Source organism: Stenella coeruleoalba (genome assembly GCF_951394435.1).
Source record: "Stenella coeruleoalba genome assembly, chromosome: X".
Lineage (NCBI taxonomy): Eukaryota > Metazoa > Chordata > Mammalia > Artiodactyla > Delphinidae > Stenella > Stenella coeruleoalba.
Window position 1 is genome coordinate 80,307,511 of NC_137152.1, and position 144,179 is coordinate 80,451,689.

At 36.0% G+C, this 144,179-nt stretch overlaps 1 pseudogene across 1 annotated transcript; it reads left to right on the forward strand.

Annotated features, from left to right (window-relative positions):
* Nucleotides 1–65,505: 65,505 nt before the first annotated feature.
* On the forward strand, nucleotides 65,506–65,960 carry LOC307180739 (large ribosomal subunit protein eL32-like; annotated as a pseudogene). Its single transcript has one exon. The product of its transcript is annotated as a large ribosomal subunit protein eL32-like (transcript).
* Nucleotides 65,961–144,179: the final 78,219 nt, after the last annotated feature.

Here is a 144,179-nt window from a genome sequence, read left to right on the forward strand (position 1 = left end):
AAAGAAATCATAAAAATCAGATCAGAAATAAATGAAAAAGAAATGAAGGAAACAATAGCAAAGATCAATAAAACTAAAAGCTGGTTCTTTGAGAAGATAAACAAAATAGATAAACCACTAGCCAGACTCATTAAGAAAAAAAGGGAGAAGACTCAAATCAATAGAATTAGAAATGAAAAAGGAGAGGTAACAACTGACACTGCAGAAATAAAAGAGATCATGAGAGATTACTACAAGCAACTCTATGCCAATAAAATGGACAATCTGGAAGAAATGGACAAATTCTTAGAAATGCACAACCTGCCAAGACTGAATCAGGAAGAAATAGAAAATATGAACAGACCAATCACAAGCACTGAAATTGAAACTGTGATTAAAAATCTTACAACAAACAAAAGCCCAGGACCAGATGGCTTCATAGGCGAATTCTATCAAACATTTAGAGAAGAGCTAACACCTGTCCTTCTCAAACTCTTCCAAAATATAGCAGAGGGAGGAACACTCCCAAACTCCTTCTACGAGGCCACCATCACCTTGATACCAAAACCAGACAAGGATGTCACAAAGAAAGAAAACTACAGGCCAATATCACTGATGAACATAGATGCAAAAATCCTCAACAAAATACTAGCAAATAGAATCCAACAGCACATTAAAAGGCTCATACACCATGATCAAGTGGGGTTTATTCCAGGAATGCAAGGATTCTTCAATATACGCAAATCTATCAATGTGATAAACCATATTAACAAACTGAAGGAGAAAAACCATATGATCATCTCAATAGATGCAGAGAAAGCTTTTGACAAAATTCAACACCCATTTATGATAAAAACCCTGCAGAAAGTAGGCATAGAGGGAACTTTCCTCAACATAATAAAGGCCATATATGACAAGCCCACAGCAAACATCATCCTCAATGGTGAAAAACTGAAAGCATTTCCACTAAGATCAGGAACAAGACAAGGTTGCCCACTCTCACCACTCTTATTCAACATAGTTTTGGAAGTTTTAGCCACAGCAATCAGAGAAGAAAAGGAAATAAAAGGAATCCAAATCGGAAAAGAAGAAGTAAAGCTGTCACTGTTTGCAGATGACATGATACTATACATAGAGAACCCTAAAGATGCTACCAGAAAACTACTAGAGCTAATCAATGAATTTGGTAAAGTGGCAGGATACAAAATTAATGCACAGAAATCTCTGGCATTCCTATATACTAATGATGAAAAATCTGAAAGTGAAATCAAGAAAACACTCCCATTTACCATTGCAACAAAAAGAATAAAATATCTAGGAATAAACCTACCTAAGGAGACAAAAGATCTGTATGCAGAAAATTATAAGACACTGATGAAAGAAATTAAAGATGATACAAATAGATGGAGAGATATACCATGTTCTTGGATTGGAAGAATCAACATTGTGAAAATGACTCTACTACCGAAAGCAATCTATAGATTCAATGCAATCCCTATCAAACTACCACTGGCATTTTTCACAGAACTAGAACAAAAAATTTTGCAATTTGTATGGAAACACAAAAGACCCCGAATAGCCAAAGCAATCTTGAGAACGAAAGAAGGAACTGGAGGAATCAGGCTCCCAGACTTCAGACTATACTACAAAGCTACAGTTATCAAAACGGTATGGTACTGGCACAAAAACAGAAAGATAGATCAATGGAACAGGATAGAAAGCCCAGAGATAAACCCACGCACATATGGTCACCTTATCTTTGACAAAGGAGGCAGAAATGTACCGTGGAGAAAGGACAGCCTATTCAATAAGTGGTGCTGGGAAAACTGGACAGCTACATGTAAAAGTATGAAGTTAGATCACTCCCTAACACCATACACAAAAATAAGCTCAAAATGGATTAAAGACCTAAATGTAAGGCCAGAAACTATCAAACTCTTAGAGGAAAACATAGGCAGAACACTCTATGACATAAATCACAGCAAGATTCTTTCTGACCCACCTCCTAGAGTAATGGAAATAAAAACAAGAGTAAACAAATGGGACCTAATGAAACTTAAAAGCTTTTGCGCAGCAAAGGAAACCATAAAGAAGACCAAAAGACAACCCTCAGAATGGGAGAAAATATTTGCAAATGAAGCAACTGACAAAGGATTGATCTCCAAAATTTATAAGCAGCTCATGCAGCTTAATAACAAAAAAACAAACAACCCAATCCAAAAATGGGCAGAAGACCTAAATAGACATTTCTCCAAAGAAGATATACAGAGTGCCAACAAACACATGAAAGAATGCTCAACATCACTAATCATGAGAGAAATGCAAATCAAAACTACAATGAGATATCATCTCACACCAGTCAGAATGGCTATCATCAAAAAATCTAGAAACAATAAATGCTGGAGAGGGTGTGGTGAAAAGGGAACCCTCTTACACTGTTGGTGGGAATGTAAATTGATACAGCCACTGTGGAGAACAGTATGGAGGTTCCTTAAAAAGCTACAAATAGAACTACCATATGACCCAGCAATCCCACTACTGGGCATATACCCTGAGAAAACCATAATTCAAAAAGAGTCATGTACCAAAATGTTCATTGCAGCTCTATTTACAATAGCCCGGAGATGGAAACAACCTAAGTGTCCATCATCGGATGAATGGATAAAGAAGATGTGGCACATATATACAATGGAATATTACTCAGCCATAAAAAGAGACGAAATTGAGCTATTTGTAATGAGGTGGATAGACCTAGAGTCTGTCATACAGAGTGAAGTAAGTCAGAAAGAGAGAGACAAATACCGTATGCTAACACATATATATGGAATTTAAAAAAAAATGTCATGAAAAACCTAGGGGTGAAACAGGAATAAAGACACAGACTTACTAGAGAATGGACTTGAGGCTATGGGGAGGGGGAAGTGTAAACGGTGACAAAGCGATAAAGAGGCATGGACATATATACACTACCAAACGTAAGGTAGATAGCTAGTGGGAAGCAGCCGCATAGCACAGGGAGATCAGCTCGGTGCTTTGTGACCGCCTGGAGGGGTGGGATAGGGAGGGTGGGAGGGAGGGAGACGCAAGCGGGAAGAGATATGGGAATATATGTATATATATAACTGATTCATTTTGTTGTGAAGCTGAAACTAACATACCATTGTAAAGCAATTATACTCCAATAAAGATGTTAAAAAAATAAAAATTAAAAAATAAAATAAAAAAAAAAAATAAAAATAGGGCTTCCCTGTTGGTGCAGTGGTTGAGAGTCCGCCTACTGATGCAGGGGAAACGGGTTTGTGCCCTGGTCTGGGAAGATCCCACATGCCATAGAGCAGCTGGGTCCATGAGCCATGGTCACTGAGCCTGCGTGTCCGGAGCCTGTGCTCCGCAATGGGAGAGGCCACAACAGTGAGAGGCCCATAAACCCAAAAAAATAAATTAATTAAAAAAAAATAAAAAAATAAAAATAGAACCATCATATGACCCAGCAATCCCACTACTGAGCATATACCCTGAGAAAACAGTAATTCAAAAAGACACATGCAGGGCTTCCCTGGTGGTGCAGTGGTTGAGAGTCCGCCTGCCGATGCATGGGACACGGATTCATGCCCCAGTCCAGGAAGATCCCACATGCCGCGGAGCGGCTGGACCCGTGAGCCATGGCCGCTGATCCTGCGCATCCGGAGCCTGTGTTCTGCAATGGGAGAGGCCACAACAGTGAGAGGCCCGAGTACTGCAAAAAAAAATATATATATATAGGACGCACGCACCCCAATATTTATTGCAGCACTATTTACAATAGCCAGGACATGGAAGTAATCTAAATGTCCATCAACAGATGAATGGATAAAGAAGGTATGGCACATATATACAATGGAATGCTAGCCATAAAAAGAAATGAAATTGAGTTCTTTGTAGTGAAGTGGATGGACCTTGAATCTGTCATACAGAGTGAAGTGTGTCAGAAAGAGAAAAACAAATACCATATGCTAACGCATATATATGGAATCTAGAAAAAAAATGGTTCTGTTGAACCTAGGGGCAGAACAGGAATAAAGACGCAGTCGTAGAGAAGGGAGTTGAGGACTCAGGGAGGGGGAAGGGTAAGCTGAGACAAAGTGAGAGCGTAGCGTTGACATATATACACTACCAAATGTAAAATGGATAGCTAGTGGAAGCAGCATCATAGCACAGGGAGATCAGCTAGGTGCTTTGGTACCACCTACAGGGGTGGGATAGGGAGGGTGGGAGGGAGGCTCAAGAAGGGTGGGATATGGGGTTATATGTATGCATATAGCTGATTCCCTTTGTTGTACAACAGAAACTAACACAGTATTGTGCAGCAATTATACTCTAATAAAGATCTACAATAAATGTATACTATATAAAACTTCAGACATAAATAAATGAGAAATTAATATCTATTCTTTCCAAGAAAGCTCCTTAATATTCCTAGTTCAAATAAGTAAATGCAATGTACAATAGTCAGCAGTAGTATGCCAGTGAAAATTATAATTTTACTAATAATATAATTAAACACATTTGTAATATATAGGCCAGTTAGATCCCTAACTCTCCTTCTTTAGTAGTTTGTTACTATGCCTAAAGTAGTACTCTATCAACTGGAACTTCTGACATATAAGAGTCCCAGAATGTGTGCTAATGCCAGAGAATAAAATCAGTGCACCAGGTAACTTACTCCTGCCCACACCTCACTTGACCTTTATCCCATTTCTTTCCAGCCATCAGAGGAAATCTCCAGTTATCAGTACAAACATTCACTGAAAGGTTTACAGGAGTTAACAAATATGAACAAAATACAAGAAGTCAACCAACAGTTGACGAAAATCAACAACATAAAAGAGAGGTACTAATTTTAATAGACAACTAAAGAATTAATCTCCAGGCAATAAAGTTAATAGAGGAAATGTCAAAAAACATAAGTACAATTTACATCCATTGAAAAATCCAAAAGTATAATATACCCATTCAAAAAGGCTGCTATGAAATAATATATGAAAATTAATTTTATAAATTATAAATGTGATAAATGAAAAAATTAATTATAATAGTATAGATGACTAACAAAATAGATTTAGTCGAAGATGTATAAAGTTATCTAGAATATATAATAGAAGAGTTCTCCCAGAATACACTACAAAAGGACAAAGAAATAGTGAGAGAAGAAAACTTTTATTCCAACACCCATATAATTAGGGCTTCTGTAAAGAAAGAATAAAAGGGAGACAACTTTAAAAATAACAATCAAAAATTTTGCCATTATAATAGACATGTATAAATCTTTCACTTTTTTTCATTTCTCAACCCAGCTCTTAATGAGTCCCTTATCCAGTTTCCACCTAGCCACCAGAATGAATTTTTAAAATATAAAATGGAAACTTTGGTCTTTGATTAAGCCATCCACAGCCTTCCATTGTTTATAGAAAAACAAAATCTAATTCCTTGATTTGATTTAGCCCCATGACTACCTCTCAAACCTCCCATCATTCTACTTTTTCTTTCCTCATTATACACCATTATCGTGATCTTCTATTAGTTCCCAGTAAACATCAAGATATTTCCTGTCTCTTGGCCTTTGGGCTTTCTGTTCCTCTTGCCTGGACTAAGCTCCCCAATTCATACTCAAGCATTTCACTAATATGCTTCCTATTTCTTCTTCACACTAGTATTATGTACCATTCTCCTTAGGAAAGCTTACCCTCATCAAAACGACTATTTGCCTTTTACTATTCTTTATCATAACTTGCTGTGTATTTCCTCTATAATGCTACCAGGACCTGTAGGTTGAAATTTTTACATAATTGCTGTCCAACACAGTGAAATACAATTTCCAGGAGAATAGGGGCCTTCTCTGTCTGGTTCTCCATTTTATGACCAGCATTTAGCTCGGTAAGTAGCCTAGCACAAGATAAGTACTCAATATATTTGTTAAGTCAGTGAACAAATGAATTCATTTGGAAGGGTACAATAAGGGTTCAATACAATTCAATAAAAATGGTATGCATCTCTACTTAGTTACGGTGGAATTCAGAATTCAAAGGATAAATAGAGCATATTTTAGGAGGCACAGAGAAGAAGTGATGTCACAGAAAATGTTGGAATGAAGCAGTGGAATAATTGGCCCCTTCACTGAAACAACTTTAAGATGGCAAATATTAAAATAATCAATTTTTTTCAGAACTCTGAAATCTAATCCAAAATTTACAGCAACTAGGGAGCTGCTTAATGAAGAAAAAGGCAGCTAAATTTTGGTTAGACAGCATCTACAAATTATAAGTATAATTTTAAACAGTCTACAAATCATATATATATAATATATGCTATATTTCATATATATATATGACAAACTAAAAGCAAAAAATACATATGAAGGCTAAAAACACAATTAGGAAGTGCTCACATCACATTGGAATAAAATATCTAAAATTGGAACTATACAGAGAGTAATTATCCTGTCTCAGACCAAAGGCTGCAAGCAAATTTAAGAAACATTTCATATTTAGAATAATAAGAATAAATTGAATAGCAAGGATAGGCAAACCACAATGAAAGTATGGATAAATTAATATCAGAAACAATAAGATTCAAGGTAAACATTTTTAAAGAGTACAAATATGAATATTTTATATAAATGAAAAACAGATTCCACCAGGAATATATGATAAAAATGAATCTTTATGTACCCAGAAGCACAGCTTTGAATTATATAAAGTGTAAACTGTTCAAAATACAAGAAACAGAAAATGCTTATTTTCAAACATTATTGAAATAAATTTTAATAATTCTCTATTATAATACCAAAAAAACTCAATAATTTCTAAGGAACAAAATATAGAGCACACACCCATTTATAGCAGTGCAATAAAACTATAAATAAAACCAAAATGAGAATATCCCAACATAATCCAATAGAAAGTTAAGGACAAAAATAATTCTTCTAGATAATTATTTCAGTAAAAGGGAAAACAAACCTGAACTCACATTTTCTTTGTACATCAACAACCAGGATAGTCAAACCAACAGCTGTGGAATGTGGCAAAAATGACATTCATAGAAACTGTATTAGTGTATTTATTTATGAATTTTGCATTAAACACATATTATGAGACAATCATTATTCTAGGAGCTGGTAGAATTTTTTTTAATCAATATAATTCAGTTAGAATATACCAACAACAAAATGTACAGATTTTAAATGTGTAGATAGATGAGTTTTTATAACTGATTTCCATCTTGATTTCTTCTTTGACCCATTGGTTGATCAGGAATATGTTGTTTAATTTCCACATATTTGTGAATTTTCCAGCTTTCCTCCTCTTTTACACTCACCTAACCACCACCACAATCATGATAAGTAACATTTCCTTTACAATAAAAAATGTTCCATCATGTGCCTTCCCAGTCACTTTTTCTTATATCTCTGGACACAGGCAACCATGGTACTGATTTCTAATACTATACATGTTTTACAAGTTCTTTGAGTCAATACAAATGGAATCAGACAATATGTAATTTTTGTGTAAGATTTCTTGTCTTAACAATGTCTGTAAGATTCGTCCTTGTTGTTGTATTAACAGTTCTGCATTTTCAACTGCTGAGATAAAAGCATACAAGAATTTGATTGTACAGATTTACTATAATATGTTTATATATTCACTGCTAATGTACATTTGGATTATGTCCAGTTTGTCGTGATTAACAATAAGGTTGCTATTAACACTCATGTATATGTCTCTGTCTGGACAGCATGTTTTTATTTCCCTTAGGTAAATACCTGGAAGTGGAATTATTGAATCATATGGCAAATTTATGTTACTTTATAGGAAGCTGCCAAATTGTTTCTCAAAATGACTGCAATATACCTTCTTTCTTGGAAAATTTGAGAAAAGTAGAATATATATAATGAAGAAAAGAATAAAAGAAAATTATTTTGTAATAATAATTACAAAATAATTTTTATTTTGTAATTACCCACATCCAGAGATGACTATTATCATTTTGGTGAATTTCCATTCATTTTATTATCTCTCTCCCCTCCTTCTCCTTCTCCCTTTCCCCTTCTTTCTCTCTTTCTCTCTCTCTCTCTCCCCTCATAAGATACATATATATGTATATATAAACATAGGCACATATGTTTTTGTGTATATATTGATTCTGATTTTGGATCATATCATAAGAGAAATATATAACAAAATTTGTATCACACTATATAAAAAGGTTTAAAATCCCATTGAACTTATCATGAGCTTTCTCCATATTATTAGTTTGTCTTCAAAAGCATGAAACTGGGGTGGGATAGAGAGGGTGGGAAGGAGGGAGATGCAAGAGGGAAGAGATATGGGAACATATGTATATGTATAACTGATTCACTTTGTTATAAAGCAGAAACTAACACACCATCGTAAAGCAATTATACCCCAATAAAGATGTTAAAATAAATAAATAAATAAATACTCCACAACAAAAAATAAAATAAAAGCATGAAACCTTGGTCCTCTGATGTCTGTTAATTTTATTTGATACCAGATCATTCTGTGATTCTCTTTCATTGAGTATTTCAGTTTTAATTATTACTTAGTATTTATATTACCTGTAAGTTTCATGAGAGTTGCCTTGTTTGACACTGTTTCCCCAGTAGTTAAGGGCTAGCCAATATTAGGTTTCCAGTTAACACTGTATACAATGACTTTGACATATGCACTTAGACAAACATCACACCAAGTATATTTTATTTTTTTTTAATTCAAGGGAACCACTTGCAGTAGTTCAATCAACTAGCAATATTTCAACATTTCATAGCTACCAAATCAAAAGAGGGAAGTAAAATAAAGAAAAGGTAATATGAGTAGCACAACATATGACACTGCCTTTACTTGACTTATTTCATCCATGTGTCCTAGCAGCTTAAGTAGTAACTCACACATAGTGTGTATGCAATAGGTATTCATTTTATAAATGAATGAATTTCTTTTCCCTCAGCTTTATTAAAATATAATTGACATTTAACATTATGTAACTTTAAGGTGTACAGCATGTTTATTTGCTACATTTATATAATGCAAAAATAATTACCACCATAGCATTAGTTAACACCCCCATCGCATCACATAATTACCATTTCTTTTTTTGTGATGAGAAGATTTAAGATCTACTCTTAGCAAGATTCAAGTATATAATACAGTAGTATTAGCTATAATCTACTGTTTCTCTGAATTAGGGAGTTTTTAGATTCCTCATGTAAGTGATATCATATAGTATTTGTCTTTCTCTGTCTGACTTATTTCACTTTGCATAACACCATAAAGGTTCATCCAAGTTGTTCACAAATGGAAAGATTTCTTTCTTTCTCATAGCTGAATAGCATCCCATTGTGTGTGTGTGTGTGTGTGTGTGTGTGTGTGTGTGTGTATACCTCCTCTTCTTTATCTATTAATCTGTCAATGGTCACTTATGTTGGCTATTGTGGGTAATGCTGCAATGAACATGGAGTGAAGATATCTCTATGAGATCCTGATTTCAATTCCTTTGGATATACACCCAGAAGTGGGATTGCTGGATCATAGGGTAATTCTATTTTTAATTTTTTGAGGAAACTCAATTCTGTCTTCCATAGATCCTGTTGCCAATTTGAATTCCCACCAACAGTGCCAAAGTGTCCCCTTTTCTCTGCAGTTTTGCCAATTCTTCTTATTGTTGTCTTTTTGATGATAGCCATTTGAACAGGTGTGAAGTGATATTTCACTTTCGTTTTTATTGGAATTTCCCTGATGATTAGTGATGTGGAGCAAATTTTCATGTGCCTGTTGGCCATTTGGATATCTTTGAAAAACTGTCTACTGAGTACAACTGCACATTTTTAATTGAATTGTTGTTTTTTTGTTGTTACTGAGTTGTATCAGTTCCCTTCATATCATTTATATTAACCCATTATAAGATAAGTAGGTTACAAATATTTTCTCCCATTCCATAGGTTGGCTTTTAATTTTTGTTGATGGTTTCTTTTGCTGTGCATAAATTTTTGGTTTGATGTAGTCCCACTTGTTTATTTTTGCATAATTTTACTTGTGCTTTTGGTGTCATATCCAGGAAATTGCTGACAAAAACAATCTCAAGAAGCTTGTTCCCTGTTTCCTTCTAAGAGTTTGATGGTTTCCGATTTTATGTTTAAGTCTTTAATTCATTTTGAGTTAATCTCCATGATTGGTGTAAGATAGGGGTCCAATTTCATTTTTTGCTTGTGGCTATCCAGTTTTCTCAACAAAATTTATTGAAGAGACTATCTTTTCCCTAATTGAGAATTCTTGGTTACCTTGTCAAATATTGGTTGACCGAATGTGTGGGAGTTTATTTCTGGGCTGTCAACTCTGTTCCATTGGTCTATGTGTCTTCATTTCAGCCAGTACCATACTGTTTTGATGACTTTATCCTTGTATTATAGTTTGAAATCATAAAGTGTGATGTCTCTGGCTTTATTCTTTCTCAGGATCACTCTGTTTATTCTAGGTTTTCTTGTGGCTCCATGCAAATTTTAGTATTATTTTCTCTTTCTATGAAAAATGTCATTGGAATTTTGATGGGGATTGTGTTGAATCCATAGATGGATTTAGGTAGTGTGGGCATTTTAACAATATTAATTCTTCTGATTCATGAGCATGGGTCCTGTGTCTTCTTCAATTTCTTTTATCTAAGGCATGTAGTTTCCAGTTCACAAATATTTCACCCCCTTGGTTAAATTTATTCCTAAGTATTTTATTCTTTCTGATGCTGTTGTGAGTAGGATTATTATTTATTCATTTTTCAAATATTTTGTTGTTATCGTATAAAAAGACAGCTACTTTCTCTATGTTGATTATGTATCCTGCACCATAACTTAATTTGTTGATTAATTATAGCAGGTTTTGATGGAGTCTTTAAGATTTTCTATATATAAGATCATGTCATCTGCAAACAAATACAATTTTACTTCTTTTTTCATCATTGAGTGCTTTTTGCTTCCTTATTTTGCCTGGTTGCTGTGGTTAGTACTTTCAGTACTATTGTGAATAGAAATGGTGAGAGTGAGAATTTTTCTGTTGTTCCCGATTTTAGAGGAAAGTTTTCAACTTTTAACTACTGACTATGATGTTAGCTGTGTGTTTGCCATATATGGTCTTCATTGGGCTGAGGTATATTTCTTCTATACCCAACTTGTTGAGCATTTTTATCATTAAAGGACATTGTATATTGTCAAATGCTTTTTCTGCATCTATTGAGATAATCATATGATTTTTATCTTTCATCCTATTAATGTAGTGACTCACATTTGCATCTGTTGAAACATCCTTGCATCCAAGGGATAAATCTCACATTATCATGGTGAATGATCCTTTTATTGTATGCTAAATTTGTTCTACTACCACTTTGTTGATAATGTTGGCATCTATATTCATCAGGGATATTGATCTTTATATATTTTTTGTGTGTGTCCTTATCTGGTTTTGGGCACAGAGTAATGGTGGCTGAGTAAAATAAGTTTAGAAGTGTTCCCTCTTCTTTAATTTTTTTCAGAGTTTGAGAAGGATTAGCATGACTTCTTTTTAAAATATCTGGTAGAATTAAACAATGAAACCATCTAGTAATAGACTTCTGTGCTGGGAGTTTTTTGATTACTGATTCAATCTTCCTACTCATTATTGATCTGATTTTCTTCAGATCAGTCTTGATAAGTTGCATGTTAAAAGGAATTTATCCATTTCTTTAAGGTTATCCAGTTTGCTGGCACATAATTGTTCATAGTAGTCTCTCATGATCCTCTCTGTTTCTGTGGTATCTGTTGTAATGTCTCATCTTTCATTTCCGATTTTATACATTTGAGTCATCTCTCTTTTATTCTGAGGTAACTAATGTTTGTCATTTTTGTTTATCTTTCCAAAGAACCAACTCTTAGTTTCATTGATCATTTTTATTGATTTTCCAGTCTCTATTTTATTTATTTCTGATCTGCCCCTTGTTATTTCCTTCCTTCTGCTAACTTTGGGCTCACTTTATTCTTTATTTCTACTTCCTTGCGATGTAAAGTGAGGTTGTTTATTTGAGATTTTAAAATTTCCTAATGTAAGTGTTTATCACTATAAATTTTCCACTTAAAACTGTTTTTGCAGCATTCCATAAGTTTTGATATGTTGTGCTTCCATTTTCACTTGTTTCAAGATATTTCTTTGATACATATTTTGATTTCTTCCTTGACCCATTAGTTGTTCAGGATCATGTTCTTTAATCTCCACATATTTGTGAATTTTCCAGCTTTTCTCCTGTTATTGATTTCTAGTTTCATATTTTTGTGATCAGAAAAAATAGTTGGTATGATCTCAATTTTCTTAAAATTGCTAAGGCTTTTTTTTTTAACCTATCATGTGATCTATCCTGTATAAGGTTCTATCTGCACTTAGAAGAATATATATCAGATGAAATGTTTTGTATATATCTGTTGACTCCATTTGATCTAAAATATGGTTCAAGTCCAACATTTCCTTGTTGATTTTCTGCCTGAATGACTTAAACATTGTTAAAAGTGGGGTATTGATGTCCCCTATTATTATTGTATTGTTGTCTGTTTCTGCCTTCAGTCTGATAGTATTTGCTTAATATACTTAAGTGCTCCAATGTTGGGTGCATACACACATTTATGGTTGTTATATCTTCTTGATGAATCGACCCCTTATCATTATATAATGACCATCTTTGTCTCTTTTTACCATTTTTAGCTTACAGTCATTTGGTCTAAGTATAGCTACTACTGATTTTTTTTTTGGTTTCCACTTGCATGGAATATCTTTTTCCATCCCTTCACGTTGATCCTATATGTGTCCTTAAAACTGATGTGAGTCTCTTGTAGGCAGCATATAATTGGGTCTTGTTTTTTCATCCATCCAGGCACTCTATGTCTTTTGATTGGAGAATTCAATCAATTAACATTTAGAATAATTATTGACAGGCAAAGACTTACTAATGTCATCCTATTACTTTTTTTTTCTGTCTGTCTTGTAGTTTCATTTTTCTTTTTTTTCCTTTCTTGTTTACTTCCTTTGTAAATTTATGATTTCCATAGTTGCATGCTTTGATTCCCTTCTCTTTATCTTTGTATATGTATTGTAGATTTTTGTTTTGTGGTTCCCATGAAGCTTACATAAAGCATGCTTTAACCCAAGGTCTAGTGGTCCAGGGCAACATCTTCAGGGGAGTATGGTGGCACTGGAAGTGGGAGAAGCTTGGTGTCTCTGGCTCAGTTCACTGAGGTCCACAGCATCAACAACTGTGTGGTCCTTGGCAAACACTGTGGGGAGTCCACAGGGTCTTTAAGGGCTGTAGAGATCCTATGACACCTCCAGGTATAGCTGTTAGGAGCCAGGGAATGCAGCAGTGGTGACTAAAGCCAGTGATGTGCATGAAGTTGTCTGTGGGAGCCAGCTGAAGGTGCCTGTGTAGTGACAGGGGCCAGTTGATGACACACTCATAATGATTGAAAGCTAGGGCAGGTGGAAAAACTATGGGCTTACTGGCAGCTGTGGAGGTTGTCCCTGGCTGTCAGTGTGCTTTCCTATAGCTTCACATTCTCCCCTCAGATATGCACACTACAGTGGACACTAGTGACAGGGGTAGAGCTGGGAGTATGCAGGTACACAGCCAGAGGCACTATCTACAGGTGGGTATGGTGGTGCTGGGCAGTAACAGAAGGAAGGTCCTGACCTGGGCTCATAAGTAGCTGCAAAACTCTGACTATTGGTGTACTTTTCTGTGACTTCACACTCTCCCAGGCGTGTACACTGTAATGGAAGCTGGTGATGGACTTCAGGCTAGGGTTATGCATGTACACAGCTGGCAAAACTAGCTACAAGTGAGCTCAGTGGCACCAACCAGTGACAAATGGCAGAGTTTGATCTAAGTCTATAAGTACCTGTCAGGACTCTAGAAGTCCCTGTGCTTCCTGTGGCTGTATTTTCTACCCACTCAGTGTTCACACTGCAATGGAGGCTAGTGACGGGGATCAAGCAGGGGACATGCAGGTGCACAGCAGGAGGGGCTGGTTACAAGTGAACACAGTGGTGTCAGCCAGTTGCAGAAAATAGGACCTGATCAGGCCAGCAAGCAGCTGCAGGGGGCACTGGCTATAACAGCATTACCTGCAGCCACACACTTTACCCCCATTTCTGCACACTGCAGTGGAGGCCGATGATAGGTGTCAGAATGGTGGCATGCAGGTACACTGCTGGAGATGCTATCCCCAAGCACAGGCACAGTGGTGGGGGTCAGCCAGAGGCAGGAGGGGGTTAGGCTGGTGTCTTCCAATTGCATAGCTGCAGAAGCCCATGTTGGCTGCAAGGGTGGTCCATGAGCTACAGTTGGGTTGGGGAGAGACTCAGTGCTTTCCCCTTTATACTTGTACATCTACAGAAACCTTAAATGGCTGCTGGTGTGGGTCCCAGCCTCTGACAGGGGCAGGGGTAAGGACTCAGGTAGATGGAGTCAGCCAAAGAAATACCTGTGGAACAAAAGCTGGTGATATCTGCAAAGGGTACATGGTGGCTGTGCTGGTCATTTGTTTCCTCAGTAGCAAACACTTCTGAGTTAGTCTGCAGATCAGGTGTCTGTAAACCTGACTGCTTCTGCCATAATAGCCTCTGCTTTTCTTCCTTGTTCATAATGAGCTCAATACATCTCAGCTTCGCCAGTCTGGGTGGGGTGAAACCAAAGTGGGAACACTGGGCACTACCCCACCAGGCTGGAGAAGCTGATTGCTCACCCTGTTCTTCCTTTCCTGCAGAGAGGAACACTTTCTAGAAAGTAAGTTCCTTCTTGGCACTGAACAATGCCAGCTTTCAGGATAAGATGATACAGGCAAAATGAAGTCGTCTTCCTCCTCTTCTTGTATGATTATTCTGTTCTTGTTTTTGCTGTTGATGTTCCAGAGTATTGCTAAAACTTCCTAAGTGCATTCGAGAGGTCTCCCAGAGCTGTTTTTGTTCATAGGTAGCTGTGCAATCATCGATCTTTGTGGTGGAATGGGGAAGCTGGGTTTTCCTACATTGCCATTTTCCCCTATAAATGAATGAGTTTATTAAGTTAGCTATAAATGTTTGGGGGGATAAGTCTAAGCCTCTTCTTATGAATCAGTTTTAACAGTTTCCATTTCTCAATTTATCTTTTCTGCAACTATACTCTTTTTCTCTCCCATACTAGTCCTTTGCTAGAGAAAAACCCAAAAGTATGGTGTGAAAGAAAAAAAAAAAACTTTTATCATGCAAGGTCATAATTATTTGGATGCTCAGAAGAGTTCTAGAATGATGCAGGACATATCTACAATGGTATATCCATCTAAAATCTTACCCCATTACTTTGAAATAGGGTTATACAACCTTTATACAACTGCTATTTTGGAGTAGGAAATTGTATGTTTGGGGAAGTGGAAGCTGCCTTGTGCATTTTAGGATGTTTAGCAGTATCCTTGGCCTCTACTCACTAAATGCCAGTAGCACTTCCACGAGGCACTACAATCAAATAATGACAAATTTCCAAACGTTCTTGAGGGGAAAAGTTGTCCAAAGTTGAGAACCACTACTCTAAAGTAGCAAAACAGTCAGAATACACACCTCACACCATTCTTATGCAAGCAGTTAGGCAAAGAATGATGACTTAATGGAAGGAAGCCATATATGTTGTGTTTCTTGATTTTCAGAATGTCTGATTCTATCCCAATGGGCACACATAAAAATTTTTTTTTTAAGTTTATAAATATAGCAAATTTGTTTAGTACTAGGTAAGAGCCTAACTTTAGAAAGTTTAGAACTTAAAAAAATTAAAGTTAAGATCTTGGAACATAAGATTATAAGTGGTATGAAAGACATTAAAGCTACATCAACTTTTATTTAAATTTTAGGATTTGTAAATATGTATACTTACAAATATATTTATATCACAAAGTCTCTAATATTTGGAGTTATTACCAAGGGTATGAATAAGATAAAGCATATATGAATATATAGAATTAAAATAGTGGTGAATGTCCTGGGCCTCAAGTCAGAAACTTATGCACAAGTCCAAATTTGACTATCTTCTTATCCCAAGTCTTCTGACTCTCAATCCAGTGTTCTTTCATTGATACTTCTTGTAACACTAGAAAAACAGTCAGAAAATAATACAAATAATTGAATTTATACACTATAGAATATACAGGAAATTTATAAATTGTATGTATAAGAGTAAAACATCATTATCTTTTTGGCATCACTAAAAGTGAGTTAGCCAAAATAGTTAAGAGAAGCATTGAAGTTAGGGCACTGTTCAAATTCTTTCTTTCTTTTTTTATTTTCTTTTTAAAAACTGACTTTACTTTTTAGAGCAGTTTTACATTCACAGCAAAATTGATCAGAAAGTACAGAAATTTCCCATACATCCTGCTGCCCCCCACCACAGACAGCCTCCCTCACTATCAACATCCCCCAACAGAGAGGGATATTTGTTACAATTGATGAACCTACATTGACACATCATTATCACACAAAGTTGATAGTTTACATTAGGGTTAATTCTTGGTGTTGTACATTCTATAGATTTTGACAAATATATAATGTGTATCTACTATTGTAGTATCATATAGAACAGTCTTACAACCCTAAAAATCATCTGTACTCCACCTATTCATCCCTCCCCTCCTAACTCCCGGTGACCACTGATCTTTTTGCTGTCTCCATAGTTGTGCCTTTTCCAGAATCACATATATTTGGAATCACACAGCATGTAGCCTCTTCAGATTGGCTTCTTTCACTTAGGAATATGCATTGAAGTTTCCTTCATGTATTTTCATGGCTTAATAGCTCATTTCCTTCTAAAACTGAATAATATTCCATTGTATGGATATACCACAGTTTATTTATCCATTCACCTACTGAAGGACATCTTGGTTGCTTGCAGGTTTTGTCAATTATGAGTAAAGCTGCTATAAACAGCTGTGTGCAGATTTCTGTGTGGGCATAAGTTTTCGACTCTTTTGGATAAACACCAAGGAGCATGAATTCTGAATCATCTGGTTAGACAATGTCTAGTTTTTGTGTAGTGTACCTTTGAGGACTAACTGTAGCTAATTCTTATTGAGTCCCCTTGATTAAGAGTGCAAGTTCTGGAGACAGATTGCCTGAGTTTTTATTTCGTTATTTTTTTAATGTGGCATTCCATTTTATTTTAATTTTTTAACATTTTATTGGAGTATAATTGCTTTACAATGGTGTGTTAGTTTATGCTTTATAAAAAAGTAAATCAGTTATACATATTCATATATCCCCATATCTCTTCCCTCTTGCGTCTCCCTCCCTCCCACCCTTCTAGCTGGTCAAAAAACACCGAGCTGATCTCCCTGTGCTATATGATTGCTTCTCACTGGCTATCAATTTTACATTTAGTAGTCTATATATGTCCATATATACACTACCACTCTCTCATTTTGTCCCAGCTTACCCTTCCTGCTCCCCGTGACCTCAAGTCCATTCTCTAGTAGGTCTGCATCTTTATTCCAGACTTGCCCAAAGGTTCTTCATGACCAATTTTTTTTTCTGTTTTCTTTTTTTTAGATTCCATATATATGTGTTAGCATACAGTATTTGTTTTTCTCTTTCTGAATTACTTCACTCCGAATGACAGACTCTAGGTCCACCAACATAATGACAAATAACTCAATTTTGTTTCTCTTTATGGCTGAGTAATGTTCCATTGTATATATGTGCCACATCTTCCTTATCCATACATCGGTCAATGGACACATAGGTTGCTTCCATGAGCAGGCTATTGTAAATAGAGCTGCAATGAACATTGTGGTAATGACCCTTTTTGAATTATGATTTTCTCAGGGTATATGTCCAGTAGTGGGATTTCTGGGTCATGTGGAAGTTCTATTTTTAGTTTTTTAAGGAACCTCCATACTGTTCTCCATACTAGCTCTATCAGTTTACATTCCCACCAACAGTGTATGAGGGTTCCCTTTTCTCCATATCCTCTCCAGCATTTATTGTTTCTAGATTTTTTGATGATGCCCAGTCTGACTGGTATGAGATGATATCAAACTGTAGTTTTGATTTGCATTTCTCTAATGATTAAAGATGCTGAGCATTCTTTCATGTGTTTGTTAGGAATCTGTATATCTTCTTTGGAGAAATGGCTATTTAGCTCTTCTACCCATTTTTGGATTGGGTTGTTTGTTTTTCTGATATTGAGCTGCATGAGCTGCTTGTAAATTTTGGGGATTAATCCTTTGTCAGTTGCTTCATTTGCAAATATTTTACGCCATTCTGAGGGTTGTCTTTTCCTCTTGTATATGGTTTCCGTTGCTGTGCAAAAGATTTTAGGTTGCATTAGGTCCCATTTGTTTATCTTTTTTTAAATTTTCATTTCTCTAGGAGGTGGACCAAAAAAGATCTTGCTGTAATTATGTCATAGAGTGCTCTGCCTAGCTTTTCCTCTAAGAGATTGATAGTGTCTGGCCTTACATTTAGGTCTTTAATCCATTTTGAGTTTATTTTTGTGTATGGTGTTAGACAGTGGTTTTATGTCATTCTTTTACATGTACCTGTCCAGTTTTCCCAGCACCACTTATTGAAGAGGCTGTCTTTTCTCCATTGTATATTCTCGCCTCCTCTATCAAAGATAAGGTGACCATATGTGTGTGGGTTGATCTCTGGCTTTTCTATCCTGTTCCATTGATCTATATTTCTGTTTTTGTGCCAGTACCATACTGTCTTGATTACTGTAAATTTGTAGTATAGTCTGAAGTCTGGGAGCCTGATTACTCCAGCTCCATTTTTCATTCTCAAGATTACTTTGGCTATTTGGGGTCTTTTGTGTTTCCATACAAATTGTGAAATTTTTTGTTCCATTTCTGTGAAAAATGCCAGTGGTAGTTTGATAGGGATTGCATTGAATCTGTAGATTGCTTTGGGTAGTAGAGTCATTTTCACAATGTTGATTCTTCCAATCCAAGAACATGGTATATCTCTCCATCTATTTGTATCATCTTTAATTTTTTTCATCAGTGTCTTATACTTTTCTGCCTACAGGTTTTTTATCTCCTTAGGTAGGTTTATCCCTAGGTGTTTTATTCTTTTTTTGCAATGGTAAATCGGAGTGTTTTCTTAACTTCAGTTTTAGGTTTTTCATCATTAGTGTCTAGGAATGCAAGAGATTTCAGTGCTTTAATTTTGTATCCTGCTACTTTACCAAATTCTTTGATTAGCTCTAGTAGTTTTCTGGTAGAATTTTTAGGATTCTCTATGTAAAGTATCATGTCATCTGCAAACAGTGACAGTTTTACTTCTTTTGTGATTTGGATTCCTTATATTTATTTTTCTTCTCTGAATGCAGTGGCTACAACTTCCAAAACTATGTTGAATATTAGTGGTGATTGTGGGCAACCTTTTCTTGTTTCTGATCTTAGTGGAAATGGTTTCACATTTTCACCATTCAGGATGATGTTGGCTGTGAGTTTCTCATACATGTCCTTTACTATGTTGAGGTAAGTTCTCTCTATGCCTACTTTCTGGAGGGATTTTATCATAAATCTGTGTTGAATTTTGTTGAAAGCTTTCTCTGAATCTATTGAGATGAACATATGCTTTTTCTCCTTCAATTTTTAATATGGTGTATCACATTGATTGATTTGCATATATTGAAGAATCCTTGAATTCCTGGGATAAACCCCACTGGATCATGGTGTATGATCCTTTTAATGTGCTGCTGGATTCTGTTTGCTAGTATTTTGTTGAGGACTTTCACATCTGTGTTCACCAGTGATATTGGTCTGTAGTTTTCCTTTTTGTGGCATCTTTGTCTGGTTTGGTATCAAGGTGATCGTGGCCTCATAGAATGAGTTTCGGAATGTTCCTCCTGCTATATTTTGGAAGAGTTTGAGTAGGATAGGTGTTAGCTCTTCTCTAAATGTTTGATAGAATTTGCCTGTGAAGCCACCTGGCCCTGGGCTTCTGTTTGTTTGAAGATTTTTAATCACAGTTTCAATTTCAGTGCTTATGATTGGTCTGATCTTATTTTCTATTTCTTCCTGGTTCAGTCTTGGAAGGTGGTGCATTTCTAAGAATTTGTCCATTTCTTCCAGGTTGCCCATTTTATTGACATATAGTTGCTTGTATTAATCTTTCATGATCCTTTGTATTTCTGCTGTGCCTGTTGTTACTTCTCTTTTTTCATTTCTAATTCTATTGATTTGAGTCTTCTCCCTTTTTTTGTTGATGATTCTGGGTAATGGTTTACCAATTTTGTTTATTGTGTTGAAAATCCAACTTTTAGTTTTATTGATCTTTGCTATTGTTTCCTTAATTTCTTTTTAATTTATTTCTGATATGATCTTTATGATTTCTTTCCTTCTTCTAATTTTGGGTGTTTTTTTCTTCTTTCTCTCATTGCTTTAGGTGGAAGGTTAAGTTTTTTATTTGAGATGTTTCTTGTTTCTTAAGGTAGGATTTTATTGCTATAAACTTCCCTCTCAGAACTGCTTTTGCTGCATCGCATAGATTTTTGGTCATTGTGTTTTCATTGTCATTTGTTTCTATGTGTTTTTAATTTCCTCTTTGAATTCGTCAGTGATCTCTTGGTTATTAAGTGATGTATTGTTTAGCCTCCATGTGTTTGTAATTTTTTACAGATTTTTTCCTGTAATTGGTATCTAATCTCATATTGCTGTGGTCGGAAAGGATACTTGATATGATTTCAATTTTCTTAAATTTACCAAGCCTTGATTTGTGACCCAAAATATGACCTATCCTCAAGAATGTTCCATGAGCACTTGAGAAGGAAGTGTATTCTGTTGTTTTTGGATGGAATGTCCTATAAATATCAATTAAATAAAAGTTGTTTAATGTATCATTTAAAGCTTGTGTTTCCTTACTTATTTTCATTTTGGATGATCTGTCCATTTGTGAAAGCGGGGTGATAAAGTCCCCTAATATATTTGGGTTACTGTTGATTTCCCCGTTTATAGCTCTTAGTATTTGCCTTATGTATTGAGGTGCTCCTGTGTTGAGTGCATAAAAATTTACAAGTGTTATAACTTCTTTTTGAATTGATCCCTTGATCATTATCTAGTGTTGTTCTTTGTCTCTTGCAATAGTCCTTGTTTTAAGGTCTATTTTGTCTGATATGAGAATTGCTATTCTAGCTTTCTGTTGATTTCCATTTTCATAGAATATAATTTTCCATCCCCTCACTATCAGACTGTATGTTTCCCTAGGTCTGAATTGGGTCTCTTGTAGACAGCATATCTATGGGTCTCGTTTTTGTATCTGGTCAGCCAGTCTATGTTCTTTGGTTGGAGCACTTAATCTGTATACATTTAAGGTAATTATCGATATGTATGTTCCTATTACCATTTTCCTAATTGTTTTGGGTTTGTCATGGTAGGTCTTTTCCTTCTCTTCTGTTTCCTGCTTAGACAAGTACCTTTAGCATTTGCTGTAAAGCTGGTTTTGTGGTGCTGAATTCTCTTAACATTTGCTTGTCTGTAAAGGTTTTAATTTCTCTGTCAAATCTGAATGAGATCCTTGCTGGGTAGAGTTATCTTGTTTGTAGGTATTTCCCTTTCATCACTTTAAATATGTCCTGCCAGTCCCTTCTGGCTTGCAGAGTTTCTGCTGAAAGATCAGCTGTTAACCTTATGGGGATTCCCTTGTGTGTTATTTGTTGTTTTTCTCTTGCTGATTTTAATATTTTTTCTTTGTATTTAATTTTTGATAGTTTGATTCATATGTGTCTTGGCGCATTTCTCCTTGGATTTATCCTGTATGGGACTCTCTGTGCTTCCTGGACTTGATTAATTATTTCCTTTCCCATATTAGGGAAGTTTACAACTATAATCTCTTCAAATATTTTCTCAGTTCCTTTCTTTTTCTCTTCTTCTTCTGGGACCCCTATAATTTGAATGTTGGTACATTTAATTTTGTCCCAGAGGTCTGTGAGACTGTCCTCAATTCTATTCCTTCTTTCTCCTTTATTCTGCTCTGCAATAATTATTTCTACTATTTCATCTTCCAGGTCACTTACCTGCTCTTCTGCCTCAGTTATTCTTCTATTGATCCCTTCTACAGTATTTTTAATTTCATTTTTTGTGTTTTTCATGATTGTTTGTTTGCTCTTTAGTTCTTCTAGGTCCTTGTTAATCATTTCTTTTATTTTCTCCATTCTATTTCCAAGAGTTTGGATCATGTTTACTGCCATTACTCTGAATTCTTTATAGGTAGACTGCCTATTTCCTCTTCATTTGTTAGCTCTGGTGGGTTTTTACCTTGCTCCTTCATCTGCTGTGTGTTTCTTTGTCTTCTCATTTTGCTTAACTAATTGTGTTTGGGGTCTCCTTTCCACAGGCTGCAGGTCCATAGTTCCCATTGTTTTTGTGTCTGTCCCAAGTGGCTAAGTTTTGTTCAGTAGGTTGTGTTGGCTTCCTGTTGGTAGGGACTAGTTACTGCTCTCTGGTGGATGAAGCTGGATCTTATCTTTCTGGTGAGAAGGTCCATGTCTGGTGGTGTGTTTTGGGGTGTCTGTGACCTTATTATGATTAGGCAGCCTCTCTGCTAGTGGGTGGGTTTGTTTTCCTGTCTTGCTTGTTGTTTTGCATAGGGTGTCCAGCACTGTAGCTTTCTGGTCGTTGAGTGGAGCTGGGTCGCGGCGTTGAGATGGAGATATCTGGGAGATTTTCACCATTTAATATTATATTGAGCTGGGAGGTCTCTGGTGGACCAGTATCCTGAACTTCACTCTCCCAGCTCAGTGGCACAGCACTGACGTCTGGCTGGGGAACCAAAAGCCTTTCATCCACACAGCTCAGAATTAAAGGGAGAAAAAGAGGAAGAAATAAAGAAAAAGGTAAAATAAAGTTATTAAAATAAAAAATAATCATAATTATTAAAAATTTTTTAAATTAATAAAAAGGGGAAGAACAACCAAACAAAAAAAAACAGTCCACCAATGACAACAAGCTCAGAAAGCTATAGTTAAAAAAACAAAACAAACAAACAAAAAAAACCACTGACAGAACCCTAGGACAAATGGTAAAAGCAAAGTTTTACAGACAAAATCGCACACAGAAGCATACGCATACACACTCACAAAAAGAGAAAAAGGGGAAAACAATATATATTTCATTTCTCCCAAAGTCCACCTCCTCAATTTGGGATGATTCTTTGTCTATTTAGGTATTCCACAGATGCAGTGTACATCACGTTGACTATGAAGATTTAATCCACTGATCCTAAGGCTGCTGAGAGAGATTTCCCTTTTTCTTCTTTGTTCACACAGCTCCTGGGATTCAGCTTTGGATTTGACACTGCCTCTGTGTGTAGGTCACCTGAGGGCATCTTTTCTTAGCTCAAACATGATGGGGTTAAAGGAACAGCTGATTGGGGTCTATTGCTCACTCTGGCCGGGGAGAGGTAGGGGTACGGAGTGTGGGGAGAGCCTCCGGCGACAGAGGCCGGCGTGACATTGCACCAACCCGAGGCACGCTGTGTGTTTTCTTGGGGTAGTTGTCCCTGGATCATGAGACCCTGGCAGTGGCGGGCTACACAGGCTCCCAGAGGGCAGCTGTGGTTAGTGACATGTGCTTTCACACACACTTCCTGGTGCCTGCAGCAGCAGCCTTAGCGTCCCATGCCTGTTTGTGGGGTCCGCACTGATAGCCATGGCTCACGCCCGTCTCTGGAGTTCCTTTAAACAGCATTCTTAATCCACTCTCCTCATGCACCAGGAAACAAAGAGGCAAGAAAAAGTCTCTTGTCTCTGCGGCAGTTCCAGACCTTTTCCTGGACTCCCTCCCATCTAGTCATGGTGCACTAGCCCTGTTCAGGCTGTGTTCATGCAACCAACCACAGTTCTCTTCCTGGGATCTGACTGAAGCTGGAGCCTCAGCTCCCAGCCCCAACTCATCCCGGAGGGTGAGCAGAGAAGTCTCTCGGGATGGTGGGTTCTGGTCGGCTCTGATCCTCTGTGTGGTAATCTCTCCACTTTGCCCTCTGCACCCCTGTTGCTGTACTCTCCTCCATGGCTCTGAAGCTTCACCCCTCTGCCACCCGCAGTCTCCACCCATGAAGGCGTTTCCTAGTGTGTGGAAACCTTTCCTTCTTCACAGCTACATCTCTCTGGTGCAGGTCTCATCTCTATTCTTTTGTCTCTGTTTTTTTTTCTTTTTTTTTTTTGCCCTACCTAGGTACGTGGGGAGTTTCTTGCCTTTTGAGAGGTCTGAGATCTTCTGGCAGCGTTCAGTAGGTGTTCTGTAGGAGTTGTTCTACATGTAGATGTATTTCTGATGTATTTGTGAGGAGGAAGGTGATCTCCATGTCTACTCTTCCACCATCTTGAAGTTCCTCGCAAATTATTTCTTTTAGACATTCAAGATGACTGTTGCTATTGTTTTCTAAAGATAATTACTTATAGCAATTTATAGTAATGTTTCAAATATTAATGTTTCAAATATTAGTGTCTGTACGAATCACCTGGGGTCATAGGGCCTTAATCTCACAGATTCTGATCATCATTTCTGGTTTGAGGCCATAAAATATGCATATTTAGCAAGTAACACAAATATTCTGCTACAGCAGCCTACAGTCTTTAATAGTGGCTCAAATGAAACAGATTGGTGAGGTCTGACAGGAGCAGAATATTGTGCCTTCCTTATAATTCCATGAGTCCACAATAATTAGTTGTAAAATTGCTGTCAGGAAACATAAAAGACTTATTAAAGGTATTAATAACATATCTGAAATGCCACATATAGAAAACCTTTCAAATTCAATTTCTATTTAGCAATTTTAAAATAGATTCAAACAATTTGTAATCAGTTTCTTATAAAAAGCAAGACTGAGGATGCAGAAACAGAAAGAATAAAGAGTGGTGAAGAGAAAGGAGGCTTAGGAAGCCAGGAACAGGTCTACCAATAAAATAGATGCCAGTCTGATTTAAAACAAACAAACAAACAAAAAACTTATAATAATTAAGGACCAGAGCCACAATAATATTTCTTAAAGAAAATATGTAAGAAAAATGTAACTATCTAGTAGGCTGCATTTATGTCTATGCCCAAAATAAAATCTAATAACAGAATTCTCCAAATCCAATAGATATCTCTCCAGAGAGTTCCCAGGTGAAAAATTCTTTCTCAAAAGTATCTGGTTACCACATTGGGTAGTGAGTGGTACCTTAGGAAATTTCAGCTACTAGCCAGACATTCAAAATGATCAGTTATGGCGACAATCTTTAGAAAGAGCAGTGATATTAACTTGAAATAAATATTATTGAGAGAATGAGTATTTTAAGCAAGACTAGATACTAATTATTGTTATTTTTCTTTGTTCTCCAAACATGCAAGTAACATATCTAGATATTAAGTTAAATATTATAAATCAGCTGCATTTTGTGAGATGAGATGTGAGGGATTAAATAGGGTAATTACTAGACTGTATGACACAGACGAAACAAGAGTTGTTTGATAAACAGCATACAGAAGAAGATAAGAGTAACTTCACTTTGTACCAAGATGAAACAACAGGGACTAGATTTGCCTCCCAGCCTGAAACAACTATAAAATGGACAAAATATATACAACAATGTTTTTCAAGACACTGGATATCAGGCATGAAAAGACAGTGATCTCTGAGAAATGAGAAATGAAATAAGTCCTATAATCGCCCTTGCTTAAAGCTAGATTCTAGGCCTTGTCTCACGAAGGGGAAATCCAGGCAGAGCCCAATGGAGTCCCTAAGTTAAAGAGACAGAACTGGTGTTCTAGGGAGACCAAGGCATCTATGAGTTCTTGAGGCAGAGTACCAGAGAAGAGATAGGTAAAGAGAGAGAACCCCAAAGAATTGCAGAAAGTTCCCCCTCAAGTTTTCATCTGAATATTCACCAGGACATGGATGTATGGAAATAATTCAAGGCTGAGGTTGGGAAATGAGAAGTTATAGTGACTGGTGCTCACACAGGGACAGGAATAGTGCCTACTCCCATCACTGTCTGAAAAATATCATGATTCATATAACATTGGATAGAGTATCAGAAACGTCTTGCATCAGATGTAGAGAGTAGCCCTAGACATTGTACTGCTCCAATCTAGCTTCCCAACTTTAAAAAGCAGGAACAGAAAAAAAACTCTATTTCCAAGTAACTTAACTGTGTCTTAGAACTATTCTGAAAGATATTTATAGACATATAAACATAGCTAGCAACCAACAAAGTAAAAACTCACAATATCTGGAATCCAATAAAAGTTTCCAGGCTTCCAGGACAAAGAAGGTAGACATAGCTGATTCACTTTATTATAAAGCAGAAACTAATACACTATTGTAAAGCAATTATACTCCAATAAATATTTTTTTAAAAAGATGGTAGACAAATATCCTATAAATACATGAAAAGATACTCAACATTTTCTGCCATTAGAGAAACACAATCAAAATCACAATGAGAGACTACTTTTCACATATCAGAATGGCTAAAATAAAAAAGGTTGACCATACTAAGTATTAGTGATGATGTAAAAAATCTGGAAATCTCATTCATTGTTTGTGGGAATTAAAATGGCACAGAAATTTTGGAAAATGTTTAAGCTATTTCTTAAAATGTTAAACATGAACCTACCATATGATCCATCCAATACACACCCAGGTATTTTGCCAAGCAATATGAAAGCATATGTTTATACAAAGACTTGGACACAAATGTTTTAGCAGTTTTATTGATAATAGTCCAAAACTGTAACCAACTCAAATGTCCATCATCAAGTGAATGGTTAAACAATTTTTTGTACAATGGAACACGAACTAGCAATGAAAAATAATGAATACCATTTGCCACAACATGAATGAATCTCAAAATAATTATGCTAAGTAAAAGAAGCCAAACAAAATATAGCACATACTATATGATTCCATTTATGTAAAATTCTAGAAATCGAAGCTAATTAATAATGACAAAAAGCAGACCAATTATTGCTTGGGGACAGAGGTGGTGGGAAGGGTAGGTGTTGGAGAAGGGACTTAAAAATTACACAAGAAAAATTTTGGGGATGATGCATACGTTCATTATTTTGACTCTGGTTGTTTTTTCACATGTGTCAAAACTTATATAAGTGTATACTTTAAATATGTGTTGTTTATTGTACGTCAATTATACCTCAATAAAGCTTTTAGAAATTTTAAAAGAAAGGTAGGCAATAATTTTAATTTATAAATATGTTAGTCCAATTATTAAGATTTAGTGGGAAAAGTAGAATGTGAAAAGTCTATTTAGTGAGGTATAGGAATAAGATAGACAAGTGAGGCAAAAAAAATCAAAATCCAGTAACAAAGATAGTAAGAAAGTATCAACAAGCTCACAGTTATATAGGAATGGGATGCATAAATATAAATGTGCAATTAAAAAATGTTTTAGTTAAGTAGTGATTCTCATATTATTATATTTACAATCAGGAGAATAATAATTATTATCCTATAAACAAAAACAACTTTAACAGAAAGAATGGTCAAGCCTAATTGGATCCTGAAAATGATGATAAATCATTACATGTAAGGGAACAGCATAAAAGAAGTACATATTTTTTGTTTTCATTCATTCTTACTAACATTGTCTGCTGATCTCCTTTATATATTCAGAACAGAGTAGCTGACCACTGCTTTATGTTTTCAGCTTTATTGAGGTATAATTGACAAAATTATAAGATACTTAAAATGTACAACACAATTATTTGATATACAAATATTTTGTGAAAGGCTTCTCCCCCAAAAGTTAAAACATCTGCCAAACACTGCTTTAAATAGAGAATTTAAAGCATATGTTCTTCTATACATTCCATCAGATATATGCATTATTATAAGTAAAGAAGGAACATAGTGCTCTAGTGATTCAGAAAAAGAAAGAGATTACTTCAAGCTAAGAGAGTATTTAGAAAAATAAATTAGAAACAAAGAAGAGTTGATCAAGAAGATTAGTGGGTGCAACTCCTTTTCCAAATGGGAAAGTGGATCACCTTGAGAACATGTCATGCTGAATCTTTTCAGCTTTCACTAGAGTCAGTTTCTTGAATACTAGTTGCTATTCCCAGCTCTCATGATCTTTCCTCCCTTTAGGATTTCAAAAACTTGTAGTGCAGAGTATGAGAGTGAACTTGTTTAACAATGAGTAATTAAAATTAAAGATGGCATAATCTATATGAAACACTGTAGGTAACTTTCCAAATCATAAAATTGAATAAAGAAAACAACATGCAGAACATTACACATAATGTGATACAAGTTATGTAAAATATATACAAACACACAAACATAAACACACAGATTTATATAGTTTTTAAAGGTCTTATAACTCAACATAAGAAAGATGGCTTTCCTTGAGGACAGAGTAATATGGTAGTGAAATAGACAAAGATTAGTGTTGGCAGCCAAGGTATTTTAGTTTTATTTGTAATCTTCTAATATTTACTAATGAGAATTTATTCAAAACAACTTATTAATAATTAATGTACATAAAAAGAAGATACAGAAAAGTGACATCATGGAAATGGCAGAGTAAGAAATACCAAGAATTGGTCATTCCACAGAAAAAACCATTAACCTCACAAAACACAGAATCAACTTTTTCAGAATTGTCCAATCTAAACAAATATTTGAATTAATCAGGGGTTTGCTTAAGGAAGAAATATACAGCTATATTTCAATACAGCATTTTTGTAGTATTTTTGTCTATCCACCTACCAATCCACATTCACCAGCTCAGCAGTGGCTGTGTGGACAGCAGACCACATTCTTGGTATGATTTTCTGGTGCCAGTGGGGTAATATGGAAATTTTTTTCTCAAAATATTGTGGTTGTGCATTTTGACCTGTCTAGTAATTCTCTCAAGGATGGGTGCAGAAGCTGATTTTTGTTTCATCCCTGTCAGACTGGAGTGCCTTCTGGTCAGTGTCTCATGCAGACTTTTAAAGACATACACTGCCCCTAGATGCCTGGGGCAAAAGACCTAAGCAAAGATAAGCATCAGTCAGACTGAAAAGTCTAAAAAGTTGGAGGCTGACAAAGAAGATTCTTGGAGTAATAAGGCTTTGAAGACCACCACATTTCCTAAGGAATCTGGTGTGCAAAGCTTATGCCTAGGGACAAACATGTGTTCAGAAATTATATGAGAGGACCTTAAACTTGCACATTGGGCTGATCATTAAGGCCCATATTATCAAGAGGTGAAGGTTAAGGCAAAGTTGTATGTGGCTCAACAGTGTTGAAGCAGTGTCCAGCTAAGAGTCAATTTGAAAAGACTGAGAGATTATTTATTCTTACTTTTGCTACAGGAGTTTAAGGAAATCTCTGCCATGCCCCTGGCTGACCACTAAGATAACAGAAGAGAGACATGTGTGTGACCACACATGACAAAGAATACAATTTTTGCAAAAGTGGTTGGTAAAAGTCAATAAAAAATGGATGACTACAGTCCTGAACAATGATAGCAAACTCTGGGGAAGGAACAGAATCTGATTTCTAATATTTATTTTATCCATCTTACAACACAAAATTACAAGGTGTAGAAAGAAATTTGACTCATTTACAGGAAAGTTTTAAAATGACATAAACCATCCTTGAGGAGTCCCAGAGGTTGGATTTACTAAATAAAGACTCTAAATAAACTGTCTTAAATATGCTAAAATACTTAAAGGAAACTATGGAGAAATAATAAAAGAAACAAGGAGATTGTTTCATGAAAAAATAGAAAATCTCTATATGGAAATAGAAATTATAAGAAGGAATAAAATAGAAATTCTGGAACAGAAAAGTACAATAGCTGAAGTAAAAAAAAATAGAGCGATTCAACAGCAGATTTATCAGGCAGAAGAATGAAGAGAGAACAATTGATATTATCTTGTCTAAGGAGTGAGAGGTAAAAAAAATGAAGAAAAGTGACCAGAACCTGAGACATCTGGGACACCAAAAAGTATACCAACATACACATTATGGGAATCCCAAAAGGTCAAGAGAGAAAGAGAAAGGAGCAGAAAGAATGTTTAAAGAAAATATGGGCAAAAACATTCCAAATATTATAAAAGATAATAAATTACATGTCCAAGAAGCTCAACAAACTCCAAGTAGGATAAATTTAAAAAGATCTGCACTGAGACACATTATAATTGAGCTGACAATTATCCTATATGAGGATTAGAAAGAAAAAAGAATGATGAAAAGTGAACAGAGCCTAAGAGGCCTTTGAGATAGCACCAGGAATATCAACATGCACATTATGGGAGTCATGGAAGAAGAAAGTTGGGAGGGAGAGAAGGAATATTTGAAGAAATAATGTCCAAAAATCTTTGCAAATTTGATGAATAACATAAATCTACACACCAAAGCTCAACAAATTTCAAGTAGGATAAATTCAGAGACGGAGCTGAGACACTTTATAATCAAACTGACAAAAGCCCACAACAAAGAAAATCTGAAAGCAGCAAGAGAGAAACAACTCTTCACATACAAGAGATCCTCAATAAGTTTCACAGCTTATTTCTCATCAGAAACCATGGAGACCAGAAGGCAGTGGGATGACATATTCAAAAGGCTAAAAGAAAAAAAAAATCCTATCAACTAAAAATTCTATATTTGGCAAAACTGTCTTTTAATAATGAAAGAACAATTAAGAAAACTCCCAGATAAATAAAAGTTGAGGGAATCTGTCACAGGTAAGCCTCTCCTATGTGAAGTGGTAAAAGGAGTACTGTACTTAAGGCTGAAATGAAATGATACCTGACAGTAACTTGAAGACATATGAAGAAATAAAGAACTCTGGTAAAGGTAACTACATAGGTAAACATAAAAGTCAGTATTATTGTAATTTTGGTGTTAAAATTGTTTTTTATCTCCTGTATGATCCCACAACAAATGTGTAAAAATAAATATAAATCTATGTTAAAGAGTCAACAATGTATAAAGATGTAATTTGAGGCAATAACAACAAAAGAGAGATCAGAACTACATAGGAGCAGAATTTGTACATACTATGAAAGCTAAGTGGGTAACAATTCAAACTAGATTGTTATAAACTTAACATTTTAATTGTGATCTCCATGGTAACAGCTAAAAAAATAATTAAAACATACACAGAAATGAAATGAGAAGGAAATCAAAACAGTACACTAGAAAAAAAAATCAGCTAAACAGTCAGAAAGGAAGAATTAAAGGACACAGATGATATGACATAAAGAAAATGAATATTAAAGTGGCAGAAGTTCTTTCATTTCATAAATCACTTTATGTGTAAATGGATTAAATTTCCCAGTTGTAATACCAAGATAAGCAAAGTGGATTTTTAAAAGCATGATTTAACTAAATGCTTTCTGCAAGGGATTCACATTAGATCCAAAACCACAAATAGGTTGAAAGGGAAAGGAAAGATATCTCATGTAAATATAAACCAAAAGAGAGCTGAAGTATCCATACAAATAGCAGACAAAATAGACTTTAAGTAAAAAAAAGTGTGTGAAAATCAATGAAGGTTATTATATACTGATACAAGATAAATCTATCCAAAACCCCCAGATAATCCAACAAGTCTCCAAATATATGAAACAAACACTGACAAAATTAAAGGGTGTAATGCACAGTCCTATAATAATAGCTGGACATTTTAATACCCCATTTTCAATAATGGATAGAACATATATGCAAGGTATCAATAAAGAAATGCAGTAAGTCCCCTACATATGAACTTTCAAGTTGCAAGCTTTCAAAGATGCGAACATGCGTTTGCATGTCCAGTCACATAAGTTAGCTCACTTGTCTGGCGTACGTTGTCACGTGAGGGTATCCTCTACAAGTGGTTGTGATTTTGTGTACTTTGCTGTACAGTACTGTACAGAGTACAGTAGTAGAGTATCTTTGTTTCAAGCCCAGGATGTCCAGAAGCAAGCATAAAAGCAGTTAAGATGTAGCTGATACTGCTAAGAATTGCCAGCTGTTGTACTGTACTACTGTACTTTTCAAGGTCCTGTACTGTAAGATTGAAAATGTTTTCTTTATTTTTTGTGTTTGCTTGTTTTTATGTATTATTTGTGTGAAAAGTATTATAAATCTATTACAGTGCAATACTGTATAGCCGATTGTGTTAGTTGGGTATGTAGGCTAACTTTGTTGGACTTAGGAACATATTGGACTTACGAATATGCTCTTGGAACAAAACTCATTCATATGTAGGGAACTTACAGTAGGGGAAATGAACAACATATAAGCAAATGGAAACTAACAGACATATATAAACACTCAAACAACGTTAGAATACATATTCTTCTCAAGTGCATATGAAACATTCTCCAGAATAAACCACATGTTAAGACACTGATAAAGTCTCAGTACATTTTAAAAGATTGAAATCATACAGAATAACTTCTCCAAGCACAATTCAATGAAGCTAGAAATTGATAGCAGAACAAAACCCAGAAAATTCAAAAGTATGTGAAAATTAAGCAACACATTCTTTAACAATCAATAATAGATTAAAGAAAAAATCACAATGAAAATCAGAAATTAGAGATAAATTAAAATGAAAATATAACAAAATTTATGGAGGGCAATGATAGCAGTGATCAGAGGGAAATTTTTAGCCATAAGTGCTTATGTTTAAAAAAAGAAGTAAAATACCAAATTAATAGCCTCATTTTACAATTTAAAGAATTAGAAAAAGAAAAGTAAACTACTAGAAGCAGGAAAGAAGCAGCAAAGATTAGAGTGGAAATAAATGCAATAGACAATGGAAAAACAATATAGAGAAATCAATGAAAAAAAGTTGATTCTTTTAAAATATCAACATAATTGGCAAACCCTTGACCAAATTGACTAAGAAAAATAGACACAAGATGCAAATAACTAAAATAAAAATAAGGTTATTACTAACATTACAGAAATAACAAGGAGTTAAGAGAGTACTATGAATAATTGTGTGCCAAAAATTAGACAACCTAGATCACATGAATAAACTCCTAGAAACAGACAAATTACTAAAACTAACTCAAGAAGATAAAATATCTGATCCAACCTATATTAAGTAAATATATTGATTCAGTAATTTTTTCAAAATCACAATATAGAAAAAAATCCAGGATCACATGGCTTCACTAGTGAATTCTACCAAACACTTAGAAAGGAATTGACACCCCACTTTTCTGAAAGTCTTCCAAATAATAGGAGAGGAGAGGACACTTTTTAACTCATTCTATGAGACCAGTATTACCCTACTATCAAAGATAACATAAGGAAAGAAATATACACACCAATTTCCCTTAAGAACATATATGTAAAAATCCTCAACAAAATACTAGCAAACCAAATTCATTAACATATTAAAATGATTATACATGATGATCAGTTGGGATTTATCCTACAAATACATGAGTGGTTTAACTTAAGAAAACCAATCAACATTATATACAACATTAATAAAATCAAGAAAAAAAAACACATGACGTTTCAATTTACACCCAAAGAATATATATATATATATATATTGAGGTACATGGGCCTCTCACTGTTGTGGCCTCTCCCATTGTGGAGCACAGGCTCCGGACGCACAGGCTCAGTGGCCATGGCTCATGGGCCCAGCCGTTCCGCGGCATGTGGGATCTTCCCGGACCGTGGCATGAGCCCGTGTCCCCTGCATCAGCAGGTGGACTCTCAGCCACTGCGCCACCAGGGAAACCCCAAAGAATATTTTAAATGCAACACCATTTCATGATAAAAACAATCATTAAATTAGGAAGAGAATGGAACTTACTGAACATGATAAAGGACATTTATGAAAACCAATAGGTAATATTGTGCTCAATGGTTAAAGACTAAAGGCTTTTCCAGTAAGACTAGGAGCAAAACAAGAATGTCCACTTTCAGCACTTCTATTCAACATGGTACAGGAAATTCTAGCAAGAGCAATTAGGCAAGAAAAGAAAATAAAAGTCATCCAAACTGGAAAGTATAAAGTAAAACTATCTTTATTCACAGAAGGCATACTTCTATATATAGAAAATCTAAAAGAACACATACACACACACACACACACACACACACACACACACACACACACAAACTACTAGACATAATAACAAATTATGCAAAGTTACAAGATCAACACATAAAAATCCATGCTATTTCTATAACCAGCAGTGAACTTTCCAAAAAGGAAATTAAAACAATTTTATTTACAATACTATCCAAAAGAATTAAACACCTATAAATAAATTTAACCAAAGGAGCTGAAGCCATATTCATTGAAAATTACAAAACATTGCTGAAATAAATCAAAGAAGAACTAAATGAATGGGAGGAGGGAAGTATCCCATATCATAAATTAGAAAACTTGATATTGTTAAGATGTCAATACTACCCAATACAATCTTCAGATTCAATGCAACCTTTATCAAAATTTCATTGTCTATTTTAGCAGAAATGGAAAAACCTATCCTCAAATTCATACGGAATTGCAAGGTCCCCAAATAGCCAAAACAATACTGCAAAAGAAAAACAAATTTGGAGGTCTTACACTTTCTGATTTGAAAACTTAACTATACAGACACAATAATCAAGAGTGTTGTGCATGTGTAAGGATAGATGTATAGATCACTGGAACAGAATTGAGAGTCCAGAGATAAAACCATACATCTCTGGTCAATTGATTCTCAGCAAGGGTGCTAAGACCATTCAATGAGGAAAGAATGGTCTTTTCAACAAATAGTGCTAAGACAACTGAATACCCATAAAAAAAAGAATGAATTTGGACATGTATCTCATAACATATACAAAAATAACTCAAAAGAGATCAATGACTTAAATATCAGAGCTAAAATTATAATACTCTTAGAAGATAATTTAGGGGTAAATTTTATGACCTTGGATTTGTTAGTGGCTTCTTAGATATAACACTAAAATTATGAGAAACAAAGAAAAGGTAGCAAATTTGGTTTCATCAAAAGTAAACACATTCGTGCATCAAAGTATACTATCAAGAAAGTGAAAAGACAGTCCATAGAAGAGAAGAAAATATTTCTAAACCACATATCTGATAACGTTCTAGTATCCAAAAAATACATAAAAGACAATTACAACTCAACAACAAAAAGGCAAATAACTCAGTTTAAAAATAGGAAAAATACATGAATAGACTTTTCTTCAAAAAAGATATACAAATGGGCAATAAGCACATGGAAAAATATGCAACATCATTAATCATTAGGAAATATAAATCTAAACCAAAATGAGATACTACTTCACATCTACAAGGATGGCTAAACAATTTTTTTAATTAAAAACAAGAAAAATCACAAGTACTGGTGAGAAATTGGAACACTTGTATACTGCTGGTGGGAATGTAAAATTGTTCAGCTGTTGTGGAAACATTTTGGTGGTTCCACAAAAAGATAAACATAGCATTACCATGTAACCCAAATATTTCACGAACAACTATATACCTAAAATAATTGAAAACAGGTACTCAAACAAATACTTGTACACAAATACTCATAGTAGCACTATGAACAAAAGCAAAATAGTGAAGACAACCTATCCATCAATGGATGAATGGATAAGCAAATTGTAATATATACATGCAATGGAATAATATTTAGTCATAAAGAGCAATGAATTACTGACACATGCTACAATGTGGATGAACTTTGTAAACATTATGCCAATTGAAAGAAGCCATACATGAAAGAATATACATTGTATGATTCCATTTATATGGAAATATACAGAAGAGATAAATTTATAGAGACAAAACAGATAGGTAGTTGCCTGAGATGAGGGAGAGATGAGAATGTGTAGTAATTGTTTAATGGGTATGGAGTTTTCTTTGGGGATGATGAAAGTGATATTGAATTAGATAAAGTGCTTGTGTAACATTGTGAGTATACAAAATGCCACTGAATTGCTCACTTTTAAATGGTTAATTTTATGTTATATGGATTTTGCCTCAATAAAAAAGATGAGATACTGTTATCCATACATAGTCATTTATTATGGAGTATCTCTGGGATAATATATAAAGGACTGGAATCAGCATTTGCTTCTCAGGATCAAATGACTATGAGTCAGAGGAGGAAGGGAGATATATGGATACTGTATGTCTTTTGTAGTGCTTGAATTCTTTACTGTTTTCTTATCTTTATAATAAAAACATTAAAGGTTTCCTTTTTAATAAATAAAGTACTTTAAAAGTCATAGTAGCAACATTTGCTGATAAACATAGTCTTTGGATAAAGGAAAGAAGAGGTAGAGAAAGCAAACAACTATTTCTAGCAGTAATAAGAAGGTGGGGTAGAGGGTATGGTGAAACAGACTTTAAAAGAAGTTTAGAGAATGAGAATGGAATGGAAACATGTATATTGGCTACCATGAACGGTAGAAATCTAAAGAAAGTTAAGATCAGATGTGGTACATATATACAATGGTATATTGCTCAGCCATAAAAAGGAACGAACTTGGGTCATTTGCAGAGATGTGGATGGATCTAGAGACTGTCATACAGAGTGAAGTAAGTCAGAAAGAGAAAAACAAATACCGTATATTAACACATATATGTGGAATCTAGAAAAATGATACAGATGAATCTATTTGCAGGGCAGGAATAGAGACACAGACGTAGAGAATGGACTTGAGGACATGGGGGGGAAGGAGGGATGGGATGAATTGGGATATTGGGATTGATATATATATATACATGACTATGTATAAAATAGATAACTAATGAGAACCTACTGTATAACACAGGGAACCATACTTAGTGCTCTGTTGTGACCTAAATGGGAAGGAAATCCAAAAAAGAGGAGATATGTGTGTACATAGGACTGATTCACTTCGCTATAGAGTAGAAACTAACACAACATTGTAAAACAACTATATCCCAATAAAAATTAAAAAGAAATAACTTTAAAAGGAAACCGAAAAAAAAGATCATTTAACCTTCCATCTTTCATTGCAGCTAAATAGGGCCATGGTCCAATTATGCAAAACAAAACAAACAAAAACAATAATGGTACACCACTCACAGAGCAAACAGAGTATAAAACATTAATTTTAACTAAATTTTTGAGCAACTACTAGAAACAAAGCAATATGGACCATTAAATAAAACAATCAGCAGTATCATGATGAAGTAATAATTCATATCAGGGGTGTCCACTAAAATCAAGATACAGCAGTTGTATTTCCAAAGTCAACTCTCTTTAAATTCATCTTATTGTCTAATCTTGTAGTTTCACAGGAGTGTAGTGATATCTAGTATTGCAAGGTGATCTTGTGCTAAAAAGAATATGTATGCTAAAATTTGCCATCAAAATAGTATTCACAGTGCACCATCGAAATGTATCTCTTAAGGGAACTTCAGTGGGATTGGCTCCATTTGTAAAGCAAAGATTCTTTTATAATGGGTCCCCTGCCTTATGGACATAATTAGAATGGAATGTAGAGTTTCTCTTCAAAGAGAGTTCACTAATTCTCCATGATTTAAACTTTTTAAAACTATGTGCATATTTCTACAGTGCAGTATCAGCAGAAGTTTTCCAGTTTCCAAAAATAACCATCTAACACCTATAAACTTGAAAAACTATGCAGCACACACCCAGAGAAATGATAAATTGTTCAACTTCACTGTTTGGTAAGAAAAGGCTGTGTTGGACTTGAATGAATTAAACATCCTTAAATTAAATAGAAGAAAAACTACAAATAACAGAGATTTTAAACGGGCAAGAGATTTTAGAACTAGATGAAGAAAAAACAAAAACCAATTGGATTCTTAGAAAAGTATTCATTTTCAGCTTGGATAACATCCTTATAAAGATTTTTCCCCTACATATTAATAGTATAAAAGTCCCAGGCTGTGATAACTCTAATTCAGAGTTATTTTGTGTTTGCTAAATGGACTGTGACAGGGATCTGAAACAGTGCTATACTACAGAAAATAATTAGTTGAGAACTAAATTGATAATTTTACCACTGAGAAGAGTGAACTGAAATCAACTTTCACTTCAATTTTGTGTAAAGAAGAAGTATAATTACCTGCACAGATAATAATCAGGAAACATGAAAATACATTTCTCTCTTATCTGGTAGATAGCAAGCTACCTTGTTTAATCTGTTCACCTCTTGTACAGTAAAGATAACAAATTAGTTACTGTAATGTCATCAAAATCTCACCTCAGAGTAAAAACGTGAGGAAAAAATAAGCTTTTTTTTCTAATGTAATAATATACATTTCTTTGTTGGTATTCAGCCTAACCAGGCAAATTTATGGAATTTCTCTATGGTACTTTCTCCCAGGATATTAAGATAACAACATCATGGCAAAGTCACAAATTACTGGATGCTTCAATCTAGGCACAAAAGCATTGGAGTCATTATGATACTACTATGGTATTTTCTTTTCTTTCTGATTTAAATTCATTGGCTGTTGCCTTTCTAATGCTGAAGGAATAGGACTTCTCTGGATTTCAGATATCAGTATCTACCGTGGACATTTGTTTTATGCCTACACACTCTACGTCAATATTGCATTCACAGAAATTTGGGTCGACCCAATCAGCTGCAGCATGTATACACAGGGGCAGAGTTGGCAGGCCCCCAGGGTTCTCAGCTGCTCCTGTCACAGGCTGGTCTGTTGAGCTGCAAGTTAACACCAAGTTGCTGAGCCACAGATACTTCAGGCTGAAAAATCCCATACTGCTTTGTGAAACAACTGAAAATTTGGATATTCAGATGAGGTAGCAAAAGTGTATGCAAGTGAAACTGCAGGAGGCCCTGAGAGTTGAATATTCCAATTGTCAAGCCACTGGCACAAATTTCACTGCGTTTATCTAAAGTGCTAGGGCACAGAGCATTATAAAGCAGAAACTAACACACCATTGTAAAGTAATTATACCCCAATAAAGATGTTAATAAAAAAAAAATAAAAAAAAAATAAAGTGCTAGGGCAGATGGCCACATTCAATAATTTCACATTTCATCTGCAAGCCTGTAATTTAACTTAGAGCAGCAAAGAGCATGAGGTCTTGTTGCACAGTAAAGATGCTAAGGAACAGGCTTCTTTGCTTCCTACCACAGTAACCATTTTTCGGATGTGCTAAAATCATGCTGCTTTCATTTAATGTCTTTCATTCATGTCCCTAATCCCTCTAGATTATGAGGTGACAAATCTATAGTTTCAGAAGGACTAGGTTGAGATGATGTGCTGCTCTGTATTATGTTGTTCTTCACAGCTCCTCCTGATTTGCCTTGTATGACAAGTACTATACAAAATAAAGCTGTATCCCATGACGAAAATACCTGAGATTTTTGTTTTATTTCCATTACTGTATGAGGTGGGTCAAAAAGATCTTGCTGTGATTTATGTCAAAGAGTGTTCTTCCTGTGTTTTCCTCTAAGGGTTTTATAGTGTCTGGCCTTACACTTAGGTCTTTAATCCATTTTGAGTTTATTTTTGTGTATGGTGTTAGGGTGTGTTCTAATTTCATACTTTTACATGTAGCTGTCCAGTTTTCCCAGCACCAATTATTGAAGAGGCTGTCTTTTCTCCATTGTATGTTCTTGCCTCGTTTGCCATAAATTAGATGCCCATATGCACGTGGGTTTCCCTCTGGGCATTTTATCCTGTACGATTGACCCATATCTCTGTTTTTGTGCCAGTACCATACTGTCTTGATTACAATAGCTTTGTGGTATAGTTTGAAGTCTGGGAGCGTGATTCCTCCAACTCCGTTTTTCTTTCTCAAGATTGCTTTGGCTATTCGGGGTCTTTTGTGTTTCCATAAAAATTGTAAAAGTTTTTGTTCTAATTCTGTGAAGAATGCCATTGGTAGTTTGAAAGGGATTGCATTGAAACTGTAGATTGCCTTGGGTAGTACAGTCATTTTCACAATAGTGATTCTTCTAATCCAAGAGCATGGTATATTTCTCCATCTGTTTATGTCATCTTTGGTTTCTTTCATCACTGCTTTATAGTTTTCTGAGTACAAGACTTTTGCTTACTTAGGCAGATTTATTCCTAGTTATTTTATTCTTTTTGTTGCAATGGTAAATGGGAGTGTTTCCTTAATTTCTCTTCCTGATTTTTCATTGTTGATGTATAAGAATGCCAGATATTTCTGTGCATTAATTTTGTATCCTGCAACCTTATCAAATTCATTAATTAGTTCTAGTAGCTTGATCGTGGCATCTTTTGGATTTTCTATGTATACTATCATGTCATCAGCAAACAGTGACAGATTTACTTCTTCTTTTCCAATTTATATTCATTTATTTATTTTGCTTCTCTGATTGCTGTGACTAGGACTTCCAAAACTATGTTGAATAAGAGTGGTGAGAGTGGAAATCCTTGCTTTGCTCCTGATCTTAGTGGAAATGCTTTCGGTTTTTCACCATTGAGTATGATGCTTGCTGTGAGCTTGTCATACATGGCCTTTATAAACAAATGGGACTCAATTAAACTTAAAACGTTTTGCACAGCGAAGGAAACCAAAAACAAGACAAAAAGACAATCCTCAGAATGGGAGAAAATATTTGCAAATGAAACAACAAAGGATTAATCTCCAAAATATACAAACAGCTCATGAAGCTCAATATCAAAAAAACAAACAATCTAGTTAAAAAATGGGTGGAAGTCCTAAATAGACATTTTGCCAAGGAAGACACACAGATGGCCAAGAGCCACATGAAAAGATGCTCAACATCACTAATTATTAGAGAAATGCAAGTCAAAAGTACAATTATTACAGAAAGGCAAGTCAAAATGAGGTATCAAGTCACGCCAGTTACAGTGGCCATTATCAAAAAATCTAGAAACAATAAATGCTGGAAAATGTGTGGTGAAAAGGGAACCCTCCTGCACTGTTGGTAGGAATGTAAATTGATACAACCAGTATGGAGAACAGTATGGAGGTTTGTTAAAAAACTAAAAGTAGAACTGCCATATGACCCAGCAATTCCACTGCTGGGCATTTACCCTGAGAAAACCATAATTCAAAAAGAGTCATGTACCACAATGTTCATTGCAGCACTATTTATAATAGCCAGGACATGGAACCAACCTAAGTGTCCATCGACAGATGAATGGATAAAGAAGATGTGGCACATATATACAATGGAACATTACTCAGCCATAAAAAGAAATGAAATTGAGTTATTTGTAGTTAGGGGGATGGACCTAGAGTTTGTCATACAGAGTGAGGTAAGTCAGAAAGAGAAAAACAAATACTATATGCTAACACATATACATGGAATCCAAAAAAAAAATGGTACTGATGAACCTAGTTGCAGGGCAGGAATAAAGAGGTAGATGTAGAGAATGGACCTGAGGACATGGGGTGGGAGGGCAAAGCTGGGGCGAAGTGAGAGTACATCGACATATATACACTACCGAATGTAAAATAATTGGCTGGTGGGAAGCAGCAGCATAGCACAGGGAGATCGGCTTGGTGCTTTGCGATGACCTAGAGGGGTGGGATAGGGAGGATGGGAGGGAGGCTCAAGAGGGAGGGTCTATGATGACATGTGTATGCATATGACTGAGTCACTTTTTTTTGCAACAGAAACTAAGACAGTACTGTGAAGCAATTATACGCCAATAAAGATCTATTAGAAAAAAATGCTCAGAATATTAAATTATTTTTAAAAAGTAAAAAAAAAAAAAGAAAAAGAAAACAAAATTTCCTGAGACTTAAAGTCACTGACCGAAATGGATTGGCATGTGAGACTCCATCAGGTTTTCATAGCATTTACGTGAATTGACAGCTGGATTAATCCACTTCCCAAGTAGGACCAAAAAGATTCTCAAGGGGGATAAATAGAAAGTCTCCAAATCTTTTGGGGGGTAAGGAAAGAGCTTTACAATCTTGATACAATCTCGAGGATATGGGGAGGGGGAAGGGTAAGCTGTAACAAAGCGAGAGAGAGGCAGGGACATATATACACTACCAAACGTAAGGTAGATAGCTAGTGGGAAGCAGCCGCATAGCACAGGGAGATCAGCTCTGTGCTTTGTGACCGCCTGGAGGGGTGGGATAGGGAGGGTGGGAGGGAGGGAGACGCAAGAGGGAAGAGATATGGGAACGTATGTATATGTATAACTGATTCACTTTGTTATAAAGCAGAAACTAACACACCATTGTAAAGCAATTACACTCCAATAAAGATGTAAATAAATAAATAAAAGTGTACAAAGAGGAAAAAGAGGAGATGATTAGAGCAATGAATGGTATGAGAAAACAAAAGGAAGCAGGAGGGTAATGCAGGTGGCTAGAATCAGTAAAAACCACAGTAGATAATATCCTCTGACTGAGTGTGTTATAACAACCTACCATCTTAAGAGAAATGGTAGGGAAAATTACTGCTTTAATCCTGGAAACTTCGAGTTTCTTAATGACTCCTTGGAGAAAGGGGAAGTGTTTACTACCACACTAGACAAGTTTAAACTAAAAGGGAAGATGAAAAGAAAAACTCAGGAATCTAAAATTATGCACCATTTCCCCCTCTGCGTGGTAGAAAAAAATCTCAGCGATATTAATAAGGAATAAAATCATAGAAGTTTCAGGAAACTAGGAACTTGTCAAAGTAGCCAATGAATATTCAGAAAGGCCACTCATTCAGATAGATTTTTTTTAGATTCAGGCTGGAAGCAAAGGCATTTTAGGATGAAGCAGGCAGAGTTGAAACCTACTCTCTAGATATGCAAAAAAGGATCATATATTTCCCAAAATTCCAGGCAGAATGAATTATTTGAGAGAAAAAATTGGCTAGAGAGGACTGTGAGTATAGAGAGTGAAGGGAAAGACTGGAATCTTTTTATTTTATGAGTTTTATTCTGATCCAGAGAAATGTGTTGAGTAGCAGCTTGTGGTCTCAGGTAAAGTAGGAAGGAGAAACAAATGTAATGTTAACATACAACTCTCTTTGGCAGATTATATTGGAATGTTGCAAGTGCCGGGACCACAAAACAAATTAGTGTATCTAAGGTTCAAGTTCATATGCCTTCCTATGTAACCATTTGTTTGTAACATTCTCTGCTGCTTACACTTTTCCCTTCTTAATTCTGAGTCTTGTTCCCCAATGTACAATATTAATCACTATCTCATATTAAATTGATACTCTAACAACAGAGATAGATGAATGGTTCAATGAACTATTTGGAGAAGAGCCAAAGATACATAATGAAAAAGCAGGTTTAGAATTTCATATATAAACTATATTGAGAATGAAGCCAAGTATGCCTGCTGGATTCTAGACCACTATCCATGTTTGAAATGAAATGTGACAGTTTACTTATAGGATGTTATCACAAATGACTCCAAACATAAATACATGAAAAAATATTAAAATAAAGAACTGCATTCAGTTCACTCCTACAAAATCAGGGTGTCAAAAACATAATTAATTATGACAAAATGTGAAATTAATAGAAACATTAATTTTACATTTGAATATCCAAGAAAACCGTTTTTTTGCACCTGGATTTGTATCAACAGCAAGATGAAGAAAAGTATACATCTCAATCACAGGAGTGTTATAAGGAAAAATAAAAATGAGCATGAAAAATTTATATAAAAACTTAAGAATAATGAAAGTTAATTAATAATATTAATAAGTTACTTATACTAAACATTGCTTTCAACAAATATAATTAGAGAGAGAAGGGAAAGAAGAGTTGTTTCTGTGTTTTATAAACTTTCCCTTTCTAAATAATTTATTCTAAAATAAACAGTTCTTCATTGAGGGAGCTATAGTTCAGGGTTAGTTGTGTCTCCCATGTGCAAATTTTGTTCTAGTTTTATTGAGATATAATTGACATATAACATTATGTAAGTTTAAGGTGCACAACTTGTTGATTTGATACACTTATATATTGCAAAATGATTACCACCACAGCATCAGCCAACATTTCCATCGTGGCACATAATTACCATTTCTATTTTTGTGGTGAGAACATTTAAGATCTACTCTCTTATACACATTTATTTTATTTTGAAATAATTCCAAAATTACCAAAAATGTATCAAGGATAGTACAGAGAACTCCCAAATAGGTTTTACCTAGATTTTCCAAATTAAAATTTTTGATTCATGTGTACCCTCTCTCCTTCCTTCCATTACCTATCTATCTCTATCTATCTATCTATCTATCTATCTATCTATCTATCTATCTATCTATCTATCATCTATCTTCTGTATCCACAGCCACAATAGTACATGTCCTCATGTTCTCAGTGTGTCACAATTGGAGGCATACAATGACAATCTGTGATTTACTGATGATATTAATTTTGGTCACCTGGTCAAGGTGTTGTCAGGTTTCTCCATTATATAGTTACTAGCTTTTCCCTTGTAACTAATAATATCTCTTTGCAAAGACATGTTGATGTCATGCCATTACCCTGCTCCTCATCAATCTCTCACCTCTCCTCTCCAGATTTCACAATCACTGATGATTTTGCCTGAAACAATATTTATGATGGGTTATACAATGATGATTTCTGATCCCCTCCCAACACTACCATGTCCTTCACATTTATTAGTAAGCATTCTTCTCTAAGAAAGTACTTCCCCATCTTTCTTAATATGTATTTATTAATCATCCACATCTTTAAGATCAGCATGAACTCATGGATTCCACTTTCTGTTATATTAGGACAAAGTTTAATTCTTAGAATAGTATGCAATGCCCTGCTACAAGATGCTGCCTACTGAAGAAGGTTCATATCCTGCCACTAACCTACAAACATTCCATACTTAAAGCCATACTGAAATTCATTTTTTTTAACATCTTTACTGGTGTATAATTGCTTTACAATGGTGTGTTAGTTTCTGCTTTATAACAAAGTGAATCAGTCATACATAAACATATGTTCCCATATGTCTTCCCTCTTGCGTCTCCCTCCCTCCCACCCTCCCTATCCCACCTCTCCAGGCTGTCACAAAGCACCAAGCCAATATCCCTGTGCCATGCGGCTGCTTCCCACTAGCTATCTACCTTACTACGTTTGTTAGTGTGTATATGTCCATGACTCTCTCTCGCCCTGTCGCAGCTCACCCTTCCCCCTCCCCATAACCACAAGTCCGTTCTCTAGGAGGTCTGCGTCTTTATTCCTGCCTTACCCCTAGGTTCTTCATGACATTTTTTTTCTTAAATTCCATATATATGTGTTAGCATACGGTATTTGTCTTTTTCTTTCTGACTTACTTCACTCTGTATGACAGACTCTAGGTCTATCCACCTCATTACAAATAGCTCAATTTCGTTTCTTTTTATGGCTGAGTAATATTCCATTGTATATATGTGCCACATCTTCTTTATCCATTCATCCGATGATGGGCCCTTAGGTTGTTTCCATCTCCGGGCTATTGTAAATAGAGCTGCAATGAACATTTTGGTACATGACTCTTTGAATTTTGGTTTTCTCAGGGTAAATGCCCAGTAGTGGAATTGCTGGGTCATATGGCAGTTCTATTTGTAGTTTTTTAAGGAACCTCCATAGTGGCTGAACCAATTCACATTCCCACCAGCAGTGCAAGAGTGTTCCCTTTTCTCCACACCCTCTCCAGCATTTATTGTTTCTAGATATTTTGATGATGGCCATTCTGACTGGTGTGAGATGATATCTCATTGTAGTTTTGATTTGCATTTCTCTAATGATTAATGATGTTGAGCATTCTCTCATGTGTTTGTTGGCAGTCTGTATCTCTTCTTTGGAGAAATGTCTATTTAGGTCTTCTGCCCATCTTTTGATTGGGTTGTTTGTTTTCTTGTTATTGAGCTGCATGAACTGCTTGTAAATTTTGGAGATTAATCCTGTGTCAGTTGCTTCATTTGCAAATACTTTCTCCCATTCTGAGGGTTGTCTTTTGGTCTTCTTTATGGTTTCCTTTGCTGTGCAAAAGCTTTGAAGTTTCATTAGGTCCCACTTGTTTATTTTTGTTTTTATTTCCATTACTCTAGGAGGTGGGTCAGAAAGGATCTTGCTGTGATTTATGTCATAGAGTGTTCTGCCTATGTTTTCCTCTAAGAGTTTGATAGTTTCTGGCCTTACATTTAGGTCTTTAATCCATTTTGAGCTTATTTTTGTGTATGGTGTTAGGGAGTGATCTAATCTCATACTTTTACATGTACCTGTCCAGTTTTCCCAGCACCACTTATTGAAGAGGCTGTCCTTTCTCCACTGTACATTCCTGCCCCCTTTATCAAGGATAAGGTGTTCATATGTGCGTGGGTTTATCTTTGGGCTTTCTATCCTGTTCCATTGATCTATCTTTCTGTTTTTGTGCCAGTACCATACCGTCTTGATAACTGTAGTTTTGTAGTATAGTCTGAAGTCTGGGAGCCTGATTCCTCCAGTTCCTTTTTTCGTTCTCAAGACTGCTTTGGCTATTCGGGGTCTTTTGTGTTTCCATACAAACTGCAAAATTTTTTGTTCTAGTTCTGTGAAAAATGCCAGTGGTAGTTTGATAGGGATTGCATTGAATCTATAGATTGCTTTGGGTAGTAGAGTCATTTTCACAATGTTGATTCTTCCAGTCCAAGAACATGGTATATCTCTCCATCTGTTTGTATCATCTTTAATTTCTTTCATCAGTGTCTTATAATTTTCTGCATACAGGTCTTTTGTCTCCTTAGCTAGGTTTATTCCTAGATATTTTATTCTTTTTGTTGCAATGGGAAAAGGGAGTGTTTTCTTGATTTCACTTTCATGTTTTTCATCATTAGTATATAGGAATGCCAGAGATTTCTGTGCATTAATTTTGTATCCTGCCACTTTATCAAATTCATTGATTAGGTCTAGTAGTTTTCTGGTAGCATCTTTAGGATTCTCTATGTATAGGATCATGTCATCTGCAAACAGTGACAGCTTTACTTCTTTTCCAATTTGGATTCCTTTTATTTCCTTTTCTTCTCTGATTGCTGTGGCTAAAACTTCCAAAACTATGTTGAATAAGAGTGGTGAGAGTGGGCAACCTTGTCTTGTTCCTGATCTTAGTGGAAATGCTTTCAGTGTTTCACCATTGAGGATGATGTTTGCTGTGGGCTTGTCATATATGACCTTTATTATGTTGAGGGAAGTTCCCTCTATGCCTACTTTCCGCAGGGTTTTTATCATAAATGTGTGTTGAATTTTGTCAAAAGCTTTCTCTGCATCTATTGAGATGATCATATGGTTTTTCTCCTTCAATTTGTTAATATGGTTTATCACATTGATAGATTTGCGTATATTGAAGAATCCTTGCATTCCTGGAATAAACCCCACTTGATCATGGTGTATGATCCTTTTAATGTGCTGTTGGATTCTGTTTGCTAGTATTTTGTTGAGGATTTTTGCATCTATGTTCATCAGTGATATTGGCCTGTAGTTTTCTTTCTTTGTGACATCCTTGTCTGGTTTTGGTATCACGGTGATGGTGGCCTCGTAGAAGGAGTTTGGGAGTGTTCCTCCCTCTGCTAAATTTTGGAAGAGTTTGAGAAGGATAGGTATTAGCTCTTCTCTAAATGTTTGATAGAATTCGCCTGTGAAGCCATCTGGTCCTGGGCTTTTGTTTGTTGGAAGATTTTTAATCACAGTTTCAATTTCAGTGCTTGTGATTGGTCTATTCATATTTTCTATTTCTTCCTGATTCAGTCTTGGCAGGTTGTGCATTTGTAAGAATTTGTCCATTTCTTCCAGATTGTCCATTTTATTGGCATAGAGTTGCTTGTAGTAATCTCTCATGATCTTTTTTATTTCTGCAGTGTCAGTTGTTACCTCTCCTTTTTCATTTCTAATTCTATTGATTTGAGTCTTCTCCCTTTTTTTCTTGATGAGTCTGGCTAGTGGTTTATCTATTTTGTTTATCTTCTCAAAGAACCAGCTTTTAGTTTTATTGATCTTTGCTATTGTTTCCTTCATTTCTTTTTCATTTATTTCTGATTTTTATGATTTCTTTCCTTTTGCTAGCTTTGGGGTTTTTTTGTTCTTCTTTCTCTAATTGCTTGAGGTGCAAGGTTAGGTTGTTTATTCGAGATGTTTCCTGCTTCTTAAGGTGGGTTTGTATTGCTATAAACTTCCCTCTTAGAACCATACTGTAATTCTTAAGTTCTTTAAATACAGCATGATCTCAGTGCCCCCCAAGTCATTGTAAATGCTTTTCCTGGAACACAGTTTCTCCTTTAACAGTGTCTCCAATTCTATCTCTTCCTTTAGGTGTCAACTAATATTTTATTACCACCAGAAAGATTTCCCTGAATTTTAGTTTCCATACTTGTAAAATTGAAGTTAATAGTGTCTATCCAAAATAGGTGCCCTTAGTAGATATGCAATAGAAGTTAATTTATCTTCCCTCCATTCTCTTCTCTCTCTCTCCGCCTAGATTGTAAATTCCTGTAGGGCAAGAATTATCTTTTGTTTGTCTCTCTGTCCACAAGGTCTTGCACATATTAAACGCTCAATAAATATTTACTGAATTAAATGGTGCAAAAGCATACTTAATACTCATTAATTATAAATTATTTTATAATAAACTTGTACTTATGTGACTGTACTCCCTGGACATCAACTAGAGCAGCTTAAATGAATTTAATGAAATGTACAATGAAATGTGAGACATGGAGATTCTTCTTCTGTAGAGGTATTAGAAAATACTCATTCAGTTCTAGAAAATATAGACACTTCAAGGAGGAAGTGAACAAGGAAAACAGGTAATTATTTCCTTCTCAGAATCATGACAAAACTCAAGTGTCCAAAATCACAAAAATAAATTCTTCCAACAAACATCTTTCAAGCAATATGTGAAAGTAATACCCTGCTTTTAGAATATACTTCTTATTAAACAATTTTTAACTTTTAATTTTATAATATTTTCAGATTTGCAAAATTTGCAAAATGGTGCAAGGATCCTTGTATACTCTCCACCCATCTTCCCCAAACTTTACCATCTTACATAACCATAATACACTTATCCAAATCAAGACAGTAATGCTGATACAATACAATACCTTTAATTAATCCACAGACCTCATTTAAATATCGCCAATTGGGCCGCTAATATCCTTTTATTTTTCCAGGATCCAATCCAGTATTTCACATTGCATTTAGTTCATGTCTTTTTAGTATTCTCCAATATAGGACAATTTCTCAATCTAATTTTGTGTTTCATGACTGTATTAATTTGCTAGGGCTGCCATAAAAAAAATACAACAGATTTGGTGGCTTATATAAGAGAAATATTTTCTCACAGTTCTGGAGCCTAGAAGTCTGAGATCAAGGTGTTATCAGGGTTGCTTTCTTCTGAGATATCTCTCCTAGGCTTGTAGATTACCATCCTCCTCCAGTGTTCTCACGTAGTCTTCCTTCTGTGCCCTCTCTGTGTCATAAGCTTTTCTTTTAAGAACACCAATCATTTAAATTAAAGCCCACTCATAAGATTTAATTTTCCCTTAATTACCTCTGTACAGGTCCTATCTCCAAACATAGTCAAATTCTAAGGTACTAGGGGTTAGAACTTCAACAATGAACTTTGCAGGGGGGGGGGTCACAATTCAGCCTATAACAATGACTTTGACATTTTTGAAGAATACTGACTAGCTATTTTATAAAATATTAATTCAGTTTGTCTAATGTCCCCTTATGTTTATAGCCAGGTTACATGTTTTTGACAATAACACCCCAGAAGTGAAAACTGTGCCCTTTTCAGTGCATCATATCAGAAGGTATATGATATTGATATGTCATATTATGGTACTTTTAACTTTGATTACTTAGTTAAGGTGGTGTTTCTCAGATTTATTCACTGTAAAATTACTCCATCTTCCTTTAATAAGTAACTATCTTGTATAAACATCCCTATAGTATGCATATTTTTGTCTACTAATTTCAGCATCCACTGATAATCCTTGTCTATGGCAATTATTGCATACCAAATGACAGTTTTCCAGTTCCATCAATTATTTTTCATTTATCAATTAGAATACTATATTAAGAAAAAGTTTTCTTTTCTTTCCCATTTATTTTTATTAAATTATTCACATTTATCAATGTGGACTCCAGGATATTTCCTCTATTCACAAGTTACATTCCATTGTTTTAATTATTCATTTCATTGCTTTAATACATTGGACATTAGAAGATCCTTCAACTTGGCTCCTGTGTCTTTTAGACAAGTTCCCATTAATTTTTGAGCATTTCCATACTTTCTTATATAGCTAAATGTTCTTGGCTCATTAGTACTTTCAGTGACCCAATCCTGGAATCAGCCATTTCTCTAAGGAACCCTGTTTCCTTGTAGTGAAGAGTTGTATTTAAAATCTAAGACATCCATTACTACTATCAGAAATGCCCACACATCCCTGTAGCAACTGGTATATAAAGGACTTTGGCCAAATGACCAATTATTTAACAATTCATAGTACTATTCTCAATATTTCTCAAATATTTCCTTTACATTAGAACAAAATTTTAAACAATATTCTAGGATCCAATTATTTTGGACTAATTTGGTCAATCATATTGTTTCTTCTTCCAAAACTCCAGAAATATGTGAGTCTCTACTCAGCAAAGAATACATATACCATTCAAAAGTTATTTTTTCAAATAAAGGGGATTGTCTGTTTCCTCTAAACTAGATTTAAAATTGTGTGCACAATATACAGTTGAAGGATTTTGAAGAAGGAGTAATAATGCAGCCTAACTTGTCTCATTACTTATTTTGTCACCTGTAGGATTCTCTACACTATTTTTTTCTTTATGAGAACTAATCCCCAATCCCCTTCACAGCTCTTTTTATAAGGCATGTTGAGTTTTGCATTACCACAACAAAAGAAAGCCGTGTGAGAAAAAAAAAAAAAGGAAGAAGAGAAAAGAAAATGTTTACAGAGGAAAAAATTCCCTCTCCTTCATTGTGGTTTTCTGTGTATAATCTTAGTTTGGCAATCGCAGTAACATCCATTAAGTTCTTGATGAATAAAATTTGTCACTCATAAACACTTCCAGAAGTGCCCTGATAGTTGTCAGAAAAGTATTTGCCAGCTATTCAAATAAAGACAGATTACTTGGATAGCAAAGGCAATCTGGCTTTCAATACCAGCATCTGGCCACTTACTAATATCTTTATCTCCCTGAAATCTCGAGAAGATTAAAGTTTTCCTGAAGTGGAGTCTCAGGTGTTCATTTTTGTAACCTAGCCCAGATTCCAGCCTTTCATTCCCCAGCCGAGGAAATACTCTACAGAAAAGATTGTTTTTTTTGTGTGTTCATCAGAGCTCAGTGGCATTCTCATAAATAGATGTGTTTTCAACCAAGCATAAACTTCCAATTTTATGTTGAATTTAACCTATCTCCCTTTTGGTAAAAGAATAAAAATTATCATTTTTGACAACACTACAGTATGTGGCCTCCACACAGGCTGTGAAATAATTTCTCTAATGTCTTAATTAATGGGTTTATTTTTCATGCAGGATGTGTGTAATGAAACCGCCATGTCTCTCCTTCATCCAGCTGTATAGAATACTGCAGTGTTTTTGACTCTGATTGTATCAGAAATATAAACTTTACTTTTAAGAGTGTTGGGAGCTCTTAGAAGGTTCTCAATTGTTCTCACTTTCACTTTCTATTTTTTCAAAATCAAACATAGTGTGATTTCGCAGACAATACATTTAGGAATGGCGGAGGAGGATAGGAAGGAGTGAGCTATGATCTTTGGTCTCTTTGGAATTAATTTTTAATTTTTTTTCATCTTATCTTTCTCTTTGTGACACTGGAGTTCTGCTTCTATCAGTGTGCCTCTTTCTCTCACAGGTGATTTCCCTTTAATATACATACCTCTCTAGTGGCTGGCCAAATCTTCTGTAACTGTTCAAATAGTTTCAAATGTTACACAGATTTTATGAGTCCACAGTATATAGACAAAGAGAATGAGAATATGAACTAAAATTTTCCTTTGTATTAGGCTTGTCTATTACTTAGACTTCAGTAAATTTCATTATGACCCTGGGCTTGCAACCACTGTTATTTTGTACAGTTAATAATATATTTATATATTTCTTAAAATGGTGTGGAAGATACGAGTAGTAGTTGAGATTGTGTTGGTTGACCAACTAGACATGCTTTTCTAAAATAATGTATGAGAACTTTGCACTAGATTTGGGAGCATGGGAGGAATTCAATTACCTGTCCCTTTTCCCTCAGCCTTCAAGGGTCAAATCTTAAGAGTAATTAGTAGCCTCTAGTAGTGTGGTACAAATGCTTGAGGCAATAGTGCCAGATGTGAGAAACTGCTTGCTGAGAAGCCCATAGAGGGAGCTGGAAACAAGGGTGAAGCCATGAATTCAGACTGTGGGAGCCTGTTTATTACCAGATACTCTCTGTTTTGCCAAAGAAAAAGGACATGTACCAATATCCCATGAAGAGAGCTAACTGCTCAATATGGCAGAAAAGAAATAGGGGTTCTTCTTTAGCTTAGACCTCTGCTAGAGTTAGTTACTTCTATAGTAAATCCTCTGTGATTACTGTAATTTGCATTAGAATTTATGGAACAGTTCATAACTTAAACCATATCATATGTCTCCCTCATATGTGTCCTAACTAAAGGACACCCTGCAGAGATATCCTTTGCAGGATACCCAGGATAAAATACACCTAGAGCCAATGCAAAATATTAAGTTTTAGCAATTACTTCTGTAATTAGAGATAAAATAATGAAAAAGAAATGTTGCTGCTTTCTTGGGTGAGGAAAGGAGTAAAAGAAGAAATGTACTCCCTTGTAAAGCTTAATGCCTTTTCCTATGGAAGGAATACTTTTAGAGTCTCATTAATAATAGTTCTCCAAATATGCAAAATTTTATGGGTAACATACCTTTGTAGAAAAATAAAAAGAAAAAACAACAACAACAAAACAAACAAAAAACCCTTCAATTTACAAAAATAAAGAAAACTACAAAGCTCTCCTCACCTCATTTGCAATAACACTCCTTATCAGCTTTCTTCTTTCCCTACTTTCTCTCTTACCTCCTTAGTTATATTTTTGAAGCCTCCCTGTTTTTATTTTTCTTTTTTTTATGGCTCTATAACTTTCACAGGTGTACTGGAAATACTGTGCCCTGATTTTTCATGCTTACTATTAGTAGTAATTATGCAAAATTGTGTGCCACTAACAGAGGGAGCATATTGTAGAGGTGAAAAGACCAGGCTCCAGAATCAGACTGCCTGGGTTTAAGTTCTGGCTCTGCCACTCACATCTCTATGTCTCAATTCTCTTTTATCTGTAAAATGAGGACAATCATAGCACATGTAAAACCTTTAGATATATACATATATACATGGCCACTATATATTAACTTTTTATTGGTATCTACATACATACATACATGGTCACTATATATTAACTTTTTATTGGTATCTCCACAGTGCAACAAAGAGCATGGGGTTTCTCAAAGGAAAGCAGTTATTATATATATATATATAGATATAGATATAGATATAGATATATATAGATATAGATATATATATATAGATAGATAGATATAGATAATTGAATTTTAATAAAACCACCTATAGATTGTTTATATAACTGGTATTTACTCAACTACTTCTTAAAAAATATCCCAATCACTTCAAACTACCTTGGAGGCAGTATGGTAAAAGAGGAAGAACACCATTTTTATTTAGAAAACCTGCATTCAAATCCCAGTTTTAACATTTATTTGCTGTGTAACTATATGCAAGTTTCTTAGTCTCTCTAAGCCTCACTCTCTTTATTTGTAAAATAAGGATAATAATAGTACTGAGTGGGCTTCCCTGGTGGCGCAGTGGTTGAGAGTCCGCCTGCTGATGCAGGGGACACGGGATCGTGCCTGGGTCCAGGAAGATCCCACAGGCCACGGAGCGGCTATGCCCTTGAGCCATGGCCGCTGGGCCTGCACGTCTGGAGCCTGTGCTCCGCAACGGGAGAGGCCACAACAGTGAGGGGCCCGTGTACCGCAAACAAACAAATAATGGTACTGACCTCATAAGATTGTTATGAAGCTTAAATAACACATAGGAAATACTTAGTAATAGACATTTGCATGTTAAATGCTCAAAAATACGAAGAGCTCTGTAATCAGACTTCCTGGGTTCATATCTGTGCTGGTTATTTTTATGTGTGAACCTGGAGGGTGTTTCTGGATGAGAGTAACATTTAAATCAGTGGCCTTTGAGTTTGCACATAATCCTTCATAATGTGGATGGGCCTCATTTAATCAGTTGAAGGCCTGAATAGAACAAACCCTCCCAGAGCAAGAAAGAATTATCCAGCAGCCTGTCTTTGGACTTCATCTGCATCATTAGCTCTCCTGAGTCTCAAGCCTGCTGGCCCACAATGCAGACTTGGACTAGCCAGCCATCATAATTGTCTGAGCCAATTCCTTATAATAAATTTCTTTCTATTAATAAGCACATATTATTGGCTCTGTTTCTCTAGAGTACTCTCACTAATACAATGTCTCAGCTCTGCAACTCACTGCCTCTGTGATCTTATACAAATTTTGTCATCACTCTGAGCCTCATTTTTTCATCTCCAAAATGGAAATAACAATGCCTTCCTCACTTGCTTATTGTAAGAATCAAGTGAGTTAAAGTCTATACTGTGCCTAGTAGGTGATTTGGGAACTAAGAAGCACTCAGGATATGAGCTTTATGGAGTACCTGAAAACAGGAGTCACTTTTTCCCCAGATGAGAATATGGATGTTTGCAGTTCTTTATTTTGTTCAAGAATTAAAAGGGCAAAGTGCATTGATTTCAGTATAAATTATTTCAGAAAGTTAAGGCAGGTCCCAAAGATAAAAACTTTGGAGTATGGGAAAATTTTCACTATTTTTCCAGATTTAGCAGAGCTCCATCATGTGAGGACAATGCAATTTTAGTGTACAATATTACCTTAGGGAACTGGAGCCATGCTTCTGACAAGTTTCTGTATCTTAATTTTGTATATCATTGTTTTCTCAGATGGCATTCATGGGGTTCTTTTTCCCCCATGAAAATGTCCCCAAGACACCTGCTCAGTTTATTTTGTAAAAGAGCATATAAATCAAAACAGGACAGAACATGAGGTTTCCTGCTTTGACAAAACCTCTTTTGATATTGTGGAAATTAGAAAAAAATCATATATTATTTCTCCAGTGAGCCAAAACCTTCACAGAATGGCAAAAATATCCAGGCTGTAACACACAGGGAGACAAAGAGACAATGCTGATGTTTCCCTGCATTAATGGTGGGTCAGAGCAGGCTGCACGTTCAACTTGATCGAGCCTCAGGGTGGAATGTTGGGTCACCAGCGGAGCTGGCTGCCAAAGTGAGGACAGGGGCACAATGTTCATTGGCTTTGGGGACCTTGGTACTTCACTGAGGAAGTCTTGGATGGAGAAAAGGGAGGATGAGGAGCTCCCAACCCTGGTTGGGGGGCTGGTGAGGTGGGGGAAGGTCACAGACCTGCTGGGTGGCACTCAGTTCTTGACCTCATCTTTGGTTTTCCATATTGAGCAGAACCTCTGTCTTGGAAACACTGTTACTTCCACAGAGGGCATAGTCCTGGATTCAGCCATACAGATCCTGAGCTCCATTATCTAAAGTCCTGGAGTACGGAGAACTTGAATCTGAAACTATGTGTGTGTGGTCCTATGGTGTCTTCCCAACCAATTTGTAATGGTTCTAAAATCACTGTATAGATTAAACACAAGTACTTGCTTACTGCACTGTTACTCTGTGTTACAAATTGGGCTATGTTCTCCATTTCACTCTATAACACGTCTATGAGGTAGGTACTATATTTACCCGATTTTACAAATGTGGAAACTGGGGCATTTTAAAGAGTATGCACTTTACCAAAGTATACAAAATCCCATGCTCTAATCTAGTAGTTCTCAAATTCCACTGCAATCAAAATCACTTTAAATATATATATATATATATATATATATATATATATATATATATATATATATATATATATATATAAATAACTGGTCCAATTCCCAGAGATTTCAATTAAATTCGTGGTTGGGCCGAGGTATCAATCATAAAACAAAAAACAAAACTAACTTCCCCAAATTATTCTAATGTGCAGCCAGAGTTGAGAAGCCCTGTTCTAAGCCATTACACTATATCAGTGTTTTCCAAAATTGTTTTAACTCTCCAGTAAGAGACTCATTTTACATTATAACTCAGTAGATAGATATAAAACTGAAACAAAAATTCACAAAACAATATTTATGCTTACTACCTGCAAGCATTTGTTTATTTTCTATTCTAGTCTAGTCTATAACATTTTGCATTGCTGGTTGCAACCTACTGAATTGATTTTACAACCCATTGACTGGTTGCTAATCAGGGTTTGAAAATCACTGCTCTTTACACTGCTTAATAAAAATGTGCCTCATTTTGCTACCTCTCCCTGCTGTATATTCTAGTTGAGCCTCACTCTCCACATGAAAGGCCACTCATTCCTTGAGTGCTGAGAGACCATTCCCATCTACTTCCATCCCGGCATCCTCCACTCATTCTACATCCTCCTCTTACAGTTGGTTGCCTACACACGGAAATTGACTTTGTCACATTTTCTTCAACATATGATTCTTACAGCCAATCAGGTTATGACTCAAGAAAAATGACACTTTTAGGTCCAAGAACTGGTGACAAGTTCATAAAATTTATTTCATTCTGGAGCAGAAAAAACCCAATACTATTAGCTTTCTATTGTTGTGTAACAAATTACCACAAATTTAGTGGCTTGAAACAACAGGTTCCACAGGTCAGATATGGAGGAACAGGTTAGTTAGATCATCTGCTCAAGGTCTCACCAGGATGAAATCAAGGTGTTAGCTGCAGCTGTGATCTCATCTGGGGCTCAAGTTCTTCCTCCAATCTCAAGAGTTCAGTTATTTGGGGCTGTGTCTGTAGAACTCATGGTGGTTGGCTTCTTCAAGGTCAGCAGAACTCTCTTTACAGGAATGGTTCAGTCCCTTTTTTAATGGCCAACCTGATCAGGCCACACCCACCCATGATGATCTCCCTTGTGATTAAGTATTAAAAATCAACTAGTTAATAATCTAATCGTGAGAGTGATATCCCATTCACAGTTCCTGCCTATACTCAGGGGTGGGAATCATATAGGGTGTGTACATTGAAGACTTAAGGATCATCTTAGAATTCAGCCTGCCACACCAACCATCTCTTTTTTTTCCAAGATCTGTCCTGGTTGTAGCACTGAAAGTCCCACATCCCCAGGGAAAACACTTGGTTACAGGAAAACTGGTACAGTTGGTTACCTTACCAGTAGAAACTGAAGTCTCTCAGCTAGCACTTTTTATCTTCCATACCTAATGAAAGCCCAATTACAGGGAACCTGGATATGGAGTTTGTTCCTGTTCTCCTCTAATAAAATTTTTGTAAAGATGGATTATCAAGTAGTGTTCCTATGGTTAGATGCCTCAGAGTCAGCATCACAGAAACACTTGACCAAAATTTTATATTTCTCTTGTGGCATATTCCACCTACTGTGCACACCAAACAATGTTCACAAATGGAACATTATGGAGAGGAAAGGAATATCACATTTTTATGGTTCCTTTTGAATGCATTGTGTGTAACTTAATAAATGCAGTTTTATCTCAGTAGTGTAAGTAAAATTCTAAGTGTAGGCAACAATGGCTAAAGTTACCAGTGCTTTCAGATCAATCTAATTTAAATTTCAAACATCACTAATTAACATAAATCTTCTTTTTTCTCCCTCAATATTTGTTTTACACATTCCCACCTAAATTCAACAAACATGGTAGCTTAATAAAATAATACAAGAATTTTAGAATAATAAATGTGGTACTGCAACAACACTGAATTACAGTTTACTAGCACTTTTACTGTCTTCTTTCTCCCCCCCTTTTGAATATTTTAAGGCAAATAAAAACAAAAGGAAAAGGTGAGCTTCTGATTAAAAGCAAACCTTAATTTTATATTTCATTATGCACTATGCTTTCTTCCCATGATTGGAAAATTATTTTCTAAATCAAAAACTTAAACCAAGACAATTGGTTCCTATTTATTTCTATACAGATTATTTTACATCATTTAAAATTGGAATGCAAATTCCAAGGTAAAAACTTAGAATATTTCCTCCCACAGTAGAATATAAGTTTTCAGCTTTTATAGGATATTAGTTCCCTGGAATTCTTGGCACTGGGATGTGATTCTTTGTATTGTCTTTGTCTATTTGGAAGGATAGATCAATGGCCATTGTTCTTTTTATTATTTGATTCTAGCTTGAACTTCTCTCTCTGTTTCATATACCTTGGAACAAATTCAGTCGCATAAAAACACAGTCCTTAGACACCCACTTATTATAAATTGCTTCTCATCCTACTTTTCATAGGTTTTACCATCAGCTCAAGAAATATCTTCAGAATATTAACAGACTTTAAAAATTCCACTCAAAATGACATTTGACTTTTCATTTAAAGTTTCAGATGCTTTTCTTTTTCATATGAATATTCACTGCCCATATCTCCTCTCATTTCCTTTCCAAAGGTCGACTTCAGCATGTAGGTGACAATCATTTGTTACTTCATGTCAAACATTTCTAATATAATGAGTTTATGTGTTGATTTTTAGTTTTTGTTTTGTTCTTTCCTGTGGAAGAAGAATCTGTTGAGCTTTCTAGTCTGACCAGTAATCAAACCTCAGCAAGACAATACTTCACGGTCCTGATGCCTTATCATCATAAGCAAGGAGGCCATGTCACCACCCCAAACCTGGAACATCTGTTTTCTCACTTTCCAGCTTTTAGACATTAAAGTTGATTTATTTGAAGAAGCACTTAGTAGGAAAGAGGACAAGGATTTAATACACATCATGGGATTCTGTAGTATATGCCTCACTGTATCTTAGTAAAACATATTTTAACATAATTGGTAATTCTGGAATCCTTCCCAGAAGCATAGAAGTGCCTATAATGGGGGTAAAACTAAACTGCCAATGCTAAATCCAGACACATATTTCAGACTCTTAATTCCACCATATGAAAATGTCTTTCCAGGCCTTAAAAATAAAGAAAAATATTTCATTCAGAATGTTTAAGTATATCAAAGAGCACTGTTTCCTGGTTACTGCCAATGTTCACTGTTAAACACAGGGGGCCTGGAAGGAAACACAGCTTGTTTAGAAATAGAATATTCATCAAGATATAATGGCTGATAATTATATTGCTTCATTCCCAAGTTGTTTCCCAAAGAAAATGTAAAACAACACATACATGATGGCATCATATAACCACCAACTGGCCGAAAGAACTTACTAGGAAGAAAATCAGCTTTTAAAAGGAACACAAAAAGGAATAGACATACTTCACTCTGTACGACAGACTCTAGGTCCATCGACCTCATTACAAATAGCTGAGTAATATTCTTTTTATGGCTGAGTAATATTCCATTGTATATATGTGCCACATCTTCTTTATCCATTCATCCGATGATGGGCACTTAGGTGGTTTCCATCTCTGGGCTATTGTAAATAGAGCTGCAATGAACATTTTGGTACATGACTCTTTTTGAATTTTGGTTTTCTCAGGGTATATGCCCAGTAGTGGAATTGCTGGGTCATATGGCAGTTCTATTTGTAGTTTTTTAAGGAACCTCCATACTGTTCTCCATGGTGGCTGAACCAATTCACATTCCCAGCAGCAGTGCAAGAGTATTCCCTTTTCTCCACACCCTCTCCAGCATTTATTGTTTCTAGATTTTTTGATGATGGCCATTCTGACTGGTGTGAGATGATATCTCATTGTAGTTTTGATTTGCATTTCTCTAATGATTAATGATGTTGAGCATTCTCTCATGTGTTTGTTGGCAGTCTGTATCTCTTCTTTGGAGAAATGTCTATTTAGGTCTTCTGCCCATCTTTGGATTGGGTTGTTTGTTTTCTTGTTATTGAGCTGCATGAACTGCTTATAAATTTTGGAGATTAATCCTTTGTCAGTTGCTTCATTTGCAAATACTTTCTCCCATTCTGAGGGTTGTCTTTTGGTCTTGTTTATGGTTTCCTTTCCTGTGCAAAAGCTTTGAAGTTTCATTAGGTCCCACTTGTTTATTTTTGTTTTTATTTCCATTACTCTAGGAGGTGGGTCAGAAAGGATCTTGCTGTGATTTATATCATAGAGTGTTCTGCCTATGTTTTCCTCTAAGAGTTTGATAGTTTCTGGCCTTACATTTAGGTCTTTAATCCATTTTGAGCTTATTTTTGTGTATGGTGTTAGGGAGTGATCTAATCTCATACTTTTACATGTACCTGTCCAGTTTTCCCAGCACCACTTATTGAAGGGGCTGTCCTTTCTCCACTATACATTCTTGCCTCCTTTATCAAAGATAAGGTGACCATATGTACGTGGGTTTATCTCTGGGCTTTCTATCCTCTTCCATTGATCTATCTTTCTGTTTTTATGCCAATACCATAGTGTCTTGATTGCTGTAGCTTTGTAGTATAGTCTGAAGTCAGGGAGAGAAAGACAAATACCATATGCTAACATATATATATATATATATATATATATATATATATATATATATATATATAGAATTTAAGAAAAAAATGTCATGAAGGACCTAGGGGTAGACAGGAATAAAGACATAGACCTACTAGAGAAAGGACTTGAGGATATGGGGAGGGGGAAGGATAAGCTGTGACAAAGCGAGAGAGTGACATGGACATATATACACTACCAAATGTAAAATAGATAGCTAGTGTGAAGCAGCCGCATAGCACAGGGAGATCATCTCGGTCCTTTGTTACCACCTAGAGGGGTGGGATAGGGAGGGTGGGACGGAGGGAGATGCAAGAGAGAAGAGATATGGGAACATATGTATATGTATAACTGATTCACTTTGTGATAAAGCAGAAACTAACACACCATTGTAAAGCAATTATACTCCAATAAAGTTGTTAAAAAATCACTTTCTTCCTGAAAAAAAAAGATATACATGCACCCCAATGTTCATCGCAGCACTAGTTACAATAGCCAGACCATGAAAGCAACCAAAATACCCATCAACAGTACAACGTAATACTACTCAGCCATAAAAACGAATGAAATAATGCCATTTGCTGTGACATGGATGGACTTAGAGATTGTCATACTGAGTGAAGTAAGTCAGACAGAGAACAACAAATATCATATGATATCGCTTATATGTGGAATCTAAAAGAAGGGTACAAATGAACTCATTTACAAAACAGAAATAGAGTCACAGATGTAGAAAAGAAACTTATGGTTACTGGGGGGGAAAATGTGGGGGGAGGGATAAATTGGAAACTGGATTGACATATACACATTACTGTATATAAAATAGATAACTAATAAGAACCTACTGTATAGCACAGGGAACTCTACTCAATACTCTGTAATGACCTATATGGGAAAAGAATCTAAAAAAGAGTGGATATATGTATGTATATAACTGATTCACTTTGCTGTACAGCAGAAACTAACACAACATTGTAAATCAAACATACTCCAAAAAAATTAATTTAAAAAATTGAAAAAAAAGGAATAGACAATAAACATCCAGTATTTGATAAACTCATGGAGAAGCCAAATACTCAATTTGCCTCTAATTAATTAATTAATTAATGTATTTATTTGCAACTGAGATTAAATTTAAACCACCTTAAATCTAAGGAATGCTGGCAGCTGAGGTTCTGGTAACTTTGTAAACAAGTCCACCATGTGTCAATCTATCTTTTAGCCTTAACAAATTTTGAAGGATTGGTTCACTAAGTTTGTTCACTCCTTTATGAACCTTGTCCAAATAGACTATTTTATGTATTCATTTGGTGACATTATCTGAACATCCCAACATTTTTAAAGAGGCTTCTGCTTCCTGGTGACTGAGTAAACTTCATTTAGAACGTACAGATATATTTAGGGATATGCCTAATGGCATATGGTTTAGATAATGTATATACATTGGCTTAGACAATTTCATTTGGCATTGAGAAATTCCAGCACCTGTCTTCCCAGAGAAACTACCAACTTATAAAACTGGAAACCTGGTTGGAGTTATTAACCCAAAGCACTTAGGGTTTTACAACTAGCACATAACATTTTTAAAGATTAGTTCTAACAATATTCAGGAGTCTACAGTACTTATCAAAAAATGATATATTTCTAGTTCTTATGAAACACTCAGGTTCACCTTCTCACCTACAGACCTCATCATAAAGCACAGCATGTATCTTGTAGATATTACTGCTTTGTGTATGTGTGATCAAAGGTTACTGCACTCTATCCTATAGATATTCATATGGAAAACTATACTTCTTTCCTCGATGATGATCCTTGTAGCTTTGTTTAGATGATTATGTCAGCTCTTTCCTCTTAATTTTTACCTCATTCTCTATACAATTATTTGGCTCTGGGCAAGGAAAATGAGGCTTCTGAGTGCTTAACAATTTAGTAGAGATGGACATGTAAAAATTGCACATCCTATTTGGTTAACTGCACCCTTACTTACCTTTTAACTTTTTTTCAGTTCTCATTCTCTAGTATGGAAGCATGGTTTGTAATAGCAATCAGATTTAGCCCTTTATTTCTATTCTGGCTCCCACTACTCTGGATTATTTGCAAGACCACAACAATCTCCAAACTAAATTCCTTGTCTCAAGTATTTTTGTCCTCTAATCCACTCTTCATACCACTGTCAAATTTATCTCTTTCAAGCACCACTTACAATTTGTAATCCTTTTTGTCCACGTACCTACAAAGGTACCCTGCTGTTTACTGGATCAAATCCAAGCTCATCATTTGACAGCTCAAACCCCATAATCTAATACAACACTCCCTCTCACTAGCCAGTGATACTGACCTTCAGTTCTGGTTAGGTCACATCTCTTCTCAACCCATTCACACTCCCCACAAAAGTCATGACACATTTATATGATTCAGCTATTAATTTATATTGTAAAATGAATATTATGTTAATATAACAAAAAATTCAAGACAAAACTGCCCACAAGCTCATAGCAATCAGATATGTTCACTTGTCTTTTCTTCACATAATAACAACAGCAAATAATGAATATAGTATTTATCATGTGTCTGCCATATTCTAATAGCTTTAAAAATATGATCTGTATAACCAGCATCTGTAACAAGCATCTATTCTGATTGGTTGCTGCTTGTGCCACACTACTTGTTAAATATAGTGACTATCATCCTTGGTAACAGGAGTGGTCAGAGAAAGCTTTCATCTGTGCTGAATTAAGGGAGGGAGTACTGAAAAGTGTTTCAAGCAAAGGAAGTGATATGCTATGGGTCATCAGCGTCTAAGAAAACATAGGAAATTGAAAGTAGGCCGGGGCACCTGGAGTGAAAAGGGAGTAGGAGATTGAGAACAGATGCTAGAAAGGCATGCTCCAGAAAGATCATTATGGACCTTGAAAATCATTAAAGCAAAGAAGAAACTAAAGTAGAGAAATGATATGTTCAGATTAGTATTTTAGAAATTTACTCTGTCAGCAATGTGGGGAATATATTTAAGAGGTTAGGGTGTAGGTAGAATTACTTGTGTGGGGGAACTCTTTTCTGTCTCTGTCACATTTGTCTATCTCAGGTTCTATTCTGTGAACAGTATTGAGTTTTTTTTTCTTTTTTTTTTTTTTGCTTTTGTATTGAGTTTTAAACTTCTTTCTCACATGAAAGTGGGATACAGCATTTTACCTCTTCTCCCAAAAACTGTCTGTCAGTACAACAGGAATGCCCATGTCTGTCCTGTATCCACATAACTCTCTAGATCAATTGTTTCTAAGGACTTGCTGTGAAACAAAATAGAAACCAAAGACTTTCTTTTGGCTTACAATGTCCTCTATGATCTTTTCTCTGCCCAAGTCCATGAACTGATCTCGTATCATTCTCACCTTCACTCACCATGGTCCAGCCACACTGGCTTTGTTTTATTATTTGAATAAATGAAGGACTTGGTGTTAGTTGTTTACTTCTGCCTAGAATGTACCAACAACCTTCCATTCTTTATCTCCAATGCTACTACAGCTAGATCTTTTTTCTTCATATCTCAGCTTAGATATCACGTCAAAGAGGCCTTTCCTAGCCACTAAATCTGAAGAAACCAAAGAGTGTTCAGCCTATGTTTTCCTCTAGTTTTATGGTTTCCAGCCTTACATTTAGAATTTTAATCAATTTTGAGTTTATTGTTGTATATGGCATTAGAGAATGTTCTAATTTCATTCTTTTACATGTAGCTATCCAGTTTTCCCAGCACCACTTATTGAAAAGACTGTATTTTTTCCATTGTATATTCTTGCCTCCTTTGTCATAGATTAATTGACCATGGGAGCATGGGTTTATTTCTGGGCTGTCTATTCTGTTCTACTGATCTACGTGTCTGTTTCTGTGCCAGTACCACACTGTTTTAATTACTGTAGCTTTGTAGTATAGTCTGAAGTCAGGGAGCATGATTCCTCCAATTCTGTTCTAATTTCTTAAGATAATTTTCTTGTTCCCAATCTTAGAGAAAATGCTTTCAGCTTTTCACTGTTGAGTATAATGTTATCTGTGAGTTTGTCATATTTGACCTTTATTGTGTTGAAGTATGTTCACTCTATGCCCACTTTCTGGAAAGATTTTAATTATGAATAGATTTGAATTTTGTCAAAAGCTTTTCCTGCATCTATTGAAATGATCCTATGATTTTTATTCTTCAATTTGTTAATGTGATATATCACATTAATTGATTTGTGGATATTGAAAAATCCTTGCATCCCTGGGATAAAGCCCACTTGATCATGGTGTATGATCATTTGCTGACAGTCTTTGACATAAATTATAGCAATATTTTTGAATTTATCTTCTAAAAAAAGGAAATAAAAGCAAAAATAAACAAATGGAAACTAATTAATCATAAAATCTTTTGCACAGCAAAGGAATATATCAACAAAATAAAAAGATAACCTGCCGAATGGGAGAAAATATTTGCAAGTAACATGACTGATAAGGGGTTAATAACCAAAATATATGAACAGTGCATATAACTCAACATCAAAAGAACAAACAACCTGACTAATAATAAGAAGAAGACCTGAATAAATATATTTGTAAAGAGAACATGAAGATGTTCAACAGGCAGATGAAAATATGCTCAACATCATTAATCATCAGGGAAATGCAAATCAAAACCACAATGAGATATCACCTCACACCTGCCAGAATGGCTATCATCAAAAAGAACACAAATAACAAATGTTGGAGAATATGTGGAGAAAAGAGAACATTTGTACACTGTTGCTGGGAATGAAAGTTGGTGTAACCACTGTGTAAAACAGTACAGAGGTTTCTCAAAAAATTATAAATAGAACTGCCATATTACCCAGCAATCACACTCCTTGGTTTATATCTGAAAGAAACAAAAACACTAATTTGAACCCCTCTCTTCCTCGGAACTCCCTATGGGAGTGGAAGCCATCTTCTACTCAGCATCATGGCTGCTCTCAGATCCCTCGTGAAGCCCAGGATCATCAAAAGGAGGACCAAGAAGTTCATCCAGCACCAGTCAGACTGATATATCAAAATAAAGTGGAACCGACAGAAACCCAGAGACATTGACAACAGAGTGTGAAGGAGATTCAAGGGCCAGATCTTGATGCCCAACATCAGTTACGGGAGCAACAAGAAAACAAACACATTCTGCCCAGCAGCTTCTGGAAGTTCCTGGTCCACAGCATCAAGGAGCATGAAGTCCTGCTGATGTGCAACACAACTTACTGTGCTGAAATTATTCACAATATCTTATCCAAGAACCACAAAACCATTGCAGAAAGAGCACCCCAGCTGTCCATCAGAGTCACCAATGCCAATACCAGGCTGGACAGTGAAGAAAATGAATAGACAGCTCATGGTGCACATTGTGTTTGTGTTAATAAAACCACAAAACTCGAAAAAAACCACTAATTTGAAAAGATACATGAATCCCAATGTTCAGAGTAGCATTATGCACAGTTGCTAAGATATGGAAGCCACCTAAGTGTGTTCTTTTATTCTTTTTTTAACATCTTTATTGGAGTATAATTGCCTTAAGCTGTTGTGTTAGTTTCCACAATATAACAAAGGGAATCAGCTATACGTATACATATATCCACATATCCACTCCCTCTTGCATCTCCCTCCTACCCTCCCTATCCCACCCCTATAAGTGGTCACAAAGGATGGAGCTGATCCCCCTGTTCTATGCAGCTGCTTCCCACTAGCTATCTATTTTGCATTTGCTAGTGTATATATGTCAATGCCACTCTCTCACTTCCTCCCAAATTATCCATTCTTCTCGCTGTATGCTCAAGTCCATTCTCTACATATACGTCTTTATTCCTGTCCTGCCTGCCCCTAGGTTCTTCAGAAACATTTTTTTTTAGATTCTGTATATATCTGTTAGCATACAGTATTTGTTTTTCTCCTTCTGACTTACTTCACTCCATATGACAGTCTCTAGGTCCATCCACCTCACTACAAATAACTCAATTTTGTTTCTTTTTATGGCTAAGTAATATTCCACTGTACATATGTGCCACATATTTTTAACCATGCATCTGTTGATGGACACTTCTGTTGCTTCCATGTCCTGGCTATTGTAAATAGAGCCGCAATGAACATTGTGGCACATGACTCTTTTTGAATTACGGTTTTCTCAGAGTATATGCCCAGTAGTGGGATTGCTTGGTCATATGATAGTTCTATTTTTAACTTTTTAAGGAACCTGCAGACTGTTCTCCATAGTGGCTGTATAAATATATATTCCAACAAACAGTGCAAGAGGATACCATTTTCTCCACACTGTCTCCAGCATTTATTGTTTGTAGACTTTTTAATGATGGCCATTCTTACTAGTGTGAGGTGATAACTCATTGTAGTTTTGATTTGCATTCTCTACTGATTAGTGATGCTGACCATGCTTTAATGTGTTTGTTGTCAATCTGTATATTTTCTTTGAAGAAATTTCTATTTAGGTCTTTGGCCCGTTTTTGGATTAGGTTGTTTGTGTTTTTGATATTGAGGTGCATGTGCTGCTTGTATGTTTTGGAGATTAATCCTTTGTCAGTTGCTTCATTTGCAAATATGTTCTCTCATTCTGAGGGTTGTCTTTTTATCTTGTTTATGGTTTACTTTGTGTGGAAAAGCTTAAAAGTTTCATTAGGTCCAATTGGTTTATTTTTGTTTTCATTTCCCTTTCTTTACGAGGTGGGTCAAAAAGGATCTTGCTGTGATTTATGTCAAAGAGTGTTCTGGCTATGTTTTCCTCTAAGACGTTTATAGTGTCTGGCCTTACATTTAGGTCTTTGATCCATTTTGAGTTTATTTTTGTGTATGGTGTTAAGGAGTGTTCTAATTTCATTCTTTTACATGTAGCTGTCCAGTTTTCAAAGCACCAATTATTGAAGAGGCTGTCTGAACTCCATTGTATATTCTTGCCTCCTTTATCAATTATAAGGTGACCATATGTGTGTGGGTTTATCTCTGGACTTCCTGTTCTGTTCCATTGATCTATATTTCTGTTTTTGTGCCAGTACCACACTGTCTTGATTACTGAAGCTTAGTAGTATAGTCTGAAGTCAGGGAGCCTGATTCCTCCAACTCCGTTTTTCTTTCTCAAGATTGCTTTGGCTATTTGGGGTCTACTGTGTTTCCATACAAATTTTAAATTTATTTCTTCTAGTTCTGTGAAAAATGCCCTTGGTAGTTTGACAGGGATTGCTTTGTACCTATAGATTGCTTTAGGTAGTATAGTCATTTTCACAATGTTGATTCTTCCAATGCAAGAACATGGTATATTTCTCCATCTGTTTGGATGACATATAATTTATTTAATCAGTGTCTTATAGTTTTCTGCATACAGGTCTTTTGTCTCCTTAGGAAGGTTATGCAATGGTAAATGGGAGTGTTTCCTTTATCTCTTTCAGAATTTTCATCATTACTGTGTAGAAATGTAAGAGATTTCTGTGCATTTATTTTGTATCCTGCTACTTTACCAAATTCATTGATAAGCTCTAGTAGTTTTCTGGTAGCATCTTTAGGTTTCTCTATGTATAGTATCATATCCTCTACAAACAGTGACAGTTTTACTTCTTCTTTTTCAATTTGGATTCCTTTTATTTCCTTTTCTTCTCTGTTTGGTGTGGCTAAAACTTCCAAAACTATGTTGAATAATAGTGGTGAGAGTAGGTAACCTTGTCTTGCTCCTGATCTTAGTGAAAATGGTTTCAGTTTTTCACCATTGAGAAAAATGTTGGCTGTAGCTTTGTCAAATATGGCCATTATTATGTTGATGTAAGTTCCCTCTATGCCTACTTTCTGAGGGTTTTTATCATAAATTAGTGTTGAATGTTGTCAAAAGCTTTTTCTGCATCTACTGAGATTAACATATGTTTTGTATCATTCAGTTTGTTAATATGGTGTATCACATTGATTGATTGGTGTATATTGTAGAATCCTTGCATTCCTGGGTTAGACCCCACTTGATCATGGTGTATGATCCCTTTAATGTGCTGTTGGATTCTGTTTGCTATTATTTTGTTGAGGATTTTGACATCTATGTTTATATGTGATATTGGCCTGTAGCTTTCTTCCTTTGTGACATCTTTGTCTAATTTCACTATCAGGGTGATGGTGGTCTCGTAGCATGAGTTTGGGAGTGTTCCTCCCTCTGCTGTATTTTAGAAGGTTTTGAGAAGGATAGGTGTTAGCTGTTCTCTAAATTTTTGATAGAATTCTCCTGAGAAGACATCTGGTCCTGGGCTTTTGTTTGTTGGAAGATTTTTAATCACATTTTCAATTTCAGCACTTGTGATTGGTCTGTTCATATTTTCTATGTCTTCCTGATTCAGTCTCGGAAGGTTGTGCTTTTCTAAGAATTTGCCCTTTTCTTCCAGGTGGTCCATTTTATTGCCGTATAGTTGTTTGTAGTAATCTGCCATGATCCTTTGTAATTTGGCAGTGTCTATTGTTGCTTCTCCTTTTTCATTTCTAATTCTGTTGATCTGAGTCTTCTTCATTTTTTTCTTGATGAGTCTGGCTCATGGTTTATCAAGTTTGTTTATCTTCTCAAAGAACCAGGTTTTAGTTTTATTGATCTTTGTTACTGTATCCTTCATTTCTTTTTCATATATTTCTGATCTAATTTTTATGATTTCTTTCCATCTGCTAACTTTGGGTTTTGTTTGCTCTTCTTTCTCTAATTGCTTAGGTGTAAGGTTAGATTGGTTATTTGAGATTATTCTTGTTTCTTGAGGTAGGATTATATTGCTATAAAATTCCCTCTTAGAACTGCTTTTGCTGAATCCCATAGGGTTTTTTTGTTGTTGTTGTTGTTTGTTTCTTTTTTTTTGCAGTACACGGGCCTCTCACTGTTGTGGCCTCTCCTGTTGTGAAACACAGGCTCTGGATGCGCAGGCTCAGTGGCCATGGCTCACGGGCCTAGCCGCTCTGTGGCATATGGGATCTTCCTGGACCAGGGCACGAACCCGTGTCCCCTGCATCAGCAGGAGGACTCTCAACCACTGCGCCATCAGGGAAGCCCTCCCATAGGTTTTTGATTATCTTGTTTTCATTGTCATCTGTTTCCAGGTATTATTTTATTTCCTCTTTGATCTCTTCAGTAATTTCTTGGTTATTTAATAGTGTATTGTTTAGCATCCATGTGTTTGTATTTTTTACAGTTATATTTCCCATAATTGATATCTACTCTCCTAGTGTTGTGGTCGGAGAAGGTACATGATATGATTTCAATTTTCTTAAACTTACCGAGGCTTGATTTGTGTCCCAAGATGTGATATATCCCAAAGAATGTTCATGAGCACTTGAAAAGAAAGTGTATTCTCTTGTTTTTGGATGGAATATCCTGTAAATATCAATTACGTCCATCTTGTTCAATGTGTCATTTAAAGGTTGTGTTTCCTTATTTATTTTAAAGGTTGTGTTTCCTTATTTATTTTCATTTTGTCCATTGGTGAAAGTGGTGTGTTAAAGTCCCCTACTATGATTGTGTTACTCTCAATTTCCCCTTTTTAGGCTGCTACCATTTGCTTTATGTATTGTGGTGTTCCTTTTTTGGGTGCAGAGATATTTACAATTGTTATATCTGCTTCTTGGATTGATCCCTTGAACATTATGTAGTGTCCTTCTTTGTCTCTTGTTATAGTCTTTATTTTAAAGTCTGTTTTATCTGATATGTGAATTGCTACTCCAGCTTTCTTTTGATTTTCATTTTCATGGAATATCTTTTTTCATCCCCTCAGTTTCAGTCTGTATGTGTCCCTACGTCTGAAGTAGGTCTTTTATAGACAGCATATATACAGGGGTTTTTTTTTTTTTTTTTGTATCCATTCAGCAAGTCTATGTCTTTTGATTGGAACATTTCATCCATTTGCATTTAAGGTAATTATCAATATGTTTGTTCCTATTACTATTTTCTTAATTATTTTGCATTTGTTATTGTAGGTCTTTTCCTTTTCTTGTGTTTCCTGCCTAGAGAACTTCCTTTAGCATTTGTTGTAAAGCTGCTTTTGTGGTGCTGAATTCTCTTAGCTTTTGCTTGTCTGTAAATGTTTTAATTTCTCCATCAAATGTGAAGGAGATCTTTGCTGGGTACAGTAATTTTGGTTGTAGGTTTTTCCATTTCATCATTTTAAATAAGTCCTGGCACATCCTTCTGGCTTGCAGTGTTGCTGCTGAAATATCTGCTGTTAACCTTATGGGAATTCCCTTTTATATTATTTGTTGCTTTTCCTTTGCTGCTTTTAATAGTTTTTCTTTGTATTTAATATTTGATAGTTTGATTCATATGTGTCTTGGCATGTTTCTCCTTGGATTTTTCCTGTATGGGACTCTCTGTGCTTCCTGGAGTTGACTGACTATTTTCTTTCCCACACTGGGGAATTTTTCAACCATAATCTCTTCAAATGTTTTCTCAGTCCCTTTCTTTTTCTCTTCTTCTTCTTGGACCCTTGTAATTAGAAAGTTAGTGCATTTAATATTGTCCCCAAGGTCTCTGAGACTGTCCTCAGTTCATTTCATTCTTTTTTCTTTATTCTGCTCTGCAGTAGTTATTTCCTCTATTTTATCTTCCAGGTCACTTATCCATCCTTCTGCCTTAGTTATTCTGCTATTGATTCTTTCTAGAGAATTTTAAGTTTCATTTATTATGGTGTTCACCATTGTTTGCTTGCTCTTTAGTTCTTCTAGGTCCTTTTTAAACGTTTCTTATATTTCCTCCATTTTATTTCCAAGAGTTTTGATCATCTTTACTATCATTACTCTGAATTGTTTTTCAGGTAGACTGGTTATTTCCTCTTCATTTGGTCTGGTGTGTTTTTATTTTGCTCCTTCATGTGATGCATATTTCTCTGTCTTCTCATTTATCTTAACTTATTGTGTTTGTGGTCTCCTTTACACAAGCTGCAGGTTAGTAGTTCCCATTGTTTTTGATGTCTGCCCCCAGTGGATAAGGTTGGTTCAGAGGGATGTGTAAGCTTCCTGTTGGAGGAGGCTGGTGCCTGTGTTCTGGAGGATGAGGCTTGATTTTTTCTTTCTTGTAAGCAGGGCTGCGTCCAGTGGTGTGTTTTGGGGTGTCTCTGAACTTATTATGGTTTTAGGTAGCCTGTCTGCTTATGGGTGGGGTTGTGTTCCTTTCTTGCTAGTTGTTTGGTATGGGGTTTCCAGCACTGAAGCTTGCTGACTGTTGAGTGGAGCTGGTCTTAGCATTGAGACGGAGGTCTCTGGGAGAACCATTCCTGATTGATATTACCTGTGGCCAGAAGGTCTCTGGTGATCCAATGTTCTGAACTTGGCTCTCCCACCTCAGAGGCTCAGGCCTGGCACTGAGTCAGCACACCAAGATCCCATCAGCCACACGGCTCAGAAGAAAAGAGAGATAAAAAAAGAAAGAAAACATAAATAAAATAAAATAAATTTATCAAAATAAATTTTAAAATATTATTAAATTAAAAAATTAAAAAGTAATAAATAAAAAAGAAGAGAGCAACCAACCCAATAAAGAAATCCAACAATGATAACAAACACTAAAACCTATGCTAAGATAAACATAAAAATCAGAATTCAGTGGCAGGCAGCAAACCCCAAGTCTACAGTTGCTCCTAAATTCCACTGCCTCAGCTTGGGATGATTCGTTGTTTATTCAGGTATTCCACCAATGCAGGGTACATCAAATTGACTGTTGGGATTTAATCCACTTCTCTTGAGGCTGCACAGAGAAATTTCCCTTTCTCTTCCCTGTTCGCACAGCTCCCGGGGTTCAGCTTTGGATCTGGCCATGCCGCAGCATGTAGGTCACCCTGTGGTGTCTGTTCTTTGCCCAGACAGGAGAGGGTTGAAGGAGCCGCTGATTAGGGAGCTCTAGCTCACTCAGGCTGGGGGCACGGATGGGTATGGAATCCAGGGTGAGCCTGAGGCGGCGGAAGCCATCATGACATTGCAACTGCCTGAAGCATGCCATGTATTCTTGAGGGGATTTTGTCCCTTTTTCCCAGGACCCTGGCAGTGGTGGGCTGCAGAGGCTCCTGGGAGGGGTGGTGTGGATAGTGACCTATGCTTGCACACAGGATTATTTGTGGCTGCAACAGCAGCTTTAACATTTCATGCCTGTCTCTGTAGTCTACACTGACAGCTGTGTATCGCGCTGGGCTCTGAAACTCGTTTAGGTGGTGTTCTGAATCTTTCCTCATGCACCCCCAAACAATGGTCTCTTGACTCTTTGGAATTTCCGGACTTTTTCCCGTGTTCCCTGCAGTCTAGCTGTGGTGTGCTAGGCCCCCTCAGGCTGTCTTCATGCAGCCAACCCCAGTCCTTTCCCTCTGGTCTGACCTTCGAAGCCTGAGATTCAACTCCAGGGCCCCACCCACCCTGGTGGGAGAGCAGGGAAGTCTCTCAGGCTGGTGAGTGCTGGTTGGTACCAATCCTCTGTGTGGGAATCTCTCCACTTTGCCCTCTGCACCTCTGTTGCTGCACTCTCCTCCTTTGCTCTAAAGCTTTCTCCCCACCCACCCCTCGTTTCCACAAGTGAAGGGGATTCTTAGTGTGTGGAAACTTTTCCTCTTTCACAGCTTCCTCTCAGCGGTGCAGTTCCATCCCTATTTTTTGTCTCTGTTTTTTTTTTCTTTTTTCCTACTCAGGTATGTGTGGATTTTCTTGCCTTTTGGGAAGTATGAAGTTTTGTGCCAGCATTCAGTTGGTGTTCTGTATGAGTTGTTCCACATGTAGATGTATTTTTGATGTACTTGTGAGGAGAAGGGAATCTCCACGTCTTACTCATCTGCCATCTTGAAGATCCTCAGTGTGTTCTTTTATATCTGTGTGTGCTCCTATCTTAGAAAAGTATTTTCTTTATTAAATTCTTCCTTTTACAATTAATGGCAATGTATTTGATCATTACATACTTATTTTATTCAACTCTTTATGTGTTGCATTATTTGTGGAATGGCTCTATTTAGGAAGCTTATATGAGGAAGGGAATAAAAAGATGTTCTAAACTGTCAGATATTCTCCTAATGTCAAAAGGCTATTATGAGAGTGTGATTTTTTTAGACTCAGGAAACTAGAATCAGGACAGGTGGAATCTTTATTTTTTCCCTGATCAACTGATAGTTAATTTCTTCTAAATGTTACAAGTTTACATTAATTCTGATTCAGCCTCATCTCCATAGCTTCTTAAGACTTTATGCTTAATGGAGTCTAAGAAAGCTTCAGCTAGTACCTTTGAACACTTTTTCTGTTGTATCAAACAAGTCATCACTGGTTTTGTATTTCAGGCTATACCATTTACTTGCCAGGTTTTACTGAGACACAGGCAGTCTGTTTCCTTGTAGCCCCTCAGTTCTATTTGACCACCATTATTTGGGCAGTCTTTCTCTTGTTATGTCATTTGGAGCTTGAGGTATCTCTTAGTACCATTGTAGATAAAGTTTTTCTTTTTCTTCTGTTTCTCACTCTTCTCATTTTTTACAGTGATTTATGAGGAGAAAGAGAGAAAATGCCAAGTTACCTTCACTATTTTTAACTATAAATTTTTCTATAAACCACTCAGATTTTAGAGCATAATGGGAACTGGGTTTAGAGGTGCAGCACTAAAGATGAAATAGTGTTGGGACTCGATAATTTTTTTTGCATTTCTTTGTTTTTCTATTTAACTGTAATTTGCAGTAGTTTCAAATGTTCAGCACATACAGGGGGAAAATGTTTTTGCTACATCAATAAGTTTCTATGCATCAATACCCTCACTTATATAGTGAGGCTGAGTACAGTAATTTAGTAAATTGAAAGGCCTATACATTTCTGCCTTCATGTATACTTCTGAGAATTAAAACACCAGTGTAGTAAGAGTATATAAGAAGGGATGTAGCACAGAGCAAAGCCCAATTGTAAACAGTTATGGGAAGCAGCATATTTGTAGCTTAGTCTCAAATATAGCCTTAGATTAGTGCTCACAAGAGTGAACAGTGTAAAATCATCAAAGGCATATATCCCAGCTGCTTAGAATTTCTTTTTATAAGTATTTTAGTTTAACAGTGTTGTTTAATTTCTTATACCCCTTTAAACCATCGTAAATTTTAAGACACATATATTTACAAGTACAATTTGAAAAATAAAAAAAAAAATAACTGAGCTATTTTTGCCCACTTGTGAGGAAAGATACTGAGGTAATACATTTTAGCTTTAAAGGAGAAATTTTTGCATTTATGGTAATTTCTCATTAGAGAATTCTGAGAGTTATATGTAGCAGATAAAAATCATTTAAAGGGGCAGAGAGAACACGGAGGGAAGAGCAGGCTGGAGTGCAGCATGGATCTACCTCTGCCACCCATGCTTTCTGTATTACTGTGCCATTAGGTAAGGTCTTAAAATCAGATACTGGCAGAAGACGTGAAACTCCTTTGTCAGAGAGAAAAGACTTCGTCACTCATGGCACAAGAATGGAAAGGGGAGCAAGAGAAATAAGACAGCTCAGTTAAAAATAAGATTGTGGATCGCACTATTTGCTTATGCTACTCTTCTGGAGCTAAAAACTCTGTGAATAATATTGCTCAGGAATGGGTCTACTCCTACTTATCCCAGAAGACAGGCTGCCTAAAGTTGTTCTGAGGGCACAGCCACCTCTAAAGATACTCCTTGACATGGCCCTGACCATCAGAGGGACAAGACCCAGTTCCACTCATCCATGAGCAGGCACTAGTCCCTCCCACTAGGAAGTCTGTACAAGCTCCTGGACCAATCTCACCTGCCAGAGGCAGACACCAGAAGCAAGAGGAACTACAAACCTGTAGCCTGAGAAACGGAGACCACAAACACAGAAAGTTAGACAAAATGAGATGACAGAGAAATATATCCCAGATGAAGGAACAAGATAAAACCCCAGAAAAACAACTAAGTGAAGCAGAGACAAGAAATCTGCCTGAAAAATAATTCAGAGTAATAATAGTAAAGATTATCCAAGATCTCAGAAAAAGAATGGAGCTGCAGACTGATAAGATGCAAGAAATATTTAACAAAGAGCTAGAAGATTTAAATAACAGAGATGAACAATGCAGAAGAGCAAATAAGTGATCTGGAAGACAGAGTGGTGGAAATCACTGCTGCAGAAGAGAATAAAGAAAAAAGCATGAAAAGAAATGAGGATGGTCTAAGACACCTCTGGAATAACATTAAACACACCAACATTCACATTATAGGGGTCCCAGAAGGAGAAGAGGAGAAAGGGTCTGAGAAAATATTTGAGGAGGTAATAGCCAAAAATCCCTAATATGGGAAAGGAAACACTCACTTCCAGGAAGTGCAGAGTTCCATATAGGCTAAACCTAAGAAGAAACATGACAAGACACATAGTAATCAAATTCACAAAAACTGAAGACAAAGAGAACATATTAAAAACAACAAGGGAAAAATAACAAACAAGGGAAACCCATACAGTTATCAGCTAATTTTTCAGAAGAAACTCTGTAGGCCAGAAGGAAGTGGTACGATATATTTAAAGTGATGAAAGGGACAAACCTACAACCAAGAATACTCTACACAGCAAGGCTTTCATTCAGTTTTGACAGAGAAATCAAAAGCTTTATAGACAAGCAAAATCTAAGAGAATTCAGCACCAGAAAACCAGCTTTACAACAAATGCTAAAGGAAGTCTCTAGGCAGAAAAGAAAAGCCCACAACTAGAAACAGGAAAATTATGAATGGGAAAGCTCACCAGTAAAGGCAAGCATACAGTAAAAGTAGGAAATTATCCACACCGAAATATCATATCAAAATCAGCAATCATAAAAAGAGGAGAGTACAAATGCAGGATATTGGAAATGCATTTGAAATTAAGAGACCATCAACTTAAAACAGTCTTGTATATATACAGACTGCTATATAAAAACCTCATGGTAACCACAAACCAAAAATCTACAATAGATACACATACAAAAAAGAAAAAGCAATTCAAACACAACTCTAAAGATAGTCATCAAATCACAAGAGAAGAGAACAAAAGAGGAAAGGAGGAAAAAAGCCCTACAAAATCAAATCCTAAACATTTAAAAAAATGGCAATAAGAACATGCATACTGATAATTGACTTAAATGTTAATGGACTAAATGCTCCAACCAAAAGACATAGACTGACTGAATGGATACAAAAAAGACCGGTATATATACTGTCTTCAAGAGACCACTTCAGATCTAGGGACACACACAGACTGAAAGTGAGCACATGGAAAAAGGTATTCCATGCAAATGGAAATCAAAATCAAGCTGGAGTAACAATACTTATATCAGACAAACTAAACTTCAAAATAAAGTGTTACAAGAGACAAAGAAGGACACTACATAATGATCAAGGAATCAAACCAAGAAAATATGACAATCGTAAACATATATATACCCAACATAGGAGCACTTCAATATATAAGGCAAATACTAACAGCCATAAAAGGAGAAATCAACAGTAACACATTAATAGTGGGGCACATTAATACACCACTTACATCAATGGACAGATCATCCAGACAGAAGATCAGTAAGGAAACACAGGCCTTACATTTTCTCAGAACTAGAATAAAAAATCTTTAAATTTGTATGGAAACATAAAAAATCCCAAATAGCCAAATCAGTCCTGAGAAAGAAAAACGAAGCTGGAGGAATCAGGCTGACTTCTAGCTATATTATTATATACAATACAAAGCTAGAGTAATCAAAACAGTATAGTACTGCCACAAATACAGAAATATTGATCAATGGAAGAGGTTAGAAAGCCCAGAAATAAACCCAGGGACCTATGGTTAATTAATTTACAACAAAGGATGCAAGAATATATACAGTGGAGAAATGACAGTCTCTTCAACAAGTGGTGCTGGGGAAATTGGACAGATACATGTAAAAGAATGAAATTAGAACATTCTCTAACATCATATACAACAGTAAACTCAAAATGGATTAAAGATCTAAATGTAAGACCAGTTACTCTAAAACTCTTAGAGGAAAAGATAGGCAGAACACTCTTTGACATACATTGCAGCAAGATGTTTTTGTATCCACTTATTAGAGTAATGAAAATAAAAATGAAAATAAACAAATGGGACCTAAGTAAACTTAAAATCCTTTGCACACCAAAGGAAACCATAAATAAAATGAAAAGGCAAACCACAGAATGGGAGAATATGTTTGCAAATGAAGCAACCAACAAGGAATTAACCTCCAAAATATACAAACGGCTCATGCAGTACAATACCAAAAAAAAAAAAAAGAAAGAAAGAAACAAACAAACCAATCAAAAATGGGTGGAAGATCTAAATAGACATTTCTCCAAAGACACAGAGATGGCCAACAGGCACATGAGAAGTTGCTCAACATTGCTAATTATCAGAGAAATGCAAATAAAAACTACAATGAGGTATCACCTGATCCAGTCATAATGGCCATCATCAAAAAGTCTACAAACAATAAATGCTGGAGAGGGTGTGGAGAAAAAGGAACCCTCTTACACTGATATTGGGAATGTAAATTGGTGCAAACACTATGGAGAACAGTATGAAGATTCTTTAAAAAATAAAAATAGGGCTTCCCTGGTGGCGCAGTGGTTGAGAGTCCGCCTGCCGATGCAGGGGACGTGGGTTCGTGCCCCGGTCCGGGAAGATCCCACATGCCACAGAGCAGCTGGGCCCGTGAGCCATGGCTGCTGAGCCTGCGCGTCCGGAGCCTGTGCTCCGCAACGGGAGAGACCACAACAGTGAGAGGCCCATGTACCGCAAAAAAAATAAATAAATAAATAAATAAATAAAAAATAAAAATAGAGCTATCATATGATCCAGCAATTCCATTCCTAGGCATATACCTGGAGAAAAGCATAATTCGAAAATACACATGCACCCTAATGTTCATTTTATCACTATTTACAATAGTCACGACATGTAAGTATCCTAAATGTCCTTCGACAGAGGAATGGATAAAGAAGATGTGTTATGCATATACAATGGAATATTACTCAGACATTAAAAAGAATGAAATAGGAGGGAGGGGGAGAAAGGTGGAAGAGTAAGACACAGAGATCACCTACCTCCCCACAGATACATCAGAAAAACATCTACACATGGAACAACTCCTACAGAAAACTTACTGAATGCTGGCAGAAGACCTCAGACCTCCCAAAAGGCAAGAAACTCCCCATGTACCTGGGTAGGGCAAAAGAAATAAAAACAGAGATCTGCACCAGTGGGAGGAAGCTGTGAAGGAGGAAATGTTTCCACACACTAGGAAGCCCCCTCGCAGTTGGAGACTGTGGGTGGCAGTCGGGGGATGTTTCGGAGCTGCAGAGGAGATCGCAGCAACAGGGGTGCAGAGGGCAAAGCGGAGAGATTCCCGCACAGAGGTTCGGTGCCGACCAGCACTCACCAGTCCGAGAGGCTTGTCTGCTCAATCTCCGGGGTGGGCGTGGGCTGGGAACTGAGGCTCGGGCTTTGGTCGGATCGCAGGGAGAGGAGAGGCAGCATGAACACAGCCTGAAGGCGTTAGTGCACAACGGCTAGCTGGGAGGGAATCCGGGGAAAGGTCTGGAGCTGCCGAATAGGCAAGAGACTTTTTCGTCCCTCTTTGTTTCCTGGTGTGAGAGGAGAGGGGATTAAGAGCACTGCCTAAAGGAGCTCCAGAGACGGGCGCAAGCTGCGGCTGTCAGTGCAGACAACAGAGATGGGTATGAGACACTAAGGCTGCTGCTGCCGCCACCAAGAAGCCTGTGTGGAAGCACAGGTCGCTATCCACACCTCTCTTCCAGGGAGCCTGTGCAACCCACAACTGCCAGGGTCCTGGGATCCAGGGACAATTTCCCCGGGAGAATGAACGGCATGCCTCAGGCTGGTGCAAAGTGCAGCTGGACTCTGCTGCCACAAGCTGGCCCTGTGCTCCATGTCCCTCCCTCCCCCCAGCCTGAGTGAGCCAGAGACCCCGAATCAACTGCTCATTTAACCCCGTCTGGTCTGAGTGAAGAACAGATGCCCTCCGGTAACCGACACACAGAGGCAGGGCTAAATCAAAAGCTGTGCCCCAGGAGCTGTGCGAACAAAGTAGAGAAAGGGAAATTTCTCCCAGCAGCCTCAGGAGCAGCAGATTAAATCTGCACAATCAACTTGATGTACCCTGCATTGGTTGAATACCTGAATAGACAACAAATCAACCCAAATTGAGGAGGTGGAAAGCATGATTTAGTATTTTTTCCCCTTTTCCTCTTTTTGTGAGTGTGTATGTGTAGGCTTCTGTGTGAGATTTTGTCTGTATAGCTTTGCTTTCACCATTTGTCCTAGGGCTCTGTCCATCCGTTTTTTTTTTTGTTTGTTTGTTTGTTTTGTGTTTAACTTTTAAAACATTTTTTTCTTAATAATTATTTTTTTATTTTATTTTAAAAACTTTATTTTATTTTAGTTTATCCTCTTTCTTTCTACTTTTTCTCCCTTTTATTCTAAGCCATGTGGATAAAAGGCTCTTGGTGCAGCAGCCAGTAGTCAGTGCTGTGCCTCTGAGGTGGGAGAGCCAACTTCAGGACACTGGTCCACAAGAGACCTCCCAGCTCCATGTAATATCAAATGGCAAAAATCTCCCAGAGATCTCCATCTCAACACCAACACCCAGCTTCACTCAACAACCAGCAAGTTACAGTGCTAGACATCCTACGCCAAACAACTAGCAAGACAGGAGCACAACACCAACCATTAGAAGAGAGGCTGCCTAAAATCATAATAAGGGCAAAGACACCTCAAAACACACAACCAGACGTGGACCTGCCCACCAGAAAGACAAGATCCAGCCTCATCCACCAGAACACAGGCACTAGTCGCCTCCACAAGGAAGCCACACAACCCACTGAACCAACTTCAGCCACTGGGGACAGACACCAAAAACAACGGGAACTATGGACTTGCAGCCTGCAAAAACGAGACCCCAAACACAGTAAGATAAGCAAAATGAGAAGCAGAAAAACACACAGCAGATGAAGGAGCAAGATAAAAACCCAGCAGACCTAACAAATTAAGAAGAAATAGGCAGTCTACCTGAAAAATAATTCAGAATAATGATAGCAAAGATGATCCAAAATCTTGGAAATAGAATAGACAAAATGCAAGAAACATTTAACAAGGACCTAGAAGGACTAAAGAGGAAACAAGCAATGATGAACAACACAATAAATAAAATTAAAAATACTCTAGAAGGGGTCAATAGCAGAATAACAGAGGCAGAAGAACGGATAAGTGACCTGGAAAATAAAATAGTGGAAATAACTACTGCAGAGCAGAATAAAGAAAGAAGAATGAAAAGAATTGAGGACAGTCTCAGAGACCTCTGTGACAAAATTAAATGCACCAACATTCGAATTATAGGGTACCAAGAAGAAGAAGAGAAAAAGAAAGGGACTGAGAAAATAGTTGAAGAGATTACATTTGAAAACTTCACTAATATGGAAAGGAAATAGTTAATCAGGTCCAGGAAGCACAGTGAATCCCATACAGGATAAATCCAAGGAGAAACACACCAAGACACATATTCATCAAACTGTCAAAAATTAAATACAAAGAAAACATATTAAAGCAACAAGCAAAAAACAACAAATAACACACAAAGGAATCCCCATAAGGTTAACAGCTGACCTTTCAGCAGAAACCCTGCAAGCCAGAGGGACTGGCAGGACATATTTAAAGTGATGAAAGGGAAAAATCTACAACCAAGATTACTCTACCCAGCAAGGATCTCATTCACATTTGATGGAGAAATTAAAACCTTTACAGACAAGCAAAATCTGAGAGAGTTCAGCACCACAAAACCAGCTTTACAAAAAATGCTAAGGGAACTTCTCTAGGTAAGAAACACAAGAGAAGGAAAAGGTCTACAATAACAAACCCAAAACAATTAAGAAAATGGGAATAGAAACATACATATCGATGATTACCTTAAATGTAAATGGACTAAGTGCTCCCACCAAAAGACACAGACTGGCTGAATGGATGCAAAAACAAGACCCATATTTATGCTGTCTACAAGAGAACTACTTCAGACCTACAGACACATACAGACTGAAAGTAAGGGGATGGAAAAAGTTATTTGATGCAAATGGAAACCAAAAGAAACCTGAAGTAGCAATTCTCATATCAGACAAAGTAGACTTTACAATAAAGACTATTAGAACAGACAAAGAAGGACACTACATAATTATCAAGGGATCGATCCAAGAAGATGTAACAATTGTAAATATTTATGCACCAAAGATAGGAGCATCACAATACATAAGGCAAATATTAAGAGCCATAAAAGGGGAAATCAACAGTAACACATTCAGAGTAGGGAAATTTAACACCCCACTTTCACCAACGGACAGATCATCCAAAATGAATATAAATGAGGAAACACAAACTTTAAATGATACATTAAGCAAGATGGACTTAATTGATATTTATAGGACATTCCATGCAAAAACAATAGAATACACATTTTTTTCAAGTGCTCATGGAACATTCTCCAGGGTAGATCATAACTTGGGTCAAAAATCAAGCCTTGGTAAATTTAAGAAAATTGAAATTATATCAAGTATCTTCTCCGACCACAACACTGTGAAACTAGATATCAATTACAGGAAAAGGTTTGTGAAAAACACAAACACATGGAGGCTAAACTATACATGACTTAATAATGAAGTGATCACTGAAGAAATCAAAGAGGAAATCAAAAAATACCTAGAAACAAATTAAAATGGAGACACAATGACGCAAAACCTATGGGCTGAAGCAAAAGCAGTTCTAAGTGGGAAGTTTATAGCAATAAAATCCTACCTTAAGAAAGAGAAAACATCTCGAATAAACAACCTAACCTCGCACCTAAAGCAATTAGAGAAAGAAGAAAAAAAAAAAAAGCCGAAGTTAGCATAAGGAAAGAAATCATAAAGATCAAATCAGAAATAAATGAAAAAGAAATGAAGGAAATGATAGCAAAGATCAATAAAATTAAATGCTGGCTCTTTGAGAAGATAAACAAAATTGATAAACCATTAGCCAGACTCATCAAGAAAAAAGGGAGAAGACTCAAATCAATAGAATTAGAAATGAAAAAGAAGTTAACAACTGACACTGCAGAAATACAGAAGATTATTAGAGATTACTACAAGCAACTCTATGCCAATAAAATGGACAACCTGGAAGAAATGGACAAATTCTTAGAAATGCACAACCTGCCAAGACCGAATCAGGAAGAAATAGAAAATATGAAGAGATCAGAAACTGTGCTTAAAAATTTTCCAACAAACAAAAGCCCAGGACCCGATGGCTTCACAGGCGTATTCTATCAAACATTTAGAGAAGAGCTAACACCGATCTTTCTCAAACTCTTCCAAAATATAGCAGAGGGAGAAACAGTGCCAAACTCATTCTACGAGGCCACCATCACCCTGATACCAAAACCAGACAAGGATGTCACAAAGAAAGAAAACTACAGGCCAGTATCACTGATGAACATAGATGCAAAAATCCTCAGCAAAATACTAACAGAATCCAACAGCACATTAAAAGGATCATACACAATGATCAAGTGGGGTTTATTCCAGGAATGCAAGGATTCTTAAATATACGCAAATCAATCAATGTGATACACCATATTAACAAATTGAAGGAGAAAAACGATGAGATCGTCTCAATATATGCAGAGAAAGCTTTCGACAAAATTCAACACCCATTTATCATAAAAACCCTGCAGAAAGTAGGCATAGAGGGAACTTTCCTCAACATAATAAGGGCCATATATGAGAAACCCACAGTCAACATCATCCTCAGTAGTGAGAAACTGAAATCATTCCCACTAAGATCAGGAACAAGACAAGGTTGCCCACTCTCACCACTCTTATCCAACATAGTTTTGGAAGTTTTAACCACAGCAATCAGAGAAGAAAAGGAAACAAAATGAATCCAAATCGGAAAGGAAGAAGTAAAGCTGTCACTGTTTGCAGATGACATGTTCCTATACATAGAGATCCTAAAGATGCTACCAGAAAACTACTAGAGCTAATCAATGAATTTCATAATGTAGCAGGATTCAAAATTAATGCACAGGAATCTATGGCATTCCAATACACTAATGATGAAAAATCTGAAAGTGAAATTAAGAAACACTCCCATTTACCATTGCAACAAAAATAATAAAATATGTAGCAATAACCCTACCTAAGGAGACAAAAACCTGTATGCAGAAAATTATAATATACTGATGAAAGAAATTAAAGATGATATAAATAGATGGAGAGATATACAATGTTCTTAGATTGGAAAAATCAACAATGTGAAAATGACTCTACTACCCAAAGCAATCTACAGATCCAATGCAATCCCTATCAAACTACCACTGGCAATTTTCACAGAACTAGAACAAAAAATGTCACAATTTGTAGGGAAACAAAAAAGACCCCGAATAACCAAAGAAATCTTGAGAACGAAAAGTGGAGCTGGAGGAATCAGGCTCCCTGACTTCAGACAATACTACAAAGCTACAGTAATCAAGACAGTATGATACTGGCACAAAAACAGAAATATAGAACAAGGGAACAGGATAGAAAGCCCAGAGATAAACTCATGCACATATGGTCACCTTATCTTTGTTTTTCTTTTTCTTAACATCTTTATTGGGGTATAATTGCTTTACAATCGTGTGTTCGTTTCTGTTTTATAACAAAGTGAATCAGTTATACATATACATATGTTCCCATATCTCTTCCCTCTTGTGTCTCCCTCCCTCCCACCCTCTCTATCCCACCCCTCCAGGCCGTCACAAAGCACGGAGCTGATCTCCCTATTCTATGTGGCTGCTTCCCACTAGCTATCTACCTTACCTTTGGTAGTGTATATATGTCCATGCCTCTCTCTCGCTTTGTCACAGCTCACCCTCCCCCCTCCCCATATCCTCAAGTCCATTCTCTAGTAGGTCTGTGTCTTTATTCCTGTCTTACCCCTAGGTTCTTCGTGATATTTTTTTTCTAAAATTCCATATATATGTGTTAGCATACGGTATTTGTCTTTCTCTTTCTGACTTACTTCACTCTGCATGACAGACTCTAGGTCTATCCACCTCATTACAAATAACTCAATGTCGTTTCTTTTATGGCTGAGTAATATTCCATTGTATATACGTGCCACATCTTCTTTATCCATTCATCCGATGAAGGGAACTTAGGTTGTTTCCATCTCTGGGCTATTGTAACTAGAGCTGCAATGAACATTTTGGTACATGACTCTTTTTGAATTTTGGTTTTCACAGGGTATATGTCTAGTAGTGGGATTGCTGGGTCATATGATAGTTCTATTTGTAGTTTTTTAAGGAACCTCCATATTGTTCTTCATAGTGGCTGAACCAATTCACATTCCCACGAGCAGTGCAGCAGTGTTCCCTTTTCTCCACACCCTCTCCAGCATTTATTGTTTCTAGATTTTTTGATGATGGCCATTCTGACTGGTGTGAGATGATATCACACTGTAGTTTTGATTTGCATTTCTCTAATAATTAATGATATTGAGCATTCTTTCATGTGTTTGTTGGAAGTCTGTATATCTTCTTTGGAGAAATGTCTATTTATGTCTTCTGCTGACTTTTGGATTGGGTTGTTTGTTTTTTTGTTATTGAGCTGCATGAACTGCTTGTAAATTTTGGAAATTAATTCTTTGTCAGTTGCTTCATTTGCAAATATTTTCTCCCATTCTGAGGGTTGTCTTTTCGTCTTGTTTAAGGGTTCCTTTGCTGTGCAAAAGCTTTGAAGTTTCATTAGGTCCCATTTGTTTATTTTTGTTTTTATTTCCATTTCTCTAGGAGGTGGATCAGAAAGGATCTTGCTGTGATTTATGTCATAGAGTGTTCTGCCTATGTTTTCCTCTAAGAATTTGGTAGTTTCTGGCCTTACATTTAGGTCTTTAATCCATTTTGAGCTTATTTTTGTGTATGGTGTTAGGGAGTGATCTAATCTCATACTTCTACATGTACCTTATCTTTGATATAGGAGGCAGAAATGCACAGTGGAGAAAGGACAGCCTCTTCAGTAAGTGGTGCTGGGAAAACTGGACAGGTACATGTATTAGATTAGAACACTCTCTAACACCATACAAAAAAGTAAGCTCAAAATGAATTAAAGACCTAAATGTAAGGCCAGAAACTATCAGACTCTTAGAGGAAAACATAGGAAGAACACTCTAGTACATAAATCACAGCAAGAACCTTTTTGACCCACCTCCTAGAGAAATGGAAATAAAAACAAAAAGAAACAAATGGGACCTAATGAAATTTAAAACCTTCTGTACAGAATAGGCAACCATGAACAAGAACAAAAGACAGCCCTCAGAATGGGAGAATATATTTGCAAATGAAGCAACTGACAAAGGATTTATCTCCAAAATTTACAAGCTGCTCATGCAGCTCAATAACAAAAAAACAAACAACCCAATCCAAAAATGGGCAGAAGACCTAAATAGACATTTCTCCGAAGAAGATATACAGATTGGCAACAAACACATGAAAGAATGCTCAACATCATTAATCATTAGGGAAATGCAAATCAAAACTACAATGAGATATTATCTCACACCAGTCAGAATGGTCATCATCAAAAATCTAGAAAAAATAAATGCTGGAGAGGGTGTGGAGAAATGGGAACACTGTTGCACTGCTGGTGGGAATGTGAATTGGTACAGCCACGATGGAGAAAAGTATGGAAGTTCCTTAAGAAACTACAAATAGAACTACCATATGACCCAGCAATCCCACTACTGGGCATGTACCCTGAGAAAACTAAAATTCAAAAAGAGTCATGTACCAAAATGTTCATTGCAGCTCTATTTACAATAGCCCGGAGATGGAAACAACCTAAGTGCCCATCATCGGATGAATGGATAAAGAAGATGTGGCACATATACACAATGGAATATTACTCAGCCATAAAAAGAAACGAAATTGAGCTATTTGTAATGAGGTGGATGGACCTAGAGTCTGTCATGTGGAGTGAAGTGAGTCGGAAGGAAAAAGACAAATACCGTATGCTAACACATATATATGGAATTTAAGAAAAAAAATGTCATGAAGAACCTAGGGGTAAGGCAGGAATAAAGATGCAGACCTCCTAGAGAACGGACTTGAGGTTATGGGGAGGGGGAATGGTGAGCTGTGACAGGGCGAGAGAGAGTCATGGACATATACACACTAACAAACGTAGTAAGGTAAATAGCTAGTGGGAAGCAGCCGCATGGCACAGGGATATTGGTTCGGTGCTTTGTGACAGCCTGGAGGGGTGGGATAGGGAGGGTGGGAGGGAGGGAGACGCAAGAGGGAAGACTTATGGGAACATATGTATATGTATAACTGATTCACTTTGTTTTAAAGCAGAAACTAACACACCATTGTAAAGCAATTATACCCCAATAAAGATGTTAAAAAAATATGTCTCTCCATTTTTTTCTGCAGTTCCTTCATCTAACAGCCTTAGTTTTCTTCAGTCTCACCATCAATGACTGCTTCAATTAGCTCTTGCTCTATAGCAGACTACTATCAATCTTAGTGGCTTAAAAGCTCAGTGAATTATTATTACTCACGAATCTGTGATCTGACCTGGCAGTCCTTTTGCTGTCTGGTCTCACTTGCATAATTACTGTTAGGTGGAACCTCTAATGGTTGTAAGGTACAAGATGGTATCACTCACAAATTTTGTGGCTGAGGCTAGCAACTGTTTGGGGCATCTTGGTCCTTTTCCATGTGGTCTCTCATATTCCAATAGGCTGGATCAGTATCTTCACGTAGCAGTCTCAAGACAGCATTCCAAGAGGGTAAGAGTAAAATTGCAATATCCCAATATAGCACCGTGATATCATGCAGCTGAACCACTTTAAATACTATCAATATGCTGATCACAGTTGAACTTATATACTTATCATTTTACCTCTTCCTGATCTGTAGACGTGTATGTCCAGCTGCTTACTCATCATGTCTACTTGGATGTGTAATAAATATCTCAAGCTTAAAATTATGAAAAATTTGATTTTTCCCAACCTATGCCTCTATGAATATCCTCCATATTCATAAAATGTATCCATTCAGCAAATATTTATTAAACATATGTTATGCCAAATGTCATTTTAGACAATGGATACAACAGTGAACAAAAGAAACAGCATTCATGATATTATGGAGTATGTTTTCTAGTGGAGAGGTCAACTAATAAAAATAAAATGTCAGATTATAAGTGTGAAGAAGAAAAATAAAGTAGGAAGGGGATAGTGATGGAAAATGCTATTTCAGATAGGGAGGTCATGGAAAGTATCTCTGACTAGATGACATCTGAATAGAGACCAAAATGAATAACGGTGTGAGCCATGTTTATATAAGTGAGAATCACATAGTAGGCACCATTCAGCTGCTGGAGTCCCAAACTGAAGTACCATCTCTGATTCCTTTCATTCCCTCACTACTCTCTAAGATGGAAAATAATTGAATTGACTTTAACAAAATATATCCCATATTAGTCTACTTTTTTCCAGTACAATTGTTATCACTGTGTTCCAAGTTATTATCTCTCCTTATGTACTACAAAAGTCTAACCTATATCTACCTACCAATTCATTGAAACTCACAGCTAGAATGATCTTTTAAGACTGTAAATCAAATTATATGACCCCCCTGCTTAAAATTGGACTTCCAATTGCACTTAGAATAAAATACAACATTCTTAACCAGTTCTACAGGGCTTCATTATGTGATTCTTGCTTACTATTGTAGCTCCAGTCTGTTGCATTTTCCTTGGATTCTAAGTTTCAATAATTCTGTTCTTCCACCTTAGCCTCAGAGCTTCAGGGCATGAAATTGTCTTAGTGTCATCCATACTCTTTTCCATTCTGCATATAACTATTAGCTTATTCTTCAGATCTCAGCTCAAATGCCAGTTCTTTTCTGCAGTCCTTAGATTGGCATAGTGCACTGTACTTTTGCGATTATAACTTTTATGACATTTTGTTGAAATTACCAATTTAACTGTATATCTTTTCTGTTGGACAGAAAGCTCAGTGAAGTTAGGCAGCATATTTGTTGTGGTTATCATAACACTGATATTTTATTATCATATTTATATAATTACTTATTTATTGTTTGCCTTTCTATTTTCCCTAACTAAAAGGTAATCTCTCTGAAGGCAGGGAGCATACCGGCTTGTTCACCTCTATAGGCCCTTCACCCTTTAAAAAGTTCTAAAATATAGTATGCACTCAGGAAAATGTTTTCAAACTTGTACTTAAATTTAAAATATACACACAGAAAAGTGAACATCTTATAAGTATACAACTTAATGAATGACCACTAACTGAATATATTCATGTAATTTGTATCCAGACCCCAAAATGTTACAGTACCAACACTTTAGAAACCCACCTGTCCTCCCTGCCTCTCATTACCCATGTCCTCAGGGTAACTGAAATCCTGATACCTACCAACAAAGATTAGTTTTGTTTGTTTTTGTACTTTATATAATTGGAAAATGCAGTAAGTACTCTTTTGTGTCTGGATTCTTTCAGTCAACATTGTTTTTGTAATACTTACCCATATTACTCAGTGTCCTTGCAGGTTTTCTTTATGACTGTTATATATTTCGTTCTGTGGGTATACCAATATTTACTCATTGTCATATTTATGGAAAGTTTCAACTTTGGGGGTTTTACAAATAGTGCTGACATAAAAATTCCAATTCATGTCCTTAGGTGAACAAAACGTAGGAGTTTCTGCTGGTTATATGCCAAAGTAACAAAGTGGAATTTTTGAATCATAGAATAGGCATATGTTCAGCTTTAATAGGTACTACCAAAAAGTTTTCCAAAGTTGTTGCACTAATTTACACTTCCACCAACAAGGTATGAGAGTTATAATTGCTCTATATTCTTGTCAACATATATTTTCTATTTTTTCATTTAGTCTCTTGTGGGTTTGTAGGGTATTTCATTGTGGTTTTAGTTTTCATTTTCCTTATATCTAATGTGATTTACCACATTTTCATATGTTTCTTAATCATTTTGATACTCTTTTATGTGAATATTTTCTGTTCACGTGTTCTTCCCAAGTTCCTATTTGGTTGTCGTAAGTCACATTTCAGTAAATGTATAGATCTATTTCTACACGTTCTTTTCAGTCCTATTGGCCAGTGTTTTTTGTTTGTAATAATCAATAATTACTTTTTGAATAAATGCAAGATTTAACCTGTAAACATGTGTAAGTGAATATAAAACCTCAAGGAAACAATAGAGGCCCTTGAAAAAATGGGTTTATTTTGCAATCAAAAGTTAATAGAAAGAGTCTCATTTAGTGATATCTACCAGAAAATAACCTAGAGGATACACTTGTGTGATAAAATTTGTTTAAGTAATAGCATATGTGTATTCAGTAAATTTTGGCAAAAGTTGATCAATGTTCATGAAATTGTACATTGACATCTTCACTGTATTTTTGTCATAAATTATTAGTAGCTTATCAGATTACTATTGTAATTTTCTCTCAACTTGCAAAAGCTTTGAAGGATCCATACCTTTAAAGGATTACAAGGTACAAAATACATTATTATTCCTTGATGTTCACATTTTGTATAAGCAACAGTTGTATACTGATATGCAGAAAAATCAAGCATAAAGAATTAATCCCATAAGAATTATTTTAACACTTATTTCTTGATATTCAGTAAACACAGGTCTAGTCTTCATTCCATGGGAATCAATGTGGCCATTGTCCACTTGATTCATCTATTCCTTCTACAAATATTTATTGAACAACTGTTGAACAATTACTATGTCCCTGTCCTTAGAAATTCAACATTAAATAGGATAGATAATGTTCTTGTATTCTCACAGTGTATATTCTAGTGTTGAAGGAAGACAGAATATAGACAAATATACATACCAACAAACCAGCAAACAAAAGCAAGAAAAGTAGTAAAGAATATGTACTAACACATAGAATTTTAAAAGGGTGAAGTAAGTTTCTTGTTGGTTTCTTTATTTTAATTTTTTTAATTGAAGTATAGTTGATGTACAATATTATATAAATTACAATATAAGTGTACAATATAGTGATTTGCAATCTTTAAAGGTTTTTCTCCATTTAGAGTTATTATAAAATGTTGGCTATATTCTCTGTGTTGTACAATACATCCTTGTAGCTTATTTTATATAATAATTATTTATACCTCTTAATCCTCTACCCTATATTGCCCTTCCCCCTTCCCTCTCCTCTCTGATAAACACTAGTTTGTTCTCTATATCTGTGAGTCTGTTTCTTTTTTATTATATTCACTAGTTGGTTGTATTTTTTAGATTCCACATATAAGTGATATCATACAGACAAGGATATATTTGTCTTGTGCTGCCTGACTTACGTCACTTAGCAGAATACCCTCCAAGTCCATCCACATTGTTGAAAATGGCTAAATTTCTTTCTTTATTTAGGGCTGAGTCGTATTCTAGTGTGTGTGTGTGTATGTATCTATATCTATCTATATCTATATCATCTCACATCTTCTTTATCCATTCATATGTTGATGGACACTGAGGTTACTTCCATATATTGGCAATTGTAAAAAATGCTATCAGGAACATTGGGGTGCATGTATCTTTTCAAATTAATGTTTTTGTTTCTTCCAGATATATACCCAGGGGTGGAATTGCTGAATAATTGATGGGAATTGCTGGTAGTTCCATTTTTAGTTTTTTGAGAAACCTTCATACTGTTTTCCACAATGGCTGCACCAATTACATTCCCACCAACAGTGTACAAGGGTTCCCTTTTCTCCACATCCTCACCAACATTTGTTTTTTGACCCCAAATAGCCAAAACAATCTTGATAAAGAAGAAAAGAGTTGGAAGAATCACATTCCCTGACTTCAGACTATACTATAAGGCTAAGGCAATCAATACAGTATGGTACTAGCACAAAAACAGACACATTGGTCAATGGAATACTATACGGAGCCCAGAAATAACCCCATACACTTATGGTCAATTAGTCTATTACAAAGGAGGCAGGAATGTGCAACAGGGAAAAGACAGTCTCCTCAATAAGTGGTGATGGGAAAACTGGACAACTACATGTAAAAAATGAAATTAGAACATTCTCTAACACTATATACAAAAATAAACTCAAAATTGATTAAAGCCCTAAATGTAAGACCAGAAAACATGAAACTCCTAAAGGAAAGCATAGGCAGAAACAGAACACTCTTTGACATAAATCATAGTAATGTTTTTTTGGATCCATCTACTAAACAAAGGAAATAAAAACAAAAGTAAAAAAATGGGGCCTAATTAAACTTAAAAGCTTTTGTATAGCAAAAAAGCTTTTGTATAGGCAGAAACAGAACACTCTTTGACATAAATTATAGTAATATTTTTTGGATCCACCTACTAAACAAAGGAAATAAAAACAAAAGTAAACAAATGGGGCCTAATTAAACTTAAAAGCTTTTGTATAGCAAAGGAAACCATCAACAAAATGAAAATACAACCTACAGAATTGGAGAAAATATATGCAAATGATATGGCCAATAAGGGGTTAATATCCAAACTATATAAACAACTCATAAAACTCAACATCAAAAACAAAACAAAACAAAACAATCAAACAAAAAACAACTTGATTTTAAAATGGACAGAAGACCTGAATAGACATTTTTCCTAAGAGGACATGCAGATGGCCAACAGACACATGTGGCTAATCATCAGGAAAATGCAAATTGAAATCACAGTGAGATATCACCTCACACCTGTCAGAATGTCTATTACTCTATGTCTTTGGATTTGAGCATTTAGTCCACTTATATCATAGTAGTTATTGGTGGGTATGTACTTATTTACATTTTGTTAATTGTTTTCTGGTTGTTTTTATCTGTTCCTGTCTTCTCTTGGTTTCTTCCCATGTGGTTTGGTAGATTCCTTTAGTGTTATGTTTGGATTCCTTTCTCTTTAGTTTTTTGTATATCCATTGTAGGTTTGTGGTTTGTGGTCACCATGAGGTTCATATATATCGACCTGCATGTATAGCTGTCCATTTAAAACTATAGGTGCTTAGGTTTGAAGCCATTCTAAAAGTGCTACATTTTTACTCCCCTCAGGCAAGTTTTGTTTTTGATGTCACAGTTTATACCTCTTTATTTTGTATATCCCTTAACTAATTACTGTTGTTATAGTTGATTGTACAATTTCTTGTCTTTAAACCTTCATACTAGCTTTTAAGTGATTGGTTCACTGTGCCTATACTATATATTTGCCTTTACTGATGAGATTTTTCCTTTCATATATTTTCTTGTTTCTAGTTGTGGCCTTTTCTTTTCCACGTAAAAGGACCTTCTTTACATTTATTGTACAGCTAGTTTAGTGGTGATGAACTTCTTTAGTTTTTATTGTCTGGGAAACTATTTTTCCTTTAATTCTGAATGATAACTTTGCCAGATAGAATATTATAGGTTGTAAGTTTTTTTTTCAACACTTTAAATATATGTTGCCAATTCCTTCTGGCCTATAAATTTTCTGCTGAAAAATCAGCTTATAGTCTTACAGGGTTTCCTTTGTATGTAACTAGTTGTTTTTCTCTTGTTGACTTTGGTTCTCTCTATCATTAATTTCTGCCATTTTAATTATATGTCTTAGTGTGAATTTCTTTGGGCTTATCTTGTTTGGGAATGTCTGTGCTTCCTGTACCTGTATGTCTGTTTCCTTCCTCAGGTTAGAGAATTTTGCAGCGATTATTTCTTCAAATAAGTTTTCTCTCCCTCTCTCTCTCTTCTCTATCTGGGACCCTTATAATGCAAATGTTAGTACATTTGATGTTGTCTTAGAGGTCTCTTAAGATCTCCTCATTAAAAAAAATTCTTCCTTCTTGCTATTCTGATTGGGTGATATTTATTATTCTATCTTCCAGATTGCTTACCTGTTCTTCTGTATCATCTAATTTAATATTGATTCCCTCTAGTGTATTTTTTATTTCAGTAATTATAGTACTCAGGTCTGATTGGTTCTTATATTTTTAAGTATTTGTTGAATATCTTCTCAGTACCTCCATTCTTCTCCCATGTTTGGTGAGCATTCTTTTTTTTTTTTTTTTTTTTTTTTTTTTGCGGTATGTGGGCCTCTCACTATTGTGATCTCTCCCGTTGTGGAGCACAAGCTCCAGATGCGCAGGTTCAGCGGCCATGGCTCACAGGCCCAGCCGATCCATGGCATGTGGGAACTTCCTGGACTGAAGCACGAACCCGTGCCCCCTGCATCGGCAGGAGGACTCTCAACCACTGCACCACAAGGGAAGCCTGGTGAGCATTCTTATAACCATTTATTTGAACACTTTATTAGATAAATTACTTATCTTTATGTTATTAGGGATTTTTTTCTGGATTTTTTCTGCTCTTTCTTTTGAAACATATTCTTCTATCTCCTCATTTTGTTTTACTTTCAGTTTTTGTTTTTATGAGTTAGGTGAAACATCTACTTTTCCTGGTATTGAAAGAGTTCCCTTGTGTGGGAACATCCACTGTGTATATTGCTTATGCCTGGCAGCTTTGGCAGGCCAGCTTAAGCTGGAGCAGGCATGAGCCAGAGGTAGTCTCTGAGAAACACTGTACCTGAGGCTGCCCTGGTGTGGTAGATGGAGCTGGAGCAGGTATGGGTTGTGGGGAGCCCATGAGGAACTCAATCCATGCTGCTCACCAAAGACTCTGACTCCAAAGAGGGTTCCAGAAGTCCCCGGCCTGATTGGCAAGTCTCTAGTGTTATTAAAAGGATTTTCTTCCCATATAATATAGGTGCCCTTTAAACTGCTGGGTTCTTTTGCTGTGTCTCAGGATAAGCAAGTCTGCACTCAGGTTCCTCAGCAATATCCCTTCTTACTGCAGAGTCAGGGCTGTGGTTCCCATGGATATTGTGTCTGTTTTTCCTACCCATTTCTATGTGGTACTTCTATGTGCAGCATCTACACAATCAGCCTTCAGATCTTTTTTAAGAGAATATGCTCTATATGCAATTTGTGGATTCAGTGTGTTCATGGAAGGAGGTGAGATCACAGTCTCCCTACATTATCATTTTGACCTCCTCTCTATGGTTTGGTTCTATAGTCTGAGTAGGACAGGTTCTTATAATTTTTCTAAACCATGTATTTGCTTCTTGTTGAATCTTGCAATAACTCACATTTTCAGGACCAGTTCATGAAAGGCTTATTTCATATTAGATTTTGTTAAGCACTATAGATTGCCTTCAGTGTTAGAAAATAAAAATTGATATATCCTATTTCATATATTTCAGGGAAGATGGTGGGAGCCTACTCCATGTCTATGTCAATGAACATCTCAAGCACATCACATTATTTGTAGTATAAGCTACCAAGGCAAAAATAATCAAAACAGATTGACTAGGTCAACCACAGTAGAAGAATCCCAGGCTGGTATGCAGGTTTGATATGAGAGATGAGTCAACTTCATGCCAAACATGATATGTGTGATTATTTGAGTAAGGATTTTTGAGATATCGAATAGGATTAATAGATTTTTTGCTCCTTCAAGTTAATAAGTTATGTTTATTTGTTCACATATATATCAGATATTTTCAATTAATAATAGAAACAGCAAATACTGTATTAAAGAGTTTAAATTGAAGAATATTTGTATTTCCAAAAATTTTTCTGAAAATTTCTCTTCTTAGTGATCTCTATAGATTCTTCTACATTCTTTTTTCTTAAAGTACTTCTCAGATTTTTAAAAATAATCATTACAATGTCAGCACCCTTTTTCTTATTATTACTTCAGGCTTATAAAATTTTCCTTTCCCTTGACATATTTTTCAGATATTCTTTTCAATATGTCAATAAGCGTCTGCCTCCAAATTGACACTGTCCCAAATGACTGATCGGACATAATCTAGAGAAAATGGATGAAGTGGGAAATCAAAGGTTATGTCTGCAACTTAGAGGCTTCCATCTGACCTTTGGATTTAACATGTAAGTAATGTGCATAAGCAGTTGCATAAGTTTTTCTCTCAATAGACAGATAGATGATGGATACATAGATAGATAGAAAGATAGACAGGTAGATAGATAGATAGATAGATAGATAGATAGATTTAGATAGATATAAAATTCCCTAGCCAAGCCTCATTTAGTTTGTTCCTAATACAAAATGTATATATAAATAGATTTTGGGGTGCCAGAATCATACAATTTTACCTTTATAGAGTATGCTTTTAGAAACCTACATTGTAAGAATTCTAAATCAGTAAGATTGCTATGAAAATTGGTGGAATTTACAAACAAAATGCGTATTCCTTTATTAAGCATATGATTTACATTTTAGACTTGCATTGTAATGTTTCAAGATATCATCAAAACGATTTAAAAGTTCTTCTCCTGGTGTGATGCTGAATAATCTGTGCTCTAAACACTTTATGTATTATTTTTACATATAATCAGAAATCACTCATTTTCTTTCCCACTTGGATGCCCAAATGTATTAACAACTTCCTTTCTTGAAAATGAACTAATTCTGAAAAGGTGCATCACTAACTCTGGGAAAAATTGTTTCTGAAGAATGGGTATACATTTCTAAACAAAAATTATGAGCCAATTTTTTCACCAACATACTTAAAACATGCTAAAGAAACACACCACATAACTCAATATTCTTCTGCTAGTGACAGATAAATAGGATTTCCTCTGCATTCTGGTTTCTATTGACATTTATTGTTTTAAATGGTGTGTGGTCCATGGACACCTTGGTGCTCCCAGCCTTAATGGGTTTTAATTTCATTTTCTTCCTGTACATTATTATGCAGCTGCACTTCCACCCACACTCCATTACCTTCCACAGTTTTTAAAGAATACACAAGCCAAATTCACTTACAAAAAAGCCTTGTTTCATTTGTTCTCTTTCTTTTTCTTAACACCTTTACTGGAGTATAATTGCTTTACAATTGTGTGTTAGTTTCTGCTTTATAGCAAAGTGAATCAGCTTCACATATACATATGTCCCCATATCTCCTCCCTCTTGCACCTCCCTCCCACCCTCCCTATCCCACTGCTCTAGATGGTCACAAAGCAACGAGTTGATCTCCCTGTGCTATCTGGCTGCTTCCCACTGGCTATTTGTTTTACATTTGGTAGTGTATATATGTCCATGTCACTCTCTCACTTCGTCCCAGCTTACCATTCCCCCTCCTTGTGTCCTCAAGTCCATTCTCTACATCAGCCTCTTTATTCCTGTGTATCCCTAGGTTCTTCAGAACCTTTTTTATTTTTTATTTTTTTAGATTCCATATATATGTGTTAGCATACAGTATTTGTTTTTCTCTTTCTGACTTACTTCACTCTGTAAGACAGACTCTAGGTCTAACAATCTCACTACAAAAACTCAATTTTGTTTCTTTTCATGGCTGAGTAATATTCCATTGTATATATGTGCCATATCTTCTTTATCCATTCATCTGTCAATGGACACTTAGGTTGCTTCCATGTCCTGGCTATTGTAAAGAGAGCTGTAATGAACATTGTAGTACAATTTTGAATTTTGAACATTTTTGAATTATGGTTTTCTCAGGGTATATGCCCAATAGTGGGATTGCTGGGTCATATGGTAGTTCTATTTGTATTTTTTTAAGGAAACTCCATACTGTTCTCCATAGTGGCTGTATCAATTTACATTCCCAACAAAAGTGCAAGAGGATTCCATTTTCTTCACACCCTCTCCAGCATTTATTGTTTGTAGAATTTTGATGGTGGCCATTCTGACCAGTGTGAGGTGCTATCTCATTGTAGTTTTGATTTGCATTTCTCTAATGATTAGTGATGTTCACCATCCTTTCATGTGTTTGCTGGCAATCTGTATATCTTCTTTGGAGAAATGTCTATTTAGGTCTTCTGCCCATTTTTGTATTGGCTTGTTCATTTTTTTGATATTGAGCTGCTTGTAAAATTTGGAGATTAATCCTTTGTCAGTTACCTCATTTGCCAATATTTTCTCCGATTCTGAGCGTTATCTTTTTGTCTTGTATGTTTTCCTTTGCTGTGCAAAAGCTTTTAAGTTTCATTAGGTCCCATTTGTTTATTTTTGTTTTTATTTCCACTGAAACCATTTCCTTTAAGATCAGAAACAAGACAAGGTTGTCCAGTCTCACCACTATTATTCAACATAGTTTTGGAAGTTTTAGCCACAGCAGTCAGAGAAGAAAAATAAATAAAATGAATCCAAATTGGAAAAGAAGAAGTAAAATTGTCACTGTTTGCAGGTGACATGATACTATACACAGAGAATCCTAAATGTGTTACCAGAAAACTACTAGAGCTAATCAATGAATTTGGTAAAGTAGCAGGATGCAAGATTAATGCAAAGAAATCTCTTGCATTCCTATACACAAATGATGAAAAATCTGAAAGAGAAATTATGGAAACACTCCCATTTACCATTCATTTGTTCTTAATACAAAATACAGACATTAACCTCCAGCTCTTTATTTTTAGAAAGAATGCAATTGAAAGAGTAGGTTCAATATTGTAACTATGTCAGTGCTTACTGAAATAATATATAAATTTTGGGCAATGTGATTTTTTTACCTTAACAAAATGATCAAAATTATTCTAAACCTCTGTGAAAACAAATATGAGAATATCCAGGAATGTATATAAAACTGAGAGTATTTAACAGGAATTTCTTTACTATATATAAATATCTTGAAAAGCTATAACATTCAGAAGAAAGTGGAACATGCACCAGAAGAAAATGACATAAAATAAGATAATATAAAATTTAAAGAGTTATACAAACAACAAAATGTACATCGTCAAAAATGGCATATAGAATGGATCAAAATATTTCCCAAATAGAACATCAAAGTGACCAGAAAAATATCAAGGGAATATTTATCTTTAGTAGCAATAATTTGGAAAAGTAGCTAAATAGTTTGGGTGTGAGAAATCTAGTCCTTTGGCAACATCTATTAAATAATGTATATAAATAAGAATCTTCAATTGTTATTCAAAAATTAGATCTCACATACATGTGGAATCAAAAAAGAAAAACAAAACTAAAAAAGAAAAACTGAATTCATAGATACAGAGAACAGATTATAGTTGGTAGTACAATCTTGTACCTTGTACTACCTACTACTAAGGTAGTACCCTTGCCTCTGGTAGTTGCCAGAGGTAAGTGTGGTTACCATCATCAAGAGAGCACAAAGGAAATCATATATGTCAATGGAACAGAAGATACATCAAAATACACTCACACTTATGCGATCAATTGATATTTGACAGAGGTGCCAATGTGATTCAGTAGATAAAGGACAGTATCCTCAATAAATTTTAAATGATTGGAAATCTTTATGGGGAAAAAAAAGTTGACTTTTACCTCATATCATACACAAAATTTATCTCTAAATGAATTAGAAAATTAAATTTGACATCTAAAATTGTGAAACTTCTGGAAGATAACATAGGAGAAAAACGTTGCAACATTTGGGGAGTCAAGGATATCTCTATATGGGGATTAAAAAAAATCTAACAAAATAAAAAAGAAAACTTATACATTTGATATAATCAAAATTTATAAAAACACAGTTCCTTGAAATACATTGTTAAGAAAATGAAAATGCAAACCAAAGACTGGGAGAGTACAGATCTAGATCTATCTATCTATCTACATATATCTGTCAAAGGACTTTTAAACAAAATATATAAAGAAGTCATTCAACTAAATAATTTAAAACAAATAATCCACAGGTTTTTTAAATTGGAAAATATTTAAACAAGATAGCATACATAAATAGACAATAAGCACATAAAAAGTTATAGAACATCATTAGTCATTATGGAAATGCAAATTCAAACTGAAATGAGATAAAATTACACACCTAATATCATTGTTAAACTTAAAAAGCCTGATAATATCAAGTGTTAGCAAGGATGTAGAGCAACAGGAACACTCATATACATTACATGGTAATGTAATATGGTACCGCCATTGTGTAAAACTGGCAGTTATTTATAAAGTAAAAAATCACTTTCTGTATGACTTGGCAATTCTATTCCTAGGTTATTTATCCAGGAGAAATGAAAGCATAGTGCACAAAGCCACTTGCAGTACTGTGTTCAGAACAACTTTATAATTGTCAAAGTTATTTGGAAACAGCTAAATATCTATCAATTGATAATGGAAAACAAATTGTGGTATAACCATACAGTGGGAAACCATTTAGCAAGAAAAGAGTAAACACACGATATACTCAACAATGTGAAATAATCTCAAAAAATATATTTTAGAAAAAAAAAATAACAAAAGTAAAGGAGTGCATGCTATGTGATTCAATTTATATGAAATTCTAAGGTAAGAAAAATATTCTATAGTGACAGAAAGCCAATCAGTGTTTCCACTAGCAGGGCATAATGAGGGTTATCTGCAAAGGGGCATGATGGAATTTTGTTGAGTAATGGAAGCGTCCTAATGCCTCTTTGTGGGGCTGATTAAACAGGCATCCACATTTATCAAAACTCACCAATCTCTGCTCTTGGGTGCATTTTATTGCATATAAATGACAATTCAATAAATCTGATTTTAAAGGTAAAAATACTGTTATACTATAAAAAATATATCTTTGTTATGCACTGTTTGGAATTTAGATCCTGATCTAAACAAATAAATTCTAAAAGACACTTTTTTAGACTATTGGAGAAAGTCAAACAGTCCCTGATTAGTTGATGATATTAAGGAACTATTATTAATTGTGTTAAAAATGATCATTTCATTGAGGTATTATTTAAAAAACAAGCACCTTATCTACTGTAAATATATTTTGTAGATTTTTATAATGTTTTACAGTATCTGAGATTTGTTTTAAAATAATCCTAAGGGGGAGGTAGTAAGTGGATATGTAAACGAAAGAAGATTTGTCATATGTAGATAATTGCTGAAGCAAGGCGAAGGTACAGGGGATGGGGTTCATAATAATCTTTACTTTTGCAAGCATTCAACATTTTCATTATAAATGTTTTTAAATGGTCAAATACCATTATAGCATAATTCCATGTTTTGTGTACGTGTGTGTCTGCATGTGTGTAGAAAACATACTTCATAAATATATTTTCATCACAAGCCTGAAAGAATATACACAAAAATTTTGGCAATTGTGATTATCCTTGGAGGTTAGAAATTCAAACTACTGCAATTGCTTTTCATTTTGATTTCTGTATGTTTAAATTTTTTCTACAGAGAGATTTATTACTCATGTAAAACACATATGAATAATCAGCAAAAATTGTAAAGCAATTGATTACCATTAAATTAAAATTATATTATTTTTTTAATTCAGAAAATGAGTCAAAAAATTTCCAAGGACAGTTTTATCTACATTTTGCTGGAGGACACATTTTGAATATGTTCTTGGGACTGTTATTCTTCTTGACTTCTCTTTTCAGAACATTGTGTCAACTATGATAGCATTCAGTTTTTTGCATTTTTACCAACTCTATCCTGCACTTGCTTTTCATCACTTTTCCTTGACTGGTTTGAAATGCCAATCTTCTGAATCCTCAGATCACTTCGTTTAAACCTCTATTATGGCTTTGACTTCTAAAAGATTGACATTTAACTTCCTACGCAATATAACTCAAACCAGCTTTTCAAGACTTATGTACCAAACTGTAGTAAGGAAACAGCATCATGTGGCCAAAGTGCATGTGTTTAGCAAAAAGCAGATGGATTAAAATCACAACCCTTACATCAGTAGAGTGTCTTTGATCAAATTATTCAACTCCACTGGGCCTCAATTATCCTCATTTTAAAAATAGAAGTAGGAGTTTAACCTCACAGGATTGAAGATAGGGAAATACAAGGAAGCATGTGAGGTTTTAAAACATAATATGTGTTCAATAAATGTTAGTTCTCCTTTCTTCTAGCCCCATACATAACACCTATGAGACTTCCAAATTTTACTAAACTCCCCGTGCTTAAAAAAACAACTCTAAGCTTTAACAAGTTTAAATGAAGTGATCTGAAAATCTGAGGAATTTTAAACTAATGCCTCAATGCAATGAAATGAATGTCAATGAAAAGAGATGAAAAAGCAAGTACAGTAAGATGATAAAGATGTAAACTTTCCAGTTGGAATGCTTTCATCCTGCTTACTTCTGACCGCAAGATTATACAACCTTCAAGGTCCAGCCTAAATAATATTACTTCCATGGAGCCTTTTCTGATTCCCAAATTAAATGTGTTTTCTTCCTTCTTTCAATTCTGCTTAAAACCACATACCTTTCTTTTGACATATGCCTTACTTTATTCATTATTGTTACTTTTATTCAGTTATTATCTCTTTACAATTTTTTAATAGTCAATGTCATAAACTATGTATTAGCTGTTCTATATAAATTATAATGTTCGTCACAGTGCCTTTAACACTGTAGGCATATATTATATGATTTTGGAGTAGGAGTGGGGAACTATAAGAATAGAGTAGTGCTGATGATTAGAATATCAGGGGTCTTATATATGAAATATAGGACATTAAAAGTTACTGTTCTATGTTGTGAAATAAATGCAATAAGCATGGGCACAGGGTACATAAAGACAAATATGTGTGCTGTGCAGAGCTTAAGAAAGAAAATGGGTAAACAATGTGGAACGAAGGAGGTGGCTTAGTATGGATTATCAGAGAATGATTGGCTAAAGACAGGAAAACAGTGTACTTAAATAGAAGGCATGAAATTTAAAACTGATTTATCACCTAGCTTCAGAGGCAACACCAAATATTACATCAGCTTTGAGGTTAGTTATTGATATTAGTACTATGCAGATTCTCGAGTAAATGTATTAATGTAGAATGTGCAGAATGATCAACATTGATCATTAGTAGTAAGTGGCTGTATTCTTATTTCCATGCAGGCCAGGTGGATAATATCTGATAGAAACCACCTTCCAAGATTCTGTCAGAAAGACCTGTAGGTTTCTTCCTCCTAAACCAGATTACCAAAAGATAAAAAATACCCTTCAGGAGGTACTGCTATAGATACTAAAAATAGATGAATGAGTTTCTTCTTTTAAATGGGATGGTATAGTTTGAAATAGGACAATAATATCACTGGAAACAACCAGAAAATATAATTTTTTAAGGCGTCAGAGAGCTACAGAAGCAAAAAGAACTATATGGAATACCATTTCAGAAAGGAGAAAACCTTTAGAAGCAAAGAAGCTCCAGCTGCCTCTTATCTGTGAAATTTGAAAAATCTCATTATGGCAAAGAATTGAAAATCTTGTTGTGGCTAAGGCAGTGGACTACTCTTTGGAAAAAAGAAACCAGCATCCTGGTGATCCCATGGGACTACAGTGACAAAGTTGGAGAATTTAGGGTCTTAAACGTTCAGCCAAGATACTTGCTATATTCTTTTTTTTTTAACATCTTCATTGGAGTATAATTGCTTTACAATGTTGAGTTAGTTTCTGCTGTACAACAAAGTGAATCAGCTACACATATACATATATAACCATATCCCCTCCCTCTTATGTCTCCCTCCCTGTCCCACCCCTTTGGCGGTCACAAAGCATTGAGCTGATCAGGGTGATGGTGGCCTCATAGAATGAGTTTGGGAGTGTTCCTCCCTCTGCTATATTTTGGAAGAGTTTGAAAAGGATAGGTGTTAGCTCTTCTCTGAATGTTTGATAGAATTCACCTGTGAAACCATCTGGTCCTGGGCTTCTCTTTGTTGGAAGATTTTTAATCACAGATTAAAATTTAGTGCTTGTGATTGGTCTGTTTATATTTTCTATTTCTTCCTGGTTCAGTCTTGGAAGGTTGTGCTTTTCTAAGAATTTGTCCATTTCTTCCAGGTTGTTCATTTTATTAGCATATAGTTTCTTGTAGTAAGCTCTCATTATCCTTTGTATTTCTGCAGTGTCAGTTGTTACTTCTCCGTTTTCATTTCCAATTATATTGATTTGAGTCTTCTCCATTTTTTTCTTGATAAGTCTGGCTCATCATTTATCAATTTTGTTTATCTTCTCAAAGAACCAGCTTTTAGTTTTATTAATCTTTGTTATCATTTCCTTCATTTCTTTTTCATTTATTTCTGATCTGATATTTATGATGTCTTTCCTTCTGCTAACTTTGGGTTTTTTTTTTCTTCTTATCTGATTGCTTTAGGCATATGGTTAGATTGTTTATTTGAGATGTTTCTTGTTTCTTGAGGGAGGACTGTATTGCTATAAACTTCCCCTTTATAACTGCTTTTGCTGCATTCCATAGGTTTTGGGTCGTTGTGTTTTCATTGTCATTTGTTTCTAAGTATTTTTTGATTTCCTCCTTGAGTTCTTCAGTGATCTCTTGGTTGTTTAGTAGCATATTCTTTAGCCTCCATGTGTTTCTATTTTTTACAGTTTTTTTTTCCTGTAATTGATATCTACTCTCATAGCGTTGTGGTTGGAAAAGTTACTTGATGTGATTTCAAATTTCTTAAATTTACCAAGGCTTGATTTGTGTCCCAAGATATGATCTCTCCTGGAGACTGTTCCATGAGCACTTGAAAAGAAAGTATATTCTGTTGTTTGTGGATGTAATGTCCTATAAATATCATTTAAGTCTATCTTGTTTAATGTGTCATTTAAATATTGTATTTCCTTATTTTTATTCACTTTGGATGATCTGTCCATTGGTGAAAGTGGGGTGTTAAAGTCCCTTACTATGATTGTGTTACTGTTGATTTCCCCTTTTATGGCTGTTAGCATTTGGCTTATGTACTGAGGTGCTCCTATGTTGGGTGCATAAATATATACAATTGTTATATCTTCTTCTTGGATTGATTCCTTGATCATTATGTAGTGTCCTTCTTTGTCTCTTGTAATAGTCTTTGTTTTAAAGTCTATTTTGCCTAATATGAGAATTGCTACTCCAGCTTTCTTTTGATATCTATTTAAATGGAATATTTTTTCTATCCCCTTACTTTCAGTCTGTATGTGTCCCTAGGAAAGTTGCTCTTTCGTAGAGAGCATATATATGGGTCTTGTTTTTGTATCCATCCAGACAGCCTATGTCTTTTGGTTGGAGCTATTAATCCATTTACATTTAAGGTAGTTATTGATATATATGTTCCTATTACCATTTTCTTAATTGTTTTGGAGTTGTTTTTGTAGGTCTTTTCCTTCTCTTGTGTTTCCTGTGTAGAGAAGTTCCTTTACCATTTGTTGTAAAGCTGGTTTGGTGGTGCTGAATTCTCTGAACTTTTGCTTGTCTGTAAAGGTTTTAATTTCTCCTTTGAATCTGAATGAGATCCTTGCTGGGTAGAGTAATCTTGGTTGTAGGTTATTCTCTTTCATCACTTAAATATGTCTGGCCACTCACTTGGGGCTTGCAGAGTTTCTGCTGAATGATCAGCCATTAACCTTATGGGGATTCCCTTGTATGTTATTTGTTGCTTTTGTCTCACTGTTTTTAATATTTTTTCTTTGTATTTAATTTTTTTTTTTTTTTTTTTTTTTTTTTTTTTTTTTTGGTACACGGGCCTCTCACCACTGTGGCCTCTCCCATTGCGGAGCACAGGGTCTGGATGCACAGGCTCAGCAGCCATGGCTCACAGGCCCAGCATGTGGCATGTGGGATCTTCCCGGACTGGGGCATGAACCCATGTTCCCTGCATCGGCAGGTGGACTCTCAACCACTGTGCCACCAGGGAAGCCCTGTATTTAATTTTTGATAGTTTGATTAATATGTGTCTTGGTGTGTTTCTCCTTAGATTTATCCTGTATGGGACTCTCTATGCTTCCTGGACTTGATTGACTATTTCCTTCCCCATGTTAGGGAAGTTTTCAACTATAATCTCTTCATATATTTTCTCAGACACTTTCTTTTTTTCTTCTTCTTCTGGGACCTCTATAATTTGAATGTTGTTGCATTTAATGTTGTCCAAGAGCTCTCTGAGACTGTCCTCAATTCTCCTCATTCTTTTTTCTCTATTCTGCTCTGTGGTAGTTATTTCCCATATTTTATATTCCAGGTCATTTATCCGTTCTTCTGCCTCAGTTATTCTGCTATTGATTGCTTCTAGAGAAATTTTTATTTCATTTATTGTGTTGTTCATCATTGTTTGTTTGCTCTTTTGTTCTTCTAGGTCCTTTTAACCATTTCTTGTATTTTATCCATTCTATTTCCAAGATTTTGGATCACCTTTAGTATCATTACTCCGAATTTTTTTTCAGGTAGACTGCCTATTTCCTCATCATTTGTTTGGTCTGGTGGGATTTTACCTTTTTCCTTCATCTGCTGCATATTTCTCTGTCTTCTCATTTTGTTTTACTTACTGTGTTTGTGGTCTCCTTTTCACAGCCTGTAGGTTCACAGTTCACTTTGGTTTCCTGTCTGCCTCCAATGGGTGAGGTTGGTTCAGTGGGTTGTGTAGGCTTCCTGGTGTAGGGACTAGTGCTTTGTTCTAGTGGGTGGGACTGTATCTTGTCTTTCTGGTGTGCAAGGCCACATCTGGTGGTGTGTTTTGGGGTATCTCTGAATTTAGTATGACTTTAGGTAACCTCTCTGCTATCGGGTGGGGTTGTGCTCCTGTCTTACTAATTGATTATCATGGTGCATCCAGCACTGGAGCTTGCTGGCCATTGGGTGGAGCTTGGTCTTAGTGTTGAGATGGAGATCTGTAGTAGAACTCTCGCCAAATGAAATTACATTGTGCCAGGAGGTCTCTGTGGTCCAATTCCCTGAACTTGGCTCTCCCACCTCAGAGGCTTAGGCCTGACACCAGGCCAGAGCACCAAGACACTGTCAGCCACATGGCTCAGAAGAAAGGGGAGAAAAAGGAAAGGAAAAAAATAAAGAAAATAATAAATAAAAAAACAATATTAAAATTAAAAAATGATAATAATCATAAAAAAGAAGAGAGCAACCAAACCAATAAACAAATCACCAATGATAACAAGTATTAAAACTATACTAAGGTAAACATAAAAATGAGAAACAAATCAGTCAAAGACAGCAAACCCCAAGTCTACAGTTGCTCTCAAAGTCCACCATCTCAATTGTGGGATGATTTGTTGTCTATTCGGGTATTCCACCAATGCAGGGTACATCAAATTGATTGTGGGGTTTTAATCCACTGCTCTTGAGGCTTCACGGAGAAATTTCCCTTTCTCTTCTTTGTTCGCACAGCTCCTGCGGTTCAGTTTTGGTTTTGGCCCCATCTCTGCATGTTGGTTGACCTCAGCCATCTGTTCCCACATAGACAGGATGGGGTTAAAGCAGCAGCTGATTAGAGGGCTCTGGCTCACCCATGCTGGGGGAAGGGAGGGGTTTGGTATTTATAATTAGAATTCAGGGCGAGCCTGTGGTGGCAGAGGTCAGCATGATGTTGCAACAGCCTGAGGCACACTGTGTGTTCTCCTGGGGTAGTTGCCCCTGGATCACGCAACCCTAGTAGTGGCCTGTTGTACAGACTCCCCACAGGTGTGGATAGTGACCTGTCTTGCACACAGGATTCTTGGTGGCTGCAGCAGCAGTGTTAGTGTTTCATGCCTGTGTCTGGGGTCTAAGCTGATAGCCATGGTTCACACCCTTCCCTAGAACTCTTTTAGGTGGTGTTCTGCCCTCTGTGGACAAGCAGGGAAGGAATCCCCTCTCCTGGCACACCCCAAAACAATTCTCTTGCCTCTTAGGCAGCTCCAGACATTTTCCTGCATTCCCTCCCAGCTAGCTGTGGCGGACTAGCCCCCTTCAGGCTGTGTTCATGCAGCCAACCCCAGTTCTCTCCCTGGGATCTGATCTCTGAAGCCCGAGCCTCAGCTCTCAGCCCCCAACCACCCCACCAGGTGAGCTTACATGCCCCTCAGGCTGGTGAGTGCTGGTTTGCAATGATCCTCTTTGCAGGAATCTCTCTGCTTTTCCCTCTGCACCCCGTTGCTGTGCCCTCCTCTGTGGCTCCAAAGCCTTCCTCCAGCCCACCCCCATCTCCACCAGGGTAGGGTCTTCCTAGTGTGTGGAAAGTTTTCCTCCTTCACAGCTCCCTCCCAGAGGTGCAGGTCCCATCTCTATTCTTTTGTCTCTGTTTTTTCTTTTGCCCTACCCAGGTACATGGGGATTTTCTTGCCTTTTGGGAAGTCTGAGATCTTCTGCCAGTGTTCAGCAGGTGTTCTGTAGGAGTTGTTCCACATGTAGATGTATTTTTTTATATATTTGTGGGGAGGAAGGTGATGTCTACATCTTAGTCCCCTGCCATCTTGAAGGTTCCCCCCATTCTCTTTATTCTGAACCTAAATACAGTAGGAGGCAAAATAATTAGTCTAAAATCCTATAAAAAATAGAGTTGACATTTATCTAGTCCTCTACTACATAGGGGGCAAATACATACTTTGATAGAAGCCTTCAAATACAAAAGATAAGAGTTGAAATCCTAGAATTGCTTTCCCTAAGAATACTTGTCATTTGGGCATGGTAGAAGACTCAGAATCTAGGCTTGGCCCCTAGCAGAGGGCCATTATTGGAGGATAGAGAAACCTTCAGATATATTGACCAACTTTGAGACACTTTACTGGCAAAATTGGAGGCTTGAAGGAGTTCAAACACAGCTGTTATCAATTATCATCCTTCAGACCTGCTAAATTCTAAAGCTGACTATGATGGGATACAAAAATGTAAAACATTATCTCTGAAAATCAGAGTGAAAATTCCCACAAATCATAGGTTCTGAGGAGGCAAAGACCTAAAAGAGTCTCCTATAAAATCCCTGGATGGTCACATCCACAGTTCAGGAACAAGTCAGAGGTAGACAGTACCTTATCAAAACTGTTATAGAGCCTCAACACAGTTCTGTTCCTGATTTGATTAAGGTGATAAGCTCCTCCCCTCATATCTACCTAACAGATAGAATGTTAAACCCTCTCTGGTAAAAGATAACATTATCATGAGTCTATATGTCTCTTTTATATACAAGAAGCAAAATCCAATGAAAAGTCAGTAGATACAACTACATGTGACTAATAAAGTAGAAAAAAAAAGCAACAGGTAAAACCATGGTGATCCTGGCATTTGAGCTTAGCAGACAACAACTTCAAATATGATTGAATATCTGATTACACACTTACTATAAACAACTGTAACACCGATACACACACCTATACACATATACAATACTGTAGAAGTTTGAATTGTGTCCCCCATATTTATGTCAAAATCTAACCCCTCAATAGCTATGAATGTAACCTTATTTGGCAGTAGGGTGTTTGCAGATTCAGTAAAGTTAAAATAAGTTCATATTGGAGTAGAATGGGCCCTATATCCAAAGATTACTTTCTTTATAAGGAGAAACAGACATACAGACACATATAGAGGCAAGATGGTCATGTGAAATCTAAGGCAGAAATTGGAGTGATGCACTTACAATTCAAGGAATACCGAAGATTGCCATCAACTACCAGAAGCTAGGAAGAGGCAAGGAAAGATTCTTTCTTATGGACTTTAGAGGGAGCATGGCCCTTCCAACAACTTGATTTCAGATTTCTAGCCTCAAAAACTGACAGAATAAATTTATGTCCTTTTAAGTCACCTGGTATCTGGTACTTTGTTATGGTAGCTCTAGGAATCTAATATACATACATACAGAAGTATACATGTTGGCAGGCATTGAATTTGACTAACAGAAGTTTATAATCCTTGAGAAAGGAAAGCACATGAGTTGAAATCTGCATTCATCCCAGAATTTTTCCCAAGGGCACTTTCCAAAATATGGTGTAGGTAAACAGACCCTAAGGAGAAAACAACATTCATTGTTGGTACATATAAGAAATGGAGACAGATTGAAATTTAGAGTTGTCAAAGTGGCTGAAATTTAGGGAACAGCAAAAAAGATGAGGTGGCCATAAAGAAGGGGGCACAAACATCCACATAATTATTCCTTTCAGATCCTTGAGAAAATCTTAACCTTCACAGGTGAAGACAAGACTCTATTAGACTTGGCAGAGATTAGTTACTGAAGACTGGAGAGTTGAACAGAGATTAAAGAGGCCACACAGTGTAGAGGAAGCATTGGGGTTTAAGCCTAGCCAGAGTGGAGAGACATTATTAGACACACTGGGCTTTCTTGAGACCCTAAGAGCCATACCCCAGAAGTAAAGAACACACCACAGAACAAGGGCTACACTAAGGATGTAAGAAGAAGCTGAAATATAGACCAGAAAAGCTATAAAACAAGCTTCAGCATGACTAAGATGATCTTCTGGCAATTTAACTACATTCTGGGGCAAAATATGATACTCCAGAGAGGAAGATTTACATAATCAAAATATTTCTCAACATTTAAGGAACAATGTATAACATACAGTCAAAAAACTATCAGATGTGTAAAAAGTCAGTAATAAAGAAATACAATACTCCATAAAAGAAGACCCAGATATGATCCAAATATAAAAGATAACAGAAGGACCTAAAAATAACTATAATTAATATGATAATGAAAATAGAAGAAAAGGTGGAAATAATCCAAAGAGATATAGCATTTCAAAAGAAAATCAGAATCTATAAAATGTATCAAATGAACATTATGTAACTTCAAAAGACAATATCTATATCTCAAAATTTATTAGAGTGTTATAACATGAGATGGAACACAAGACACAAGATTAGTAAATGTGAAGAAATAATAAAAGATCCAAAGGGAGCATAGAGATAACAAGAATACACAGATCCAAGAGTAAGGAACTCATGGGACACAATCAAAATGTCTAACATACATGTAATTGGAATCCTAGATGAGAAGAAAATGAATGGAAAAGAATCCACATGTGAAAAATTAATGATTTTAAAATCTGGCAAAATATCTCAATCTGTAGATTGAAAAAAGTCAGCAAATAATAAATAGGATAATGTGCTGAAAAAAGTAAAAAACTAATTTTGAAGTTAGTAGAATATTATTCAACAAAGATAAAATAAAGGAATTTGCAGGGTTTTTTTAAAGCTGAATTTATTCATCACCAGCATATCCAAACTACCAAAAAAAAAAAAAAAACTCCATATGAAGAAAAATAATCCTAAATGAACGAGGTACCAAGGTACCATTAAAAGGAATGAAGGGCTTCCCTGGTGGCACAGCGGTCGAGGGTCCACCTGTCGATGCAGGGGACACGGGTTCGTGACCCAGTCTGGGAAGATCCCACATGCTGCAGAGCAGCTAGGCCCCTGAGCCATGGCTGCTGAGCTGGTGCGTCTGGAGCCTGTGCTCTGCAATGGGAGAGACCACAACAGTGAGGGGCCTGTGTACTGCATAAAAAAAAAAAAAAAGGAATGAAGAGCACCAGAAAAGATAAATATGTGGCTAAATGGAAATGTATTTAAAACTCAATAATAATGTCTATTTAGATTTGAAATGCATGTTACAAATAAATTATACAATAAAACATAATGGTTGGAGAAAGTAAATGGAGTTAAACTATTATAAATTTCTTTTGTTTGTGAAATAGTAAAAATTACTTAACCAAAAGTAGAATCTAATATGTAATAAATGCTTATGTAATCCCTTAGGTAACCACTTATTAATAAAAAGAGACATAACTAAAATCTAATACAACAACAAAATAATGAATACTTGATTAATACAAAAGAAGTAAGGAGAGAGGAATAAAGAAACACAGATGAGCCAATTAAAAAAAAACAAGATGGTAGATTTTAACTATATCATTAATTACATCCAATTTGAGTTGCCTAATTTCTCATTTTAAAAGACAAATATTGCGTCATGAATTAAGAAAAATCTATGTGCCAATTTCAATCAACATATTTTAAATATAATAGATAAAGGTTAAAAGTGAAAAGATGGGAAAATATATAAACAAAAACTATTCTAAAAAGCTACTGTGGCCTCATTGATATTAGGAAAAGTATACTTTAGGAAATAAGTCTTGTGAGAAATAACGAAGGAAATTTCATAAAAGTAATGAGAGCAATACAACTGGAAAATATAAAAATCCAAAAGTTGTCGTATCTAGTAACATAGCTTTGAAATAGCATACATAAAGCAGAAATTGACTGAAGCAAAAGAAGAGATAGACAAGTCCAAAATTATAGCAGGAGATTTAAAAACACCTCTTTTGGTAACTGATAGAATAAGCAAACAAAAGTCAATATGAATGTAGGAGATTTAAGTAAGGCAAAAAATTGATCTAGTTGAAATATCTACACTACTATATCCAACATCTGCAGAATACACATTTTTTTCAAACACACATGGTACATACAACACAATAGAGCATATCCTTGGATACGAGCTAAGTCTCAAAAATTGCAAAGAAGAGAGTGGTGTCAACGAAATGGCAGACTAGCAAACTCCAGGCTCACATTCACCTATAGAAACATTTGAAAAACAATTATAATGACTTTATATAGGATTTCTAGAAAACTGTTCAAAGGTCTGCAGCAACCAACAGAATTCCCAGTCAAAATGAGAAACGCTAGGAAAATTCATGACATTTTTACGCACCCTTGCCCCACATTCTCACTAGGACAGCACAATGCTGTCTGAGGGAGACAGCAGGCCAGGTCTTAGTTCCTTCCCTCAAACCAGAGGAAGGAGAGTGGACTTCACTTGTAACATTCAAACCAATCTGGGAGATGAATGAAGGATTGATCTCTGTTTCACCTAATTCAGAGCTTAGGTAGGGAAAAGCAGTTTAGCACACATCTCAGGCTAGGAAAAGTTGTGTGGAGTACAGTGCATTGCACATGGGTGTTGATTGTGAAAGCTGCAGAGGAACTATGGACCTCAAGACTCCTGCTTCAAGGAGATCATAAGAAAATACAATAGAACATCTAAGGCTGTGAGAAGAAGCAGGAGTGAAATTCCTTGGGAAAATAGGTTATTTAAAAACAGACATGTATAAGCGGGGGGCATCAAAAAAAGCACGCACATAGGCCCAGGCAAGATGCATGCCAAGAAAAGGCCTGAGGAAAACTTAATCCTTCATGCCAGGCTGATCTCAAAGCACAGAACACACTATGATAACTAGTGAAGGTCATCCCTGGCAGAGAGCCTGTCTTCAGAGACTCAGAGGTGGCTGCTTTTATTTTCAACAGCAACAAGAAAAAAAATCAAAAAGCATACAAAGAAACAGGAAAACATGGCCTATTCAAATAAAGAAAATAAAATCACAGAAAATGTCCCTAAAGAAACAGGCATCAAAAATAATAGACAAATAATTTAAAACACGATCTTAAATGTGCTCAGAGTGTTAAAGAAAACATTGACACAGAACTAAAGGAAATCCGGAAAGGCATATATGAACAAAATCATAAATATCATCAAAGAGGTAGAAATTACAGCATGAAACAGAACAGAAATTCTGCATCCTAAAAATAAAATAACTGAAATTTAAAGTTCACCAGAGAGGTTCAACAACAGAAATGAAGAGACCGAAGTTTCAGCCATTTTTTTTTCTTTTATTGAGGTATATTTGACATACAATATTATGTTAGTTTTATGTGTACGGTAGTGATTCAACATGTGTATACATTGTGACATGAACACCACAATAAGTCTAGATACCATCTGTCACCATACAAAGTTAATGCAATGTTACATTATTGATTGTATTCCCCACGTTGTACGTTTTGTCCTCATGACTTATATTCATTTTATAACTGGAAGTTTGTGCCTCTTGATCTCCTTCATCCAATTCACTCACTCCAAACTTCCTTCCACCAGCAAATATCTGTTCTCTGTATCTGAGTCAGGGTTTTATTTCATTTATGTGTTTCTTTCAGTTTTTAAAATTTCACATATAAGTGAAATCATGCTGTATTTGTCTTTCTCTGCCTGACTTATTTCACTTAGCATAACACCCTCTAGGTCCCTTCATGTTGTGGCAATGGCAAGATGTCTTTCTTTTTTAATGGCTGAATAGTAGTCCATTGTATATTCCATATATATATATATATATATATATATATATATATATGTATATATAAAACTTCTTTATCCATTCAACCATAATGGACACTTAGCTTCCATATCTTGGCTACGGTAAATAATGCTTCAAAGAACATATGGGTGCATATATCTTTTCAAATTAGTGTTTTCATTTTCTTCACACAGATACTCAGAAGTGAAATTGCTGGATAATATGTTATTTTTTTCAGTTTTTGAGCAATCTCTATACTGCTTTCAGTACTGGCTGCACCAATTTACATTCTCACCAACAGTGCATGAGGTTTCTCTTTGCCTCACATTCTTGTTAACACTTGCTATTTCTTTTAGATAATAGCCATTCTAATAAGTGTGAGTTAATATCTCATTGTGGTTTTGATCGGCATATCCCCAATGATTAGTGATGTTAAGCATCTTTTCATGTGCCTATTGGCCATCTGAATGTCTTCTTTGGAAAAAGAACTATTCACATCCTCTTCCCATTTTAAAAAAATTGGATTGTTTGTGGGACTTCCCTTGTGGCACCGTGGTTAAGAATCTGCCTGCCATTGCAAGAGACACATGTTTGATTCCTGGTCCAGGAAGATCCCACATACTGCGGAGCAACTAAGCCCATGTGCCACAACAACTGAGCCTTCACTCTAGAACCCATGAGCCACAACTACTGAGCCCATGTGTCACAACTACTGAAGCCTGCATTCCTAGAGCCCATGCTCTACAACAAGAGAAGACATGGCAGTGAGAAGCCCATGCACCAAAACAAAGAGCAGCCCTCACTTTCCCCAACTAGAGAAAGCCATGTGCAGCAATGAAGACCCAACATAGCCAAAAATAAATAAATATTTTTTTAAATTGGATTGTTTATTTTGTTTGGATTTGTATGACTTCTTTAAATATTTTTTGTATTGACCCTTTACTAGACATATCATTTTCAAATATCTTTTCCCATTTAGTAGTTTGCCTTTTCATTTTGTTGACAATTTCCTTAACTGTGCAGAAGCTTTTTAGTTTGAGAGTTCCATTTGTTTTTTTTATGCCCTTGCCCTTTGAGTCAGATCCAGAAAAAAAAATCACAAAGACTGATGTCAAGCAGCTTGCCACCTACATCTTCATCTAGGAGTTTGATGGTTTCAGACCTTACAGTCAAGACTTTAATCCATTTTAAGATAATTTTTGTATAAATGTAATATAATGATCCAGTTTCATTCTTTTGCATGTAGTTGTCCATTTTTTCCAGCACCATTTATTAAAGAGGTAATCTTATCTCCACTGAATACTGTTAGCGCCCTTGTCAAATATTAGTTGACTAAATATGTTTAAGTTAATTTGGGGGCTCCCAATTCTGTTCAGCTGATCGATGTGTCTGTTTTTATGACAGTACCACACTGTTTTAATTACTATAGGCTTGTAGTATAGTTTGAAATCAGAAAATGTAATGCTTCTCACTTTGTTCTATTTTCTCAGGATTTCTTTGGCTATCAGAGGTCTTTTGTGGTTCCACATAAATTTTAGGATGGTTTTTACAATTTCTGGGAAAAATGTCACTGGAATTTTGATAGGGATTGCCTTGAATCTATAGATGGCTTTGAGTATATGGACATTTTAACAATATTAAGTTTTTTAATCTATGAGCATTGAATATCTTTTCATTTATTTCTGTCTTCAGTTTCTTTCATCAATGTCTTATAGTTTTCTGTGTATAAGTTTTTCACCTCCTTCATTAAATGTATTCCTAGGTAGAGATTGGTTCAAGATGGTGCAGTAGAAAGATATGCATTCACTCCCTCTTGTGAGAGCACCGGAGTCACAACTAACTGCTGAACAATCATCAACAGGAAGACACTGGAACTCACCAAAAATATATATCCAAAGACAAAGGAGAAGCTGCAATGAGATGGTAGGAGGGGTGCAATCACAATAAAATCAAATCCCATAACTGCTGGGTGGGCGACTCACAAACTGGAGAACAATTATACCACAGAAGTCCACCCACTGGAGTGAAGGTTCTGAGCCCCATGTCAGGCTTCCTAACCTGGGGCTCTGGCAACAAGGGGAGGAATTCCCAGATAATCAGACTTTGAATGCCTTCAGGATTTGATTGCAGGACTTTGACAGGGCTGGGGGAAACAGAGACTCCAATCTTGGAGGGCACACACAAAGTAGTGTGTGCATCAGGACCAAGGCGGAAGGAGAGTGACCCCATAGGAGACTGAACCAGACCTACCTGTTAGTATTGGGGGGGTCTCCTGCAGAGGCAGGGTATGGTTGTGGCTCACCATGAGGACAAGGAAACTGGCAGCAGAAGTTCTGGGAAGTACTCCTTGGTGTGAGCCCTCCTGGAGTCCACCATTAACCCCACCAAAGAGCCTGTAGTCTCCAGTGTTGGGTTGCCTCAGGCCAAACAACCAAAAGGGAGGGAACTCAGCCCCACCCACCAACAGACAAGTGGATTAAAGTTTTACTGAGCTCTACCCACCAGAGCAACACCTACTACCCACCACCAGTCCCTCCCATCAGGAAGCTTGCACAAGTGTCTTAGATAGCCTCATCCACCAGAAGACAGACAGCAGAAGCAAGAAGAACTACAATCCTGCAGTCTTTGGAATGAAAACCACATTCACAGAAAGATAGACAAAATGAAAAGGCAGAGGACTATGTAAGAGAAGAAGGAACAAAATAAAACCCCAGAAAAACAGCTAAATGAAGTGGAGATAGACAACCTTCCAGAAAAATAATTCAGAATAATGATAGTGAAGATGATCCAGGACCTCAGAAAAAGAATGGAGGCAAAGATTGACAAGATGCAAGAAATGTTTAATAAAGACCTAGAAGAATTAAAGTACAAACACCTAGAAGAATTAAAGAACAAACAGAGATGAACAATACAATAACTGAAACGAAAAATACACTAGAAGGAATCAATAGCAGAATAACTGAGGCAGAAAAATGGATAAGTGACCTGGAAGACAAAATGGTAGAATTCACTGCTATGGAACAGAATAAAGAAAAGAGAATGAAAACAAGTTTATTCCTAGGTATTTTACTCTTCTGATGCAATCAAAATGGGATTATTTTCTTAATTTCTCGTTCTGATAGTTAATTATTAGTGTATAGAAACAACATATTTCTGCATATTTATTTGGCATTCTGCAATTTTACTGAATTCATTTTTTACTTTTAATAGTTTCTTCGTTGTCTTTATGGTTTTCTATATATAGTATCATATCATCTGCTATTAGTGATAATTTTACTTCTTCCTTTCTAATTTGTATGCCTTTTATTTCTTCTTCTTTCATAATCAATATGGCTAGCCAGTCAATGCTATATTGAATAAAAGTGAAGAGAATGGAATACTTGTCTTGTTCCTGATCTTATAATGAAAACTTTCAGATTTTCACAGTTGAGTACAATATTAGCAGTGAGTTTGTCATATATGGCCTTTATTGTGTCGAGGTATGTTTCCACTGTACTCAATTTGTTGAGAGTTTTTAACATAATTGGATGTTGAATTTTGTCAAATGACTTTCTGCATCTATTGATATAATCATATGATTTTTTCTTTCATTTTCTTAATGAGGTGTATCATGTTGATTGATTTGTGATGTTGAAACCTTTTTGCATGCCTATAATAATTCCTACTTCATCATGGTTTATGATTCTTTTAATGTATTGTTGAATTTGGCTTGCTAATATTTTGTTGAGAATTTTTGCATCATATTTATCAGAAATATGTCAGCCAGCTTTTAAAAAGCACACTTAAAATGATTAATTCGAAGTATCAAAAAGAAAAAAAAACAAAGAAAAGTGAACAGAGGCTAAGGAATCTATGATAAACTATCAAGCAGATGAATATAATAATTAGGAGAGTGTCAGAAGAAGACATGAGAGAGGAAAAAGATAGAGATAATTGAAGGAATAATGGTCAAAATTTTCCCAAATTGGAGGAAATACATGTATCTACAAATCCAAGAAGCTCAATGAAATCCAAATAGGATATGTCAAAGACACCTGCACCAAGGTACATTATAATTGAAATTTTGAAAGACAAGACAAAGAGAGAATCTTGAAAGCAGCAAGAAAATAGTGACTGGTAGTGTACAAATCTTCAATAAGATTAGCAATGGATTTTTTAGCAGAAAACTTGGAGGCCAGAGGCAGTGGGATAATATATCTAAATTGCTGAAAGAATGAACTGTTAAATGAAAATCATGTGTCCATCGGAGTAATTAGGCAATAAAAACAAATATAAAGCATACAAATTGTAAAGGAAGTTGTAAAATTTTCTCTGATTGCAGATGACATGACTATTTATGTAGAAAATCCTAAACATTCCACAAAAAAAAATTGTTAGAACTAATAAACAAATTAGGCTAAGTTACACAATAGAAATCAACACAAGAAAACGTTTCCTTTTTATACATCAACAATGACCAAACCAAAAAGGAAATTAAGAAAAACATTCCATTTACAATAGCATCAAAAAGAAAAAAATACTTAGAAATAAATGTAACCACAGAAATGAAAGACTTCTATACTGAAAATTGTAAAATTGTTGAAATAAATTAAAGACACAAAATTATCAATATATATCTCATGTTCTTGGGCTGAAGAATTTAATATAATTAATGTGCTGATACTACCCAAAGTGATCTGCAGATTCAATGCAATTCCTATTAAAATACTAATGATAGTTTTTGCAAAAATATAACAATCCATACTAAAATTTATATGAATTCCCAAGGGACCCAAATGATGAAAAAACTGTTGAAATTGAACAAATTTTCAGGTCTCACACTTTCTGATTTCAAATATTACTACAAACTACAGTAATCAAAATAGTGTGATAATAACATAAAAACAGACGTATAAGACCAAGAAATAGATGAGAGATCCCAGAAGTACACACTCACACATATTGTCAAACGATTTTCATCAAGGTTTCCAAAACCATTCAATGGGGAAATAGTCTTTTCAACAAATTTTGTGGAAAAACCTGGTTGTCCACATGCAAAACAATGAAGTTACACCCTTATATTATACCATACACAGACACACACACACACACACACACACACAAGCCCCCAAAATTGATTAAAGTTATAAATGTAAGAGTTAAAAGTATAAAACTCCTAGAAGTATATATGGGGAAAAGATTCATGATATAGGACTTGGCAATGACTTCTTGAATAGGACATCAAAAGTACAGGCACCAATAACAAAATAAAATATATAAGTTGGGCTTCATCAAAATTAAAAACTCTTGTGCATCAAAAGACATTATTAATAGAGGCAAAAAGCAACCCACAGAATGAGAAAAAATACCTGTATATCATATATCTGATAAGTGATTGATATCTAGGACATATAAAGAACTCTTCCACCTCAACAACAACAACAACAACAAACAAAAACTCACTTTAGAAAGGAGCCAAGGACTTTTTTTTTTTTTGGCCACATGTGAGATCTTAATTCCCCAAGCAGGGATCTAATCTGTGTCCCCATGCCCTCTTAAACACTGGACCACCAGCGAAGTCCCCCAATGACTTTAAAAAAAAAATCATTGGAGTAGAGGTAATTTACAATGTTGTGTTAGTTTCTGTTGTAAAGAAAAGTGAATCAGTTATACATATACATAGATCCACTCTTTTTTAGATTCTTTTCCCATATAGGTCATTATAGTGTATTGAGTAAAATTCCCTGTGCTATACAGTAGGTCCTTATTAGTTATCTATTTTATATATGGTAATGTGTATATATCAACCCAAACCTCCTCATTTATCCCTCCCCTCCTTTCCTGCCTGGGTAAACATAAGTTTGTGTTCTACAATTGTGACTCTAAAAATAAGCCAAAGACTGTAATAGACATTTCTTGGAAGAAGATATTCAGAAAGTAAATAGGCACATGAAAATAATTGTCAGCATACTAGTCATCAGGCAAATGCCAATCAAAAGCAAAATGAGATACTGCTTTGCACACATTAGATTTGCTGTTATAAATAAGAAAAAGGTAAAATGAAACAAAAGTGAAAGAAACACAACATAACAAATGTTGGTGGGGATTACAAAACTTAGAACTGTTGTGCATTGCTGGTAGCTGAGTAAAATGGTGAAGCCATTGTGGAAAACTATACAGTGGTTCCTCAGAAAATTGAACAGAATTAATATACAAATTAGCAATTTTTCTGGGTATATACCCAAAATAAGTGAAAGCAGGGACTTGAACAGATATTTGTATACCCCTGTTCATAGCAGTTTTATTCACAATAGCCTAAAAAGGGAAACAATTCAATGTACATTAATGGATGGATGGTTAAACAAGTTATGGTATAACCACAGAGTGGAATATCATTCACCCTTAAAAAGGAAAGAAATTCTGATGCTTGCTACAATATGAATGGGAGGACATTATGCTAAATAAAATAAGCCAGATACGAAATGACAATTAATGTATGAGTCCACTCACATGAAATACCTAGAGTAGTCAAATTCATAGACAGAAAATACAGTGTTCTTGCCAGTAGTTGAGGAGGGGGGAATGGGCTATTCTTGTTTAATGAATACAGAGTTTCAGTTATGAAAAATTTCTGGAAATGGATAGTGATAATAGTTGTACAACAATTTGACTGTACTTAATTCCATTAAAATGTATATTTAAAACAGTTAATTGGTTAATTTTATGTTATGCTTACTCTACCACGCTAAAAAGTAATTGCAAAGATTTGATATCACACAGAGTGTGACAGAGTATAATTAAATAGGCATTCAATAACAAAAAAAAAACCTAGAAAATATCGAAATGCATGGAAACAATGTAATTCTAAATAACTCATAGGTCAATGGATGAATGAGTGTAAATTAAAAAGATAAAATGAATGATTATGGTAATATGACAAATCACAATGTGTGAGATGCAACAAAACTGGGAGATTATTTATAGCTTTAAATACATATATTAGAGAGGTGAAAAAAGTTAAAAGTCATTGATCTCAATTTCCAATTCAAAAAGGTAGAAAAAGGACAGCATATAAAACTTAAGGAAAATAGAGGAAAAGGATATATAAACTTAAAAGCAGAAATAGAAAACTGATATACAATGGAGAAAGTTCAACACAGTCACACATTTATTTTTTATGACATTAATAAAATTAATAAACCCATAGCAAGATTGATCAAGAAATAGAGAATGCACAAATTACCAATATAGGAAATAAAAAAGGAGTCATCTTGAAGACCCTGCATATATTAAAGCATAATAAGAGCATATTATAAACAACTTTATTCCAAAAAAGTTAACAGATTAAATGAAATGGACAAATTCCTTGAAAGACATAATTTGCTAAAACTGATACAAAATGAAATGCAAAATCTGAATAGTAAGATCATTTATTAATTAAAACAAATCTGTAATTAAAAATCTTCCTACGAAGAAAATTCTAATCCTGGATGGTTTCCCTGGTGAATTCTGGCAAACACTTATCAATGATACCAGTCTTACACATAAATGGAAATATTTTCCAACTCTTTATATAAGCCTAACATAACCATAATACCAAAACCTGACAAGGACATTGCAGGAAAGAAAGATCATAGGCCATATTAAACTTAGATGCAAAAAGTCTTCAACAAAATATTAGCAATTATAATCCAGTGATATATAAAAAGAATAATGCATCATGACCAATTAGAGTTTATTCATGCAAGGTTGGTTTAACATTTGGAAATCAATCAGTATAATTCTACACATTAGCATACTAAAGGGGGAAAAGTATGATCATCTCATAGAGGCAGACAAAATATTTGATAACACTGAACACCAATTTATGGTAAAACTCAAAATTAGCAAGAGAGCTTATTTAATTTGGTAGACAATGCCCACTGAAATTTATAGAAAATATTAATTTAATGGTGAAAAATGGAACACTTAACCCCTGATGTTATAATTATTCAAGGATGACCACCAGTACCACTTATATTTATTATTTAATGGAAGTTCTAATTGGATAAGACATTGGAAAAGCAATGAAACAATCATTCACATAGGACTTGTCAATGAGCATATAAAATCTAAAAAGATATTAGAAACTCTTAGAATTAATAATGGAATTTAACGAGATCAGTGCTTACAAGATCAACATAAAGTATCATTTTCTCCATATACTAGCAGGAACATTAAAATGTATACTTTAATTATAATACCATTTAAGATACTATTAAAATATTAAGTACCTAGGAAATAATTCTAAAGAGAGATATGCAATGTTTCTATATGGAAAAGTACAAAAATATCACTGAGAAAAACTGATAACCTGAATAAATTCCTGGTCCTGGATTAGAGGACTTTATATTAAGATGTACATTCTCCAAAAACTGATATATGCATTCAAAGCAAAACCAATCAAAATCCCAACAGACTTTTTGTCGAGTATAATGAGCTGATTTAAAAATTTATATAGAAATGCAAATGACAGAGAATAGTAAGGCAGTCTGGAAGAAAAACAAAGCTGGAAGGCTTATAATGTCAGAGTTGTGACTTCTTTTAGAAATTAAAAAGTGGGATACTAAAAAAAAAAAGTGGGATACAGACACAAGAATAGACAAATAGACTAATGGACCATGTAGAAGGGTCCAGAAATAGACAATACCTATGTCAATCACCTGGTATATGATGAAATTGAAATTACATAGCACTGTGAAAATTATGGAATTTCAGTAAATTATACTGGGTCAATTTGTTATCCAATGTGGAGAAAATAAATTTTTGCTTCTATATGTCATTATAAACAAAAAAGACTAAACAGAAGATATGAATATGACAGATAATGAAACTTTTACAGGAAAATATGTAAGAATATCTTCATGTCCATTTGCACACAGAAAACTAAAATTACCAATCATAAAGAGGAAAATTTGACTATATTATTACTTTTAAGACTTCTCTTCATAAAACGATACTAATGAAAGAGTGAAAAGGTAACACACAAAGTGAGAGAAATATTCCCAAAACATATAAATCCCCACCAAAAAATATTGGTATCCAGAATACATATTAAAATAAAATATTTCAAATAAATAGAAGAGGAGAAACAATACAATTTCTAAATGGGCAAAAGACTTAAACAAGTACCTTATAAAAACGATATCGAAATTTTCAATACGTGTCATTTTTCATCAAGGCAAATTCAAATAAAACCAAATCTCGATAACATTATATACTTTGCAGAATGACTAAACTGAAAAAGGCAATAAATTGTGCTCCTATTCTTATTTCTTTCTTTTGGTGGAAACATATAATTTACATGTTAAGTATACATTTAGGAGTGGAATTGCTGTCTCAAAACGTATGTACATTTTCACTTTAGGATAAACTGTCAAACAATTTTCAAAGTGTTTGTGCCAATTTACCTTCCCACAAACAGTTTATAAGAGTTCTAGTAGCTCTTGAAACTTGTCTGTATAAATATTATTCATAAGCAAATAATATATAAATTGTGGTATTTTCACAAAATGGAATTCTGTATAAAGCAAGGAGAATGAGAAAATTACAAGTACACACAACAATATGGTTGAATCTTACAAACATAATATTACATAAAATAATCCAGGCATAAAATAATACATAATGTCTTATTTCATATGTTTTAAAATAATATATGGTGTCAGAAGCCAGATTAGGGGTTATTTTTGATGGTGGGTGGGAAGAGGTGGTTAGTGATGGGAAGTGCAAATTTCAATAAGTACAAGGAAGGGGGAGAAAGGTTAGAATGTTACTAGCAGAAAGCGACCACATGATCACAGACTTTGGTGTCACAGAGAGGAAAGAGCACAGGCTTTGGGATCATATCAAAGTGGATGTTAATCTTTACTCTGTTACAAGCTGATTAACCCTAAGCAAATTAATTAACTCTCAGATATTCAGGGATGACAATTCTTATTCTACATGGATTTTGTGAAAGTTAGAGAAAATTTGTGAAACGAATTTAGTTTCATGGTTGGCATATGATAATGTTTAAAAAAATGTTTAAAAAGTTACTATTTTGTGTAAAGGGAATTAATATGACAGAGTACAGTAGTGTAAGTCTTTCTGTGGCTAGAGTGAATGGCTTGTGCTATACAGGAAAGAGCTACCTGGATAGATAAACTGAGGCTATAGTGTAAAGAAAGAAAGTAAACTTGACATTTTAGGCACTAGTAAGCCATTGTGAATTCTTAAGCATAAAAGCAACATAGTTCATTGTTGTATTTTATAGCAAGATTATTCTGGCAATGAATATACAAAGGAGATTGGAAGACAGGCAGTGGCTACTGGAGTTTGAGTTTGGAAAAAGATATTATTGTATGAATCCAGGTTAAAGATAATTAGTCCTAAAACAGGATTATGGTAAGGGAAATGTTGTGACGGGACACGAGTATCTATTTAGCAGAAGAATCCATGGCACTTCTTGAAAGATTATATTGAAAGGACAAAACATGAAAATTTTCAAGTTGATTATGGGGTTCTTAGCTTGCTTGGATCATTTATATAGAGGTGGAAAATAGGTAATTTTGTAAAAGATGCTAATTCATTTGCAGGCGTATAGAATTTGACATGATTAGTCAAGAGTAGGTTTTCTTTAAGCAATCAACAAAAGAATTTTCACACATACCTCCTTTTGTATTTGTGTGCCTTACTTATCTTCAGTTTTGCCTTCTGTTCTTGCTATTATTTTCCAAAACTTTTACTTCAGGTTTTCTTGCTGAAGATTACTTGGAAGGTCAGGCTGTATAGTGAATGGCTTTTTAGGTTTTGAAATGATATCTGAATTAACATGAGGTACTAATTACAAAAAGAGGTCACAAAGGCTGCTTACTTTGTTCCATCCAGCCAGCTCCTGCAGAGCAGGTTTTAACCTCAACTCCGTGGGAGATATGTCATCAAGACTTGAAATTTTCTCTGCCATATAGTTCATGTTCAGCTTGAATAAAGGAAGCTGCTTCCAACACCAGATTTCACAGTCTGATACCACAATCATAAATATTTTCCCTATCAGTTAATATAAAGGTGAACTTAATTTAAGATTCATTTATGGGGACTTCCCTGGTGGTTCAGTGGTTAAGAATCTGCCTGCCAATGCATGTGACATGTGTTCGAGCCGTGGTCCAGGAAGATCCCACAGGCCATGGAGCAACTAGGCCTGTGAGCCACATCTACTGAGCCCGTGTGCCACAACTACTGAAGCCTGCGTGCCTAGAGCCTGTGCTCGCAACAAGAGAAGCCACCACAATCAGAAACCCACGTACTGCAACAAAGAGTAGCCCCCGCTTGCCGCAACTAGAGAAAGCCCGCAAGCAGCAACAAAGACGTGAGAGAGTAGCATTGACATATATACACTACCAAATGTAAAATAGATAGCTAGTGGGAAGCAGTTGCATAGCACAGGTAGATCAGCTAGGGCTTTGTGACCACCTAGAGGGCTGGGATAGGGAGGGTGGGAGAGAGATGCAAGAGGGAGGGTATATGAGGATATACGTATACATATAGCTGATTCACTTTGTTATACAGCAGAAACTAACACAACATTGTAAATATGTTAAAAAGAAAAGACCCAACACAGCCAAAAATAAATAAATAAATTTTAAAAAAGATTCATCTATAGAGGCTAACTCTATAGAAATATAATGCCGTAATACATGATGAACTAAACAAATGGATTTTGTCATATATTCTTACGTACTACAAGCATTCTTGGTGAAAATAATGAATTTTAGGAGACAATGAGAATGTTTCTCTCTCTTCACTCTCTCTCTCTGTGTCTCTGTCTCTGTCTCTCTCTCCTTCTCTCTCTATAAATCACGACAAAGTTAAATTTCCCTTGAGAGTGCAACCAAAACAATAGAGCTCATTAATACTGGGAATCCTTCCAAGTTTCTCTTACAATGATGCTGCGCTGTTCTAGAAGGTTAAAGTACACAAATAGTTACATCCTGTTGAAAAAGTTCAACCAATCCATGGAATGAGATTCCCTTTTGAAAAAAAAAAACAGATTGAACCACTATTGATACTCAAGGAGAGCCTTATCCCTTACAGTATATACATTGTGTAAGGTCTATACATACTCTTGCACTACTTGGGATTTTGACTAGTCTGTTGAGCATGCTTATTCTCAGTGAGAACTGGTATACATAGTAGTTTTAATCAGCTTTGGAGGGACTTTCTTCCCCTTGCCTCTTAGTGAGATTTTCCACTCTATTGGTGCACTGGAAACAATCCCTGTGCTCTCCAATCTAATCTCTTTTCCCAAGTCCATCACTGCCACCAGAGGCCACTCATTATCTGTAGCCTAAAATTACATTTTCCCCCTTGAGGCCCAAGGCTCCCTACCAAATTACTAATTGTTTATTTCTCCCCTGACTATAAATAATTGCTTCTCCCATTGGATATGTATTGTTAATATTGAAATAATTCAAAATGAGATAGGATTTTATTTCACTCCCTTAAGAAAGGCATGAAACTATTTTTTCCATATATACATTTTCTTTAGATAAGTCTGTGCTAGTGGCAAAACCATCCTCCTTTTTACTCCACTGAAATTTCTAACTCAACTTTTATATTTTTCTCTTGCTTTAGTACAGGTACTTACCCATGATAGGGTGAAGAAAACTTGGAAGACTGGGATATGAAACTAGAACTTTACACCTGGATGAGAAACACTCATTGGGACCAATTCAGTTAGTGGTGCTAAGAGCCCAATCCATCGTCCAATGCACAGCATTCAAAGTGAATGATAGCTATACTTTGAAGCTCACACAAGCATACAGGTGGCCATATACCTCCACTAATGGATGGATAACAGCTGTGGGGTAGTGATACTCAAAATCTAGGTAAGCAAGAGGCAGGATGGAAGTTATCAAGTGGGTAACAGAGCTATAGTCATTGTTCTGGGGTTCAGTAATAGGGTTTGGGGCAGAGGGATACAAACCAAAGAAAAGGTGAAACCTAGATCCTGAAGTACTAGGCAGCTTACAAAGAAAAATGATTCAAATACAAGTATAAAAACTAAATTACATACTTAAGAAACTGGTTACAGTGGAAGAACTTCACCTGCTCTAGGGGTAATGTGACACTAAGTCTCAGAGTACTGAATGATAGCTACTTATATGCATTACCTTCTGGAAAACATTTCTCCTAGAGAAGCTGATGGAGGTGAAAATAGGGAAAAGCTAAATTTTAAGACAAGAGTTAGCAAACATTTTCTGTAAAATGTCAGAAAGAACTATTTTAGACATGAGGGCCATACAGTTGCAGATATTCAGTTGTGCTTCTGTGGGGCAAAAACAGCCATAGACTAAACCAATGGTTATAACTTCATTTCCCAAAAAAATATTGCTACAAAAACAAAACAATACAAAACAAAACAAACAAACAAACAAACAAAAAACAGATAGCAGGCCAAGTTTTGCCCACAGGCTGTAGCTTGTTAATCCCTGTTTTGGGAGGATATTTAATGGTCTCTGGTAAATGGAGGATAAGCTTAACAAAAATTAGTACCACTGTCTGCCTTCTTTTCTTTTAGTCATCAGCCTTCCTAAATCTATTAACCAACTACTCTCAAATACTTCTTTTCAGCCTTCTTAATTGAATTGGTCTGTTTATTTATGTAAGTAAGGCTTAGAAGAGTATGATTAACTTCAGATCACAATTATAAGAAAATAATTGAATGTTATAAACAAGACAGATAACAGAGTGCAATGATATTTTACCTTCTGTCTACATATACCTGTTTTTCCTTTCTTTACTTTCATAACTAGAGCACAGGGAGATCCTTCCTCAAAAGTACTGCATAATCTTTGCCTGTAAATTCTGTACAACATAGCTATTACCCAGTTATTTCTGGTGACAATGTAAGTAGGACAGTGTTCCCAAAGAAAATTAAGGCTTCTTCTTATTTTGAAGCTCTGAGTAATACAGATCAGAAGACATAGGTCAGAAAAGGAGAAGCAGACACTAATAATTATCATGGAGCCCCAAACTGTTTTCTGAATAATTTATTTCACTGAAATCACGTGGTGAGCTTTAGGCTGAAAAATATAGATTATATGACCCAACTGTACTATATTCTGGTTCAGCTTAAATGTAGAAATGTAGAAAATGTAGTGCACAGAAAACAATTCTCTCAAGGTTATTGAGATGCTGCCTCCAGGCTTGAAGTATGAAAAGTTCCTGCTGAATAAAACATAATTCTCAACTTTTAGGTTGTACATATTTTTTTAGTTGACAGTTATGGCTGACCAATGAAGAGACCAGAGCAGATTCCTCTACTTCATCTGAACTCTATGAGGATCCAGAGCCTTGGTACCAGCAAAGGCCTCCTGTGCCCATCCACCACCTGAGGGAGCTCAGATGAATTTGGCTGTGTGACTGACAAGGTCTTGGTGCTCTTGGTGCTCAGGTGTCAGGCCTGAGACTCTGAGGTGGGAGAACTGAGTTCAGGACATTGGTCCACCAGAGACCTCTGGGCCCCACATGATCTCAAATGGTGAAAGTTCTCCCAGAGATCTCCATCTAAACACTAAGATCCAGCTCCACTCAACGATGAGCAATCTACAGTGGTGGACACCCTATGTCAAACAACTAGCAAGACAGGAACACAACCCCACCCATTAGCAGAGAAACAGCCTAAAATCAATAAGTCCACAGACACCCCAAAGCACACCACCGGACATTGTCCTGCCCACGAGAAAGACAATATCCAGCTTCATGCACCAGAACACTGGCACCAGTTCCCTTTACCAGGAAGCCTACACAACCCACTGAAAGAACCTTAGCCACTGGAAGAAGACACCAAAAACAACGGGAACTGTGGACATGCAGCCTGCGAAGAGGAGACCACAGAGTAAGTTAAGCAAAATGAGAAGACAGAGAAATACACAGCAGATGAAGGAGCAAGGTAAAAACCCACCAGACCAAACAAATGAAGATGAAATAGGCAGTCTACCTGAAAAAGAACTCAGAGAAATGATAGTAAAGATGATCCAGAATCTTGGAAATAGAATGGAGAAAATACAAGAAACGTTTAACAAGGACCTAGAAGAACTAAAGGGCAAGCAAACAATCATGAACAACACAATAAATGAAATTTAAAATTCTGTAGAAGGAATCAATAGCAGAAGAATTGAGGAAGAAGAATGGAGAAGTGACCTGGAAGATAAAAGAGAGGAAATAACTACTGCAGAGCAGAATAAACAAAAAAGAATGAAACGAATTGAGGACAGTCTCAGAGATATCTGAGACAATATTAAATGCACCAACATACGAACTATAAGGTTCCCAGAAGAAGAAGAAAACAAAAAAAAAGGAACTGAGAATATATTTGAAGAGGTTATAGTTGAAAACTTCCCTAATACAGCAAAAGAAATAGTCAATAAATTCCAGGAAGTGCAGAGAGTGCAATACAGGATAAAACTAAGGGGAAACACGCCAAGAAACATATTAATCAGACTAACAAAAATTAAATACATAGAAAAAAATTAAAAGCAACAAGGGAAAAACAACAAGGGAAAAGCAACAAATAATATACAAGGGAATCTCCATAAGGTTAACAGCTGATCTTTCACCAGAAAATCTGCCAGCCACAAGAGAGTGGCAGGACATATTTAGAGGGATGAAAGGGAAAAACCTACAACCAAGATTACTCTACCCAGGAAGGGTCTCATTCATATTCAAAGGAGAAATTAAAAGCTTTACAAACAAGCAAAAGTTAAGAGAGTTCAGCACCACCAAACCAGATTTACAAAAAATGATAAAAGAACTTCTCTAGGAAGGAAACAAGAGAACAAAAAGACCTACAATGATAAACCCAAAACAATTAAGAAAATAATAATAGGAAAATACATATCGATAATCACCTTAAATGTAAACAGATTAAATGCTCCAATGAAAAGACAGAGACTAGCTGAATGGAAACAAAAACAAGACCCATATATATGCTGTCTACAAGAGACCCACTTCAAATCTAGGGACACATACAAACTGAAAGTGAGGGGATGGAAAAAGATATTCCATGCAAATGGAAATCAAAAGAAAACTGGAGTAGCAATTCTTTTTTTTTATATAAAAGTTTATTTTATTGAAGTATAGTTGATTTACAGTGTTGTGTTAATTTCTGCCGTACAGCAAAATGATTCAGTTATATACATATATAACTGTATATATATATATTGCTTTTCATATTCTTTTCCATTATGGTTTATCATAGGATATTGAATATAGTTCCCTGTGCTTTACAGTAGGACCTTGTTTCTCCATTCTATATATAATAATTTGCATCAGCTAATCCCAAACTCCCAATCCATCCTTCCTCCACACCCCTTTAACCACCACATGTCTTTTCTTTTCTTTTTTTTTTTTTAACATCTTTACTGGTGTATAATTGCTTTACAATGGTGTGTTAGTTTCTGCTTTATAACAAAGTGAATCAGTTATACATATACATATGTTCCCATATGTCTTCACTCTTGCGTCTCCCTCCCTCCCACCCTCCCTATCCCACCCCTCCAGGCTGTCACAAAGCAACGAGCCAATATTCCAGTGCCATGCGGCTGCTTCCCACTAGCTATCTACCTTACTACATTTGTTAGTGTGTATATGTCCATGACTCTCTCTCGCCCTGTCACAGCTCACCCTTCCCCCTCCCCATATCCTCAAGTCCGTTCTCCAGTAGGTCTGCGTCTTTATTCCTGTCTTACCCCTAGGTTCTTCATGACATTTTTTTCTTAAATTCCATATATATGTGTTAGCATACGGTATTTGTCTTTTTCTTTCTGACTTACTTCACTCTGTATGACAGACTCTAGGTCTATCTATCTCATTACAAATAGCTCAATTTCGTTTCTTTTTAAGACTGAGTAATATTCCATTGTATATATGTGCCACATCTTCTTTATCCATTCATCCGATGATGGGCCCTTAGGTTGTTTCCATCTCCGGGCTATTGTAAATAGAGCTGCAATGAACATTTTGGTACATGACTCTTTTTGAATTTTGGTTTTCTCAGGGTATATGCCCAGTAGTGGGATTGCTGGGTCATATCGTAATTCTATTTGTAGTTTTTTAAGGAACCTCCATACTGTTCTCCATAGTGGCTGAACCAATTCACATTCCCACCAGCAGTGCAAGAGTGTTCCCTTTTCTCCACACCCTCTCCAGCATTTATTGTTTCTAGATTTTTTGATGATGGCCATTCTGACTGGTGTGAGATGATATCTCATTGTAGTTTTGATTTGCATTTCTCTAATGATTAATGATATTGAGCATTCTCTCATGTGTTTGTTGGCATTCTGTATATCTTCTTTGGAGAAATGTCTATTTAGGTCTTCTGCCCATTTTTGGAATGGGTTGTTTGTTTTTTTGGTATTGAGCTGCATGAGCTGCTTGCAAATTTTGGAGATTAATCCTTTGTCAGTTGCTTCATCTGCAAATATTTTCTCCCATTCTGAGGGTTGTCTTTTCGTCTTGTTTATGGTTTCCTTTGCTGTGCAAAAGCTTTGAAGTTTCATTAGGTCCCATTTGTTTATTTTTGTTTTTATTTCCATTACTCTAGGAGGTGGGTCAGAAAGGATCTTGCTGTGATTTATGTCATAGAGTGTTCTGCCTATGTTTTCCTCTAAGAGTTTGATAGTTTCTGGCCTTACATTTAGGTCTTTAATCCATTTTGAGCTTATTTTTGTGTATGGTGTTAGGGAGTGATCTAATCTCATACTTTTACATGTACCTGTTCAGTTTTCCAGCACCATTTATTGAAGAGGTTGTCCTTTCTTCACTGTACATTCCTGCCACCTTTATCAAAGATAAGGTGTCCATATGTGCGGGGGTTTATCTCTGGGCTTTCTATCATGTTCCATCGATCTATCTTTCTGTTTTTGTGCCAGTACCATACTATCTTGATTACTGTAGCTTTGTAGTATAGTCTGAAGTCAGGGAGCCTGATTCCTCCAGCTCCTTTTTTCGTTCTCAAGATTGCTTTTGCTATTCAGGGTCTTTTGTGTTTCCATACAAATTGCAAAATTTTTTGTTCTAGTTCTGTGAAAAATGCCAGTGGTAGTTTGATAGGGATTGCATTGAATCTATAGATTGCTTTGGGTAGTAGAGTCATTTTCACAATGTTGATTCTTCCAATCCAAGAACATGGTATATCTCTCCATCTATTTGTATCATCTTTAATTTCTTTCATCAGTGTCTTATAATTTTCTGCATACAGGTCTTTTGTCTCCTTAGCTAGGTTTATTCCTAGATATTTTATTCTTTTTCTTGCAATGGTAAATGGGAGGGTTTCCTTGATTTCACTTTCAGATTTTTCATCATTAGTATATAGGAATGCCAGAGATTTCTGTGCATTAATTTTATATCCTGCTACTTTACCAAATTCATTGATTAGCTCTAGTAGTTATCTGGTAGCATCTTTAGGATTCTCTATGAATAGTATCATATCATCTGCAAACAATGACAGCTTTACTTCTTCTTTTCCGATTTGGATTCCTTTTATTTCCTTTTCTTCTCTGATTGCTGTAGCTAAAACTTTCAAAACTATGTTGAATAAGAGTGGTGAGAGTGGGCAACCTTGTCTTGTTCCTGATCTTAGTGGAAATGCTTTCAGTTTTTCACCATTGAGGGTGATGTTTGCTGTGGGCTTGTCATATATGGCCTTTATTATGTTGAGGAAAGTTCCCTCTATGCCTACTTTCCGCAGGGTTTTTATCATAAATGGGTGTTGAATTTGTCGAAAGCTTTCTCTGCATCTATTGAGATGATCATATGGTTTTTCTCCTTCAATTTGTTAATATGGTTTATCACATTGATAGATTTGCGTATATTGAAGAATCCTTGCATCCCTGGAATACATCTCACTTGATCATGGTGTATGATCCTTTTAATGTGCTGTTGGATTCTGTTTGCTAGTATTTTGTTGAGGATTTTTGCATCTATGTTCATCAGTGATATTGGCCTGTAGTTTTCTTTCTTTGTGACATCCTAGTCTGGTTTTGGTATCAATGTGATGGTGGCCTCGTAGAAGGAGTTTGGGAGTGTTCCTCCCTCTGCTATATTTTGGAAGAGTCTGAGAAGGATAGGTGTTAGCTCTTCTCTAAATGTTTGATAGAATTCGCCTGTGAAGCCATCTGGTCCTGGGTTTTTGTTTGTTGGAAGATTTTTAATCACAGTTTCAATTTCAGTGTTTGTGATTGGTCTGTTCATATTTTCTATTTCTTCCTGATTCAGTCTTGGCAGGTTGTGCATTTGTAAGAATTTTTCCATTTCTTCCAGATTGTCCATTTTATTGGCATAGAGTTGCTTGTAGTAATCTCTCATGATCTTTTCTTATTTCTGCAGTGTCAGTTGTTACTTCTCCTTTTTCATTTATAATTCTATTGATTTGAGTCTTCTCCCTTTTTTTCTTGATGAGTCTGGCTAGTGGTTTATCTATTTTGTTTATCTTCTCAAAGAACCAGCTTTTAGTTTTATTGATCTTTGCTACTGTTTCCTTCATTGCTTTTTCATTTATTTCTGATCTGATTTTTATGATTTCTTTCCTTCTGCTAGCTTTGGGGTTTTTTTGTTCTTCTTTCTCTAATTGCTTGAGGTGCAAGGTTAGGTTGTTTATTCGAGATGTTTCCTGCTTCTTAAGGTGGGCTTGTATTGCTATAAACTTCCTCCTTAGAACTGCTTTTGCTGCATCCCATAGGTTTTGGGTCGTTGTGTCTCCATTGTCATTTGTTTCTAGGTATTTTTTTATTTCCTCTTTGATTTCTTCAGTGATCACTTCATTATTAAGTAGTATATTGTTTAGCCTCCATGTGTTTGTATTTTTTACAGATCTTTTCCTGTAATTGATATCTAGTCTCATGGCATTGTGGTCAGGAAAGATACTTGATACAATTTCAATTTTCTTAAATTTACCAAGGCTTGATTTGTGACCCAAGGTATGATCTATCCTGGAGAATGTTCCATGAGCACTTGAGAAAAATGTGCATTCTGTTGTTTTTGGATGAAGTGTCCTATAAATATCAATTAAGTCCATCTTGTTTAATATATCATTTAAAGCTTGTGTTTCCTCATTTATTTTCATTTTGGATGATCTGTCCATGGGTGAAAGTGGGGTGTTAAAGTCCCCTACTATGAATGTGTTACTGTCGATTTCCCCTTTGATGGCTGTTAGTATTTGCCTCATGTATTGAGGTGCTCCTATGTTGGGTGCATAAATATTTACAATTGTTATATCTTCTTCTTGGATCGATCCTTTGATCATTATGTAGTGTCCTTCTTTGTCTCTTTTAATAGTCCTTATTTTAAAGTCTATTTTGTCTGATATGAGAATTGCTACTCCAGCTTTCTTTTGGTTTCCATTTGCATGGAATATCTTTTTCCATCCCCTTACTTTCAGTCTGTATGTGTCTCTAGGTCTGAAGTGGGTCTCTTGTAGACAGCATATATAAGGGTCTTGTTTTTGTATCCATTCAGCCAATCTGTGTCTTTTGGTGGGAGCATTTAGTCCATTTATATTTAAGGTATTTATCGATATGTATGTTCCTATTCCCATTTTCTAAATTGTTTTGGGTTCATTATTATAGGTCTTTTCCTTCTCTTGTGTTTCTTGTCTAGAGAAGTTCCTTCAGCATTTTTTGTAAAGCTGGTTTGGTGGTGCTGAACTCTCTGAGCTTTTGTTTGTCTGTAAAGATTTTCATTTCTCCATCAAATCTGAATGAGATCCTTGCTGGGTAGAGTAGTCTTGGTTGCAGGTTTTTCTCCTTCATCACTTTCAGTATGTCCTGCCACTCCCTTCTGGCTTGTAGGGTTTCTGCTGAGAGATCAGCTGTTAACCTTATGGGGATTCCCTTGTGTGTAATTTCTTGTTTTTCTCTTGCTGCTTTTAATATGCTTTCTTTGTATTTAGTGTTTGACAGTTTGCTTAATATGTGTCTTGGCGTATTTCTCCTTGTATTTATCCTGTATGGGACTCTCTGTGCTTCCTGGACTTGATTAACTATTTCCTTTCCCATATTAGGGAAGTTTTCAACTATAATCTCTTCAAATATTTTCTCGGTCCCTTCCTTTTTCTCTTCTTCTTCTGGAACCCCTATAATTCGAATGTTGGTGCGTTTAATGTTGTCCCAGAGGTCTCTGAGACTGTCCTCAGTTCTTTTCATCTTTTTTCTTTATTCTGCTCTGCAGTAGTTATTTCCACTATTTTATCTTCCAGGTCACTTATCCGTTCTTCTGCCTCAGTTATTCTGCTATTGATCCCATCTAGAGTGCTTTTAATTTCATTTACTGTGTTGTTCATCGTTGCTTGTTTCATCTTTATTTCTTCTAGGTCCTTGTTAACTGTTTCTTGTATTTTGTCCATTCTATTTCCAAGATTTCGGATCATCCTTACTATCATTATTCTGAATTCTTTTTCAGGTAGACTGCCTATATCCTCTTCATTTGTTAGGTCTGGTGCATTTTTATCTTGTTCCTTTATCTGCTGTGTGTTTTTCTGTCTTCTCATTTTGCTTATCTTACTGTGTTTGAGGTCTCCTTTTTGCAGCCTGCAGGTTCGTAGTTCCCGCTGTTTTTGATGTCTGTCTCCAGTGGCTAAGGTTGGTTCAGTGGGTTGTGTAGGCTTCCTGGTGGAGGGGACTAGTGTCTGTGTTGTGGTGGATGAGGATGGATCTTGTCTCTCTAGTGCGCAGGTTCACGTCTGGTGGTTTGTTTTGGGGTGTCTGTGGCCTTATTATGATTTTAGGCAGCCTCTCTCCTAATGGGTGGGGTTGTGTTCCTTTTTTGCTAGTTGTTTGGCATAGGTTGTCCAGCACTGTAGCTTGCTGGTCGTTGAGTGAAGCTGGGTGCTAGTGTTAAGATGGAGGTCTCTGGGAGATTTTTGCCGTTTAATATTATGTGGAGCTGGGAGGTCTCTTGTGGACCAGTGTCCTGAAGTTGGCTCTCCTACCTCAGAGGCAGAGCCCTGACTCCTGGCTGGAGCACCAAGAGCCTTTCATGCACACGGCTCAGAATAAAAGGGAGAAAAAAGTAGAGATAATTAGTAGAAGTATGAGAAAGAAAGAAGGAAAGGAGGGAAGGAAGGAAGGAAGGAAGAAAGAAGCAAAGAAGGAAAGTAGGCAAGAAGGAAAGAAAGAAGGGAGGGAGGGAGGGAGGGAGGAAGGAAGGAAGGAGGGAAAGAAGGAAAAAAGACAGAAAGAAAGAAGATACAGTAAAAATAAAATAAAGTATAATAAAGTTATTGAATTAAAAAAATACTTATTTAGAAAAAAAAAAAAAGGGACGGATAGAACCTTAGAACAAATGTTGGAAGCAAAGCTATACAGACAAAATCTTACACAGAAGCATACACATACACCCTCACAAAAAGAGGTAAAGGGGGAAAAATCATAAATCTTGCTCTCAGAGACCACCTCCTCAATTTGGGGTGATTCATTGTCTAAAGGAGGGAAGGAAGGAAGGAAAGAAAGAAAGAACGAAGGTAAAGTATAATAAAGTTATTACAATTAAAAGTAATTATTAAGAAAAAAAATTTTAAAAAAACCATGGACGGATGGAACCCTAGGACAAATGGTGGAAGCAAGACTATACAGACAAGATCTCACACAGAAGCATACACATACACATTCACAAAAAGAGGAAAAGGGAAAAAAATCATAGATCTCGCTCCTAAAGTCCACCTCCTCAATTTGGGATCATTCCTTGTCTATTCAGGTATTCCACAGATGCAGGGTATATCAAGTTGATTGTGGAGCTTTAATCCGCTGCTTCTGAGTCTGCTGGGAGAGATTTCCCTTTCTCTTCTTTGTTCTCACAGCTCACAGGAGCTCAGCTTTGGATTTGGCCCTGCCTCTGCGTGTAGGTCGCTGGAGGGTGTCTGTTTTTTGCTCAGACAGGACGGGGTTAAAGGAGCCGCTGATTCGGAGGCTCTGGCGCACTCAGGCCGTGGGGGAGGGGCACTGCGTGCGGGGCGGGCCTGCGGCGGCAGAGGCCGGCGTGACGTTGCTCCAGCCTGAGGCCCGCCGTGCGTTCTCCCGGGGAAGTTGTCCCTGGATCCCAGGAAACTGGCAGTGGCGGGCTGCACAGGCTCCACGGAAGAGGGGTGTGGAGAGTGACCTGTGCTCGCACACAGACCCCTTGGTGGCGGCAGCAGCAGCCTTAGCATCTCCCACCCGTCTCTGGGGTCCGCGCTTTTAGGCGCGGCTTGCGCCCGTCCCTGGGGTTCATGCTTTTAGCCGCGGCTCGCGCCCGTCTCTGGGGTTCGCGCTTTTAGCCGCGGCTCGCACCCGTCTCTGGAGTTCCTTTAAGCAGCGCTCTTAAACCCCTCTCCTCGCGCACCAGGAAACAAAGAGGGAAGAAAAAGTCTCTTGGCTCTTCGGCAGGTGCAGACATTTCCCCGGACTCCCTCCCGGCTAGCCGTGGTACACTAACCCCTTCAGGCTATGTTCAAGCTGCCAACCCCAGTCCTCTCCCTGCGCTCCATCCGAAACCGAAACCCGAGCCTCAGCTCGCAGCCCCGCCCGCCCCGGCGGGTGAGCAGACAAGCCTCTCGGGCTGGTGAGTGCCCGTCAGCACCGATCCTCTGTGTGGGAATCTCTCTGCTTTGCCCTCCACACCCGTTGCTGTGCACTCCTCCGTGGTACCGATGCTCCCCCCTCCGCCTCCCGCAGTCTCCGCCCACGAAGGGGCTTCCTAGTGTGTGGAAACTTTTCCTCCTTCACAGCTCCCTCCCACTGGTGCAGGTGCCGTCCTTATTCTTTTGTCTCTGTTTTCTTTTTTTCTTTTGCCCTACCCAGGTACGTGGGGAGTTTCTTGCCTTTTGGGAGGTCTGAGGTCTTCTGCCAGCCTTCAGTAGGTGTTCTGTAGGAGCTGTTCCACGTGTAGATGTATTTCTGGTGTATCTGTGGGGAGGAAGGTGATCTCCACGTCTTACTCTTCCGCCATCTTCCTCCTCCTCCCCTGGAGTAGCAATTCTTGTATCAGACAAAATAGACGTTAAAATAAAGACTATTACAAGAGACAAAGAAGGATACTACATAACGATCAAGGGATCAATCCAAGAAGAAGATATAACAATTGTACAATTTATACACCAAACATAGGAGCACCTCACTACAGAAGGCAAATGCTAACAGCCATAACAGGGGAAATCAACAGTAACACAATCATAGTAGGGGATTTTAACACCCCACTTTCATCAATGGACAGATCATCCAAAATGAAAATAAATAAGGAAACAGAAGCTTTAAATGGTACATTAAACAAGGTGGACTTAATTGATATTTATAGGACATTCCATCCAAAAACAACAGAATATAGTTTCTTCTCAAGTGCTCATGGAACATTCTGCAGGATAGATCATATATCGGTTCACAAATCAAGCCTTGGTAAATTTAAGGAAATTGAAATCATATCAAGTATGTTTTCCAAGAACAACACTATGCGACTAGATATCAATTACAGGAAAAATACTGTAAAAAATACAAACACATGGAGGCTAAACAATACGCTACTAAATAACCAAGAGATCACTGAAGGAATCAAAGAGGAAATCAAACAATACCTAGAAACAAGTGACAATGAAAGCACGATGACCCAAAACCTATGGGATGCAGCAAAAGCAGTTCTAAGAGGGAGGTTTATAGCAATACAATCCTACCTCAAGAACCAAGAAAAACCTAAAATAAACAACCTAACCTTCCACTTAAAGCAATTACAAAAAGAAAAACAACAATAAAAAAACCCCAAAGTTAGCAGAGGTAAATAAATCATAAAGATCAGATCAGAGAAAAATGAAAAAGGCATTAAAGGAACAATAGCAAACGCCAATAAAACTAAAAGCTGGTTCTTTGAGAAGATAAACAAAATTGATAGCCCATTAGCTAGTCTCATCAAGAAAAAAAGGGAGAAGACTCAAATCAATAGAATTGGAAATGAAAAGGGAGAAGTAACAACTGAAACTGCAGAAATACAAAGTATTATGAGAGATTGCTACAAGCAACTATATGGCAATAAAATGTACAACCTGGAAGAAATAGAAGAATTATTAGAAAAGCACAACCTTCTGAGACAGAGCCAGGAAGAAATAGAAAATATAAACAGACCAATCACAAGCACTGAAATTGAGAATGTGATTAAAAACCTTCCACCAAATAAAAACCCAGAACTACATGGCTTCACAGGTGAATTCTAGCAAACATTTAGAGAAGAGCTAACACCTATCCTCCTCAAACTCTTCCAAAATGTAGCAGATGGAGGAACACTCTGAAACTTTTCTATGAGGCCACCATCACCCTGATACAATAAACAGAGAAAAACGTCAGTAAAAAAGAAAACTACAGGCCAATATCACTGATAAACATAGATGCAAAAATCCTCAACAAAATACTAGCAAAACAGAATCCAACAGCACATTGAAAGGATCATACACCATGATCAAGTGGAGTTTATCCCAGGAATGGAAGGATTCTTCAATATATGCAAATCAATCAATGTGATATACCATATTAACAAATTGAAGGATAAAAACCATATGATCATCTAAATAAATGCAGAAAAAGCTTTTGACAAAATCCAACACCCATTTATGATAAAAGCTGTCCAGAAAGGATGCATGTTGGAACTTACCTCAACATAATAAAGGCTATGTATGACAAACCAACAGCCAACATCATTCTCAAAGATGAAAAATTGAAATATTTTTCACTAAGATAATGAACAAGACAGGGTTGCCTAATCTAACCATTATTACTGAACATAGTTTTGGAAGTTTTAGCCCCAGAAATCAGGGAAGAAAAATAAATAAAAGGAATTCAAATTGGAAAAGAAGAAGTAAAATTGTCACTGTTTGCAGATGACATGATACTATACACAGAGAAACCTAAAGGTGCTACCAGAAAACTACCAGAGCTAACCAATGAATTTAAAGTATAATATAATAAAGTAGCAAGATACAAAATTAATGCACAGAAATCTCTTGCATTCTTATATACTAATAATGAAAAATTTGAAGGAGAAATTAAGGAAACGTTACCATTTACCATTGCAACAAAACAGATGAAATACTCAGGAATAAACCTATCTAAGGAGACAAAAGACCTGTATGCAGAAAACTATAAGACACTGGTGAAAGAAATTAAGGATGATACAAACAGATGAAGAGATATACCATGTTCTTGGATTGGAAGAATCAACATTGTGAAAATGATTATACTACACAAAGTAATCTACAGATTCAATGCAATCCCTATTCATACTACCCATGGCATTTTTCACAGAACAAAAACAAAATATTTCACAATTTGTATGGACACACAAAAGACCCCGAATAGCCAAAGCAATCTTGAGAAAGAAAAATGGAGCTGGAGGAATCAGTCTCCCTGACTGCAGACTATAATACAGTGCTACAGTAATCAAGACAGTATGGTTCTGGCACAAAAACCGAAATACAAATCAATGGAACAGGATCAAAAACCCAGAGATAAACCCATGCACATATGGTCACCTTATCTTTGATAAAGGATGCAAGAATATACAATGGAGTTAAGACAGCCTCCGCAATAAGTGGTGCTGGGCAACCTGGACAGTTACATGTAAAAGAATGAAATTAGAACACTCCCTAACACCGTACACAAAAATTAACTCAAAATGGATTAAAGACCTAAATGTAAAGCCAGACACTATAAACTCTTAGAGGAAAACATAGAGCACTGTATGTCATAAATCACAGCCAAATCCTTTTTGACCCACCTCCTAGAGAAATGGAACTAAAAACAAAAATAAACAAATGGACCTCATGAAACTTCAAAGCTTTTGCACAGCCTAAGAAACCATAAACAAGATGAAAAGACAACCCTCAGAATGGGAGAAACTACTTCCAAACGAGGCAACTGACAAAGGATTAATCTTAAAAATATACATGCAGCTCATGCAGATCATATCAAAAAAAAAACAAAAAACAAAAAACAAAAAACAACCTAATCCAAAAATGGGCCGAAAAACTAAGTAGACATTTCTCCAAAGAAGATATACAGATTGCCAACAAACAAATGAAAGGATGCTCAACATCACTAATCATTAGAGAAATGCAAATCAAAACTTCAATGAGGGGCTTCCCTGGTGGCGCAGTGGTTGAGAATCTGCCTGCCAATGCAGGGGACATGGGTTCAAGCCCTGGTCTGGGAAGATCCCACATGCCGCGGAGCAACTAGTCCCGTGAGCCACAATTACTGAGCCTGCACGGCGTCTGGAGCCTGTACTCTGCAGCAAGAGAGGATGCAATAGTGAGAGGCCCGCGCACCGCGATGAGGAGTGGCCCCCACTTGCCACAACTAGAGAAAGCCCTCGCACAGAAACGAAGACCCAACACAGCCATAAATAAATAAATAAATATTAAAAAAAAAAAAAACTTCAATGAGGTATCATTTCACACCAGTCAGAATGGCCATCATCAAAAAATCTACAAACAATAAATGCTGGAGAGGGTGTGGAGAAAATAGAACCCTCATACACTGTTGCAGAGAATGTACATTGATACAGCCATTATGGAGAACAGTAGAGAGGTTCCTTAAGATACTAAAAATAAACTACTATATGACTCAGCAATCCCACTACTCAGGCATATACCCTGAGAAATCCATAATTCAGAAAGAGTCATGTACCACAATATTCATTGCAGTTCTATTTACAATAGCCAGGACATGGAAGCAACCTAAGTGTCCATCGACAGGTGAATGGATAAGGAAGATAAGGCACATATATACAATGGAATTTTACTCAGCCATAAAAAAAATGAAATTGAGTTATTTGTAGTGAGTTGGATGGACCTAGAATCTGTCATGCAAAGTGAAGTAATTCAGAAAGAGAAAAACAAATACCGTATGCTAAAACATATTTTTGGAATCTAAGAAAAAAAAATCTGATGCACCTAGGGGCAGGAGAGGAATAAAGACACAGACGTAGAGAATGGACTTCAGGACACAGGGAGAGGGAAGTGTAAGCTGGGACGAAGTGACAGAGTGGCATGGTCATATATACAAACGTACAATAGATAGCTACTGGGAAGCAGCCACATAGCACAGAGAGGTCTGCTTGGTGCTTTGTGTCTGCCTAGAGGGTGGGAGGGTAACACATGAGGGAGGATATATGGGGATATATGTATAGCTGATTCACTCTGTCATACAACAGAAAGTAACACACTATCGTTAAGCAATTATACTCCAATAAAGATGTTAAAAATATATATATATAGTGCATAAAGATTAAAGAAATACTGAGTTTCCCAGAGGAAAATATAACAATATGCTCTCTGGCTAGAACAAAGGAATACTGAAGATATGCATTCTTATATTTTCATCACATTACCCAGATTGTGCAAGCAGTCAACACCTGCTATTGCATTTACTTCCCAGTTTTACTTACTTCCTTTTTGGAGTCAAGACCTTTGATGAAGTAGTCTTACAATTACAAGAATCCATCCCAGGCTTTGAGTGATACTGGTGTTTGTGGTAGAAATCCAATGGGAGTTGATAGCGTTGTAAGTAGCATTTCAACCAAACTGCAGGTATGATACTCGATAAAGCTGCCAGCTTTTGCACTCAAAGTGTATTTATGGGCAGAATAATAACTTATAAAAATGGCATCATGGGACTCCATATTTATTCTCTTTCAACGATTCCCAGATCAAATTTGGTCAGTTTACAAGTTAAACGAGGATTTTATTCCTAGCTCTCAGCCTAGGAAATTCCCATTAGGATAAAAACAAAGCTGTATTTGCTCAACCTCTGACACTATCACTTGGAATGACATTTCTGCAATCTAAGCTCAAGATCAGATCATGTTGAAGCATAAGCCGTAAGCTGCATCAGTTTTACCAACTTCCTTATCATTTCTGATATGTTTGTTGCTTTCTATCACTATTGAAATTCCCAATGTGGCCCTTTACGACAGGTTAAAAATACATTTTTTAAATTACATCAGTAAAGAGCCAAAATTCCCCAATTTGATATCATAAATCATTTGTTCCATAACTCCTAAACTGGTAGAATTGTCATTCAGATTGGATTCTTAGACATAACTATATTTCTAGGTAGCTATTAAGCTGTATATCATGCATTGTAGTAATAGCTACAAAAGATTCAGTTAATGTTATAGCTGGACATTGTGGTTGCCACTTTTCAAAAGGTCTATCTAAAATATGCTAGATCAGAATGATTAATAACATTGAATCACAGGATTATGGCTATAAAAGAGAGAGCAGAAAAAATGTACTGTTAATGAAATCTGGTGAGTTTAAAGTGGAAAAGTTCATGTGACTCAATTTGTTGTTCATCTTAGAAGTATTGGGCTATTTTCACAAATGTATAAAGATTGGCAATAAAATCTCTCTGTTGGCTGGGATACTCTTTCTGCATGAAATTTTAAAACACAGGTTCAGCCACTTCATAGAAAAAGCCAACTGATAATCCTGAAAAACAAAATCTCATAATAAAATAAAAACTATATGTACCATAGTTACTAATATTATAATTAGTGTATTCTTTTTCTATTTCTTTGTAGCAAACATAGCAGCTTAAAACAAAACTCATTTATTAGCTCATAATTCTATAAGTCGTCATCTGCCTGGGTTCTCTGCTCAGGGCCTCACAGGGCTGAAATCAAGGTAATAGTTGAACTGAGTTCTTATCTGGAGTCTCTGAGGAAAATTTCCCTTGTATCTCATTCTTGTCATTCGCAGAATTCAGTTCTTTGTGGTTATAGGACCTAGGTAACCATTTCCTTTCTGACTGTAGACTGGAGGCGACTCTCAGCAACTAAAACCCACTCATATTCCTTGTAATATGTTTCCCTCCATATTCAAGCTAGCAACATGTTAAATCCTTCCAGTGCTTCAAATCTCTGACATCCACTTCTACAACTAGACACAGAAAATGCTGCTTTTAAAGAGTTCATGTGATTAGCCCAGGCCAACTCAGGTAATTTTCCTATCTCAAGGTCAACTGTGCCATATAGCATAACCTAATCATGAGAGCAAGATCCATAATATTTATAGTTCCAGGTATTGTACAGGATGTGTACACGGGGGGTGTGTGGAAAATCTTGGGGGCCATCTTAGAATTATGCTTACCACATTTAGAAAATTTAAACTCACAGTTAATTAATTTAAAAAATGATGTTAAGCACCTACCATGTGTTGAGCATTGTTCTATTTGAGTTCTTATTTCCAACCATAAATTAGGGTTTACTCTATATTGTAAATCTGCAACAATCTATTAGAGAGTTTTAGAGTACAACTTTGTGATAAAACAGACAAGAGTTGAATTTCATGTACACCACTTACTGGCTGCATAATCTTGAGAAAGTTAAATCATTTCTCTGAGCTTCAATTTCTTCCAAAAATAGGAATAATGACGGTATCTATTTCAGAGGATTGAGATAATGTCCGAAAAGTGTTTAGCACAATCATAACATATATCAATTACTCAAAAAATGATAATAAAAAGTGTTACACATCTTTTTGAAACACATATAACAATATGGCCAGGAGATTTTATATTTTTCTTCTTTGCAAGATCTGGTGATGGATACTTTATATTCTCTGAATTTTTCTTTCACTA